Source organism: Malania oleifera, chromosome 4, assembly GCF_029873635.1.
Source record: "Malania oleifera isolate guangnan ecotype guangnan chromosome 4, ASM2987363v1, whole genome shotgun sequence".
NCBI classification, from domain to species: Eukaryota; Viridiplantae; Streptophyta; class Magnoliopsida; order Santalales; family Ximeniaceae; genus Malania; species Malania oleifera.
The window spans coordinates 46,948,847-47,088,048 of NC_080420.1; the positions used below are offsets into that span (position 1 = coordinate 46,948,847).

At 37.0% G+C, this 139,202-nt stretch overlaps 2 protein-coding genes across 2 annotated transcripts; both read right to left on the reverse strand.

Annotated features, from left to right (window-relative positions):
* Positions 1-16,206: 16,206 nt before the first annotated feature.
* LOC131153788 (uncharacterized) lies at positions 16,207-16,644 on the reverse strand. Its single transcript, XM_058106248.1, has one exon. The coding sequence runs from the start codon at positions 16,642-16,644 to the stop codon at positions 16,207-16,209; it is 438 nt and encodes a 145-aa protein (XP_057962231.1).
* Positions 16,645-33,801: 17,157 nt separating this feature from the next.
* LOC131153494 (ABC transporter G family member 7) lies at positions 33,802-97,140 on the reverse strand. Its single transcript, XM_058105837.1, has 12 exons — positions 96,752-97,140; positions 96,089-96,279; positions 95,839-95,989; positions 95,235-95,367; positions 75,419-75,620; positions 74,393-74,669; positions 72,515-72,646; positions 37,991-38,211; positions 36,556-36,768; positions 36,369-36,453; positions 34,086-34,389; positions 33,802-34,014 (listed from the first exon to the last, which is right to left on the reverse strand). The coding sequence occupies exons 1-12, from the start codon at positions 97,025-97,027 to the stop codon at positions 34,004-34,006; spliced, it is 2,196 nt and encodes a 731-aa protein (XP_057961820.1). The 5' UTR covers positions 97,028-97,140; the 3' UTR covers positions 33,802-34,003.
* Between the last annotated feature and the right edge of the window lie 42,062 nt (positions 97,141-139,202).

Consider the following 139,202-nt stretch of genomic DNA (forward strand, 5'->3'; position numbering starts at 1 on the left):
CCCCTACCTGTTATAATTGTAAGAAAGTTGGGCATATTAAACCTAATTGTCCACAGCTCAAGAAAAAAAAAATAAGAAGAAGAAGAAGAAGAAGAAAGCAATGAAGGCTACATGGGATGACACGAACTCAAGTGAATCAGAGGATGAATCAAGTGAACAAGAAGTGGCTAACATCTGCTTCATAGCTAAAGATATTGATATAAACTCCTACACTAGTTCATCTGAAGGATCTAATGATGAATCTTATAGTGATTTGTGTGATAGCATGTCTTCATATAAATAAATTTAGGATGAACTATTTTCCTTACATAATAGGTTCATAAAAGTAACTAAAAGAAACATTGCCTTGAAAGAACAAAATGAAAAGCTAAAGAACCAACTAGACACCTCAATTTCTGTTGAAAAAGAAAAGGACTCACATATTGATGATCTTATGAAGAAAATAAATGAGATGTTTCAAGATTTAGTAAAGTTACAAGTGAATGGTGAAAGCAAAAAGGACTTAGAAATGAGTAATCTTAAAAGAAAAATTGAGGATAAAGAAAAAATCTTCTACAATTTTACTGGAGGAAAAGAAAATTTTGAAAAGATGATTAGACATCAAAAGATGACTTTTGATAAAGAAGGAATTGGATTCAATGGAATTAAAAGAAAAAAGAAAAAGAACTTATACAGGGGATATTTCGTAAAGGAATCAAAATACTATGCAAGTACATCTTCTACAAATGCTTAAGAACACACTACTTGCTTCTTGTGCAAGAAAAAGGGACATATAAAATTTGAATGTCCACTTAAAAAGAAATATGTCAAAATCAAGAATGAATGGAAAGTCAACACTAAAAAATAAACATGACTTAAAAAGGATTAAGAAAGTTTGGGTACCAAAAATAACACCTTGAATTATTCTTGTAGGTGTGCTTTAGGACCACTCCATCAAAGGACAAGTGGTACTTGGATAGCGGGTGTTCAAGACAAATGATTGGGGAAAAAAAAAATTCACCACCCTAATGCAAAAAGATGGAGGGTATGTCACCTTCAGCGACAACGCTAAAGGTAAAATTATTGGAATTGGAAAAATAGGTAAAGAACCTTCCTTAACCATTGATAATGTGTTGTTAGTAGAAGGATTAAAACACAATCTATTAAGTATAAGTCAATTAAGTGATAAGGGGTTTAACATAATCTTTAAATAAGAAAATGCATAGTTGAAAATCAAGAAAAACATGATATTATATTCACTGCTTATAGAATTAATAATGTATACTATATAAATTTTGAAAATCTAGTTTCTCAAGAGGTCACATGCTTAGCAGCCATAAATGAAGCCAGTTGGCTTTGGAATAGAAGATTAGGACATGCAAGTATGGATTTGTTATCAAATTTATCTAAAAAGAAGTTAGTCAAAGGTCTACTTAGCACAAAATTCATAAAAGACAAAATCTCTTATGCTTGCCAACTTAGGAAGCAAACCAAGACAAGCTTTAAAAAGAAGAAACATATTTCAACTAGTAGACCTTTAGAACTTATCCAGTTAGACTTATTTGGTCTTACTAGAATACAAAGTATAGAAGGAAAGCAATATGTTTTCGTCATGGTTGATGACTACTCTAGTTTTACCTGGGTACTCTTGTAATAACCCGAACTCAAAAAAATAAAAGAAAATAAATAAAAGGAAAAAACAAAGGGGAAAAGAAATTTTAAAGGGTTTCAAGCAGGGACTCGTCGACGAACGATCTTCTGGGTTTCAATGACGAGTATATGTGCCTTGTCAACAAAGATTTTCCGAGAGAGGTTTTGGGTATTTCTAAAATTGGTCGACGAACTTACGATTTCGTCAAGGAACGTTCTTCTTTGGCTCGTCGACAAATCCACGTGTCTCATCAACGAAGCCTTGCCTATAAATTGGGAAGCTTTCATTTTAAGCGAGAATTTCTCTCTCCTCACGCCACTCTCTCTCTCTCTACCTACGGCTCCCTCACCTTCTCTCTTCGATTTCGGACTCAATTCAGCCTGGATTGATGATCAAGAACCACCATGAGGTCCTTGAGAAGATTCTTTACAACATAGGTGAAGCAGATTTTCAATTTGGAGTACTTGGGCACCACTCCAAAACCAGGGTAAGTAGGGTATTTTTTAATATTAAATTAAGTATTAGGAGTATATGGGTCTAGGAGATGATAAATGATAACTATCATATGGTTAAACTAATTGAGTTAGGATTTTTGGAATACAGGGTCTCATTTTCTGTTCGATTTAGGCAAAATCTCGAGGAGTAGGTAAGGGGAAAACGTTATATCAGCTTTTTATTAATTTTAAACCAGTTAAATTCGAGTATACAAATTTATATATTTATGTATAATTTTCTGAACGGTTTAGGCATTTAGATCAAAAATGTTTTTGATTATATTTCATATTTAGGAAAAACCGTGTGGTATGAAAATAACTTTCGTAATTAAATGGTTGCGAGTACTGCGTGATTATGATTACTGTTCACTTATGGTTACTATTTGGGTTGTAAATTATGCTTGGTTGAGAATACTATACGATTGTGAATACTGTCTGTTTAGGTATACTGGGGTGAATGCATTGATGTGCTTGGATGATTGGTTATGTTATGAATGTGTATTGTTCTATGGTTCATGTAAATTGTGATATAGCATTGGCAGTGGTATGAGGAGGTCATTATATTGTACCTGATATAAATCACCATATAACGTTGGCAGTGGTATGAGGAGATCGTTATATGGGCATTTATATTAAGGGGGTAGAACACGGGCAGTGGAATGAGGAGTTTGTTTTAATGATTTACTATAAACGATGTTGTGTGTGTGTGGATTTGTAACCTATGTGATTGGGAAGCTTGTGTAGTAACCTATGTTGTTGTGAGTCCTGTGTGGACGTTATTCCTATGTGGATGTGAGCCCTGTGTGGGCTGTATTACTTGTGGGGATATGGACCCTATGTGGGTGTGAATGAAGTATGGGTGTATCCTATATGGAGTGGTTGTGGTATGTATATATACGTGGATCTTTGTGAAATGATAAGCGTTGGATGCATGTAACTTTAATTATATAAGTATTTATGGTAATGTAGAATTTTCCACCCAAGGGCTAGCTGAGAAAGGCGAGTGCCCTGATAATTTTCTGTGGGTACCAGAGTAGAGGGAAGCTACTTGCCTGGGCGAATAATCTTCCCTATTCTCGAAGACTTTGCCAGGATACATAACCCGAAAGCTTACTGAATAAGGTGAGTGCCCTAACATTAGTGTTAGAGCAAAGGGAAGCTACTTATATGGGCCGGTAAACTTCCCTATTCTTGAAAATTATCACTAAAAATATTTATGTTGTGTGTATGTTATCAGATGTCAGTGATGTAATTGATGATGCAGATTCTTCGGTGCTAATGATATTGAATAATAGATGAATATTTTTGTATGTACTAAACTCTCTGTCACACATTGTTCTAACTTTTTCTTCCTTACTGAGAGGTGTCTCACCTCAGCGATTTATTATTCTTTTCAGGTCCTTCGGGTTATCAAGCTTAGATAGCTCCGTGGCGGGGTTTAGTTTTTTGAGTGGTTTGAAGAACAGATATATGTACAGTTCTAAGTTTAATTTCTTTTCTGGATATGTAATATGAGAATTTGGTTAAGTTTCTTTATAGGTTTTTGTATATGTATATAGTACTCCGGTATTTTATTTGAGGTTTTAATTAGTTCTGTTGCATGAATGGTATCAGAGACGTGTGATTGGTCTCATAATACCTTGAGCCCCACTTGACGGGTTCGAGGCGTTACGACTCTTTTTAGCCTCCAAAGATGAAGCTTGCAAGATGCTAATTAACTTATGCAAAAGACTTCAAAATGAAAAAGGATATGGTGTTTTAAATATGAAAAGTGATCAAGGAAGAGAATTTAACAATAAAGAAGTTGAAAAAATTTTGTAATGAAGATGGAAGATGGAATAAATCACAAATTTTCAGCACCTCAAACTCCTCAACAAAATGGAGTGTTAGAAAGAAAGAATAGATCTCTTCAAGAAATGGCTAGGACCATGCTCAATGAACATATGCTACCTAAATATTTTTGGGTTGAAGCGGTAAATACCGTATGCTATGTAATGAATATAGTTTCCATAAGATCGAGCTTAAATAAAACTCCCTATGAACTATGGAAAGGAAGAAGGCCTAACATATCTTATTTTCATGTATTTGGGTGCAAGTGTTTTGCATTGAATGATAAAGATGACTTAGGAAAATTCGATGCAAAATCAGATGAAGGAATATTCTTAGGATATGCATTAAAAAGCAAGGCATTCAGAATCTACAATAAAAGAACTCTCTCAATTGTAGAAACAATTCATGTAACTTTTGATGAGGAAAATTCATTCACTAAAACAATAAATGTTGAGGAAGTTGAAACAACACAAAAGTTAGAAGACTTAGAAATAAAAGAAGACAAGGATAAGACAAATGAACCAACTTCAAACAATAAATCTTTAGACAATTCTAAACTACCTAGAGAATGGAAATTTGTAAGGAATCATCCAAAAGATCAAATTATAAGAGAACCTTCACGTGGTGTATCCACTAGATCTTCATTGAAAAATATATGCAATCATTATGCATTCCTATCTCAAGAAGAACCTAAAAAACATTGAAGAAGCCTTAAATGATAATTCTTGGATAGTTGTTGTAGTGATTCAAAAAAAATATTTAATTAATTAATTATATAATTATTATTAATTATATAATATAATATAATAATATATTAATATAATATTTTATATATATATATATATATATATATATGTATGTATGTATGTATTCAGGAAGCATCAAGATGCTTTCTGAATTGAAATTTGATTTCATTCCCCACCCCCTCTTAGTTCACTCTCACTTCCTCCCTCAATTTCTCTCTCTCTCTCTCTCCTCAAACACACTCTCTCTCTCTCTCTCTCTCTCCTTAAACACTCTCTCTCTCTCTTCAATTTCTCGGCTGGATTGAAAAACAAACACCATATCCGGGTCCCAGGTTCGCTCCTGAACATTTTAACCGAAGCAGATTTGTCTTTGGGACGTCGTAGGCACCACTCCAAGGTTAAGGTAAGAGGAATAGATTATGTAAGATATTTTCAGGAACTTAACCGATTAAATTATAAAATGTGGTTACAGAAATTATTATATGTTTTTTCTAGATATTCTGGTATATGGAAATGGGGTTTCTAGATTATAATTTGAATAAGTATATTTTTGGGAAAATGAGTATATTAAGTTGATTAAACCCTAAAGGATGATGATCCATTTTATTTTTAGTAAAATGTATGTACTTTCGAGGCAGTTATTAAATTATGATTTATTACTCAAATTTTATGGCCTAAGTATATATATACACACACTAATTGTAGAAAATGTTTTTAAAAAATTTGGAATTATTATATGAGTATAAATGGTTGTGTGCTAAGTACAGATGGTTGTGTGTCGATTTTATATGGTTGTATGCAAATTTTATATGGATGTGTGCCGAGATATGATATGATATGATTTTACACAGAATAAATTGTGAATATAACAGATTTCATATAGTATTATGAAAATGAAATTACGAAATAATTATATGAAATATATTATATGGTAGAAGAACCCTGATGGACTGATTCAGATTGAGAGCACAGTATCGTAGCTATGATGATAATAGTCAATGCAATCACACTACTCGGGGAGAGTGTTGGTAATGGAAGTCAATTGGGCCTTCGAAGAGATGTTGACCACCCCTAGGTCCGGACCAGGTTGCGGTGGGTCAATCGTACTATAAATGTGTTAGATTTGACTTAGTCTGGTGGTGGGCTAGCCATGGCTAAGTCCCTTCTTCGGGCCGCACAACCCGATCATATGGGGTTATTACATGATGATGTATGAACGTCCATATAGAGGAAAAACTTCTTGTGTATATATATAAGTGTGAGTTTAATTTATTGCAGAGAATTATGTATCATGATATGGCATGCTTTGAAAAGGAAATATGTGTTTTCAAATATATATATACATAAGTGTGAGTTTAGATTTACATGTTTTGTCAATTAAAGTTAATTATTTAATGAGCGTGTTTCTAAAATACTAAAGCTCATGATGCCACATGCTGATAATAATCTACTCCTTACTAAGAGGTGTCTCACTCCTATAAACTTCAACATTTCAGGAGATCCAGGCAGCCGAGTGGAGTGAGCTCCAAGGTAAAGGAGGCATAGGTATTGTAGTTCAGGGTAAGTGTTTTAAGATAGGGATATATTTTGTATAATCCTTAGGACATTTTATGGATTTTTTTTTTCAGAAATATATATTTATATATTTTTGGAGACATTAGAACTCTAGTATTAAATATGAGGATCAAGTACATTATGCCTTCCATTTCTTTACTAGGATGTATTCACGGACATGTGTATCCTCGATACCCCACTTTGGGTTAGGGTCAATATTGTTGATATTATTATTGGTATCAGAGCATATTTATATCGTATAATTTACAAGGTCGTTATAGTTGCTATGCAAGAAGAGCTAAATCAATTTGAAAGAAATAAAATATGGAATTTAGTTCCTAGACCCACTGATCATTCGGTTATTGGAAGCAAATGGGTATTTAGGAATCAAATGGATGAAAATGGAATTATAATAAGAAATAAATCTAGACTAGTGGCTCAAGGATATAACCAAGAAGAGGGAAAAGACTACGATGAGACCTTTGCTCCCGTAACTAGAATGGAAGCTATAAGAATGTTATTAGCCTATGCATCCCACAAGGAATTAAAACTCTATCAAATGGATGTAAAAAGTGCATTCTTAAATGGATTAATAAATGAAGAAGTTTATGTGACACAACCTCCAGGTTTTGAGGATATCCATAACCCTGATCATGTATTTAGGTTAACAAAAGCTTTATATGAGTTGAAAGAAGCCCCTAGGGCTTGGTATGAGAGGTTGAGTGGATTTTTACTAGAAAATGGATTTTCTAAAGGAAAGGTAGACAACACATTATTTATTAAATCTAAAAATAAAGATATGCTCATCAAGATGAATTTGAAATGAGTATGATGGGAGAATTGAATCACTTCCTAGGACTTCAAATTAAGCAAGCCAAGAATGGAACTTTCATAAATCAATCTAAGTATATAAGGAACATGCTTAAGAATATTGACATGGAAAGTAACAAGCATATAGGAGCTCCAATGAGTACATCCATAAGTCTTGACAAAGATGAAAAGGGAAAACCAGCTAATATGAAATATTATCGAGGGATGATAGGAAGTTTACTATACTTGACAGCAAGTAGACCGGATATAATGTTTAGTGTATGTATGTGTGCCCGGTTTCAATCAGCTCCTAAAGAGTCACACCAAATAGTCATGAAAAGGATCTTAAGACACTTGATAGGTACTATTGACTTAGGTCTATGGTATCCTAAGGACACCGGCTTTGAGATAATAAGTTACTCGAATGCTGATTATGCTAGATGTAAGATTGATAGAAAAAGCACTAGTGGAACTTGTCACTTTCTAGGACGGTCTCTTGTCTCTTGGTTCTCTAAGAAACAAAAATCCGTAACTTTGTCTACTGCTGAAACTGAGTATGTGGCAGTAGGTAGTTGTTGTGCACAATACCTCTATATGAAACAACAATTAAAAGATTTTAATTTAGAGTATTCAGCTATTCCAATAAAGTGTGACAATACAAGTACAATAAACATCTCCAAATATCCTATATCACACTCAAGAACCAAGCATATAGACATAAGGCATCATTTTTTAAGAGATCATGTGCAAAAAGAAGATATTATACTTGAATTTTTTAATACAAGTGATCCTCTCAATCTTCTCCACCTACTCCCTCTGCTATCGTTGGATTAGGTCCTCCAGAGAACGTCGAAGGATGCATGCACGTGAACCTCTTAATGGTGCACCCCGCAGCAGTAGGAGAGCGTTCGCATCTCCTTACACTCCACCCGATCTCCTGCAAAACCTGCCTCGTCAAACATCGAGGCATAGAAGGAGACTCATCACTCGCAGTCTCCTCGGAGCCACTTCCCAAATCATTATCCTTGGGCTCCATTCTGCAGCACAATAGGAATTTATCAGTCTCCCTACAACACGTACAGTTAATACAATGATCTATAACTAATCGTGTTAACTACTCCCTGCCAGGTCCAGGTATGTTCTATCACACCAACACGAAAGTCATCAATGGTCTGCCCTGCTTTTACTGAAATCGTCATTCCAAGAAAAACACGGAATACCGCCGACAAGTCCCGGATTAACAACGGAACAACCCTTAACCAACTCTACCCATATCCAACACCATATACTCTGGTATGTACTCACAGCTAAGCCTAACCAAGTCTACAAGACCTAACAACCTGGTTAGCTCTGATACCAAGCTGTCACACCCCGAACTCGGAAATGGGACCCAGGGGTGAGAATGTAACCAAACATGTCCCTGTATCCAATAAAACATCCAAAGATACAGTACAAATGATGAGGGTCCGACCATGTGGGGTTCCCAGGCACCTTATACACATCCAAACATAACAGAACATACGCAGCGGAAAAAAGTTTTTCTATACAAGCATGGTACCATACCGAAGTCTATACAATAGCAGAAACAGGGCTTTATCATACAACGTACAACCAGGTGCCCAACATGTCTCAAAACGGCAACCCACAAAAACACAAGTCCTAGCACTTACCCAAGCGCTACCCGTAGTACACCGGCCACTACGCTCCCGACACAAGAACTCTAGTTCCGATTACTCGAAGGACCTGAAAATATGTACGTACAACAGGGGTGAGATACCTCTCAATAAGGAAGAATAAAGGTTATATCGGTGTGTGGCATTTGAGTGTTATCATGATGCAACATACACGCAGTTAAATGCAGTTTCAGTACTAATTTCACAACAGTGCATACACGCACACACACATGATCAACAAACCCCGGTGTCGTCACACCCATCGGCCTGAAGCCGGCCCGCGACATATGGAGTTGGCCCGTAGCCAACCCACGAAACATGGCACCACCGGCACATGGCTAGTCCCCGACTCCCATGGCATCATACTGACACTAAACTAGTGGATCCACACCCTTCGGTGATCAGCCTGGATAGGGTCACGCCCTCGGATATAGAGCCGAACACTCTGCCAACCTATGGCCAGCGATTTCATACGCCCTCGGATATAAAGCCAGACACTCTCAATACCTGGAACAAATTCGGAACCACGTTCCTACTAGCATTTCAACCAAACACAACATAAACATGCATGCTCATATAACCAAACAAACCACACCCATTTGGTAACCTAAAATCATGGTTTTCCAAACACGTACAACTTAAACAAGTCAAGGCACGGCCATCCCTATAACACAGTATAAATCAACATATACGTTCAGTTTTCAACAAAACCAAAGATGCAGCCCGTCGCCCCCCCTTTTTTCCTAAAACTGTAATCATGAAAAACTCATAGTTTTCCCCATTAGATTCCCCCAAATGAGTAGTTAAAACACACACAGGACCGTGGACCACAGTTTCACCAAGTCTGATTTCAAAAAGAACCGATATAAACATAATTTCCCTTCCCTTTTCCCCGAATGAAAATTCCTGAACTCTAAGGCCCCTAAACAGCGAACCGAATTCCAAAATCTCAATTTTTCCACCAAAACCCGAAAATGGCCAAACCGAAAAATCCGATCCATAGAACTTGTAGAGAATCCTTCCACGATCCTCGTGGTAACTTCGGATTAATGATTCCAACAACGAATGGTGAAGAAATTTAGAGAGATGGAGAGTAAGGAGAGTCTCTAGAGAGATAGAGAGGATTTTTAGTTTTCTTTGTTGAGAAGAAATGAGAAAAATATATTTATAGCTCCTTTAACCCGGCCACCCTCGTCGACGAATGGCGTCCTCGTCAACGAGGCCATATAGTCAGCTCGTCAATGAGACGATGGATTCATCGACGAATCCTGATATTACCGATTTCCCAAAATCTCTCAGCTTCTCCTCGTCGACGAGCTTCTGAATTTCATCGCTGAGACTTAAATGGACTTCTTCGACGAACTCTAACTTCGTCGACAAAACCTGCTAAATTTTCAATTTTACCCCTCTCTTATTTTAATTAAACCCACCTATCACGGTTCGGGTTCTTACAAAAGCACAAGGAGATATTCAGATCGGAGCTTATAAAAATATTTTTACACACAAAAATACAAGCCCTAATGAGTCTTGCAATAATAATGCAAAGACCCACAAAGCTATAAGATTTTTCCCAACCAAAGATTTATTAAATAAAATCAAGGGGGAAAATCAAGCTAAACCCTCAATCCAAAAATCAAGTGAACGCTACACAAATGAGGGTTTCTCACAATATAGAATAATGAATGAAACACTCATAATGCTAGATATCTCAAAGGAATGGGAGTATATGAGTATATGGACTTCGTATAAGAAAATAAGATTTGGAAATTTTCAAAGAGTTTTTTGCTAATCAAAGGGTTAATCACTTTCTAATCCAAGCAAATGAACCCCTATATATAGAATAGGTTAAAATTATAGCCGTTGGGGATATGTAGGGCATTAATAAATTTTTTTTTTAATCATTTAAGAAAATTAACCCTATTTAACTTAAAATAACCATGGTAAAAATTAATACAACCAGAGAGTTTCGAGCACCTGACCCATGGTTCGGTTGCCCGAACAGACACAATAGAAAAGTTGATTTTTAAAGTTCGGGTGCCTGAGTATGGGTTCGGTTTGCTAACCGAAGGCGATTTATATTCTGTCTGAGGTTTGGTCACCTGGTATAGAGTTTGGTTTACCGAACTCATGTGTTTGGTAGCCCGAGGCATTTTTGAACGTGAAGTTCGGGCTGCCGAGTTAATGGGAAAAGTTAGAATTGTGGTTCGGATGACTGGGGACGCTACATTACTTTTGGTACGGTAGACCGAAACCAAGTCAACACTTTGACTGGTTAATGGTTCGGTCACCGGAAGTGTTTTGAACACAACTATTCGGTCGCCCAAAGCCTCACTGATTTTACCCTATAAGTCCAATTTCACTTCAATTAATTCCCCTGATAATATATGTGCTTTTAAGGACATCTTATGTGTGTGTGCAAGGACCTAAGGTTTTTCTAAGGTCTTTTGAGCTTATTGCATCTACATGCATAATATGCAATGATTATTACAGATCTTTTCCTATATTATTATTACAGACCCAAATGAACATAAAATAAATTACAACAAGAATAAATCTTCTGAGTCTTTAGACTTTAAGTCTTCTTATGCTATCAAGTGATCTTGCAATATGAACTAGCACAAACTTGATAGACATTAAATACCTGAGTATTTGTCATAATCAAAATCGAGTATGACCAATAAGGTCAACAACTATACTTCTCTAGACCAGAGACTTGGTCGGATTGAACAACATATGATTGACACTTCCTCTTCACGTGGAAAGGCTCCAATAGAAGATGAGTCCGATGGAAGTAAAGAAGGAGATGAAGACGAAAGAGAAGATGATGAGTCTAATAATGATGCTGACGACGCTTAGATCTATTTGCTCATTGAACATTCTAAATTTGTACAAAAAACAAATTTGTGCACTATTGCACACGCTTATTGCTCTTATTGCTTATCTCTTTGAAGCATGTTATTAATATGTTATGTTTGGACTTAACATGCTAAATGGTATTCTCTACTTTTATGCTCAATTATAATCTTTGTCTTAGTATGTATGAGTTTATTGCTTTATCTCTTTTTGATTGATGTCAAAAGGGGGAGAACTGTTGAGCAAAACTGAGACAAACCTGAGACATATAAAATTGAGACGTTGTCTCTGGAAATTTGACTTGACAAATGTGGCACAACTGAGATATATATTGTTGATAGTCATAGATCTTGAAAAATGAACTTACATAGAATCTGAAACTAAATCTGATACTATCTGATATACCATCATATGAATGATTGTTTTACTTTCCAAATATTTTTCAGAGTATGTTTATTGTAAGGAGGAGCCTTATTAAGGTTCACTCACTTTTTGCTCCTTATTTTTCATCATCAAAAAGGGGAAGATTTTTTGCCTAACAAGGCTTACGAATCTTATTTTGATGATAACAAATCAAGGGAACTTAATGTGTTTTGGTTAAGTGATGATGTTTCAGGAATCAAATATATGAATTCAAGATCAAGTGCTCACAAGCTTTGTTGAAAGTTTGTACTCCAAAGACAGATGGTAAAATGAAAGCTTAAAGTAAATTTAAAGCTTGGACTCATAGATAGAAAAATCTGATGAAACTAAAACAATATTGAACCTTGAAGAAAAGATGGACTTAAAGAAAGACAAATGTTGACCTTATAATTTATATCCCGTTTTGATTAAAACAAATACTCCGGTATTTAATGGTTGATGGGTTTTTGTGCATGACCAATCGAAAGTATTATATGGTGCATGCATATGGGCTTAAAGAAGACAAAGACCCAGAATGTTTATTCATTGTAATTTAATTAAGTTGTTACTCGAGTCTGTAATCATTAAAGCTCAATGGTCTGTAATAATTAATGCATTAAATGCATGATAAGGTAGATAAACTCAAATGACCATAGGGAAACCAAATAACCGTAGGGCACCCTTCAGTCGACTGACGCCAAATTTTTTCGGTCGGCTCTCAAAGACCTTAGACTGGCCATAAAACACTATTATGCATGAAAATGTTCCCCATTGCCTTAAAACTAATCATCATATGTATATGAACAACATTATAAGTGAAATAGGACAGAAATGCCCAAGGATGGCATGTTCGGTCGACCGAACTCAGTTATAGTGAGATCCTCAGTTGACTGAACCCCCACCAGGTCAACAAGTTGACCGACCAGATATATATAGGCAAGACCTGGAAGTTAGGTATGTGTAGGGCATTTTTTTAGAATGAGAGCAGATGAAATGATGACAGACACTATAAGTGAAACTGGTATCGTGGTGCCATTGGGTAGGTTAACCGAGAAATTTTTCAGAAGCTTTTTCTGTGTGAGTAGATTAAGAGATCCTGTGATGTGATTAGTTGTCCCACTGTCAAGGAACCGTGCACTTCGATTGGTGATGTTATTTGTGCAACGCAAAGAGTGTTTCAAGGAAATAGATGAAGTGGCAAGAAGCTCATCGTTATGTTTTGGTGAATTTATACCTTGATTTTTTGAGTTGCTGCTAGATGGAATGAAATTTTGGCATTGCAAAAGGGCTATGAGCTTATGTATCATACCTGGCGAGATGTTTAAATTTGTCACTCCTGAGCCTTCATCTAAGGATGCATTGTTGACCACCTTCTGCTAGTTTTCGCCTCTAGTTCTTGGCTTATACAATTTGTGGTTTGGAGGGTATCCATAGATTTCCCAACAAGTTTCCACGATATGATTTGTTCTCGCACATTTCGTGCATGATGCTCTCTGTTTAGGACCCAATCCCTTGTAATTTCTTTTTGTATGATTGGCGTTTCTCTTCTGGTTCTGAGGTCTACCACTATTGATTGTCATTGTTGTAGATTCTAAAATACTTTGGACTGGGTTAGTAAGCTCATGATTCGCTTCTCCTTGTAGAACAAGGTTGAACACATCATCTAGTGAGGGCATCGGGTCCAACATAATTTGGTTCCTTAGATCTGCATGAGTGTCATCCAATCCCATAAGGAATTGCATAATACGTCTTCTCTCAAGCCTTTTATTCAGCACCAAAATAGAGCCACAATCCACTACCAAGCATTTGAAAGGTTCTTCGTACCTCATTATCTCTTCCTAGATACACTTGCTAGATTTTTTTCTTGTTTAGTTGTTGACAGCTGCTATTCAAGCATGAAAATTATGTTATTGCTTGACCTTAATTACGAACCTTTTCTTGAGCTCATCCCATACTACTGATGCAGAATCTGACCACACATGATGTATCCACCAATCTCAAGTAAAAGACTATTAGTGATTCAAGATAGGATCATATGATTGCATCCCTGACTATGGGTATTTGGCATCTTTATAAGCAGGCTTTGTGATGGTGCCATTGATGAAGCCTAATTTGTTTTTCGCTGAGAGAGCTACATACAAAGCTCTACTCCAAGCATGATAATTTTGGGGGGTTAACGGTTGTGAGACTAAAACAAGTCCAAGGCTCTCCCCGTGATGTAGGAAATAGGGATTGAAAAATTCATCTTCAGATTGGTGAGGTTTGGCCATAACGAGGATTGAGAAGAAAAAAGATTTTGAGGTGAAGGTGGGATCTTAGGATCGGTAGAACAGACAAATTCAAAGCTCTTGCTCTAATACCATGTAGAAAAAGAAGAATATTTGGTGTTGGCAACCAATTTTGTAACCAATGAATTCTTATTGATTGAATTATATTACAAGATGTCTTCTCCTAATATATAAACAAAAGTTAAGACATAAAATTAGCAATCAGCTCCAAAAAAAATAGCAAGCTGCTCCTCCAGTTTTCCTGAAAATCAACTCCAGAAAATTAGCAAACTGCTCCTCCAGATTTAATGCATCCTGATTTTCCTCTAGTTTCCTCAATAAAACATGGTAGAACACCTTGCGAAAAAAAAAAAAGGAACATTGTCCAACCTTATCCTTTCAATAGTGTCATATGTTTCTATCAAAGTAATGAAAAGTGCATAATTTGGGGGCATCTCATGCTCCTCTAGTATTTAATACTTACTCTTTGATTTATTTTTTAATATTTTTTATAACTCCTTTTTTTAAAAAAAATTTATAACTCTTTTTTTTTAAATACAGAGTCTTATTTTTTAGCCATAATAATTTGGTCACCTGGGCCTCCAAAGGGATGAAATGGATAGCTCCTAGAATGGCCAACTATCCACTATACCAAGTGTGTCCCAAGCATGGTTCTTGGCTGGCCCATGCCCCTGTACATAACCTTTCAAGAAATACTCTCCTAACAAAATACTTAATCTTCATATTTAAATTCATGCATTAGTTACAATTCTAAGTTATTTCAACTAAGATGCACTAAAGGTTAATCTATGCATATAATTCAACAACTTGAGTTCCTGATGCGACAAGATTGACAATTTGAGTGTCTTATTTATGTGACATTATCACTCTCTCCAATGCCCTAAGAAGCTCTTTCTTGTAGAATTTGTTCAAGAATGACTTCACATAGAAGGCATCAATGTGTCCTATAAAAGAAAACTAAACCAAGCAAAGAATGCTCCAGCTCCAACACCTCGATGCCTTAATGAGTATTCTCATCAAGCTTTCTTGAAGTAATTGCTTAGAATATGAATACCCTTTTTTTCCTATGGATCTTCCATTTGTTAAGTCCCTACTCCATTAATTGAAGAAAAATGATTTTGCTTAAAATTTCGTTGCTGGATAAGGTTAGGATAAATTTCACCCATTTTAATGTACTCATCATGGTGGTTGTTATAAGGAAAAAAAAAATCATACAAACTACTTTAATTAGTGTTTCTTTGACAGAGCATGGATCTAATTTGTAGGGTTTAAATCAACTCTAAAAAAAAACAATGAAGATCAATAAAATCTTGACTCATCCTACTTATTTCATAGTGCCTTGATTACTCAAAATAGGAAAATTACATCATCACATATAATTCATAGTTATATATCAACTCAAAGCTTAATTCTCCAATACTTCCATAAGCATGGCCAATCACGTGGCATGCTGAGGACAATGACTAATTGCAATTCGACCTCCTTTTTTTTTTTTTTTTTTTTAAATTTGTTCAACCTATCAAGGAACTAGTTCATTATTGCTCATTCTACAATTACTTCTACATTCTCTATGTTAATCATTTCAGACTACAAGATAACCACGTCAATGAGGAACCTTTCTATATTATATACAACGTGATAATTGAGAAAAAAAGTTTGGAATGGGAGATGAGCAACCTCCACTTATGTAGCCTAGACAAAATATGGGCCTAGAGGAGAGTTTTGATTAATAAATTACTAGAAGTTAAAATACTCAGAATTAAAGAATAGGAAACATATGAACCAATAAGCTTTGTACATCATTTTTTGTAGGAACCATTTTTCTAAGGTTACATAAAAAGGGGTAATCTACTTACAAGAAAACACATGTTATGTAGACTACCATTACGAGTCATGGATACTAATAGACAGACATAGAACAATGTGTTAGCTTATAAGAAACCCAGATAAGGTGATAGCTCTCTCCATCAAACAAAACACAATCACAGCTGCCGATGTGGGTAAGCTCAGAGCAATAAGAACGAACATTCCCAGAGCCAAGCTCGGCCTCGTATTCATCAACATCGATTGCAAAATCCCCATTGCTTCGCAAACGTCGGAATTGTAATTCTTGTAATACTGCTTCTCCCAGTCCATCCAATCAGATGGCGGCGCGTAGCTTCTGTCCGCCATGCTCATCTCCCGAATTCGCTTCCGTAGAACGATCATGTTGTCGTCGACAAGGTTGCCGCCGTAACTGAATTCTCCATCTTCTTTCGACGCACGAACGCCGGCGTGCCGTTCCGCTCGCCGGCCGATACCCATTTTCCGGCGAGAATCGGGAGACGAGAGGAGCAAAGAGGAATTAAACGAAACTGCTTCCATCGATGATCGATCTGAAAATTAATGCTAGCTGTGCTCTGCGGAAGGGACGTAGCCAGGAATTTATAAGGGTTTCGCGAAGGCTCCGGAGATTGCCACGTGGCACACAAGGGGCCACGTGTAGTTGGGAAATCCCGATATGTGTTTCTTCGTCTCGAAGGCAGCGTGATATGAAAAGGGTTTTTCTGAGCGATTGTTGAGCTTCCTGGGAAACTGCATTCTCACCGCCATGAAGAAGAAGGGGCATCTTCACATTTTTATATTAAGACCTTTTCTCGAAAGCATATTTAAAAATAGGCTGTGGGGTAGTGCGTGCCATACATCAAAGATTCCACGCTCATTCATCTTTAATTGCTTTCCTTTTGAGATGGTTCAAATATTATTTGTGTTCATGATTAGCAGCTACTCCTACATTCTTATGCCTTGGTTGGGCTAGCTAAAATACAAAACTAATGCGTGATCAGAATACAGCCCAACCCCAGGCAGAGCATCTGCAACAGGGAGCCAGCGAAGTCGACAGAATTAATTAATCAATTATATATATTTAGTTGCTTTTATTACCGGCATCACTAAAATGAACACGGAATTTGATGGGTCAAAATATAACAGGTGTCACATGGAATCAATGATAATGTGGGCCATTTAAGTTGGAGATTATCTATATATTAAAAAGGGACAAGAGGATACGAGGGACAGGGTGAGGACTCATTCTAAGAACTATAGTCCTATGCATTTCGTGCTAACAAACTTTTTGCTTTTTACTTTTTTGCAGATGATCATTTTGGGATTAAACTTTTCACTAACATCAAACCTAATCTAGTCCTTTTTAACAAAATTCATGTGTGTACATACCATGTATGAATGACTTATTTATGTAAAATCTACCTTATATGAATTAACTCATATGATTCATATGTAATCCGACTAGTATAAATAGAACTCTTTGGGAGAAGACCCATCAATCATTCATTCATTCATTTATTTTTTCTTAGCTATGTTTAGCTAACATGATATTAGAGCCATGATTGTCAGGAGGTCCTCGATTTTGATCTCCTTGCCCGTATTTATTGTTTGTTGGTTAGGAATTATCTTATTTCTTATAATGAGTGTTGTTTATTGTGAGTTGTCTCTACAAGTACAATTAGGCTACACGTTTGAGAAAGTGTTAAGGCTTGATATAGATTGACTTTAAGATTTTAGGTAAAGTGATAATCTAATTATTACATGATATCTAAAACAAAGTTTCTCCTTCACTACATGCTTACACTATGCGCACCGTCAACTGACTATAACATCGCTGCAAGTTACCATTGTCAATGCTATGCCATGGTGAGGGCTAATCCATGTCACCGCTTGTCATCATCAAACCTCTGTCACTGTCAGTGCTCCATTATGAGCAAATATTTCCCCCCATGCATAAGATCTCTCTTTTGTCCATCGCTCATGTACACCAGCACCACCTCTAGTGCACCCCATCAATCGCATTCACACATGTCATCATAGACTATCTAGCTTCTTAACCTCTTTAGGCTCATATCTAGTCCTATCTCCTTGCTCCCCTCTCTAGGCTCAGATCTGCTCTTAGGCTACCTAGCTCCATGTGCAACTCTCCAAGCTTAAATTTTTGGGCTACAATGACTATGAATAGTGATGCTCCACCTTGCACCATTGCTCCCTAAGTTGTCTTCCCTCCTCTAAACAACCAACTAACATCTTCACCAAAGTGCCTTATCTTAATTAGTCATTTTCAACACTCAACTTCTAAACTTAAGTTCTCCAACCTTAAATTTGTGGACTACAATGACCATGAATAGTGATGCTCCACCTTGCACCATTGATCCCTAAGTCGTCTTCCCTACTCTAAACAACTGACTAACATCTTCACCTAAGCGTCTTAGTCTTTTCAGCACTTAACTTCTAAACTCAAGTTGGTTTCCATACCTCCTTGAGTCAACTTGAGTTTGAAGGGGGATGTTAACAAAATGTATTTGCACACATACGAGTCACATGGTTCGTTTATATAATATGTGTGTGTGTGTGTGTGTGTGTGTGTGTGTGTGTGTGTGTATACGTATGCAAATACAACTATATGTACATATCTTGTATGGATTAGCTCATATGACACGTGTTTAAAACCTACTTTGTATGAATTAGCCTATGTGACACATATGTGTGTAAAACCTATCTTATATGAATTAATCCATGTGATCCATATGTGATCCAACTTGTATAAACAGAGTCCTAAAACCTATCTTATGTGAATTAATCCATGTGATCCATATGTGATCCAACTTGTATAAACAGAGTCCTTTGGGGCCAAGAAAAGACACTTCAATAATCATTTATCCATTTTTTTTTTCTTAGCTACATTTAGCTAACTATGAGATAAATCACCAACTCGAAATGTGAGCAAAGTTATTCTTAACATGAAATTTGAGTTAGAAAACAACATCTAATATACTCATTTTATTGTGTCGGGCACCCCACTTGTGCCAAACACCAATACTACAACTATTGCTATTGAATATATAAGAAATTAAAGTAATGCAAAAACTAATAATAAAATAGTAAAAAAAAAAAAAAACAAGACAAGAAATTTATGAGGTTCGGTATAGAATTACCTACCGGGCGCCGATGATCAATCTGCTACTTCTTGACAAAGTACAACTTTGAGGTATATTTTACAAATGAAGAGTTGAGCTCTTTATATAGCTTCAACCTCAAGTCCAAAAAACACTTCTCTCCAATGTGGAACAAATAATATAAAAAATTCAAAACAAATTTTTATACTAATGTGGAACTATTCTACCAATGTGGGACAAAACAATAAATCTCCACATTGACGATAAATTCAACAAATTTTTCAGTCACCAACATTTTCTGGAGTTCCACATCATCGGCGCCTTCCAAAAATATTCAGACTTGCAGGATATTGATCAAGTTCAAACAATGTTTGAACTTGATTGTTGTCATAACTTGGGTCAACATATCTGCGAGATTTTCAATTGTAGCAATCTTTTGAACAAGTATCTTACCTCCATCAATAATATCCTACATCAAATGAAACTGAACGTCGATATGTTTCGTTCGTGCATGGTAGACTTGATTCTTTACCAAATGAATAGCACTCTGGCTATCACAGAACACAACAATGTGCTTCTAAACAACTCCCAAATTTTCAAGTAAACTCTGCAACCAAATAACTTCCTTAACAGCCTCTGAAGCTATCATGTACTCTGCTTCTATTGTAGACAAGGCAACGGTAGACTGTAAGGTAGACCTCCATCTCACTGGACCATTAGCAAATGTAAAAACATATCCAGTAGTTAATCGACATTTATCCAAATCACCTGTAAAATCAAAATCCACATATCCAACAACACGTTGATCAATAGTATTATTTTTCTCAAATACTATACCAACATCAATCGTATTCATAATATATCTCAAAATCCAGTTCACAGCTTGTCAATGTCCTTTACCCAGATCATGCATATACCTGCTCACCATACTAACAGCTTGTGAAATATCAGGTCTAGTACAAACCATTGCATACATCAAACTAGCAACAGCACTTGCATAAGGAACCTATGACATATACTTACGTTCCTCATCTGATTTAGGAGATAAAGCCGCACTAAATTTGAAATGAGGAGCAAGAGGAGTGCTTACTGGTTTTGACTCCTCAGACATGCCAAAACTTTGTACTACCTTCTTCAAATACTGTTTCTGAGACAAACTAACTCTTCCTCTCATTATGTCCCTACGAATCTCCATGCCAAGTATTTTCTTTACTTCACCAGGATCTTTCATCTCAAACTCTTGATTTAACTGACTTTTCAACTTGTTGATTTCTTCCCTATTCTTTGAAGCTATCAACATATCATCAACATACAAGAGTAAATATATAAAATATCCATTTTGTAGTCTGCAAAAATAAACACAATGATCATGTTTATTTCTGATGTACTTCTGACCCATTATAAACTGATGAAATTGTTTGTACCCTTGGAGACTGTTTTAAACCATACAATGATTTACCCAGTTTACATACCCAATTTTCTTTTCTAGCAAACTGAAATCCATCTGGCTGAGTCATATAGATTTCCTCTTCCAAATCACCATGTAAAAATGCAGTTTTTACATCGAGCTGAACTAGTTCAAGATCAAATTGTGCTACCAAAGCAAACAAAATTCGAATGGAAGAATGTTTAACAACTGGAGAAAATACCTCATTATAATCAATGCCTTCCTTCTGTGCGTAACCTTTAGCTACCAATCTAACTTTGAAGTGAACATTATTTGCATCTGGAAATCTTTCTTTCTTTACATAAACTCATTTGCAACCAATTTCTTTCTTCCCCTTGGGCAGTTGGGCTAGCTCTTAAGTTTGATTCTGATGAAGAGACTGCATATCTTCATCCATTGCTCTTTTCCAATTATCTGATTCAGAGTTCCTCATTACTTCTTTGAAAGTGTAAGAAACATTATCATCCACAACTGGAAGTGCGTAGGCCACCATATCAGTATACCGAGCAGGTTTTCGAATTTCTCGTCTTGGCCTTTGAGAAACAATTGATTCTTGTTGCTATGAAGATTCTCGAATTGAAATCTCCTCTTCTTGTACACTATTCCCCACTGTAACTAGAGAGTTACCTTGTGTAGTCTCATTTCTCACTGGGTTTCCCAAAATTGTCTCAACCTCCACCTGTTGTTGAGTACCACTGGTCTTCTCTTCAACTCGTGACTCCTTGCGTATTGTTTTCTGCATCATCGCAAGTTCATCAAAAGTCACATCCCTGCTTAAAATCATTTTTTTCATCTCTAGACACCAAAGACAATATCCTTTGACTCCTGCACTTATCCCCAAGAATATTGCTTTCTTGACTCTTAGATCCAACTTAGATTTTTTAACATGATAATAAGTCAGAGTAACAAATACATATAAAGAATCATAATCACTAGCAGGCTTTCCAGACCATACCTCATAGGGTTTTTTTCCCCTATTGCAGATGATGGTAGACGATTGATGAGATGACACGCATATCTAACAGCCTCAGCCCAAAACCTTTTGTCTAACCTAGCATTAAACAACATACATCGAACTTTCTCCAACAAAGTCCGATTCATACGCTTTGCCACCCCATTCTGTTGTGGTGTATTTCGAACTGTGAAGTGTCGAACAATACCTTCATCCTGACATATCTTCATAAACGAGTCACTCGTGTATTCACCGCCATTATCTGATCTGAGCCGTTTAATCTTTTTTCCAATTTGAGTTTCAACTAATTTTTTCCACTTAAGGAAAATATCACACTTCATTTTTATGCTTCATAGAATACACCCAAACTCTTCTGGAAAATCATCAACAAAAGTGACAAAATCATGCATACCACCCAACTAAGCCGTTTTTGTGGGCCTCACATACATCTGTATGGATGTAGTCTAAAATACCTTTAGTCTAATGGATTGTTGTGCCAAATTTCACTCTAGTTTGTTTTTCCAGAATGCCATGCTCACAAAGTTCAAGTTTGCATACCTTTGCACCCTTTAACAAACTTCGCTTAGCTAATTGTTGCAAAGATTTTTGTAACGATCTGAAAAATAATGGTATTTGAATAATAAAGAGAGAGGGAAATGCAATCACTAACAGAAGGAGGCAGCCGACTTCGTCGATGAACCCGACATTGCATTTTGGAAGTGATAATTCCAAGAACTTTCCGGAGACCTCATCGACGAACACAGGGGTTTCGTCGACGAGGTCCCGTCTTCGTCAATGAGAAGATACCGAGAAGGGTTTTTGGTACAGACTGAAATTTGTCGACAAAGGAGGAAGTTCGTTGACTAAATTATTGAAGGACTCATCGACGAGGTGACGTGGCTCGTCGACGAATCCTGTAGTATAAATAGTACTTAAACTCAATTTTACGCAGAATTTCAGCTCCGCTCTCTTCTCTCTCTCTCTCTTTCTCCCACGGCCTCTTCCTCTTCTCTCTTCAATTTCGGCCCCATCAGTCGTCGGATCGACAATCTGAGGCCACTACAACGCTCTTGGCGGAGTTCTCTCCAAGTCTACCGAAGCAATCGTCGGTGGAACGAAGTTGGGATTCATCCCAAATCCAGGGTAAGGTTTTTTATTCAAAATTTGAGTTTCCAACAGTTGTAAGAAATGTAATAGACATAGAAATAGTAATGTTTTGTTCTGAGATTTATGGTTTTCAGGGTATTGGGTGAAGAACCCTGCGGGTGTTGGACCCGTTATAGTAGGGGATTTTTAGTAGAAAACAAGTAAGAGAAATATGCTATGCTAGGTTATTTGAGTATGTTTTCAGTATAAAATTATAAATATTCCACCAGAGTATTGTTTACAGCATAGATTTATACAATTTATCAAATATGATTAATATTTTTTAAAAATTACTGTGTGGCTTGAGAATATAAATATAGTACAGAAACATGTTTTACAGTAATTTTCAGATATGTGTTTTATAGAATACAGACAGTAAATATATTTTACAGCAATTACGGAAATACCAAGATTATACAGTTTTACAGTACCATGACATACAAATTTACAATTAATTACAGAAACACAGTTGATATAGATATAGTTTGCTACAGCGTCATGGTTTATACAGTTATTACAGAATCATGGTAAAACAGATAACGCTATATAGAGATGTATTATATAGTATCAGACCCTGTTGGACCATACAGTTTACAGAGTATGGTACCGTAGCTACATACAATATATAGAGTGCAACCACCTATTCAGATAATACGTGGTATAAAGGTCGATCACATAGAGTCCACGAGTGGACAGGCTCCCCATCAGATATGGGTTGAGGAGGACTGATCTGACTATGGAGTATAGTGATTTATTCCTGGTTGGCCAGCCAATGTAAATCTCGCCTACGGGCTGCACAGCCCTGTCATGAAGGGTTAAATCATGACACACAGTTATCCACAGGGAAGTTTACAGTTATTACTATGTTTATACAGGCTTACAGAAACAGAAACTATATACATATATATATATATATATATATATTAGCAGTATTTTAAATAGAAACCTAAAACACAAAAATGTTAAGCAACAAGTAAAAGATGAATATTATATTATTGGTATTGTATTTTATAGATTCAGTGATACATAACTGTATAGTAATAGATTTTCACAATATTGTAACACATTTGTCACACACTAACAATAGCATATTCCGTCTTAATGAGCATTGGTTCATCCCAATTACTTTAACATTTTTCAGGTGATCCAGGTAGGCGAGCAGATAAGGCTCGCAAATAGAGGGGCCTCGGTATTGCCCTGACAGTAGTGTGAGTATTTTTGGGAGTATTTTTGTATAGCCCCAGTCAGTTGAGGGTATTATGGAAAACAGACATATATGTATATTTTGAAAAACATTTTAACACTCTGGTATTGTATATAATTACGTATGGTTATGTTTATTTGATTTTTGCATCTTACTGCTTAGGTTGTGATTGGGTTCAATCCAATGTGGTATCAGAGCATTTTAAATGTTATAGTATAAAAAAAAATCCAAATTAAATAGCAGGTCGTTACATTTTTCTCCTGCATGTGCTAATCGCATATGCCATAACCTGGTTGTATCTAAACCTACATCTTTCTCAGAAACAACAGTTGCTGAGCCAATAACTGTACTACCTTATAAATAATACAAGTTATTTTTCCTTATTCATTTCATCACCACTAGCACACCTAATTTAATCTTTAAGGTTCCATCTTTCAAAGTCATAGTGAACCCTTTAGATTCTAAGGCACCCAATGAAATCAGATTCTTAATTAGGTTTGGAACATACCTAACATCAGTCAAGGTCTTAATAGTTCCATCTTGACATTTCAACTGTATTGATCATATTCCACTTGTTTTACAAGTATTATCATTTCCCATAAAAACAACCCCACCATCTAATTCTTCAAAATTAGAAAACCATTTCCTATTGGGACACATGTGATAGGAACAACCAGAATCTAAAATCCACTCAGCAAAATAATGTGATGAGGATGTTCCAACAAGAGAAAAATCTAACTCATTTTCATCATCATTGGCTATATTGGCATTAGAATATGCTTTGCCCTTATTCTTCTATTGTAATTTAGGGCAATCTTTCTTCCAATGCCCTCTCTCATGACAAAAGGCACATTCATCTTTAGCAGGTCTCCCACAAGATTTACTCCTGCCATGAGATTTACTCTTCCTTCCAGGCATACAACTCTAAGAACGTCCCCTTATTGTTAATGCTTCTGTTGTTTCCTTATGGACCCTTTGATCCTTCTTTCTGCATTCAGTACTAATCAATGCCGTACAGACAGTATCATAAGTAACTTTATCTTTCTCATACAATAAAGTGATGGTCAAATGTTCATACTCATCAGGGAGAGTATTCAATAACAATATGGTTTTATCCTCATCTTTCACCTTTTCATCCAAATTTAACAAATCGACCAAAATTTTATTGGAAGCATCTATGTGGTCATTAATCAAAATACTTGGTTGATACTGGAAGCTAAACAATTTCTTTTTCAAATAGAGTCAATTTTCTAGACTCTTAGTCATAAATGTATCTTCCAAAGTCTTCTACAATTTCTTTGTAGATGTCTCCCTCATAACACAATATTTCTGATTTTTGGCGAGACACGGACGAATCGTACCACATGCCTAACGATTGATCTTTACCCAATCTCTGTCACCCATATCTACTGATTTATCATCCAAAGCAATATCTAGTTCTTACAGATACAAGATGTTCATCACCTCACATTGCCACATACCAAAATTATTTGTACCATCAAATTTCTCCACTTCAAACTGAGCATTAGCTATCTTCTTCGATGATGATGTTGAAGTTGAAGGGGTTGGAGTTCGAGTGGACAGAATTTCTTCTACCACTACACTAGTTTATGTCATCTTCTATATATTCAATAGAAACCAACAAAACAAAAGGCCTAGGAGAAATAGTACGTACCAACTGTGTCTACTCTGTTTTATCCTATGAAATTCCACTTTGACCAGACCGACCTCCAGGGAGGGACTGAGCCACAATGGTCTCTAAGCACTTGCTTAGACAAGGTCTTTCTTAAGCATCAAACATGGAATCAAGAATCCTAACAGAGGAACACCTCCGTATCAACACTATTCAACCTAACTCTGATACCAATTGTTGTGTCGGGTACCCCACTTGTGTCAAACACCAATACTACAACTATTGCTATTAAATATTAAAAAAAAAAAATTAAAGCAATGCAGAAACTAATAATAAAATAGTGAAAAAAAAAAAAACAAGACAAGAAATTTATGAGATTCGGTATAGAATTGCCTACGTCCTCGGGCGCCGATGATCAATCCACTACTTCTTGACAAAGTACAACTTTGAGGTGTGTTTTACAAATAAAGAGTTGAGCTTTTTATATAACTTCAACCTCAAGTCCAAAAAACACTTCTCCCCAATGTGGGACAAATAATATAAAAAATTCAAAACAACATTTTATACTAATATGGAACTATTCTACCAATGTGGGGCAAAAACAACACATTTCCCATAATTAAGGCAGTCAACCCACATAAATAAGGCCACCAATCTTGTCATCGTATTGTCCCTCACATTTTAATTTTAGAGGACAATTCCATCATCCCCAAATATTATTTTTCTTATAGTGGAACACTCTCTTTTATGTACTTGAATTGATCATTATCTTTTCAAATTAGTTTATACCATCTATTTTTTGGGTTTCCACTAATTTAACACCCCCCCCCCCCCCAACTTGAATTGTAGTCTCACCAAACTACAAAGGTAACAACCAAAAGTTTACATTACCCATTGGTATCATGAACGTGAACAAAAGCTACAATAAGCACTTTTTGTGGCTAAGTAAGAAGACAGGAATTCTCCTCCCCAACCACCTTGCTAGGTGAAAATGTCCTTACGGAGAAAATCAAGATTAGGCTTAGTTACATGTTCCAACCCCACAAGATCACATCTTGGTATGTGCCAACTAATTGAAGCATGGCCCTTCAAGCCTCGGTTAACTTTTTGACTAAAATGCTATGAGATATACAAGCTAAATGAGACAATAAATTTAACAAAAACTAAAAGTTGCCAAAATTTGCCCAACAAAAGGCACATTCATTTGAATATTGGCATGAGTAGGACCCCAACTCTACACCAAATATCACAATGCAACCAAGCTCATGATCAAATTAAAAGAGGAAGTTGTGACAATGGACATCATAGGAATTATATATCTCAAAGGGATTATTAAATCCACATTACTAGGATATTGAAATGTGGTGTCACTCTCATTTTTTCATATATGATAAAAAGGACTACCATAAACAACGACGGCCCTAGGTTGAAGATGGTATCAATGAATCTATCTACCACAAGAAAAACTTCAAATCTATTAGGCTCTTCATAAAGCATCGAATGTTTTATTATGTGGTCTTTGCATTAACTCTAAATCCAAGAAGCAACTTCTTTTGATACCTTCACTTGGACCCAAAATTAGTATATGATTATTCAACCAATTGCACAAGTTGTTTGAAGCTCACTAGATTGGCAACAAAAAGCAATGCAAGAGATTAGTTGATCTCATGTTGATCAAGAAAAAAAATGATTAGATACTTATAGATATTACGTGTGGAAATTGAATACTAGTCCTTATAAATCTTAAATCTCACTTAGAAAGTGCAAATATTGGCATGCATGATTGGGTTGAAGGATTACATCTACTCCCTATCCAATAAGCCTTTAAAGCATTTCAATAACCTACTTGCCCAAGTAGACAAGTACTTAATGGTTGAAGAGATCCCAAAGGCACATTGGACCTCACAGATAAAAAAAAAAAAGGAGAAGGCGCCTGCAGGTGGGGGGGTGAGATAACAACACAACAGCAAGCCCTTGGCCACATGATTGAAGGGTCAAGTGAAGCATAGGAGGATCAATAAAAACCTTAATTCCAATGGCAACATTCAATCAAATGCCCTTTGATATAAGATATTAAAGAAAATTCAAAAAATGTTGATCAAATCTACTAATGCTTTCAAATGAAAACAAGGGCTAAGAGTTAGAGATTTTATCATTTCCATTTCCACTAAGATGATGATATAATATCAATGACTAGATGATCTAAAGAAAGATATCAGGTTGTCAATTAGGGCATGAGTGTTTAGGTCAATGCATGTCTATGCACAAGGGAGTAAAGAATTGATTGGGGGATAGATGAGGCTCGTTTGACTATCAATAAATAGTAGGCACTATTAATGCCATCTTAAGGGGGGAAACTAAATGAGATAGTACCTCTTCCTTAAGAGCACAACATTCATGCTAAAATGTAACCATGGAAGAGGCTTTGAAGATAACCTAGTGATGATCATATGTTCTTTACAAAGTCTAACCCAAGAGAGGTTCATCACCCTTATAACGATACCATAGTGTTCACTATTGTTACTATGGAGAATGTTTTGGAGAGGATATATATTAATTGCTAACAAAATCTTGTAGACATACTCTTGAAACATTTGTAGAAAAGGGTGAAGACCATTTGAAATTCGATTGTAGAGGAAAGTAAGCCAAACACTTTGGTCTACTCACTATTTATCACCACTAGAACTAGAGCAAAGTTCACAAGGATAAAAATAAACTTTTGGGGGGTCAAAAGCAACTTGATCAGTGATGTTAAATATAGTGAAAGTGATTATATAGCATATCACGATATAAGAAACATGTTGACTAGCAATGAGGGAAGTATTAGAATATTAGTATGTTGACCAATAATGTTGCACTACCATGTGAAAGGGAAAAGAGGGGAGAAAGGTCTTGTCTATAGAAACTCAAATTCTTAAGAAAAGAATGTTAGTTCCAATTAACAAACTAAATTTTATTGATATAGATCTAGCCAAAACAAAATGCACCACATATAAGTTTCAAGGATGACAATCCAAAGAGAAATGATCTAGTTTAATTCCTTTTAAGCAACTAATGTATTTTCCATGTCAACTCAACTAAATGTGGCTACAATCCTAAACCAGATTGGCCAAAAAAAGGTAGAATCAAGACGATCGAAAGCAATAATTTAGAACTAGATAAAGTGCTTCAAGTTGCGCTCATTTGAAAGAAGATATACCCTATTTGGCTTCTAAATATTATGATGATCAATAAGGTAACTAGGAAGCAAAAGATCTATATACATTTCACCAAACAAAACAATGTTCACTCTGCGCTTTTCATCCCCAGCTCTATCCATAAAGGCTACACGCTTCACGTCCTAGTAAGGTTAGCAATTGTAAGACCTCCATATTGAATATATGAATCTCAAGTACACATTTGATCCTTGTCTTACTACCATAAGATCAACAATGGTTTTCTTGATCTTCCTACTACTAAAAAAATGAGTCGCAAATAGTTCGACTTATTGAAATGGTGGAATAAGCTAAATGCTAACTCAAACACCAATTTTGTGAAACTCCCTTCAACGTAGTAATAAAATATCTACACATGACTGGATATTACATAATATGCATGTTGACACTAGGTGTAGGTGTTTTGGTTGCCAACATATTTTGTGATTATTTGAAAAATAAGTAAAATATCCAAACTGTTGGTTCTTCAACTTGCCAATTTTTATTAAAAAATGGAGTCAAGACTTTATTTTAGTTTTTAAAAGTTAAACAAAGGGAAACTTTTTAAAAAGAGATTTAGATCTAGGAGCATCATTATGCATAAGGAAGGTAGACCTTTAAGCTTTCTTTAAATGATGTTTAAAGATTTAGTGTCCTAAAACACTCATTCTAAGAATGGTAAACATACTTACCCTTTACGCGTGTGTGTCTCTCATTTTGAAGTTCAGTTTTTAAACAAAAGATCAAAAAATTGTGAAAAAACCAAGTTGCAACAGTAGCAGTCGACTGGCTGATTGTCAACACTAAGTTTGGGTCGCCCATTTTGGTTGTCAACATATTTGGTGATTATTTGAAAAAACACGTAAAACAATCAAACGATTGATTTTTCAACTTACCATTTTTTTAAAATAAAAGAAAAAAACAAAGTCCCTACTTTATTTTAGTTTTCAAAAGGTAAAACAAAGGAAAACCTTTTGAAAAGGGATTTAGATCTAAGAGCACCATTGTGCATAAGGAAGGTACTCTTTTAAGCTTTCTTTAAATGAAGTTTAATGGTCTAACACCCTAAAACACTCATTCCAAAAATGGTAACCGTACTTACCCTGTGTGTGCATCTCTCCCATTTTGAAGTTTAATTTTTAAATCAAAAATCAAAAAATAGTGAAAAAACCAAGTTGCAGAAATAGCAGTCAACCAACTAGCTATCAACATCAGGCTCAAGTGGCACATTTTAGTTGTCAAACATATATGGTGACTATTTGAAAAAAATAAGTAAAACAACCAAACCATTGACTCTTCAACTTACCAATTTGTTTTAGAAAACGGACTTGCCACTTTATTTTAGTTTTGAAAAGGTAAAATAAAGGAAAACCTTTTGAAAAAATATTTAGGTTAGGGAGCACCATTATGCATAAGAAAGGTAGACCTTAAAACTATATTTAAATGAAGTTTAAAGGTCTAGCATCCTAAAACACCCATCCCAAGAGCGTATGTGTGTGTATGTCCCATTTTGAAGTTTAGTTTCTAAAGAAAAGATCAAAAAATTGTGAAGAAACCAAGTTGCAACAATGACTAGTCAACTACCTGTAAAGGCCAATTGACCACCCGCAGCAACAATTCTTTCCTCATTGAAAAGACTTTAATAGAGATTACGAATAGAACTTAACCTCATGCAAACTCTACTTGTTTATGCCCTTTCAAAATGAAGACATAATCATGCTTGAAAGAAAAACAAAATGAAAAGAAGAAAGAAGTAAAAAAGAGAATTTTCAAATTATTATTATTATTTTTTTTTTTTTTTTTTTTACAATTATGGCTTAATCTACATGTGTAGGTTGCCTACATATCCTTTAATTAGCAAGGAATCAAATCATATATAGTTCATCAAAATATTTTTAAAATTGATTGTTTAGAACACATTTTTTATGCAATCCTAGAAATCACTTGAGATCACTTGAAATCCAATTGAAAAATATTCATTATTTTTTAAAAAACAAAATTTTGATTTATCAATGAATACTCTGTAAACATTGATTTAAAACCAAGTGTATGTTTTTTAAAATAAAAATAAAACACATATTTTTTCAGTCCTCTAAGTCACTTTATAGGTGATTACTTTAAAAATATATATTTAATTTCTTAAACTTTAAAATAAAAAATTGGGTTTTTGGTGGGGGAACCTTGAAATCTTGTTTTTGGAACTCTTGAGAGTTCTAGAGAATACCTAAAAGTCACATCATGAGTATACTCCAAATTTGGATATTAAAATCTTGAAAACAATTGTCATCATTTGAAAAAAAATTTCAAAAAAAAATCTTGATTTTCATACAAAAGAAAATGAAAACCTTTAATATATCAGCATTCAGACTCGATCATACACTCCATAGAGTATTTAGACTTAAGAACAACATGAAAAACCAGAAAAAGTTCAGAGAAAATGGCCAAAAATATGGCCTCTAGATTGGCCATTTGGCCACCTACAGGGGTTGGTCAATCGTATTCTATACCCCAATGGTTAATTTTATGAAAACACAGGGGCCAATCAACCATGCCTACAAGCCAATTGACCATTTGCATGTCCATCTTTGGAAAAATATAGTTATATGTCATTTTGATCAAATTTTTTCATGAATTCCAAACATTACCAAACCCTAACACCCCTATACAACATGATCGAAGCAAGGAAATGTAAATTATGGGCACAAAACAAACACTAACATCATATGTACACATACATGTCTCACATGCAAAAAAAAACACACACACACACACATATACACACAAATTAAACTTGAAAACAATGAATAAAAGGTTAGATGACTGACCTTGTATTATTGCAATCAATGTAGATCAAGGGGGGATACACTCACAATGCACACACCCCAAGTAACCCTTAAGTAAGAACAAAAGATATACAATTCTATTCACAAATTTTAAGTTATCATCCTTTTTCTCTAACCCCAAATAATGCATGAATATTTTGAATTTTCCTTTTCTTACCCTCACTTGGACGTGCTCCAAACTCTCTCCCAAAAGGTCTATTCATAGACTTCTCAAGAAATTGAGGGAAACAACATTTAAATTTGAGTCTCAAAATTTCAAATTCAAACTAACAACTGTCAACTATTAACTGTCAATTGCCCTAACACTAATTGACATATGGCAACTTCTAAGACACTTATTATACCCAATCTATTGGCTAATCAAATGAAAACAACTCAAATTTTGAATTTTCACTAGGTTGGTCAACCATTATCAAGTGGCAGCTAGTTGATCACTCTATGTTGCAACATTTTTCCTTTAATTTTCAACTTAACTTTTCATATATTAAATTAGGTTTTATTATTTTGTTAGGTAAAAAAATGACTATCAATAATGGAAAGTCATGATCGTTTAAAAGTGTTCTACATGCACTATTGGAACTTGGGTCTCATCATAAGTCTTATGGCAAGCTAACGAAAACTCTTTAGCAATGATTTGTCCAATATGCTTTGGATGAATGGCAATTGTTTACAAGGAATAATTGTTCGAACAAAAGTTTTTTGTTCCACTTTCTCCAAATTCTACATTTCTCCTTTCTTCTCTCTTATATGTTCACCTCACAAAACAAATCTATGTGACTTGTTACTTTCATCATCTTGGGGTTGCATTTCAAAGTTTCCTCCAATTATCATTCGTGAATAGCAATGGGGTCATATGGCCGTCCGTTGAGAGCAGGGTGGATCTCTTTTGGAAATTAGAACTAGAGGTTGACAACAGGCTTTGTCATCCCTACCATCCTGTCTCTCACTAGACACAATTGGCAACTGGAATGTTAGGCTTCTCATATTACTTCTGGCCGTCAAGATGTTTACCTCATAGAATACCTGATTCATTTGGGTTTGTAAATTGGCAATTAAGGGTTAGATCAGATTTTGAATCCTTCCCCTTTAAATTTGAAAATACCCCCTTTGGATATTTTAATCACCAAGGTTCTAATTTGGGGGTTCAAATTTAAATAAATTACACTATGAATCCTCAAATTTGTCCGATTTCTCTCATATTCAAGCTTGCTTTCATGAAAAACTGAAAATTATAAGGATTGAAATGAAATGTTTAAAGCTATGCAGTTAGATACATATACTCTTGGCCAATTTTGATGTCACTAGTTTATATACATACGCTAGTAAGGAATTTTCATGTTAGTCCGACACTTGAGAGCCATGTTAATCTAAGAGATGTCCCGTGTGTGCTCATTTTTGTTACCAATTCTTCAAACACGCTAGAAAGAAATTTTTATAGGCAGAGTAATCTAAAAGCATGTCATTCCATTTCATATAATGACGTCAAGGCACCGTTAACTCAATTGTTCACCTCCAATTCCCTGTGAGCGTGTCCGTAAGATGAGACAAAGCAGAGAGCGCCTCAGCTTTATTTTAAAACCTATGCAACGGTTGAAACCGAAACCCGGACATATAGAATCTAAATTAACAGTAAGACATCGAGTATGCTGGAACTCGCGGGATTTTTTACCTATTTTTTCATTTACTTATTTATAAATGTTTAGGAATCAAAACCTAATTTTCCAAACGTTTTTAGTAACTGAAAGTGCATGTGTAAATTAACCGGCTATAATCAGCCGCGGCACAAGGTAAAGCAGTCCACAATAAATAAAAGAAAATAAATTTTCTTAAAAAAATAAGAAAATTTAAAGGAAGAAAATCTGCATGAACAGATGATATTAAGACAAGAAACTAGTAGAAAAGTGTGCTGCAGCAACAAAAACAAAAACAACAAAATACAAAATACAATATACAAAGGCTAAAGCAGATAAAAAAAAACAAAACAAAAGAAGGAGAACATTTTCAACCAATTCGTTTTTTGTCCAATACCAAAACCTTTTTACCCGGAAAAATGTGTTTGCACGGGTTGTTAAACCACACACACACACACACACACAAAAAGAAAAAAACAAAAAAAAAAAAAAACAGATACTGAACTGATTAACAGAACACTAAGAAAATGAGCAGATGCAAAATATATATGCATATGATAGCCTTTTCTGGACAACACAGTTAAACTGGCAATCCGGCTAAGGGATTCTTAGCTAATAAATTTTACAGGCACTATAATTTGCACTGTAAATGCACCCACATTTAACTAAAATACCTCAGCAAGCTCAGAAAAAGGCACGAGGCCCTCCTTTATTGCAAAAGACATCTCCTTTACATGGCACCTGTACGAGATAAATCAATAAATAGCTGCAAATCTTATGTCAACATTGCTAATGCCCAAATAATTACAAACCTTCAAGGATAAGAGGCCTGATTTCGTCAGGTGGCAGCGATTCAACTTGTTGATTTGAATCAACTTGATCAACCAGAGGGGCCTCGAATACTTGCTGGTGTGGTTCTACCAGCTCAGCATCAGGCCTCTCAAGCTGTATTTGCGGTTGATTTTGCTTGAGACGGGGCTGCTCCAGCTGCTGGTACTTGGGCTTGTTTTTCTCAAGTAGAAAGTAGGTGGTGCAATACCAAAACAATAGAATTCTGCTCTGAGCGATCACTGTATCTCTAATGCGGCTGCCTCCAAATGAGAGCCGCTCAAGTGCCTGCATTACAAAAAAAAAAAAAAGCAAATGATATAGAACAAATTAGATCAGATATCCAGATTCCTGAACACAAAATGACACTGACAAATCCTTTGTAGAAGTTATGTAACTAAACCTTTCAGATAAAATGCCATATTATTACAATGACAGGAACTAACAAGACTTTTCAAAAAAAAAAAAATGAAATCCAATCCAGGTTTAACTTCAGTTACAGAAGTAAAATTTTGACATTTCCTTAGACAAGCAATCAAATGGAAATGTCTTAAACACATTAACCCTATGTTTGGAAGGACCTTAGATTTGGATTAGATGTAATATAAATTGTATTGAAATTTGTCCAAATCCACCTAAATCCAAATTTAAAGTCCAAAATTCATGCTCCTAAATGCAGCATAAAAGTTTTCCATGTTGGAGGTCTATGGTTAAAATCATGGAAGGGATAAAAAGGACTGCAGAATAGGAGATGAGCTACCTCACAAGGCTAAGTATGGCCTACTATTGACTTTAAAAAAAAACAAAACAAAACAAAAACAAAATAAAAAACAAAAACACATTAAAGTCCAATTCAATGATTTATTCTAACCCATAAGCTAAATCAATGTTGTTGAATAAACTGAAAACAAGAAATTTAGACTCCCTAAAAAATTCATGCTATATTCAGGAACATGGAATCATAGCGTTCCATTTGGACTTCTCCAGAATTGGGAAAAAAACTCACATATTCCAAATCAAATGCCTCATTCCATGTTCACGAATGTAGTGTCACGTATTTATTTCTTAGGCCACAAGGACCATCCACACCGCAATTGGCAAAAGCACAAGATATATTACCCAAAGATAAAAGAAAATTAACCACAACAAAGAAATTTGTGCAATTCAGCACTAGACATATACCCACAAGCAATCCAACAAGAGATTAGTTACTATCAAGGTGTAAAAAATTCAACAAGAAAGTTCAACTCTGCTTTTCCAGAATTTCTCAAAAACCAAGACTCTTTTTTGACCCTAGAAACAGAAGAATATAGGATGAAGAACCCAAGGTGAACCACTCAAAACTCTCCTTTGCTTGAACTTACACTGCACAAAAACACATGTTTTTCTTTTGCTCGTTCTTTTCACATGGCCATGAGACACAACTTCCTTTTATAGACCCATCATGCATGACTTAATACACATTAAATAATCATGCAACATTATTTATATATTTTGGACCAAACCCAAGACATTGCCTTCAAAATAAGTTCTTACACGCTTGGAAACGATAAACATACAATTGTCATTAGTAAAGAGTATTCAAGGAAAAGCCACAATGTCATGCAGTCAACAGTGCATGACAAGGAAAAGGAGCCTCCACTAACGCATATACAAATAAAAGGTAACTTGGTCTTGACAAGAAGCTTGGCTACGCAAACCAATGTCCATGCTAACCAAAATTAAGTCTCATATGTGTACCCCATGCTAGGTTCAACTTCCAAGTCAACATATCTCTCTCTCCTTTTCTATTTTTTTGTGAATAAGTTAGATCCCACCATAACATTAAACTGGGTGAGATGTACATGAATAATTTGAAGCCCTATGCCTATAGAAAAGGATGGGCACCAGTTCTGTATTATAAATAACACTGGCTATATTACACTATATTGCATCAGTAATAAACTTATATATATTGTTAAATTATTTTTACTAAAATAAAATACCAATAAGTTATGTTTTACCATCCTTTCATTTCACAATTCAGCAAGCTTGATGCTTCTTCATACGCATCCTTGGATGTGTATCAATATTCTATGAATGAACCTATGGGAACTTCTATTACCAGACCCACAGCAGAATTTCTGTCAGATTTTTAATATATTGCTATCTGAGTATACTTTGTTCCATAAGAATTGGAAACTTTTCTTGCATCCGTTTTCTTCTTTTTCACCAAATACGCACATCATTCCAGTTTAAATAACAGAAAGAATTGTGTCTTCTTTTACCTGTTCTCCAGTTTGTACATGAAATGAATGCTGATGATCAAAGTGGAGACCACTAAACTCATTGATGCAAAGCCCTTGGAAAGCCCTGTAATTCCAAAAAAAAGACAACCATCATCAAAAGGAAGAGAGAGAGCAGAAAAGTTCTTTTCATCACTAGCTGAGATCTATGGAAGCAAAACAGGGGTACCATTTTATCAAAGAAACACGAGGAATCCAGCGGAAGACAATTGGCGTGTTATCTGCATTGACATAAGAGCCTCCAAAAACAATAAAAACTGTCATGAGAGATGGCCCCAAAGCCATAGCAGCTTCGGTGGTTGGAACCATCGATCCCACAGTTAAACCCATTGCAGATGCAGCAAAAGATTCTGCCGTCACAATTCCACAGAATTTCCCAAACCTAGAAGGTCAAACTTCTTCATCAGTACCTTCAGATTTTGAGAATTATGATGAAAATTTCATTCTTCTAATCTTCTTTCATGCCATGCCAAATATATTTAAAGATAAAATTATATATACCCGTCCCTATGAAATATTCACCAGCCAACCCTCAGAATTGAGTGTAAATTAAGCACCCAATATGATTGGACACCTGTTTTCAGCTATTGCAAGTTTAAAAAATTTCTTTTGTCATCACTTGAGTTACAAGCACAAAATAAAAGTTTTTGAGACTCCTTTTTGCCGGGTCAGAGATAGAAGAATCTTTAAGTGGACCACAAGCAGGACAACTATTCATCTTCTTTTTTCTTCTCCTTTTCTTTTGAAAATATGAAAATTTTAAGAGCTCCAAAACCTTATAGCAGTCCTGGAAGATTGGGCTCAGGTACTTCTATTGAAAATTTTAATTAAAAATAAAGTTGAAGTTTTATTTATTGATTCATTTATTTTTTACTTATTCCTCTGGTAGCATAGACTGTTTCCATATATATTAAATTGAAATGAATAGCTTCTTTTTTTTTTTGTCTGTTTTGATTTTCATATCATTTTTTTATTGAAAAAGTTCCATATTTATGTCATTGATTAAATCCTACAACAAGGTAAGACTGCGTGCTATAGACCCATTGTGGTCCGCCCCTTTCTCAGACCCCGCATATGTGGGAGCTTTGTGCACTGGCTTGCCCTTTTTTTTTTTTTTTTTTAATTAAATCCTACAACAAGAATGTTTTTTTTCAAACACCCATTAAAAGAGAAACTAATTTAACATTTTCCTAGCAAATATTAGTTTTTTCTCTGAATGTTCATATTTTTTCCTGATATTTGTCTTAGCAGTTTGCAAGGCTAATATTCATCCCATTTGAATCATTTATTCAGCTAGGATTATGAAATGACTAATCATCCTAATGTTTTATTATCATCTTTCCCAGCAGGATCTCTTCAGGATCAAGTCTTCTACTCAAAACGGCTTTTGTGCTTATATTTGTGGCTGGTTTTTCCGCTTCATATTCAACAGTCCACTCGCCCAATTTTGAATGCCATCCCAACGGTTATAACTCTATACTTATACAAACTAATCAGGCTAAAATGTAACCATATTTTCCAATTAAAGATATGAATGACTAATAGTCATGGACTATTTTGACTGCAGAAAACAAGCTGATAAAAGTAGAAAGAAAGTGACTCACCTGGAGAAAGTAGGGTGAAGGCGAGCCATGGGGTACAAAATGGTGCCAAAAATCAAGGGAAATGTCACTCCAACAGGAACTTCAGCTATCAACTTAGAAAGCAGATAAGGTCCTAAAGCATAAGATGACTTTGCACGCTCTCTATCTACAATTGCACATTCCTTGGGGAACACACCCACTGTTTTTGTCAGTGCAGCCATTGCTGTATTTATTGCAACAACCTGAGATAAAGAGAAAGAGGAAATCCCAAACAAAGGATTAAGGATATATTTCTGCAAAACTATACTAATTTACAACCTCTGAAAAAATAAAAAAATAAAAAACAGCACTGATTCATATGATACAAAAGGTAAAAGTGGCCAAAATATGACTGTTAAGGTGGATGAGTGGTATAACATTAAAAGATAAACTAAGGAAGATGCATAAATGCAATAATTTAGGCATAGCACCAGTCGAAGACAAGACAAGAAAAGGGCAACTCAGATGGCTTGGGCATTTGAAACACGGGCAGAGTAGAGCACCTATGCGGAGTGAGTTATTGTTTTTGACATGAAATGGAGTAGCGGAGGTCTAAAATAACTTGGAATAAGGTAGTGAGAAAGGATTTAATATCTCTTAATCTAATAGAAGCAAATGCTCTTGATTGGCTGAATTGGAGGAAAAGAATTCATATAGCCGACCCCACCTAGCGGGGCCTAAGGCTTGTTTTGTTGTTGTTCACTAATTCATATGACATTGTACCTTAAAGCTACAGGTTTGTGGAAACTAGATTATGATATTCTTGGTTTAAATTTTTAGTAATAGTAGTTCACTGCAGTTTTGACAGCAGCAAACTGACCAAAAGAACAATAAATAAGGACGTCAAAACACATTCAGAACTGTTGCCCAAAATCCCAACACCCTCCCCCCTCAGCCCAAAAAAGGAGTAAATCTCGTGGGAGACTTGCTAAAGATGAATGCGTCTTTTGTCGTGAGAGAGAGCATTGGAAGAAAGATTTCCCTAAATTACAACAGAAGAATAAGGTCAAAGCACATTCTAATGCCAATATAGCCAATGATGATGGAAGTGAGTCAGATTTTTCTCTTATTGGAACATCTTCGTCAAATTATTTTGATAAGTGGATTTTGGATTCTGGTTATTTTTATTACATGTGTCACAATAGGGAATGGTTTTCTAATTTTGAAGAATTAGATGGTAGGGTTGTTTTTATGGGAAATGATAATACTTGTAAAACAACTAGAATATGATCAATACAGTTGAAATGTCAAGATGGAACTATTAAGACCTTGACTGATGTTAGGTATGTTCCAAGCCTAAAGAAGAATCTGATTTCATTGGGTGCCTTAGAATCTAAAGGGTTCACTATCACTTTGAAAGATGGAACCTTAAAGATTAAATCAGGTGTGCTGGTGGTAATGAAAGGAATAAGGAAATATAACTTGTACTATTTACAAGGTAGTACAGTTATTGGCTCAGCAGCTGTTGTTTCTGAGAAAGATGCAGGTTCAGATACATCCAGGTTATGGCATATGCGATTGGCACATGCAGGAGAAAAATCTTTGCAACAATTAGCTAAGCGAGGTTTGTTAAAAGGTGCAAAGGTGTGCAAACTTGAATTTTGTGAGCATTGCATTCTGGGAAAACAGACTAGAGTGAAATTTGGCACTGCAATCCACCAGACTGAAGGTATTTTAGACTACATCCATACAGATGTATAAGGGCCCACAAAAACGGCTTCGTTGGGTGGTATATATTATTTTGTCACTTTTGTTGATGATTTTTCCAGAAGAGTTTGGGTGTATTCTATAAAGCATAAAAATGGAGTGTGTGATATTTTCCTTAAGTGGAAAAAATTAGTTGAAACTCAAACTGACAAAAAGATTAAACGGCTCAGATCAGATAATGGTAGTGAATACACGAGTGGCTCATTTATGAAGGTATGTCAGGATGAAAGTATTACTCGACACTTCATAGTTTGAGATACACCACAGCAAAATGGGGTGGCAGAGCGCATGAATCGGACTTTGCTGGAGAAAGTTCGATGTATGTTGTCTAATACTGGGTTAGACAACAGGTTTTGGGCTGAGGCCGTTAGATATGCGTGTCATCTCATCAATCGTCTACCATCATCTGTAATAGGGGGAAAAACACGCTATGAGGTATGGTCTGGAAAGTCTGCTAGTGATTATGATTCTTTACATGTATTTGGTACTATGGCTTATTATCATGTTAAAAAATCTAAGTTGGATCCAAGAGCCAAGAAAACAATATTCTCGAGGATAAGTGCAGGAGTCAAAGGATACCGTCTTTGGTGTCTAAAGACGAAAAAAATGATTTTAAGTAAGGGTGTGACTTTTGATGAACTTGTGATGATGAAGAAAACAATACGCAAGGAGTCACGAGTTGAAGAGAAGACCAGTGGTACTCAACAACAGATGGAGGTTGAGACAATTTTGGGAAACCCAGTGAGAAATGAGACTACATAAGGTAACTCTCCAGTTATGGTGGGGAATAGCGTACAAGAAGAGGAGATTTCAAATCGAAGATCTTCACAGCAACAAGAATCAATTGTTTCCCAGAGGCCAAGACGAGAAATTCGAAAACCTGCTCGGTATATTGATATGGTGGCCTATGCACTTCCATTTGTGGATGATAATGTTCCTTACACTTTCAAAGAAGAGGAACTCTAAATCAGACAAGTGGATTGCACAGGTTCCTTATGCAAGTGATGTTGGTAGTCTGATGTATGCAATGGTTTGTACTAGACCTGATATTTCACAAGCTGTTAGTATGGTGAGCAGGTATATGCATGATCCGGGTAAAGGACATTGACAAGCTTTGAAATGGATTTTGAGATATATTATGAATACGATTGATGTTGGTATAGTATTTGAGAAAAATAATAATATTGATCAAAGTGTTGTTGGATATGTGGATTCTGATTTTGCCGGTGATCTGGATAAACGTCGATCAACTACTGGATATGTTTTTACATTTGCTAATGATCCAATGAGTTGGAGGTCTACCTTACAGTCTACCATTGCCTTGTCTACAACAGAATCAGAGTACATGGCTGAGGCTATTAAGGAAATTATTTGGTTGCAGGGTTTAGTTGAAAATTTGGGAGTTGTTCAGAAGCACATTGTTGTGTTCTGTGATAGCCAGAGTGCTATTCATTTGACAAAGAACCAAGTCTACCATGCACAAACGAAGCACATCGACATTCAGTTTCATTTTATACGGGATATTATTGATAGAGGTAAGATACTTCTTCAGAAGATTGCTAAACTGAAAATCTCGCAGATATGTTGATCAAGATTGTGACAACAATCAAGTTCAAACATTGTTTGGACTTGATCAATATCCTGCAAGTCAAAATATTTTTGGAAGGTGCCGATGATGTGGAACTCCAGAAAATGTTGGTGACTGAAAAATTTGTTGAATTTATCGTCAAGGTGGAGATTTGTTGTTTTTTGTCCCACATTGGTAGAATAGTTCCACATTGGTATAAGAAGTTGTTTTGAATTTTTTGTATTATTTGTCCCACATTGAAGAGAAGTGTTTTTTGGACTTGAGGTTGAAGCTATATAAAGAGTTCAACTCTCCATTTGTAAAACACACCTCAAAATTGTACTTTGTCAAGAAATAGTGTATTGATCGTCAACACCCAAGGACGTAGGTAATTCTATACCGAACCTCGTTAATTTCTTGTCTTATTCTTTTTACTATTTTATTATTAGTTTCTGCATTACTTTAGTTTCTTATATATTCAATAGCAATAGTTATAGTATTGGTGTTTGGCACAAGTGGGGTGCCCAGCACAACAGTATTTAGGAGAAAATATAGGACAAATAGATCCATTCAAACATGTAAGCCCAAATATTTGACATATATGCACTTGTTTCTAGAATAACATCCATTAGAGTACTATTTGCTTTAGCATCTATTTATAATTTACACATGCATCATATGGATGCTAAGTCAGGATTCTTAAGTAGTGATCTAGACAAGAAGTGCATATGGAAAAACCATATGGGATTTGTTATGGCAAGATAAGAAGAGAAATTTTGCTTAGTAGCTAAATCTTTGTATGGCATAAAGCAATTCCGTGATTTCATCGCATGGATTTAGATATAATAATGCTGATGAGCGCTTTTACAAGCAAATATGGTGTTATTATATGTCTCTATGTGGATGACATGCTTATTATAGGAACTAAAATGAAAGGTATGAATGATACTAAGAAGTATTTAACTTCACAATTTAACATGAAAGATCTAAATGAAGTGATACTATCTTGGGTGTCAAGGTAAAGAAGCATTGAGGAAGTGCCTTACATCAATCGCATTACATTGAGAAAGTGCTTCTTACGCATAAAAATTTAGGAATTAAAGAGGGAAGTATAAAATTTCAATTAAAAGAAAATTCTGGTGGGTTGGTTGCTCAAACTGAACATGCTAGTCCAATTGACAGCCTTATGTACACCACATTGCACCAATTCAGACATTGCATTTGCAGTTTACACACTTTCTATATACACAAGTAATCCTAGTACTAGTTGGCAAGAAATTCAAAGGATCCTTAGTTATCTTAAAAGAATGACTAATTAGGACTGTTTTATATCCAATTTACTCAAGTACTAGAGAGTTTCACTCATGCTATAACTGATAATAAATCCATGTTTACACAATAAGGAGGAGCAATTTTATAGGCTTCTAAGAGGCTGAATAGCTAAGTAACATCAGTTACACATTCAATAATGGAATCTGAATTTGTAGCATTAGCTTCTGCAGGCAAAGAGTCTGAACAGCTAAGAAACTAACAACTGAAACTGAATATTAAGTTGTAACCATATTTGATACTTTCCATTTGTCTACACTGATAAAAAAGCATCCATGTCTAGAGCATTTAGTAAATTACATAAAGGCAAATCTAAACAAGTCAGCTTGAGACAAAACTACGTCAGACAAGAATAATTACTGTTATATATGTTACATCAAACAAATATAGCTTGGCAGATCCATTCACTAAAGGTGACCCAAGAAATTTTTGAAACCCTTCTAAAATGACAAATAATAGAAACCCAACTTTGGCAAGATTGATGTCATAGCCTATTTTTATTGGCCGGGCTGATGTTATGGGTATCTTTTATTTTCTATAAGTAGCCAACTCTTGGTTGTATTGAAAAGGGAATATTTTGGCTGAATATAATTCCAAGTGAGGTTTATTTCTCTTCCAAGTTCTTTATTGAACTTTCACCGAACTTATCAAAGGTGCTACCTTTGTGGCGTTCATCCATTAATTTGATATTCTTGGTTTGTGCATCACGTCAAGCAATAGGTCAAGGATCCACTATCATGCCGAATCTTATTTTCGGTTTGGGGTTTTGATAAATCTGATTTGGGGTCTCCGGACGTTCATTCTTGGGGTTACGCATCATTTGGTATCAGAGCCTTGGTTCAAATCAGGTTCTATCTATCTTATTTTTCTTGTTCACTTTCGAAAACTCTTTTATCTTATAATCATTTATCCATATTTCATATTCTTCTATCATCCGATCTTAGTATCTTGTTTTCTTGTTTCCGAAATTTTCCATCTCTTCTTTAATATTATCCATCATCAAGATTGAATCTTTTGTGACTGGAAATTGCAAGAAACACAGCAAGGCCGATTAGAGCACCCCCCCCCCCCCCCCCCCAAAAAAAAAAAAAAAAGCCATTTTGTGCATTCAAAAAAAAAAAAAACAAAAGAGAAAAGGCAGTATATTGCATTCAAAAAAAAAAGAGGCAGCAGCTTGAAGGTTTGTGCAATTTGTGGCTGCACTTAACTTGGATTCTTCTTTGGCTTTATCTTAGTCCATTCTAAAATCTATTCAATTTATTATTATGATTTGTGTTTGAATATATCCTTGGTCAAGTTGGTTATTTTGTTCCATTAAATTTCTTATTTCGTTTGTGTCATTATTGTTTTCTTGACTTCTTTTTGTCTTTCCTTCGTTGTTTTGTGTCCTGATTTAGTTGTTCTATATTTTTTTCATTGATATCTTGTTTCTAATTCATTGATTCAATTGCTGCGTTTGGTTGAACTATTGGTTTGTTTGGGATTAGTTCATTAAAGAACTAAAAGAGAAATCTTGAGTGATAAGAGGCACGAGTGCGTGAGCGTATCAGAGGGAAAAAGCCAAAAAACAAAAAAAATTTGTGTCAAAACATGAGCGTTGAGTGTCATTGTTTGAGGGTAAACACATAAGAAAATGAGTGAGAAATTTTTTTCTCTCTAATATCCTTTTTGCAGGTTTGAAATCATGAGTAGAAAGACGGTTGGTGCTGAAATTTCCAGCAAGGGTAGCGAGAATGAGAACCCTCCACAAGACTCATTCTTCACCTTGCAAGTCATTCAACAGTAGTTTGAAAGACTCAATACGATTTTTTGGGAGTTCAGAGATAGATTGGATAGACAAGATGCTTCAATTGATGGACTGAGAAGAGGGCAATCCAATGAAAGGCGGCGAAGGGCACATACTCCTCCGATTGCTGAATTTGAACATGATATAGGTAGCAATGAAGCAAGTGATAATGAACATGATGGTATGGGCAGATTTTCTTATCAAGGTGCTAGGCAAGAGCGGCAACCTCGATGGAGCCAAGGGGTCGAGATAACATCGATAGAAACATCGGAAGCATCAAAATGAAGATCCCTCCTTTTCAAGGGAAAAATAACCCGGATGTATACCTTGAATGGGAGAGGAAGGTTGACATCATTTTTGAGTGTCATAACTACTCCGAAGAAAAGAAGGTGAAATTGGCAGCTATGGAGTTCACTGACTATTGCACTCGTATGGTGGGATCAAATTCTTCTTAGTAGGCATAGAAACATGGAAAGGCCTATTGAGACGTGGGCTGAAATGAAGGCGACGATGAGGAAGCGATTTGTACCAAACCACTACTACCGAGACTTACACCAACGTCTTCAAAGCCTTACCTAAGGTACCAAAAGTGTGGAGGACTACCACAAGGAGATGGAGATGGCTATGATTCAGGCAAATATTGAGGAAGATAGAGAAACTACAATGGCACGATTCTTATGTGGGTTGAACCGGTAAATTACTAACATAGTGGAGCTACAGCACTATGTGGAGGACATAGTGCATATGGCAATGAAAGTGGAGAGACAACTCAAACACAAGGGTGGAAACAAGCATGCTACAACAACTTCGGCTTCCCATTCCACATGGAAACCGAATTGGGGGAAATCAAAAGAAGAAAGGGTTGTTTCCAAATCCAAGGAAGAGAAGGAGAAAGGCAAAAACAAAGTGGGCAGCCATGAAAAAGGTACAACGTCTTTTCAACCTAGTAGGTACAGAAATACCAAGTGTTTTTGCTGTTTGGGGACTGGCCATATTGCATCACAATACCCAAATAAAAGAGCAATGATTATGGAGATGACGGTACTATTGAGACCGATGATGAAGAGAGTGATCATGAGTTCATGCCTTCACTAGAAGAGTCTAGTGATGTTGAGTATGCTGTCCATGGCGAGGCATTAGTAACTAGGAGAGCTTTAAACATGCATGATGTGGTGAAAGATGAAAATGAGGAGCAGCGTGAGAATACATTTCATACTCGATGTTACATCCATGATAAGGTGTGTAGCATGATCATCGATGGAGGGAGCTGCACTAACGTAGCTAGTACCACATTAGTAGAGAAGTTGGGGTTGCAATGCATAAAACATCCTAGGTCTTACAAACTTCAATGGTTGAATGAGTGTGAGGAGGTTAGGGTGAATAAGCAAGTGCTGATTGTATATTCAATTGGAAAATATTCTTATGAGATTCTATGTGATGCGGTACCTATGCATGCTAGTCACATCTTATTGGGCAGGTCGTGGCAATATGATTGACGTGTCACTTATGATGGGTTCAAGAATAGGTATTCTTTTATAAAAGATGGGAGGAGTGTGACCCTTGTACCATTGACTCCTAAGCAAGTGTGTGAAGATCAAGTGAGATTGAAAAAAGCAAATGATGAGAAAAACAAAAGAGAGACTGAAAATAAAACAAAAGGAGAGGCAGAGAGCATTGAAAAAGAAAGAGAGGAGAGAAAATGAGAGCAAGAGATGAGCTGAAATTAGAATGAAAAAAAAAAGTGGTAAAAATGAGGGAAAAATAGCGAGAGAGGAAAAAGTGAGTTTGTATGCAAAAGAAAAAGAGTGTAAGAAATTTTTTTATGCACAAAGACCTCCAGTTGTACTCATGTACAAGGAGGCATATTTGAGCATCAACGAACTCACATCTTCCTTGCCTAGTGATGTTGTTTCTTTGTTGCAGGAATACGAGGATGTCTTCCCTGTAGACGTGCCCAATGGTTTGCCACCGATTAGAGGAATTGAGCATCAGACTGACTTCATCCCCGGGGCTATGATTCCCAACCATCCAGCCTATAGGAGCAGCCCTGAGGAGAATAAGGAACTTCAAAGACAAGTTGAGGAGCTACTAGCCAAGGGACATGTTTGGGAGAGCATGAGTCCGTGTGCGGTACCCGTGCTACTGGTACCGAAGAAAGATGGACCATGGAGGATGTGCGTGGATGGTAGAGTCATCCATAAAATCACTGTAAAGTATCGTCATCCTATCCCTAGACTAGACGACATGTTAAATGAACCGCATGGCTCTTGCATCTTTTCTAAAATTGATTTAAAAAGTGACTACCATCAAATAAGAATGAAACCGGGTGACGAATGGAAAACTGCATTTAAGACAGTACGGTTTGTATGAATAGACGGTTATGTCATTTGGTCTCACCAATGCACCTAATACTTTCATGTGCTTGATGAATCATGTGTTGCGTGCATTTATAGGCAAATTTGTTGTTGTCTACTTTGACGACATCCTAGTGTACAGCAAGAATCTTGATGATCACTTGGATCATTTGAAAAGTGTACTAGATGTTCTTAAAAAAGAAAATTTGTTTTGCTAACCTAAAGCAATGTAATTTTTGCATGGAAAAGGTTATTTTCTTGGGTTATATGGTGAGTGCTAAGGGCGTAGAAGTGGATGAGGTGAAAGCAATAAAAGATTGGCCAACACCTAAATCTGTAACTGATGTATATAGTTTTCATGGGCTGCCTAGTTTTTATAGGCAGTTTGTGAGAGATTTTAGCACCATTGCTGCACCTTTAACTGAAGTGATAAAAAAGAACGTGGGGTTTAAATGGGGTAATGCACAAGAACATGCATTTAAAATGCTTAAAGATAGATTATGTTATGCTCCATTGTTGTTTTTACCTGATTTTACTAAAACTTTTGAGATTGAAAATGATGCCTCCGGGATTGGTATTGGAGCTGTTTTGATGCAGGATAAGCGTCCCACTGCATATTTTAGTGAAAAGCTCAATGGGGCAGCATTGAACTACTCCATGTATGATAAAGAACTGTATGCCTTGGTGAGGGCATTGGAGAGGTGGCAACACTACTTGTGGCCTAAAGAATTCGTGATCCACTCTTGATCATGAATCATTAAAGCATTTGAAGGGGCAAGGTAAACTAAATTGTCGCCATGCCAAATGGGTGGAGTTCATCGAAACCTTCCCATATGTCATTCAGTACAAGTAGGGGAAAGAGAATGTTGTGGCTGATGCGCTTTCTCGCAAGTATGTCTTAATTACTACATTTAGCACTAAGCTATTGGGTTTTGAGTACATAAAAGATTTATATGCTAAAGATTCTGATTTTGCTAATGTGCATGAGGCATGTGATAAAGTTGCGTTTCATAAATTCTATAGACATGATGGATATTTATTTAGGGAGAATAGACTTTGTGTGCCTAACTGCTCCTTAAGAGATTTGCTTGTGCGAGAGTCACATAGTGAGGTTTGATGGGACATTTTGGGGTACAAAAGACTTTAGATATTCTACATGAACACTTCTTTTGGCCACATATGCGTAGAGATGTAGAGAGAGTGTGTTCATTTCATGTAAACAAGCTAAGTCTAATGTCTTACCTCGTGGCCTTTATACTCCTTTGCCTGTACCTAGTGAACCTTGGGTAGACATTTCAATAGATTTCATATTAGGTTTGCCTAGGTCCAAAGGGGGTATGGACTCTATATTTGTGGTGGTTGATAGATTTTCTAAAATGGCACATTTTATTCCTTGCCATAAAACTGATGATGCCACAAATATAGCCAATTTATTCTTTAGGGACATCGTGCGATTGCATGGCATTCCTAGGACAATTGTGAGTGATAGGGATGTTAAATTCCTTAGCTACTTTTGGAAGGTTTTGTGGGGAAAGTTAGGAACTAAACTATTGTTTTCTACTACTTGCCATCCTCAAACCGATGGTCAAACTGAAGTAGTTAATCAAACTTTGCTACCTTATTGCGTGCGGTCATTCAAAGGAATTTAAAATCATGAGAAGAATGCATACCACTTGTTGAGTTTGCTTATAATAGAACTATGCATGCTTCTACTAATTTTTCTCCATTTGAAATTGTTTATGGTTTTAATCCTTTGACTCCATTGGATTTGATACTGCTACCTATGAATGAGATAGCTAGCTTAGACGGACAACACAAGGCTGACTTGGTGAAGAGGATCCATGAACAAGCACGGCAGCACATCAAAAAGAAGAACCGACAATATTCATCTCAAGCCAATAAGGGGCACAAGTTCGTTACTTTTGAGCCGGGAGATTGAGTATGGGTGCATATGAGAAAAGAGAGGTTTCCTACTAAAAGGAAAACAAAGCTACACCCGAAGGGGGGATGGACCTTTTCAAGTGCTAGAAAAGATCAACGACAATGCATGCAAGTTGGATCTACCAGGTGAGTATAAGGTCAATGCAACTTTCAACGTTTCTAATTTATCCCCTTTTGATGTAGGTGATTATTCGAGGACGAATCCTTTTGAGAAGAGGGTGAATGATATGAACCAACAAGCTCCGATTGCACAGGATGATCTGCACATGTCAAGCAGACCCATCACAAAAGCTAAAGCCAAGAAGGTCAAGGAGGCTACGCAAGGACTAATTAAGAAGTTGCTTGAGCAAGAGTCAACGAGGGTCATGGACACTAAAGAAAAGGACTTTCTTGAAGAGCCTAAGATGGTAAATTGTCTAAAGACATGTGAAGTTGGAACCTTAAGCCGATAGGGGCTGTTTGGGGAATTTTTATTGTTTTAATTAAAGTATGAACTAAATAGTGGGCCAATTGTGTCAATTAAGCATGGCATGTCACTTGCACATGTTTCATTAGATGACATGGCATGCTTAAGGTTATGTGGGGCTATTTTATTGGTCAGATTGATGTCATAGCCTACTTTTATTGGCCGGGCTGATGTCATGGGTTTCTTTTATTTTCTATAAGTAGCCAACTCTCTGTTGTATTGAAAAGGGAATATTTTGGCTGAATACAATTCCAAGTAAGGTTTATTTCTCTTCAAGTTCTTCATTGAACTTTCACCGAACTTATCAAAGGTGCTACCTTTGTGGCGTCCATCCATTAATTTGACATTCTTGGTTTGTGCTTCACGTCAAGCAATAGGTCAAAAATTCACCACCATGTCAAATCTTATTTTGGGTTTGGGGTTTTGATAAATCTGATTTGGGGTCTCCGGACGTTCATTCTTAGGGTTCCGCATCAGTTTCTTAAAAGCACCAACAAATATTATAAAAGAAAGTTATTCCCTGGGACTCATCTCCAATCCCCTTATGAGAAAATAAAATAAAATAAAATATTAAACAAAAAGAAGATGAAGAAAGAAGAAGTCATAAAAATGGAAATGTTTTTGAAATTGGAGTAAATCATGATGAATGAAAGTTCAATGCAGCATTGCGAACATGATGATAGATTGTTAATGAAAAGAAAATGTCCCCCATAATGTAGTGATGTTGGAAAGATATTCAGATTCGACTGAAAACAAGATTCAATTCCTCTATTCCATGTTTCTCAATAGTGAAATCACTAAAAGGAATGGAGGTCATTATATAGTGTCAACTGACTCAAATTCTCTAATGTAAAATAGAGAGAGAGAGAGAGAGAGAGAGAATTAGAGAAATGGATTACAGTGGAAGGAGAGTCATGGACTTGGGAAAGTATCCGCTATAGCAAGGAGAGGAAGAGACCTTTGTCCCTCATTCCCATAGACATCTTTTGGTTTGTGTGGAAGAAAAGAAGTAAGAGAGCTTTTGAAGAATCAGCCACAAACTTTTAAATTATTGAAAAAAAAAAATGCTACTATTATAGATGTCATTTTGGGGTGTTTTGGTTGACTCTCAAGTAGTTCTTCTTCTTCTTCTTCTTCTTTTTTTTTTTTTTTTTTTGCAACACCCTTGTTGGCCTAACAAGGCTTAATCTCGGTTTGATGATAACAAACTAAGGATTCTAATTGTGCTTTCAAGTGAAATTTCAGTTATTATATTTCTTACAAGCACAATGGTTAAACTCAGTAAAGATTGACTGAAGCTCAAATTAAATTCACAAGTCATGAAGAAAACAAGCTCACATAAGTATTGACAAAGCTTGGACGAAGTTAAAGCGTCATTACATGAAGACTTAGGATTTACTTGTATTTAACTGTTTTAAGAGTCTCATGTAAGTGTTCTTAAACTTTAAATTTGTTTATGAAGCTTTTAGGATTAAATATTGGACTTAGGGACCAATTTAAGAACTTGGAAAATATTTTTACTAAGTCCAAAATTCTTTTCAAGATAATACAAATAAGTTTCGGAATTAAAAATATAGAAAACACTGAATTACAGAGTGTTCAGGCGTCTGAGGAATATGCTCAGTAGACTAAATTGCTACTGTCAATGTAAAGAAATCAGAACAATATTAGTTCAGGTGACTGAATGAAATTCCAATCACCCGAACTGGGTAAAGCGACTAAACTTATAAGTTCAGGCGACTAAATTGCCACTGCCAGTTCTGGAGCGCATATTTTAATTGGTTTGGGCAACTGAAGCTCGTGTTTTAAACTTGCGAACTACGCAATTTCTTTCCAATTTTTGCGAGATATGGTTTCCAAACTTGGGGAAAACGGTAAGAATTTTTCCCTAGCTATGTAAGGCTTATTATATGCGCATTAGGGCACCGAAATACATTGATTATACTTTGATTCATTCTTTGAAAAGCTGTTGTGCGCAATTCTTCGCCCTAAATTGATTTTTGATTTATACTTCTGATTTTCTCATTCTTCGAATCAGAAAACCCTTGATTAATTGTTGAGCTTCGTTGCAAATTTGCTGTTAAGAGTTCATAGTGATTTTATTGTTGCACAAATTTGCTATACTGTGAGAGTAATCTACTTGTTGGCGATTCGGGGATAGAATCGTTGCCTAGCGAGAGGGCTGTTCTTGCTAGAGAGAGGTCGCCACCTACCAATAGAGAGAGGGAACTCCACCTATTGAACGGAGAGAGTAAGGAAAATCCTCACAGCAAGTTGCTTAGGGCAAGGATGTAAGCTGGACGCCGAACCTCGTAAAAAATTTGCGTGTTCATCTTCTTTCCCTAAAACTCTTTAATTTTCTGCACTTATAACTTGCTTATTAACTGCTGTGTATGCTTTAAATTGATTGGGAAACTTGTTGAATGCTGAGATTGAGTTAAGAATACCTTGAATGATTAAGACGATTTGTGTACACTTTGGATGATATAAATTTCCGGTTGAAAATCAGATAATTGCTGAAATTCTGAATTAAATTTAATTGGTTGAGGTTAAGTTATTTTAGTTGATTGATTGTTCAAGCATAAGAAGGATACTTGCTTGATTAATTTTGTTCTTGTTCTATGTATATATTTGTTCATTGTTTAAATTCAGAGTTGATATTTGAATTTGCTGAAAGTAAAATACAGCTTGTGTTTCAAATTACATTTATACTTAGGATTGTTTATTGGTATAGTCGTTCGCTGATTAGTTGATTTGTGGTGATTGAGATTATCTAAAAGGTTTAAAATAAATCAAGCTTCCGCATAATAAAACTTAAAATACCCAATTCACCCCCCTCTTGGGACTACACCGTACTTTCAACCCTGCGGTGCGGGTGACTTCCCATGTTTTTTTATACTTGAGTGGCATCATACCCTTTGATAAAATTTTCTTTTCTTATCATAAAAAATTATTTAGAGTATTTTTTTCGTTGTTACTTTTCTTTTGTTTTCTTGTGAACTTGCAATTTTCCAAATGTTTTTGTCAATAAATAGCCGCAAGATGATCTCAGTAATTAGCCAGGGTTTTCGTCTAATCTGAGATCACATGGAACCAGAGCAGGGCAGAGCACTCCCTGTGCCTCCTTTTAAACACATGCATGCTGCAAGCTGCTTTGTCAATGCATAAACTGCAGAATCTGACAATGCATGCTTGCTGTCATAGCCTTTTCCTCCTCACAACCACAGAATTTGCACCAATCTGTAAATCTTGCCCAGAGTTGTTCGTTTCTGTTTTGACTTTTTGTCTAATATTTAGGTTCTTCTTGCCAGGGGCATATGTTTAATTTTTTTAACAAGCCGCTCTGTTAATTGTAATCGCTGTATCCAACTCTTTCTGATCAACCCTAGTCATCATGGTTAGTAGCTTCTGTCTTAATATGTTCCTCTTCGATCATTCTGAGAATCCCAGCACCCCACCCAGCTCACCTTATCCAAGTTGAATGGTGACAATTTTCTTTTATGGTAGCAACAGCCTTGATGTTTATTACTGGTATCAATTGGGGAACAATGACCACTCATGAAACCTGATGATAAGAATCAAGCTAAAGTGGTTCATCAGATTGCTAATCATTCTCTGATCAAGCCATGGCTCTCAAAATCTATGTAAGATCATATTAGGCTTATTAGCAAAGCCTTTCTTTCTCATTTATTCTGCTAAGCATATTCGGGATGCTGTGGCAAGCATGTATTCCTAACAGAATAGTCTTATTCGTATTTATCAGCTTCAACGATCTATTAATAATCTATGTCAAGGGGAGCCATCATTTCTGAGTATATCCCCAAGTTTCAGAAATTATAGCAAGAACCCTCAGTACTTGAGATACTGACTTTTAAGTGTCATGATGATCTTGTTAATATGAGAAAATCCTAGATCATCACAAACCTTGAGTTTTAGGCAGGACTGAAACCTGATTTTGAAACCTCTTTTTGTTCAATTGCCGAATTCTTCTAATTTTCCCAAACTTACAACCGTATATGGTCGTGTTCTTCAAGACAAAGTGTCAGAAGACAATGGATGTCACTTCTCCAATTTTATATGCATATGCATCTGCTCTTGCCTGCCCATGGGAATCATATCATGGGCATGGCTTTCCACTGATGGCCATGGTGATTCCTTGATCGGTCATGGTCAACGATGTGGTGATAGGTGTTGCTCTCGTTGCAATAAATGAGGTCACACCTATCAACTTTTTCTGGTATTTGCATGGTCATCTACTTCTCATAATAGCAATAGTCGCACCCACACTGCTATATTCCAATGCTGCAACTTCAATGATCCCCCTCCTTCAGCCTACCAAAGCCTCGGGTGATGTAGAAACATCCTCTGCAGCTCTTCAGGCTACCAGTTTTTACAGCCTTGGACTTGATTGTGGAAACACTAATCACAAGACAGGAACGTCCTCCTCCCTTACTAGTGCCATTTATGACTTATGTACGGAGCTTTTACCATCATCATTGCCTTTTTGGATACCTGAACACAAGAATAATGATTGGTTCGGTCTGGAAATGCATGGTCTCTACCTCCTTGATGATGATTCTCAATCAAAGTTCAGTAGCTTCTTTAGTGTCAGCAAAGAAGAGATTCACACATGGCACCGTAGTGCAGGACATCTATCTCTTCCTATGTCAAAACAGTTGTTGTCTTTCCTTTTGTTAACTTCCTTTGATAAATGTAATAGTTGCATTAAAACAAAAAACGATTGTCATGTTACACTCCCTCCTATTATTCATAAGAATGCTACAGGTATTTTGATTTATTTCATTCTTATTGAAGTCTTTGATGAATTGAAAGGCTTAATCACAAGGATAGGTCTCTTCCTCTATTTATAATATATATCAAGTACATAACAATAACCACAATACCCTTACTGACTCATGCCTGCTAGCATAGCAATTAAACATGCACATGACCAAAATAACTAGTAACAAACCAAAATAACTAGCAACACTCACCCTCAAGCTGAAGCATAGATATCATATGCTCCAAGATTTTTATAAGTGAATTTGCACATTGCAATTCAAACAGCACATGAGTGGTTGTAATGAGCTTCAGTGCAAATTTTTCCTTAATAAAGTGACAATTAATTTCAATATGCCTTGTGTGCTCATAGGAAACTAGGTTAGAGGCTATACGAATTGCAGCTTGGTTCTCACACATCAACTCTATTGATTGAAAATGTGGAAAGCTAAGTCCTTAAAAACATTTCTTTAACCAAACAAGTTCACATGTAGTGTGAGCTATAGTGTGATGATATTTTGACTCAGCACTTGACCTGGCCGCCATAGTCTGTCACTCTTCCAGGATACCAAGTTACCACCAACAAAAATACAATACCCAGTTGTGGATCGTTTGTCGGAAGGTGACCCAGCCCAATCTGCATCTATAGATCCCTAGATATAAGTGTGAATCGAAACCTGATATAAGAGACCTCTCAACAAGCACACCTTTGAGGTATCCCAAGAAGCAGCTTACAACATTCTAGTGATTCTTTGGCTCACAACACTTGTTGCAAAAGATATATCCAGTCGAACAATTGTGAGATAGTTCAACTTCCCATCAAGTCTCTAATACCATTTAGAGTCAGCCAACAAATGACTCGTGTGGAACTAACTCTTTGTTAAGGTCCATAAGTGTGTAGGCCAACCTCATCCAAGAGGTCAAGAACATACTTCCTTTATGACAAAACGCTTCCCATATGAAACCTGGATACTTCTATACCCAAGAAATATTTCAATGGTCCTAAATCTTCGGTATGAAATTAAGTCTATATAAAATACTTTAGGGGACTGCTTTAGACTATACAACAATTTCTTAAGACAGCACACTAAACTTGACCCCTTAAGCAATAAACCCATGTGGTTGCTCCACTAGACCTCCTCTTGAAGATCATCATGTAGGAACACATTCTTCACATCCAACTTATGCATAGGCCAATGACAGATGGTGGCTAGGGATATGAAAAACAAACTAATGCAACTTTATAGACCATGGAGAATATGTTTGACTAGTCAAAACTATACACCCGAATATGTCCCTTGGCAACAAGGTGAGCATTCAAACGGACCACAAAACCATCAAGATTGACCTTCCACCATACACATCTAGCAACAACCAACCATGTACCTATATTGAGGAAAAGGTACCAATGCCCAAGTACCATTATCTTGTAATGCATACATCTCTTCAACCATTACAGTCCTCCATCCAGAATGAGCTAAGGCTTTAGAAGCAAACTTAGGTTTAGCAACAAAAGAAAGTGCACAAATAAAATAATAATGTACGGGTGGCAAGAAATCATAGTAAATGAAATTAGAGATGAGATGTTGTGTACAAGTGCAGTTACCTTTCTAGATAGCAATAGGAGGATCAAAATCTTGGGAAATAGGATCATTAAACAAGAAAACCAAAGGCATAGCAGTGAAAGCTAGAAGAAGCTCTCCTCCATTAAGCCCTTGTTGTGTAAACACTTTCCAATTAGGACGATAAAGGTGATAAGGGACTTAAAGTAGATGAAGATGCAAGTAGATGACTTGACCAAGGACTCAAACTTTCATAGAAACATCAAATTTTAGTCAAAATTTCGAGTTACAAAGGCTATTGAATCGAAGCTCACTATCAAATTCATTGTTGCAAATTTTTAGTAGAAATTTTGATGTTTTGGTAAATTTTGATTAAAATTTTGATGTTTCGATAAATTTTAATAGGAATTTCAAATTTTTTTGTAAATTTCAATGGAAATTTATTATTATTAAATAAATTATTTATTATTATATCAATTATAAATATTATAATAATAAATTTTAATAATGATATAGTATACAAAAAAATACTATACTATAGTATAAAAAATATACACAGGCGCGCATATATTGTAATAAAATATTATATATAATATAATATATATTACACAAATTTAAAAAATAATATTAATAATAAATCTACAAAATAATATCGATATTATGATATCATTAATATTACAAATATATAATATTATGAAAACCAAAATAAAATATTGAACTTGGAAGTGACAAATAAGGAGAAGACTAAAAATAGGAGATTTATTTGCAAAATTAGAGTTCTTGAAATTAAGATGGCATTAAAAAAGATGAAAAGTTGGAAATCTATAGGACCAGATAAAATACCTATTGAAGTTTGGAAATGTTTAGGGGATAAAGGAAATAATTGATTAACTAATATATTCAACATTATTATAAAAACGAAGAAAAATCCAAAAGCATGGAGGAAAAGTAGGTTAGTACCTTTATGAAAAAACAAAGGGGATACTCAAAATTGTAATAACTATCGTGGACTTAAGATTATGGGTCATGCAATGAAATTATGGGAAAGGGTAATTGAACATAGAATAAAACTAGAAACAAGAAATTCTGAAAATCAATTTGGATTTTATATCTGGGGCGATCAACAACAAAAGTTATTTATCTTTTAAGAAGCTTAATGGAAAAGTTTAAGGAAAAGAAAAGGGGCTTGCATATGATTGTTATTGACCTAGAGAAAGCTTATGATAGAGTACCTTGAGAATTTATTTTGTGGGTCTTAGAAGGTTTGCAGTAGATATATTGAGGTCATTAAGCGTATGTATGATACAGTAGTAACTACTGTTAGGACTATAGGAGGGGAATCTAAATATTCTCCAATCATAATAGGTGTGCATCAAGGTTCTAATTTAAGTCTTTATCTTTTTTCTTTAGTGATTCATGAACTTACTAGGAATATTCAAAATGAGATCCCTTGGTGTATGTTGTTTGCAGATAATATCGTGTTGATTAATGATAGTAGGAGGAGAGTGAAATCTAAGCTAGAACTTTGGAGAGCCACACTAGAGTCTAAAAGGTTTAGAATAAGTAGGAATAAGACAGAGTATATGATATGTAATTTCAGTAATGTAGGAGTAGTAGTGTAGAGAAGATTAAACTTGATAATCGAGAGATTAATAGCAATAATAGATTTAGATATTTAGAATCTATTATGCAAGCGGAAAGGGAAATTGATGAAGGCATAGTACATATAATTAAAACAGGTCGGGTTAAATGGAGGACTGCGTCAGGTGTATTGTGAGATCGTACAATATCCTTAAAAATAAAAGGAAAGTTTTATAAAACGGCTATAAGGCCGGCTATGCTTTATGGTTCAAAATGTTGGGCAATTAACAAACAACACATACAAAAAGTGAAAGTTGCTGAAATGTAAGAACCCGACCCGTGGGATATGGAATAAATAAATAAGAAAAAGGTAAAACACTGAATTGAGCAGGCTTCGTCGACGAAGCCGGAGTTTCGTTGACGAAGGCCCTTCTATTGTTCGGCGACGAAATGCAGAGGCTCGTCGACGAGGAGAAGTCGAGTGGTTTTGGGAAATCCAGAAATCTCAGGCTCGTCGACGAGGCCACCACTACGTCGACGAATTTTCTTCACTGGCTCGTCGACGAAGACGCCGCCTCGTCGACGAAGTTGGCCGAGTCAAAGGCTTTATAAATATCCATTTCTTTGCTTAGAAGCTAAGATATCCAAATTCCTCTCTCTCTCTCTCTCTCTAGAACTCGAAGTCTCACTCTCTCTCTCTAGATTTCTTCGTCGTTCATTGTTAGAATCGACAAACCAACGTTACTACGAGGATCAGGGAAGGAATCTCTACGTGTTCTGCAGAACAGATCTTCATTTTGAGGTCTTCGAGTTTTGACCCAAAAATCGAGGTAGGGTTCGATTTTCATTTCCATTTCAATAGAACTGTAGGGAGTAAGATTGTAAGTAATTATTGTACTGTGGTTTATAGGTTTTGGAAACTTAGTTTGCTGTTTAGGAGCCGTAGAGTTCTAGTTGAATTTTCGGGGAAAGGTAAGGGGATTCTGTTTATATCGGTTATTTTCGAAATCGGATTTGATAGAACTGTGGTTCACGATCCTATGTGTGTTTTGGCTACTTAATTGGGGAAATCTAACGAGTAAAAATTACGGGATTTTCATGTTACAGTTTTGGGAAAAAGGGGGCGTCGAGTTGCATCTCTGGTTTCGTTGGAAAGTCGTGGATATGTTGTATTATATATTGTGTTATAAAGATGGTCGAGCCTTGACATGTTTTAAACTGTATTATGAAAATCATGATTTTGTGATCACCAATTAAGTGTGGAATGAACTGTTACATGAATATGCATGAGTTGTGATTTGCTGAAATGAGATATAGGAACGTGCATTCCGAATTGTTCCAGGTTGTGAAAGAGTGTCCGACTCTATATCCGAGGGTGTGAAATATCACTTGCCAGTGACAAGAGTGTCCGGCTCTATATCCGAGGGTGTGAAATATCGTCTCTTACCGACTAATCACCGAAAGGTGTGGATCCACCAGATGTACCGGTACGATGCCATCGGAGCCTGGGGCTACGCCATGTGCCGGGGACGTCGTGTAATGCGGGCCGGCTTCATGCCAAAGGGTGTGACAACACTGGGTTACTTGATCATGTGCGTGTTGGGAACTGTTTTGTGGAAATATTGGAACTGAACGGTGTATATTTTTATATGTCATGATAACACTCATATGTCACACACCGATATAACCTGGATTTGCCTTACTGAGAAGTGTCTCACCCCTATCGTACATACATGTTTTCAGGTCCTTCGAGTAATCGGAACTAGCGTCCTTGTGTTGGGAGTGTGGTGGTCGATTTATTGCATAGAGTACTAGTGGAAGTACTTGGACTATTAGAGGGTTGTCCTTTTGGGTATTGCTAGCACCCTGGGCTATGTTTTGTATTATGGAGCTTAGATTCTATTTGTATAGACTCTGGTATGGTACTATGTATGTATGGAATGAACTTTTCCGTTGTGTATATGTCATGTATGTGAATGTGTATAGGGTGTACGGGAACCCCACGGGGACGAACCCTCATTCATTATAGTATCATGTGTGTTTTGTATGATACAGGGACAGGTTAGGTTACTATATCACACCCTCGGTCCCATTGCCGGGTTTGGGCATAACAACTTGGTATCAGAGCTAACTAGGTTGATAGGTCTTATAGACTTGGTTAAGCGTAGCTGCGTGTACATACCAGAGTATAAAATGTAGGAAATGGATAGAATAGGTCGAGGGTTGTTTTGTTGCTAGACAGGGACTCGTTGGCAGTGTTCTGTGTTGTTCCTAGAATGACGATTTCAAAAAAATCACGGCAAACCATTGATGGTTTCGTGTCAATGTGATAGGACAGACCTGGACCCATAAGATTGGTAGCTAACATGATTAGATGTCACTGATTATGTAAAATGTATATGACGTAGGAATTCTAACCGATTCCTATTCTATTTTCAGAATGGAGCCCAAGGATAACAACTTGGATAGTGGCTCCGAGGGGACTGCGAGCGATGAGTCTCCTTCTGTGCCTCAAGGATTGACGAGGCAGGTTATGAGGGAGATCGGGCGGAGTGTTAGGAAACGTGAGCGCTCTCCTACTGCTGCGGAGTGTACCATCGAGAGGTTCACACGTATGCACCCTCTGACGTTTTAAGGAGCACCCGATCCGATGATAGCGGAGGACTGGGTCGAGAAGACCAAAAGGATCCTGGAGGTCCTACACTGCACAAATAAGCAAAGGGTCCTCTACGCTACCTTCCAGTTGTCTGGGGAGGCTAGGCGATGGTGGACTGCGGTGAGTCTGCTGAAGAACCAGAGAGTCGGTCCTACAGAGATGACGTAGAGCCACTTCAAGGAAGTGTTCTTTGAGAGATACTTCTTGTCCTCCACACGTGATGCTAAGGCGGATGAGTTCTCTGTTCTGACACAGGGAGATATGACAGTGCAGGGGTATGCTGCTCGGTATATAGAGCTATCCCATTTCACGCCGTGCTTGGTCTCGAACGAGTATAAGAAGACTCGGAGGTTCGAGAAGAGCTTGATGAAAGACATCCGCGGATGAGTGGGTATGTTGCAGATCCGTGAGTTTTCGATTTTGGTGGATAAGGCCACTGTGATCGAGACCGGCATCCGAGAGGATGAGGTAGATCAGGAACTGAAGAAGATGTCAGTGCCATCAGGTTCTAGCCAAGGATCATGGAAGAAGAGAAACAAGGGCTCAGGTTACCGTTAGAATACCGAGCGTCAGGGTGCTTAGGGGGATCAGTCGCGCGATCATTGTATTAGGTGTCACAGATGGCATGAAGGTGAGTGCCAGTCATTTTGGGGCAACTGTTACAATTGTGGCAAATCAGGCCACATGGCTCGTGACTACCGCGCACCGAAGAGAGACACGCCTACATCCAGTGTGAACCGGGGTAGCAATCAGATACCTCAGGGAACCAGCCAAGCGATCACAGCTCCGGCGAGGGTATACTCTCTTACTCCAGCGGATGCTAACCGTGCGAGGAATGTAGTGACAGGTACCTTATTATTGCTTTCAAATAGAGCTGTTGTTTTATTTGATTCGGGTGCAACCCATTCTTTTGTATCTGTGAGCTTTGTGAAGCTGTGTGGGGTTGTGACCCAAGTTATGAATAAGGGGCTATCTGTAGCTACACCGTCTGGGAGTGTAACGTCTTGTAGGAGGATGTTAGAAAACTGTCCAATGGAAATTCAGGGAAGGCTGCTACCGACGAATCTTGTGGTGTACGATATGTCTGGTTTTGACGTCATACTGGGGATGGATTGGTTATCCTCCAGTTATGCTGTGATCGACTGTCGTGGAAAGGTAATAGTGTTCAGACCTCGTGGGGAGCCAGAGTATGAGTTTATAGGATCGTGTGTGCGTTCGACGCCATAGATTCTATCGACATTACAGGCGAGAAGGTTACTACTGGACTGACGTCAGGGGTACATAGCTTGCGTGAAAGAACCACTGCGGGATGAGTTGAAACTTGAGGATATTCGAGTGGTTAATGAGTTCCCGGATGTGTTTCCAGAAGACTTACCCGATTTGCCTCTGGATCGTAAGGTGGAGTTTGCGATAAAGTTGCTGCTTGACAAGGCACCGATTTCTAAAGCTCCATATCGGATGGCTCCAGCAGAACTTCAGGAGTTGAAGGAGCAGTTGTAGGAATTACTGGACAAGGACTTTATCTAACCTAGTGTTTCACCCTAGGGAGCTCCAGTTTTGTTCGTGAAGAAGAAGGACGGGTCGATGCACATGTGCATTGATTACCGTGAAATCAACGAGGTGACTGTGAAGAATCGTTACCCGTTGCCTCGTATCGATGATCTCTTTGACCAGCTATAGGGGATGCCGGTCTTTTCGAAGATCGACCTACGGTCGGGGTATCATCAGGTGAGGGTTAGATCTGAGGATGTTGCGAAGACTGCTTTCTGAACTAGATACGGCCACTACGAGTTCTTAGTCATGCCTTTTGGGTTGACGAATGCTCCGACAATATTCATGGATCTGATGAACAGGGTTTTCCATAAGTACCTGGACCAGTTTGTAGTGGTGTTTATTGACGACATTCTGGTATACTCGAGGAGTTCGGAAGAGCATGAAAATCATCTGAGGTTGGTGCTACAGATCCTGCAAGAGAGGAAGTTGTATGTCAAACTGAAGAAATGTGGATTTTGGTTGAATCAGGTTGCGTTTTTAGGTCATGTGGTGTGTAAGGGCGGTATCTCAGTTGATCCTAACAAGATTGAATCTGTGGTCGACTGGATGAGACCGAGGGGTGTGCAGGAGGTTCGGAGTTTTCTGGGATTAGTGGGTTATTATCATCGGTTCGTGGAGGTATTCTTTAAGTTGTCTGGGCCTCTGACACGACTGACCAAGAAGGGGGTGAAGTTTGATTGGACCGAAGATTGCGAGCAGTGTTTTCAGGAGTTGAAGCACCGACTGGTTACTGCTCCGGTCTTGACCATTCCTTCTGGGGATGGCCGTTTTTTGATCTGTAGCGACGCATCTCTGAAGGGTTTAGGATGTGTGCTTATGCAATAGGTAAGGTAATAGCTTATGTTTCTCGGCAACTCAAGGAATACGAGAAAAATTACCCTACGCATAATCTGGAATTGGCTGCTGTAGTTTATGCACTGAAGATCTAGCGACACTACTTGTATGGTGTTCAATGCAAGATTTTCACTGACCACAAAAGTCTCAGGTACTTTTTCACGCAGAAGGAGTTGAACATGAGGCAGAGACGGTGACTTGAGCTGATCAAAGACTACGATTGCACCATCAGTTATCACCCAAGCAAAACTAACGTGGTAGCTGATGTGTTGATTCGGAAGTCGAACCATGCGGCAGTATCTGCAGTTGTAGCTCAGCATCATATCAGACGGGATCTAGAAAGCCTTGGTATAGAGTTGGTGGCCAGAGATCATTAGGCTTTCATTGCTAGCTTGGTGATTCAGCCGACTTTGTTTAAGCGTATTAAAGCCGCACAAGCTAGTGATGCGGAGTTAGTTGAGATTGTGGAGAAAGTGCAGCAGGGGTTGGCTGCGGATTTTAACATCTCTGAGGGAGGTGTGTTGAGGTTTGGAACCAGGCTTTGCGTTCCAAACGACGACGAGATCAGAAGGATGATTCTGGAGGAAGCGCATCGTTCTTTGTATATGGTACATCCTGGTAGCACAAAAATGTATCAAGATTTGCGCAAGACCTTCTGGTGGAGTGGTATGAAAAGGGAGATTACTCAATTCGTGGAACAATGTCTGACGTGTCAGTAGGTGAAAGCTGAACATCAAAGACCGGCAGGGCCGTTACAGCCCTTAGCTATTTCGGAGTGGAAATGGGAGCATATTTCCATGGACTTTGTTACCAGACTGCAGCCAGCACTTCACGGGCAGAACGCCATTTGGGTAAGACAGGTTGACGAAATCTACTCACTTTATACCGATGAAGGTTAGCTACCCTTTGAGTAGGCTAGCAGACTTGTACATGCATGAGATAGTTAGAATGCACGAGGTACCAGTGTCCATTGTGTCAGATCAAGACCCGAGGTTTACCTCTCGATTCTGAAAGAGCTTGCAGGAAGCACTGGGGACAAAGCTTACTTTCAGTACAGCGTTCGCCGCCGTGAGTTGGAATTCGAGGTGGGGGGTAAGATATTCCTGAAAATCACTCCGATGAAAGGGGTGATGAGATTCGGGAAGAAGAGCAAGCTGAGCCCAAGGTATATCGGACCATTCAAGATTCTTGAGCGAGTGGGTCTGGTAGCCTACAGGATTGCATTACCCTCAACGCTCTCGAGGATCCACGATGTGTTTCACGTATCCATGTTGAGGAGGAAGTACCCATTCAAGTTCTGGACCGTAAAGTTCAAAAGCTACGTACCAAGGACATACCGTTAGTGAAGGTATTGTGGCAGAATCTCACAAGGTTGAGGAAACTTCTTGGGAATTAGAAGCGGAGATATGCCGGAAGTATCCACAGTTGTTCTAAGAGGTAGGTTGGTTAGTAGAGTTAGTTGAGTACGTGTGAATAATGTTGCTATTGTATTGTAAAGGTGGTTAGTCTCTAGGAGTGGGTGTTATTGTGAACTCCCGAGACAGTATATGTATGTAACCACGGTATTCTTTCGCCATAAGCGAGGGTATGTATGTACTGTGACGGGGCTACGTTGTAAGTGGCCGCCAGCTCTTCCTAGAGTCAGGTATGTGTATTTGGTTGTATGGATGAGTTCATCAATAAGAGATTACAAATTTCGAGGACGAAATTTTTGTAAGGAGGGGAGGTTGTAAGAACCCGACCCCTTAGATATGGAATAAATAAATAAGAAAAGGGTAAAACTGTAAATTGAGCAGGCTTTGTCGACGAAGCCAGAGTTTCGTTGACAAAGGTCCTTCTAATGTTCGGTGAAGAAATGCAAAGGGTCGTCGACAAGGAGAAACCAAAAGGTTTTGGGAAATCCAGAAATCTCAAGCTCGTCGACGAGGCCACCACTACGTCGACAAATTTTCTTCACTAGCTCATCGACGAAGACGCCGCCTCGTCGACGAAGTTGGTCGAGTCAAAGGCTCTATAAATATTCATTTCTTTGCTTAGAAGCTAAGATATCCAAATTCCTCTCTCTCTCTCTCTCTATCTAGAACTCGAAGTCACACTCTCTCTCTAGATTTCTTCGTCGTTCGTTGTTAGAATCGACAAACCAACGTTACTACGAGGATTAGGGAAGGAATCTCTACGTGTTCTGTGGAACAGATCTTCATTTTGAGGTCTTCGAGTTTTGACCCAAAAATCGAGGTAGGGTTCGATTTTCATTTCCGTTTTAGTAGAACTATAGGGAGTAAGATTGTAAGTAATTATTGCATTGTGGTTTATAGGTTTTGGGAACTTGGTTCGCTATTTAGGAGTCATAGAGTTCGGGTTGGATTTTCGAGGAATGGTAAGGGGATTCTATTTATATCGGTTATTTTCGAAATTATATTCGGTAGAACTGTGGTTCACGATCCTGTGTGTGTTTTGGCTACTTATTTGCGAAAATCTAACGGGTAAAAATTACGGGATTTTCATATTACAATTTTGGGAAAAAGGAGGCGTCGGGTTGCATCTCTGGTTTCGTTGGAAAACCATAGATATATTGTGTTATATATTGTGTTATAGAGATGGCCGGGTCTTGACTTGTTTTAAACTGTATTTTGAAAATCATGATTTTGTGATCACCAAATAAGTGCGGAATGAACTATTATATGAATATGCAAGAGTTGTGATTTGCTAAAATGAGATATAGGAACGTGTGTTCCAAATTGTTCCAGATTGTGAAAGAGTGTCCAGCTCTATATCTGAGGGTGTGAAATACCACCTACCAATGGCAAGAGTACCCGGCTCTATATCCGAGGGCGTGAAATATCGTCTCTTACCGGCTGATCGTTGAAAGGTGTGGATCCACCAGATGTACCGGTACGATGCCATCGGAGCCTGGGGCTACGCCATGTGTCGGGGACGCCGTGTAATGCGGGCCGACTTCGTGCCGAAGGGTGTGACGACACCGGGTTACTTGATCATGTGTGTGTTGGGAACTGTTTTGTGGAAATACTAGAACTAAACAGTGTATATTTTTATATGTCATGATAACACTCATATGCCACACACCGATATAACCTGGATCTGCCTTACTGAGAGGTGTCTCACCCCTATCATACGTACATGTTTTCAAGTCCTTCGAGTAACCGGAACTAGCGTCCTTGTGTTGGGAGCGTGGTGGTCGGTTTACTGCGTAGAGTACTAGTGTAAGTACTTGGACTGTAACAGGATTGTCGTTTTGGGTATTGTTGGCACTCTGGGTTATGTTTTGTATTATGGAGCTTAGACTCTATTTGTATAGACTCTGGTATGGTACTATGTATGTATGCAATGAACTTTTCCGTTATGTATATGTCATGTATGTGAATGTGTATAGGGTGTACGGGAACCCCACGGGCACGGACCCTCATTCATTATAGTATCATGTGTGTTTTGTATGATACAGGGACACGTTAGGTTACTATATCACACCCTGGGTTGCATTGCCGGGTTCGGGACGTAACATGAAATGCAAACGTTAAGGTGGAAGAGTGATATAACATAAAAAGATAAAGTAAAAAATAAGCATATACGCAATAATTTAGGTATTGCTGATCCCACCTAGTGGGACTAAAAGCTTGTTGTTGTTGTTGTTGTATATTTATAAATATTATTATGAATACTTAAATTATTATATATAATCTTAAAATAAGATAAAATATTAATTATTAATATTATTAATAAAAATATATTTTTATTATTAAATGCCCTCACACCCTTGTTTTACTATTTCATCCCTCCCATTTCCCAATTGCAATACTTGCCCCACTATTTATTATTACAAATATTCTTTATTCTTACTTGCCTCGCAATATGCAATTTATACAACCTACACGTTAAAACCTTGTCATGTATGCATTTTCTAAATTATTTTGATTCCAAAATTATGCATAATCATCTATTTTAATGTTTCCCAAAGTTTCATTGTAAATTTCCATCATTTACTATAAATTTTTGTCATTTCTTTACATTGAAATCGAAATTGTAACCTCAATAGATATTTTTGTTGAAATTTCTATAAATTGAGACTGTCAAAATTGAATTCTAAGTTCATAGACTAGATAATATGTCAGAATCAAAAAAATTAGGCAAAGGAAGAGACTCATCGAGATCAAAAGCACTCAAGGACTCAAACTAGGTGTAGACTCAAACTAGGTGTAGACTCAAAGAAGGTAACATTGGTAGAGACAAAGAAAAGATGCAAAGTAGGACTATAACAGCAATATCCATTTTGAGTGCATGTCATGAGTAGCCCAAAAAGACATATTTTATAGCACCAGGGTCCAACTTATCCACCCCAAGGGTTAACTGATGAACAAAGGAGCACCTAAATATATAAGGAGGTAAAGAGAATTAAGGAGCACTTGGGAAGAGAATGGAGTAGGGAACTTTCCCACCATGAAATAAGGATGACATTCTATTGATAAGAGAGCAGGCAGTAAGTACAACATCATTCCAAAACACCTCAAGAACATTCATTTGGTAAAGTAGGGCATGAGTGATCTTGAGGATGTGTGTGTGTGTTTTTTTTTTTTTGGCTCTATAACTCCATTTTGTTGTGGAGTGTAGACATAAGATGACTGCTCAATTGAGTGACCTACTCATCGACAATGAGTGCACTTGCAAAGAGGACCTCTACCACGTCCATCCATTCCACCAAAACCACCTCAAGAACATCTACTATCACATGGTGAGAAACCATAACCAACTTGTGTGATGAAAGCACTCATCTTAGAGCAAGAAGTTGAAACTCCAAAAATAGTGACCGAAAAATGTGTAGTGGATGAAGCACAAAGAAGACAAGAATAAACATCACAAAGGATCTGGGGCTGAACTACCTTAAACTCAAGTTTCAAACCCACCAAGATTCGAAGAATTATCACATGTTCCCTCTACTTTTGCATCTCACGAACATCAGCAATTACGGTGTCAAGTTCCTCATGGATGCACATCATCTCTACAAAGTACCCTGTAGCACTCCTGTCTTGTTTTAACTGGAAATACTCCAAGGATAGATGATACATATGTATAATGTTACTAGAGTATAAAAGGTTGACAAAATCCCAAATCACATTGCATACATCTAGAGCACATCCGTGCAATATGGGGTTCCATCGAGTTCCATAATAAGGAGACAATCAATGCATCTTCTTAAATTCACACTTCATCCCTTTTGGCATCACTAGGTCTAGCTTGAAACAAGTGTTCAGATTTACCTAGGCCTATCAAATGGATCTTGATAGCCTTAGACCACTGTACATAATTCTTTTTATCCAACTTCTTGGTTGTTACCTATGGTGACGACAAAGGAAACATACCCTTGGGATTCAATGTTACCTATGGTGATGACAAAAAAACATACTCTTGGGATTCATGGACTCCGTTCCACACTCACAAATTTAGACAAATGATAACAAGCTTAATAGTTGGAACAACTAGAACAACCACGAACAAGGTAACCACCACGAACAAGTCACAAATAGACTAGCATAAGTTTGCCATAGCACCAAGATGTTAACAAAGCCCCAAGAAACCAACACACAGACCTAACGGTACCAAATAGCCATTAACAAAGTGCTACAGGCAAACAATCGCAAACGTTGAATCTTTGAACAAACTACATGACCAACATCTTGATATCATGATGTATGGAAGTATTTAGGACATTCTAGAAGAAATCAGAGCAAAAAATATTGCTCAAAGAACTCTCATGTGCCAACATGTGGAGTTAAGAGTTTCCAGCTTCAGGCAGGTACATGACAGCACACGAGACACCATCTAGTCGGGAAATTTTTTAAGGCAGTATATCAGCAGGTTTTGATGGTAGTTATGGGCTTGTTTTTGCAAAATATGAAGGGTTTCTTTGAGTTTTTGAAAGTGCAGAAGCATCTAGGATTTTTTTTATGACTACAATGTTTTCTGACAACTACACTTGATTCTAGTCTTTGGTGGTGCAGATGATCCTCCTACTGCAGCAAGTTTAAGGTTTAGGGTTTGCTTTTGGTGGCGGCTATGCACTTGGGGTTTAGGTCAAATCTTGCACTAATACCGAGACTCAAGATTCACTAGCAACTCAGAATCCTCAATTCATAGCTTCACATCTCTTCGAGTTACCACCTGCAGACAAATGAATAGAAAAAGAGATTCAATGGGCTACAAGTAAAGTACTTGCGCCATTTCGTCAATGCCAATTAGAAGAATTGGGTGCAACTACTTGCTATGGATCCATTCTGTTTCAATGCTCAAAATAGCTCAACAACCAACAAGAGTCCTTTTGAGCTTGTTATAGGCTAGTATCGTCGTTACCTCAAACAATGAAGGAAAAAGTCCCAGGGCATACATCTTCACCAAAGAATGGAGATTGAATGTAGAGATTGCCCGAGCCTACCTGAAGAAAGCTTCCAAACAGATGAAGACATGGACAAATCAAGGGAGAAGGTCGTTGCACTTCAATGTGGGTGACTTGGTGCTTGTTAAGCTCAATTCTAAACAGATCGAGTCACTACAAGTTCAAGATAGGAGACTACTTCACAAATGTGAAGGATCAATCATCATCTTGGCTAAAGTTAGGAAGGCCTCTTACAATATTGATCCTCCAGCTTAACTGAAAGTGCATCTTGTGTCTCACAATAGCTGCCTCTATCCATTCAAGACCGACACTGAAGATCTAACAAAAACCAGTCAACCAAAGAACCAATGAAGACAACAACCTAACAAAAGAAAATTTGAAGTCATCCTTGTAGACAAAGAGTTCACATCATCAAGAAAGAAGCAGCACAAGTTCTTAGTGAAGTGAAAAGGCCTTGGAGATGAAGAAATCAGCTAGATTTTAGCAAAAGGCATGCAACTGTTTGTGAACAAAGTTAAAGAGTACCGAACATCAAAGTCTACGAGGACATCGACCGGATAAGTGGGGAAGTGCCACGACCCAAACTTGTTTAGGGCATTATACTTGCCTGTAACCACTTATATCGTTCGCAGGGGATGGATTGCCATCATGTAAATAGTAGTACAGGTTTTATTGCTTCAAGGGTATTTCTATCTCAGTATAAAAATGGGAGTATGACTCCTCGGGATGCTTCTTAGTGCCAAAGCTAAAATAGCATATAAAGCTCTTTAAAGGAGGGTGAGTGTCCATCAGTCATGTAAAACTCACTAGTCATTGTTCATTGTAAAGATGTCTAGCCTACTTGCTTCCCTTGCTAGACACACATTGCTTGTAGAGGTGTTGCTTAATGAATTTTATGTTGCTTCAATGTTTATCGCTTGCTTGCCAATTACTTCCATGAATTGCTTACTGCTTCCGCTTACAATTCATTCAACTACTATGAATGTGTTTTATTGGTCAATCGCGATAATCTTTGGTCAAGTAGTTAAGCAAGAGTGCATTAGCTAGTACAGTCCGGCCCTTCACAAGGTTTGAAATACTTGGCCCGTGGCACTAGGCTCAAATTGAAACAAGCGTTCAGATTTACCTAGGCCTATCAAATGGATCTTGACAGCCTTAGATAAGTGTACATAATTCTTTCTATCCAACTTCTTGGTTGTTACCTATGGTGATGACAAAGGAAACATACTCTTGTTATTCATGGACTACATTCCACACTCACAAACTTAGACAAATGATAACAAGTTTAAGAGTTGGAACAACTGAAACAACCACGAACAAGGTGACCACCGCAAACAAATCACAAATAAAGCAGCACAAGGCTGCCACAGCACCAATAAGTTAACAAAGACCCAAAAAACCAATACACAGCCCTAACGGTACCAAGCAACCATTAACAAAGTGCTATGAATGAACCATGGTCTTAAATTTCCACGAAATGGTCGAAATTTTAGTCGAAATTTCCGGTTTCCATCACCCTCGAAATCGAAATGGCAGTCGATTTCCGTCTTGCATAATTTCCGTCGAAATCTCAACAAATCATCTGAAATTTATCGAAATCTCGATATTTTAGCAAAACTTGCCAAAATTTTAACTATACAATGAAATTTGCTCAAAATTCAAATGCGAGATTTAGGAATTTCACTTAATTTATTTTATTTATTTTTTTCGAAACAAAAGATTATTACAAGTGCTTTTGAAATTATATGAAAAAATAAACTAACAACATTTTATTTAACCATTCAGGTCTAAATTATCATTATTTGTATAATAAATAATATTTAAATGATTTATGAATTGCATTTGTTTTAACTAGATATGTTTAATATATATTATTTTACAAATATGTTTGTAAAACATACTATATTACAACTAATACACAACATAGATGTATTTAACTTGCAATATATTAGTCGTAAAACTTACATTATTATGTCTATTGACCATTTCTAAAATTTCACAAAGAATTCTATGCTTTACTATTAATTTCCGTTATTTTTTCAAATCAAAATCAAAATTGACATTGAAATCGAAATTTTTGTCGAAATTTCTGTACTTTTTGAGCTTTGAAATTTGAGCCGAAATCAAAATTTGAGACCTTGGAATGAACAATCACAAAAGTTGAATCTTTGAATAAAATACACGACCAACACCTTAATATCATGATGTATGGAAGTATTTAGGACATTATGGAAAACATTAGAGCAAAAATATTGCTCAAAGAACTCTCATATGCCGACATGTGGAGTCAGAGTTTCTGGCTTCAAGATGGCACATGCAGTAGCAGCACACTGGACACCCTCCAGCGGTAAAATTGTACAGGGCAGTATAACGGCAGGTTCAGTGGGTAGATGTGGGGTTGTTTTTGTAAAATATGAAGGGTTTCTTTGAGATTCTGAAAGGGCAGCAGCGTCCAGGATTTTTCTGCCAACTACTGGACTTGTTTCTGGACTTTGGTGGTGCAGATGATCCTTCTACAGCTGCAGGTTTGAGGTTTAGGCTTTGGTTTTGGTGGCAGCTATGCACTTAGGGTTTAGGTCGGAATTTGAAACGGACAATCATGGAAACTTGAAGTATTTCTTTGGTATTGAGGTTTCTTTATTGAAGCAACATCTATGTCTTTCTCAACAAAAACAAACTCTTGATATTTTTTATTGTGCTCGCTTTCTTAGTGCTGAGCCAGTTAACAGCCACTTGATCCTAAGCTAAAACTTTCTAGAGATGGTGATCTTTAGACCCACAGATGTATCACTGATTGGTTGGCAAGCTCATTTATCTCACTATCGTGCACCTCGATCTATCCTTTGCAGTATGTATAGTCAGCCAATTCATGCATGACCTTTGCATTTATCTCACTATCATGCACCTTGATCTGTCCTTTGCATTACACTAAGCTCTCCTGGTCAACAGTTTCTTTTCAGTGCCATGGGCAGCTTAATATTTCAATATATTTGGACACTAATTGGGTTATATCAGTTGATCATTATTCAATATCTGATTATTGTAGTTCGATGAGTGGCACTTCATTTCTTGGCAAAAAGAAGCAATCTATGATGGCTCTTGCATCTGCTGGAGCCAAGTATCAGGCTATGGCCCATACAACCAGCGAGGTTTGTGCTTCCACCAGTTGTCTGGTAAGGCTTGCCAGTTTGTCGAGGTAAATCCTTGAATTATAACAATCAAGCTGCTATTCATGTTGCTTTTATCCTATTTACCATGAATGTGTGAAACAAACTCAAATTTACAGTCACTTTGTGTGTGAGAAGTTGGCTGCGGGCACCATCACCACTCTATTCACCTCATCTGTGCTTCATCTTGTTAATATATTTACCAATCTCTCTCCTGTGCTTAACTAACTTGTTTCTGGCAAGCTGGGCAGGATTCACATCTATGCCTCAACTTGAGGGGGATTGGGGAGATATATTACATATTCATATTTAGAGTCCTCTCTTTTTTTTTTTTCTTTTTTTTTTTTTTCCTTACAGATTTTCTTTTATTTATTAAATCCTCTACATTAACAAATAGCCTCAAGGTTAGCTTACTAATTGCCTAGGGTATTTTGTCCTAATCTGAAACCAAAGATGCAAATTTACCATTCGGAGTAAATCATCAGTCAATTTAACAGGACAATGGACTAATGGACAATGCTCTCCTACCAAAATCTTAGGGCACATCTCCTGCTGAAGATCATTAAAAATGCAACGATCTCTAATGCATCAACAGTATGTAAGCTAAAACCAGTACAACTGTTCACACGTTAAACATAATGTATTTTTTTGACTTCCTCTGCTAAAAACAAAGGAAAAAAAAAACATTAAAAAAATTTATTTCAGAACACCCATACGGCATCCTGCAGTGCATTATTGCAACACATTAGATTGTACCAAAATAAATAATAAAGTAATAAAACAGACAGGATATTTCAAAGAAACTAATTATATTTCATACCTGAAGCAATCCCATTCTGTCCTGTATGGATGTCTGAGATCTTCCCATTCTCCAGAAAACTGACCCAAATATCATTGCTGATGCAATTGACATCCTTGCCCGAACTTTGTTGGTTGGTCCATCGCGAGAAGCCTAGTCATCCATTGACAAGTAAAATCATAAAGGATGAGGAATTGAAATTAGGATCATTCAACAACTTTTACACACAAACTACAGGATGAGACAATTATCAGGGTGATAGAAATTAAGTGAACAATGAAACTGTAATTAAGTTACAGTGGCACATGCAAAATAGTCATTTTGGTCATTTAGCAATAGGACAAAACAATGACTAAACAGAAGTGATATTTTTGCAATTAAGTTAATTGCATAACTATAAAAAAAATTAAAATGGCATCTACAGTTTAAGTGAGTGAGACAACTTTCATCATCTGAAAATGGCATTGCTGAAATTAGAATAAAAAAAGGATAGGGGAAAAGAGTAATCAAAGTCTCTCTTTATATAGGGTAATAGAATTGTTTTTATAGGTAGACATAGGATAAAAGATATTGATTCTCAAATTCCAGTCCTATGAAACAGGAATGGGACAGAAAATAATGATGGTAAAGTTTTGTCAGGCAGTGGAAAATAAGCAACCAGCAAACAAAGGTCTAGATATGTGAATAAATATAATTTCATATTCTCGCTATTGTCTTGTCACTTGTCAATGTTACCATTATTCCTTATTGTCCAAGCAAATTACCCCTTGGAACATTCATTCAGAAATGCAGATTGCTAGCAAGTTAGGATGCAATATTCAACACTATCTACAATTTAAGACCTTATATTCAGATATGACTGGTAAGCTGTTACAAAATAACTACTAGAATTAACTGTCAATTTAAAATTCAGCTTAAAATTTGAATACAACCATCATTATCATTTGAAGAGGTATAATTAGCAACTCTTTAAGTAGTGGTGTCTGTTTGAAAGGGTATTATTGGAAACTTCTCTTGTTCCTAAATAAGAGATCTCAATGGCAGAAATCATCAAATCAAACTTCATTTTTCTTTCCCTCTCTTATTTCTTTCATAGTGAAATACACTATTTCTAGAGAAGTTCAGTACAGAAATCTTCATCTTTGCTGCCTCCTTGTGGTTTTGTTGCATCTCAAAGGTGATTTGCATCATTTCTCTGCAGCATTCAAGAGGGGCAAATATCACCTTAACAACTGTGAATTATTCACGCCTCAAAGACACGGAATATTCTGAACTTGTTCTCCTAACAGCCAGCATAAAACCACCAGTGTCAAAACATGTTGTGGTGCAGCCTCCTTGCTGGTGACCTCTGGCCCATATCCAAGCCTTTGTTAATGACAATTCTCAGGTTTCTGATTGGTTATGATCTGAGTCCCTTCTTGTTCCAACAAATTCTTCGCAATTCCTCTACTTTTCTCTGTGAACTTGCTCTTAGGCTTGAAATTGGAATCACATCATGAAAAGCATCAAATCAAAGTTAAAAGTTGAATTTATTTAATATGCAAGAGGCTCTGGAATGTAGTGTTGCAGCAGAGTTGAATTTATGATTGGGTGTTTGAGTTGCCCTAGGGTCATTATCCTTCCCTAGCATCCCCTACTCCCTTCTCCCTCTTCCCTCTTTTCTGCATGTTTTCTGTCTTGCATCTCTCTTTCCTGCCATAGTTCCTCTGTATATGGTTTTGCTCAACTGTTGCATAGAAGCCACTAAAATCGTGTTTGTCAATTATTCTACTCATAGACAAAGAAAATTATCCATGATTCTCCTGCTTTTTTTCCATTTATCTCTTCCACAATGTATTTGCCCTTTCAAATCACAGATTTACAGAAAAAACAATAAATAATGATAGTTGAAAGAACAACCTGCATCCATGCACGTTTAAGGAGCAGGCAGAACTGCCTCCACCAGCCTCCATTCATCTTGTTAATAGATTTTTTACCCAACTTTTTGCCATTCTTAGAGCTTTCCCTTCCCATAAGTGGAGTTGCATAAATAACTGCTGGTGCTTGTTGCGAGAATGAGTCAACAAAACCATCTATCCTTTTCTGGGAAGAATAGACACTTTCAGCTGAACTATAATCAATGGATATGAGGTCAGCCAAAAACTCAGCAGGATTCACATGATGTGGACAACGGTACCTAATGAAGTATGTTCATTGACCATCCATCAGAGATGCTGCCATTAATTAGACATTACAGAACTATAGATGCAGGATCATTCACATTACTAATTATTTTTCTCCAATAACACAGAATAATTTGACAGTGTACAATCATACACATGAAAAAAGGCAAGCTATCAACAACGTTAAGCAGCACCACATCAAATAATTAGTTTCTGACTGCTTTTACACTTAATTTAGACTAAATGAGGAAAATCTGTAGGGTAAAAACAACAAGTGAACAGGGAGAAATAGTTCAGCATCAATAGCTGTAGCTAATTGATGGAAGGAAAAAAAAAAAGAATTACCAAACATATCATAGACTAAAAGAGATTCAATCAAGGTACCGATAGATCATGACTGTCCGATGGAAATCTCATTTTACAAATACTTGCTTCTCGTGGGTAGTTGACTTTATTTTGGGAATTTTACACTTCTTATGGACTGAAAATCATCATGCAGCACTGTGGAGAAAACTTTGGATGTGACACTGCATAGTAGGCATGAACTCCTTCTAAAACATGTGTCTAATAGTTTGCTGCCGATATAGAAACACAATTTTTCATTAAACATCAAGAGATCAACATCTCTTTGTGGCCCACTATTATATTTTTTTGTGAAAACCAACAGATCTGAATTTAATTAAGGAATATCATGCACTAAAACCATAGAAAGCAGAAGATAGCACTAAACAACGAATATGGATAAATAAGGGTAGCTAACAACCCAAACTTTGAGAAGTATTCCAGTGGTTCATCACGTGCAGAACCAGCATAAATCAGTGCACCTTCTGTTAGCAACACAATATCATCAAATCTTCTATACACAGAACTTCTGGGCTGGTGTATGGAGCAAATTACAGTATGCCCATCCTGCGCAAGTTGTTGAAGTGTTTCCATTACCTTCTCTGCTTGGAATGCATCGAGTCCTGAAATGAACCAAAAGTGACTCATAACAACAACATAAAAGGCTAAAGTAACTTCAGTCCACTGGTTGAACACTATCATAAACAAATTAGCTGGATAAAATAGACATTCACGTTCATTAAAATTAAATGTTTACTGCCCAGCAAAGCATTGAAGATGAAACCCTTAATTTGGAATAACTTCAACATCAGAATCCTTTTATAGGATGAATGATTTTACTCATATTTATGCTGAATATCAATATTTGTTCTGAAGCATTTTTCTTGGTGTAAGATTCTCATCAGTTATTGATACAAGATAAATGTCCTACACAAATTTAATTCCAATTAAACTCTAAATAAAATTCATACACGTGGGCCTTTTATGGGCTTATAATGCTTGAAGAGCAAGAAAAATAATTTCAAAAACCTAAAATAAACTCAAATACTAGTTTCCTAAATAATAAATTTTACTTTTTAGTGGCAGCAGGCTTGGATTTAATATTTCTTAATGGTACTTTGGCCATCATTCATTTGTGTGTGTGTGAGTGTGTGCATGTCTGCTGGTCTTCTATAGTAAACTCTCTAGCAGAACCCCTTTTCTCACATTCGTCTCTATTATCTTCTATTTTCTAACCCTAATCCTATTTCTCATAATCAAATTAGATATTCCAGGCCCGCAGCATGATATCAGATGAAGTTTTGATCCTCCTTCCATATCACTAATTCCTGTTTCGTGTCTGTAATTACTGTCCAATACTGATGTTCTGATTACTGCTCAGATTTTCTGTTCATCACCAGTGTTTATTGATGCCACTCACAGTCCTTCCCTTTTTCTCTTTCATTCTCTCCATGATTGATTGTCAAATTAGAAGTTTTATCCCTGCTTTGGAAGCTGTTCAGGTTTTGTTGTCCCTCAATCAATTGTGTGCATCCCATGTGTGTCTTCATGAGTCCTCTGTTATGCAAAGATAACTATTGTCATTAAAAAACTGCACCTGTGTCATGACATGCTTGATTTGTAGCTGCTACGGCTGACCCATGAAGATCTAGCATGCCTGTGACATCTCTTTGTTGCTGGCAGATTGCTCGGGCTGTATGATCCAGTTTTTTTCCTTCTGTGTTCTGGTGTATGCATTCTGCACAGTGCCATTGCTGCTGTTTTGTGGTTGCGACTGATTTTGAAGCCCCACAGTAATCTGTTTCCTGTCTGCAATTTATGGCAGGCTGCTGGTGTGTGCTGCTGCTGGTTTTCGTGCTGCTATTGCTTTGTTTTGCTGCTGGTTTCCACTGGTTGGGTCCTCTCTGTATTCTGCCAGCCTACTGTATTGCGTGGTGTTCTTTTTTTATACTAGGCAGCATATTACTGGTGTCATGCGCTATTTAGAGGGATTCATGGCTTATAATGGTCAAGCTGATAGTGTTAAAAAGCAGATTGCAAAATTAAAATTGTCTGGGGCAGGTTGTGAAAGAGGCAGTAGTTCTAGTAGAGGTGCTGGTTATTTCGTTGCTTGTGTTTGCACTTACTGCAAGAAAAATCACAGTTTTGATCATTGCAGAGATCTCCAAGGGAAAACCAGCCAACACTTTTCTTTCTAGGGGTAATAGTAAAGGAGATTCTAGTACACCACACACCTCGTCTTCCTACTGCACAGATGAGCAACATCATCCACTGTATCTTAAGAGGAGGCTAATGATCCAGTCCATATGGCCCACCATAATTCTTCTTGACTATGGCTACTGCTACTATCGTTCAGGTACAACAGGTTCCTTGCCTCTTCGTCAACTAATCCTTGGATTATTGACTCTGGTTGTCTCAACCCACTTGACAAGTATTCAGTCATTGAAAACCAATGCTCTACACTTGCTCTTGCTTCTGGTTGTCCAGTTAAGTTTCTCTCAAGGATGGTTCAATTACCCCTGTTTCTAGTTATAGAGATGTTAGTTATTTTCCTTCTATTCCCCATGCACCTGTTTTATACATGCCCAAGTTGCCATTGAATTTGTTAACTGTGAATCAAATGACAAAGCCTCTGTCTAGTTACCCTTTATCCTTCTCATTGTGCCATCCAAGATGGCCAAACAAAGAAGAAGATTGGTGGAGAGCTTGGGAAGGATGGACTATATTTCTTTGATGGAGATGGTGGAAGCTCAAGTTCCTGTCATACTGTTAGGGATCTAGGAACAATAATCACACACACAAGCAAAATAAGCACACAAAATAAGAACACCAGATTCACGTGATTCGGTCTAATCTGACCTACGTCCACAAAGCACACTGAATATACTATAACCTGGGAGAAAAACAAGAGAAGGAGACACACACTCAACTCAACTCTTCTCACACTTTTCTCTCTCGCCCTCAACACTCTCACACTCCTTGCTCACTCACTTCATTTGCACACTTCATACAACACAAACGTTCTTATTTGTTTACTATGACCATGTTTGTAGGTGAAAGTTTTAGCAGGCATTTGAATGGTTTCAACGAGTTGTCAGATCAACTCGTTTCAGTCGGGATTACATTTGATAGTGAGATTTGTGCCCTACTGATTCTCAGTTAGTTGCCCAAAAGTTAGAATGGTATTGTTACTGCAATCAGTAGCTCCGCAGGGAAATCAAAGCTAGTATATGATGAGGTCGTCAGCATGATTTTGACAAAAGAAATCAGAATGCAGTCAAACCATGGTTCCACTTCGAGTTCAGCCTTGAACATAGAAAGTCGAGGCAAAGGAAGCAGGCATGGACGATCAAACAATCACGGCAGATCTAGGTCCAAGCGGTCCAGATCCAAAAAACCCAGAGGTTCTCAGGACACAAGTTCCCAAGACAAAGAATATTGAGTGCTGGAACTATGGAAAAACTGGTCATTACAAAAACCAATGCAAAGGTCCGAAGAAAGAATATGAGACGAAGGCGAAAACAGAAGCAAATGTTGCTTCAGAAAATGATGATATGTTGATCTGCTCTTTAGAAAGCAAAAAGGAGTCTTGGGTGTTAGACTCCGGAGCTTCATTTCATGCCACTTGCTGTAGAGATTGCCTAAAGGGGTATACATCAGGTGACTTCGGTAAAGTATACCTTGGCAATGATCAACCTTGCAACATTGCCGGCAAGGGGACAGTGAAGATCAAGATGAACGCGTCAATATGGAAGTTGAGAGATGTCAGATATATTCCAAACCTAAGGAAGAACTTGATCTCAGTTGGTCAACTGGCAAATGAAGGATATAACACAACTTTCATTGGTGATGAATGGAAGATTTCGAAGGGTGCACTGACGATTGCACGAGGTAAGAAAAGTGGAACTCTTTATGTAACCCCTTATGCATGCTTGTCTATTACAATTGCTATAGGAAATGATGATAGCAACATTTGGCATCAACAACTCAAACACCTGAGTAAGAAGGGACTCAGGGTGATGCACTCAAAAGGAAAGTTGAGTGATTTACAGTCAATGAAGATTGACACATGTGAGGATTGCATACTTGGGAAACAGAAGAGGATCAGTTTCCAGACGAACACCAGTACCCCAAAGAAGGAAAGACTTGAACTAGTCCATTCAGATGTATGGGGACCAACGACCATTTCATCCACAACTGGGAAGCATTACTTCGTAACAATTATTGACGATCATTCTCGGAAGGTATGAGTTTACTTCTTGAAGAACAAATATGATGTCTTTGATGCTTTCAAGACTTGGAAAGCAATGGTTGAAAATGAAACTAGTTTGAAAATCAAGAAGCTGAGAACCGATAACGGTGGTGAGTATGATGACACCGGGTTCAAGAAATTCTGCTATGAGCATGGTATCAAAATGGAAAGAATTGTCAACTGTACCAGGTACGCCTCAGCACAATGGTGTAACCAAACGGATGAACAGATCGTTGACAGAAAAAGCCAAAAGCATGCATATGCAATCAGACTTACCAAAGATGTTTTGAGCAGAAGCAGTCAACACAGCAGCTTACTTGATTAACAGGAGTCCATCAGTACCATTGGACTATAGACCACCAGAAGAAGTATGGAGCGGTAAAGAGGTAAGACTTTCACATTTAAGAGTTTTTGGTTGTGTTGCATATGTACATATCAATGATCATGTCAGGAATAAGCTTGATCCAAAATCCTGGAAATGCACCTCCGTCGGTTATGGTTGAGATGAATATGGGAATCGCATTTGAGATGATGAAAACAAAAAGGTGATCAGAAGCAGAGATGTGATTTTTGATGAAAAGGTAATGTACAAAGATAGACACACAACAGAACCTACAGAGTTTGGAACAACCTATGTAGATGTGGATGATGTCCTAGAAGGTGTAAGGACAAGTCAGCCGAACACCGAGAATCCTCAGCAGAACACCGAGAATCCTCAAGCAAAGGAACCTGTGGAGCTGATTGTTGCACCGCCACCTCCTACTCCAAATCCAGAGCTTAGGAGATCTTCTCAGCAGCATATACCAAATAGGGTGTATGTGAATCAATTACTTCTTACAGATGGAGGAGAACCTGAATGCTATGTTGAAGCATGTCAGGCTAGAGATTCGAGCAAGTGGGAACTTGCAATGAAAGATGAGATGAAGTCTCTTACCTCCAACAAAACATGGGAACTAGCTAAATTGCCCAAAGGTAAGAAGACTCTTCACAACAAATGGCTGTACAGGATCAAAGAAGAGCATAATGGATCCAAGAGGTATAAAGTCCAGTTAGTAGTCAAAGGTTTCGAGCAGAAGGAAGGAATTGACTACACTGATATTTTGCACCAGTTGTGAAGCTGACAACCATCAAATCTGTCTTGAGTATTGTTGCCTCAGAGGGCTTACATCTTGAGCAGTTGGACGTGAAGACGGCATTTCTTCACAGTGACCTTGATGAGGAAATTTATATGCAATAACCAAAAGGTTACTCAATTAAAGGTAAAGAGAATCTTGTGTGCAGATTGAAGAAGAGCTTGTATAGTCTCAAACAAGCTCCTAGGCAATGGTACAAGAAGTTTGACAGTTGTATGCAGAGGAAAAATTTTCAGAAGTGCAATGCCGAGCACTGTTGCTACTTCAAGAGGTATTGTACTAGCTATATTATCCTATTGTTATATGTTGATGATATGTTAGTTGCAGGATCAGATATAGAAGAGATCAAAAAATTGAAGCAGCAATTGTCAAAGGAGTTTGACATGAAAGACTTGGGTCCTGCAAAATAGATTTTTCGGATGCGAATCTCTAGAAATAAGCAACAAGGTACGTTGCGATTATCTCAGTCAAAGTACATTAGCCGTGTTTTACAAAGGTTTAACATTTGCAGCGCCAAGACAGTAAATACACCATTGGCAGGTCACTTCCGTCTCTCTAAGGATCAGTCTCCCCAGACAGATGAAGAAAAAGATTTCATGGCTAAGGTACCATACGCCTCAGCCGTTGGAAGTCTCATGTATGCTATGGTTGGTACCAGACCAGATATTGGCCAAGCAGTGGGAGCTGTCAATAGGTATATGTCAAATACAAGGAAGACTCACTGGGAAGCAGTGAAGTGGATTTTGAGATATGTACATGGCACCATTGATAAGTGCCTATGTTTCGGCAAAAGTGACTTGAAAATTCAAGGGTATGTAGATGCTGATTTTGTAGGTGAAATTGATCATCGCAAAAGCACCACCGGATATATATTCATTGCTGGCACAACAACTGTTAGTTGGATGTCACAGATACAGAAGATTGTTATTCTATCCACTACAGAAGTTGAGTACGTAGCAGTGATAGAAGCAAGTAAAGAGATGATTTGGCTTCAAGGTTTGTTAACAGAGCTTGAAATAAAGCAGGAAAGAAATGTTTTGTACAGCGACAGTCAGAGTGCGATACATCTGGCAAAGAACTCTGCATTTCATTCCAAAACCAAACAAATTGGATTACGTTATCATTTCGTCAAATCTCTATTAGAGGATGGAGTGTTGACACTGGAAAAAATCCAAGGTAACAAGAATCCGACAGATATGTTGACAAAGGTGGTAACTACAGAGAAGCTGAAGTTGTATTCAACTTCAGTTGGTCTTCATGCCTGAAGACATATTTAAGCACATCATTTATCACTGGTTGAGGAGGTGTCTCCGTCTCCAAGTGGGAGATTGTTGAGTAGTTGGAGCTAGAGATGCGGTGTGTGAGTTGGTGTCGTGCAAGCCGCATTGAGCTGTGTCCGCGGCTATTGATTGCCGATTTATTGTAATTCCTCCACCATTTAATATAATTCCTCCAGCCATCTATAAATAAAGAGAACAGAGAAGAGAGGTAGATGTGTGTAGAGAAGAGAGTGAGGAAGAGTGCAGAGAGAGAGCTGCCTGAGAGTTTGTATTTTTCTCCCGATTTCATAGTGGATTGTGGGGTGCTCCGTGGACGTAGGTCAATCTAGACCGAACCACGTAATTTCTGGTGTCTCCTATTTTTCTGGCTTGTGTTTATTGCTCTCAGATTCCTAACAGATAGAACAACAATCTTCTATATCTGTGACATTCAACTAACAGCTGTTGTGCCAACAGTGAACACATATCCGGTGGTGCTTTTACGATGATCAATTTCAATTGCAAAATTGGCATCAACATACCCTCGAATCTATAAATCTCCTTTGTCAAAACATAAGCACTTATCAATAGTGCTACGTAGATATTTCAAAATCCACTTCATTGCTTCCCAATGAGTCTTCCCTAGATTTGACATAAACCTGCTGACAGCTCCCACTGTTTGACTAATGTCTGGTCGGGTACCAACCATGACGTACATGAAACTTCCAATGGCTAAGGCATAAAGTACCTTAGCCATGAAATCCTTCTCTTCATCTGTCTGGGGAGCCTAATCCTTGGAGAGACGGGAGTGATCGGCCAATGGCGTTTTTACTGTCTTGGCGCTGCTCATGTTGAATCTCTATAAACACGGCTAATATACTCCGACTGAGATAACCGCAACGTTCCCTGTTGCTTATCTCTGGAGATCCGCATCCCAAATATCTACTTAGCTGAACCCAAGTCCTTCATGTCAAACTCTGACATTTGCTGTTTCAATTTCCTGATCTCTCCTATATCTGGTCCTGTAACAAACATGTCATCAACATATAGCAATAGTATGATATAGCTAGAATGATACCTCCTGATGTAGCAACAGTGGTTGGCATTGCACTTCTGAAAATATTTTCTGCGCATAAAGCTGTCAAATTTTCTATACCATTGCCTGGGAGCTTGTTTGAGACCTTACAAGCTCTTCTTCAATCTGCACACAAGATCCTCTTTACCTTTTACTGAGAATCCTTCTAGTTGGTGCATGTAAATCTCCTCATCAAGATCACCGTGAAGAAATGTTGTCTTCATATCCAATTACTTGAGATGTAGGCCCTCTGAGGCAACAATACTCAAGACTGATCTGATGGTTGTTAACTTCACAACCAGTGCAAAAATGTCAATGTAGTCAATTCCTTCCTTCTGCTCGAAGCCTTTGACTACCTATCGGGCTTTGTACCTCCTGGACCCGTCATACTCTTCTTTGATCCTATACACCCACTTGTTGTGAAAAGTCTTCTTACCTTTGGGAAACTTAACTAGTTCCCACGTTTTGTTGGAGTTGAGGGACTTCATCTCGTCCTTCATTGCAAGCTCTCACTTGCTCCAATCTCCCGCCTGACATGTTTCATCATAGCATTCGGGTTCTCCTCCATCTGTAAGAAGTAAACAATTCATATACCTCTTGTTTGGTACATACTCTCGAGAAGATATCCTAAGATCCGGAGCTGGAGTAGGAGGCGGTGGTGTGACAATCTACTCCACAGGTTACTCTGCTTGAGGAATCTCGGCATTTTGTTGTTGTGTCTCCTCTGCCTGAGGATTCTCGGTGTTTCGCCGTTGTGTCCCGACACCTTCTAGGACATCATCCAAGTCTACATAGGTTGTTTCATTCTGAACTGGTTCTGCGGGTTCTGTTGTGTGTCTGTCTTTGTACATCACCTTTTCATTAAAGATCACAACTCTACTTCTGATCACCTTCTTGTTTTCATCATCCCAAATGTGATACCCATACTCATCTTCACCGTAACCAACGAAGGTGCATTTTTGAGACTTTGGATTAAGCTTGTCTCTGACATGATCATTAACATGCACATATGCTACACAACAAAAAACTTTCAAATGTGAAAGTCTCACCTCTTTTCCGCTCCATACCTCTTCTGGTAGATTGTTGTCCAAGGGTACTGATGGACTCCTATTAATCAAGTGTGCTGCTGTATTGACTGCTTCTGCCCAGAACTGCTTTGGTAAGTCTGACTGCATACGCATGCTTCTAGCTCTTTCAGTCAACGATCGGTTCATCCGCTCGGCTATGCCATTGTGCTAAGGCGTACCTGACACAGTTCTTTCCATCCTGATACCATGCTCATAGCAAAATTTCTTGAACCCGATGTCATCATACTCACCACCGTTATCGGTTCTCAGTTTCTTCATTTCAAACCAGTTTTATTTTCAACCATTGCTTTCCAAGTCTTGAAAGCATCAAAGACATCATATTTGTATTTCAGAAAGTAAATTCATACCTTCCAAGAATGATCGTCAATAAACGTCACGAAGTAATTCCTTCCACCTGTGGATGAGACGGTAGTCGGTCCCCATACATTTGAGTGGACTAGTTCAAGCCTCTCCTTCTTTGAGGTACTGTTGAATGTTTGGAAACTAACTCTCTTCTGTTTCCCGAGTATACAATCCTCGCACATATCAATCTCTACTGACTGTAGATCACTCAACTTTCCCTTTGAGTGCATCACCCTGAGTCCCTTCTCACTCATGTGACCAAGTCATTGATGCCAAATGTTGCTATCGACATTTCCTGTAACAAATGAAATAGACATACATGCATTAGAAGTCGCATAATGCGTTCCACTTTTCTTATCGTGCAATCGACAGTGCACGCTTTGAAATCTTCCATTCATCGCCAATGAATGTTGTTATGTATCCCTCATCTGCCAATTAATCAACTGAGATCAAGTTCTTTCTCAGGTCTAGAATATATCTGACATCATTCAGCTTCCATACTGACCCGTTCATCTTGATCTTCACAATTCCCTTGCCGGTTATGTTGCAAGGTTGATCATTGCCAAGGTATACCTTACCGAAGTCACCTGGTATATACTCCTCTAGGCAATCTTTATTTCAAGTGGCATGAAATGAGACTCCAGAGACAAAGACCCAAGACCCCTTCTTGCTCTCCAAAGACATATCAATATATCACCTTCTTCTGAAGCAACATTTGCTTCTGTCTTTGCCTCATTTTCCTTTCTTGGACCTTTGCACTGGTTTCTGAAATGACTGAACTTTCCACAGTTCCAGCACTCAATGTTCTTTGTGCCCTAGAAATCTCTGGGATTTCTGGATTTGGACCTCCTGGTCCTAGATCTGCCGTGATTGTTTGATCGGCCATGCCCGCTTCCTTTCCATGATACTCTCCCTTGGCTTTCCACATTGAAGGTTGAACTTGAAGTGGAAGCAGTGTTTGACATCCTGATATCTTCCGTCAAAATCATGCTGACGACTTCATCAAAATTGAGCTTTGATTTTCATGCGGAACTACTGATCGCAGTAACAATACCTTTTCAACTCTCAGGCAACTCACTAAGAATCAGTAAGGCACATATCTCACTATCAAACTTGATTTCAACTGAGGCGAGTTGATCCGACAGCTCATTGAAATTATTTATATGTCTACTAAAACTTTCACGCGCGGACATGTTCATGGTAAATAACTTCTTCATTAAGTGTACCTTATTGACGATTGATGGCTGCTCATACATGTTGGAGAGCGCATCCATAAGAAACTTGGTGGTTGTCATATGCTTGATATTGAAGGCAATAGACTTTGCCAGCGTCATCCTGATAGCTCCGAGAGCTTTTCGATCAAGCAACTCCCACTCGTCCTCCTTAATGGAATCTGGCTTTCCCTTCAATGGTAAGTGCAACTCCTTCCCAAACAAGTAGTCCTCAATCTGCATCTTCCAGAAACCGAAATTGGTGTCGTTAAACATCTCAATCTTTGAGTTCTTTTCGTTCGACATCTCGATTCATCAATCTAGAGATGGAATCAACTCAAACGGATAGCACAGTTAGATCCGGAATGACCGAAAACCTTAGAAATGGTTCAAGTCATTCGAAAAACGGACCTGAAATGACTCCAAAAATCTAGTCAAAATCGGTCAACTTTTCGTTAAACTTAACGGAATATTATGATGCCGTTACTGACGCCATTAACTAGCTGCTGACGTGGCACTAACGTGGTAGTGGCATTGACTCGGCACAATGACGTTACGCTGGAGTGGGTTGGCTGATAACGTGGCAGTGGGGCCCAATGATGATTGTGCTAAATTACACCAGGTAAATTCCCAAAGAAGTGGGACAACGGTCTCTTTTGAAAATACAACAATTTAATCTGTTCTTAAATATACTCATCTTAAATATCAAGCATTCAATTAGGGATGCAAACTTTCTTTTCAATGCCCTAGGATCGAGCGTCACAGTAAGACCTTATTTTCACTTACTTATTTCATAAGTATAGGATCCATGTAAAGTCAAGAACTCATCTAGTCATCAGTACTTTGTATCATTTGTGGAAAATGTTTTCTCATATGATGCAGTTGTATCTACTAAAAGAAAAGCAAGTGTTTCTAAATACTTCAATTCTATAATGAGATAAAGAATCAACTCGGCATTGGTATTAAAATTCTTTGTCCTAATAATGCTAATGAATTTTTTTCAAATCAAATTTAATCTTTTTGTTTGTGGTAATGGTCATTTAGCATCACTAGTATGTGTTTGTGTTAGGTTAGTAAATGTGAGTAAGCATATTTTGGTCATCAAAATGCAGTTGACATATATTATAAAGAGAGGGAAAGACCTATGATTGAAATTAGGTCTTCCATTTTCCTCAATAATTCAACATGGTATCAGAGCAAGATGCAACCTAAATCCTAATTGCATAACCGCTGCTAAACCAATCCCTAAACATCAAAATCCCAAGCAAACCTGCTGAGAAGGATCATCAGCATCATCAAAGCCCAGGAGCAGGTTCAGGAATTTTGGGGAAAAAGCTGCAGTCACCGGAAAAACCTAGACACTGCTGTCCTCTTCAAAAACTCAAGAATACTTCATCCACTGCAAAATTAACCACATAGCAAGCCACAGAACCTTCCGATCTGCCAGCCTGCATAATTACACAGCCAAAGGAGCCTCCACGCGCTGCCACACACCGGCCAAAAGCCAGAATTGTCAGCCCCACACACCAGGCGTAGGGAAGAATTCAAGACATTTGGGAGGAAATCGGAGCAAAATGGCTGTGCAAAAAACTCTCACATGCCTAATGCCCAAGGCTGTTGGTCAATGTTTATTAAGTTTATTGAGGCCTGAAACAGTGGTATTGCTGTGTTTGAGATTTGTTTTTATCTTATTCATCGTGTGCTTGTGGTTTGCTCCAGTTGTCAAATGTTATGTGTTGGGATGGAGTCCATGTGTTCTAGGAGCATGTTGTTCGATGTGTATTTCTGATTTGCTACTGTATGAGGCTATGTGTATTCTAGGATGGAGTTCCCAAATCCTAAGAGTATGATTCCCCCATCAAGCACTTGTTTGAGTGAACAGCGTACAATTACAATATTAGAGGAGTATTCAAACTTTTTGCAGCATCAGGCAACCCAGCAAGCACCTCATCGCATTGCATTGTTATCCTACAGTTGTATGTCATCTGGTATCTCTCCTACTAGTCCTCAGGTCATCGTGTTTCTGTAGTATCAGGCATCTAACAAGCATCTCATCACATTGCATCGTTTGCTCAAAAAAGTCATCCTACAATTTGTATGTCAATTGGTATCTCTCCCACTAGTCCTTGGTTCATTCACTCTGCTGCCACTGACCATATGGCAGGTGTATTCAAATTCCTTTTTGCCCTCGAATATTCTAAAAATCTACCTCAAGTTACCCTAATTGATGGGTCCACTACTCCAGTTAAAGGGATAGGATCAGTAAATCCTACTCCCACCATCTCTCTTCCTTCTGTTTGATATATTTATAAATTCCTTTCAATCTCATGTATGTTAGTAAGCTTACAAACTAAATTGTTCTATAACCTTCTTTCTATTCTATGGTTATTTAGGATTTGATGACAAGGAAGACAATTGGCACAAGACGTGAGGCTCATGAACTTTACCACTTTAAGTCGTTCTCTCCTCCTATTGCCTGCACAATAGCTGCTACACAACCTCAAATCCATTGTCACCTTGGTCATCTATCCTTGGACAAGTTGAAAAAACTAGTTCCTACTTTGAGTTCTGTGTCTAATCTTGAGTGTGAGTTTTCATCAGTTGGAAAAACATCTCGTGTTCCTTTTGTTTCCCAAGTCAATAAATGAGTGGTTCATCCTTTCATGTTATCCATTTCGATGCCCAGGGTCCTACTCATATCACATCAAAGTTGGGGTTTCAATACTTTGTTATATTTGTTGATGACTACTTCAAGATGACTTGGTACTATTTAGTAAAAGATCATTATGAGTTGTTCAATATCTTTTCTGCTTTCTGTTCTCAAATCAAGACTCAGTTTCATATGACAATTAGGATGCTTCAAAGTGATAATGCTAAGGACTACTTTAATACCCAACTCACAATCTATATGACTAAGTCTGGTATGATTCATCAGTCATCATGCGCACACTCTACAACAAAATGGAGTTGCAGAATGGAAAAATAGACATATTCTCAAAGTCACTAATACCCTTTGTATCAAATGAATGTCTCCAATGTTTTTTGGAGTGATGTCGCACTCACTGCTTGCTCTCTCATTAATAAAATGTCATCCTTTATTCTTGGCGGTAAAACCCTTTATTTAGTTATCTTCACTAATGCTCCTTTGTTTCCTTCCTCTTCTGCCCGTCCTTTGTCCATTAGTTAACTCTAAGGAATGGACAAGTTGGATCCGCAGGCTATCAAATGTATTTTTTTGGGTAATTCATATTCACAGAAGGGAAATCAATGCTAGAACCCTACCTTACATAGATTCTTTGTTTCTATTAAAGTCACCTTCTTTGAGTCGACACCTTGTTATTCAATTCTTTTTTTTCAATGTTGCAACTAATTGGTTGATAGATGTTTAGTCCTCCAAAGTGCTATAATACTCCCTAATGGACCTACCTATTGTTGAGAACTCCACTTGTGAGTTTGTCCCACATTAGAAAAAGTGAGTAAATGATGGGTGCTTATATACATAGTGTAGCCCAAGACCCAATAGGCTTAAGCTTTTAGGTCAAGTTGGTGCTCACCCATGTGTATCAAGCACACCTATGGACTCCTCCGGTTTTAGCAAGTGGTATCAGAGTTGATGGTTCATAACTCTGGGTGTGGGAGTGTGTGACCAAGGATAAAGAAGGATCATCTAAGCTGTCAAGATGGATCCAAATTGGGTCAAGACGTGGGAGGTAGGATTGGTTTGGAGGCGCCATTAGGAATACAATCCGAGACACGTAAGACGACCCACTTGAGCAAACTATTGGAGAATTTGTACCGTAAAGGAGAAGATGGCTTCCGTTCAAGGGGAAACAGTTGGAACTCACATGTGGTGGAGCTTCCGTTCAAGGGGGGGCAGTTGGAATTCACAAGTGAGGGAAAGATTGTTGAGAATTCCACTTGTGCGTTTGTCCCACATTAGAAAAAGTGAGTAAATGATGGGTGCTTATATACATGGTATAGCTCAAGACCCAATAGGCTTAAGTTTTTGGGTCAAGTTGGTGCTCACCCATGTGTATCAAGCACACCTATGGACTCCTCCGGTGCTAACAACTTTTTGGTTATATTTGAAAAACTGCTCACATAGGTCAAAAATCGGAGTGTGATTTTCATCTTTAGGGAAGCTTTTATGAAGATCATCCCATACAACCTTGGATGTTCTATGAAACATCATGTTCACAGCAATTCATGGCTTTATGCTATTCCACAGTCACACAAGCAATATATCATTCTCTTTCATCCAATCTTCCAAATCCTTGAAGTTTTGTGACAGAGGAGAACGCAACAAATACTTGGACTTCCATTTGCATTAAAATACACGCACACTGCCTAAGACCACACCAGGTAGTTGGAGGATTCAACCAATTTGACGCTGTGATCTGTATGTTAGCTGTATCAACCAAAGCTCTACTTTGTAGAGGGCATCAAACCATCCCTATACACTACAATTCGCACATACCAATATTGAGAATCAATAATGCAGCAACTATGAAGAATCAGGCAGCGCACACAATAGGCACTTAATAAATAGTAGCACCGCAGCTCCAGGAATTGTTGCTGGCAGCAGCTAGAAGCCTAGAAGAAAGTTCAAAGTCATTGAACACCAATTGAAACCACCAGCAACTAAAACAAGATTGCGAGCAAGAAAGCAATTGTGAACACGTAAAATTAAAAGAGCTTCGTCATGCCAAGGCCAGCCAGAACAGCAGAAAAGCACAGGCAGTATCTCCAAAACCGAGCATAACTGCTTTGCATCAGCAAACCACCACAAACAGACAGCATCCTATCAAGGATGCTGCACAACCAAACCATGACGAAAAAGGGGTCCCTAAGTGACTCTCAAACCAAGCAGAAAATCAGATTTGAGAATTCAGTCAGGGAATATGAGAGAAAAAGAAAAAACAGAGCATCTAAATAACAACTAAAATAAATCAGATTTAGAGATGATTAATGTTCTGATATCATGTTGTAAAGTTCAAGATGAAAGAGAGAAGAAGAAAGCAAGAGAGAATGGGGCGGCAGTTTCCTAGAGACTTTTACACAGTTCCAGGGCTGCCCACTTATATATTAATGATAATAAAAGTCTTACGGACAAAAATACCCCCACTCACACAACCTAATTGTTGAAATAACCTATTTTCTAACAACATATTTCCTGCGAGTGTGGGGATCATAACATATACATCATTCTCAGTTCCCAAGTACCCAACAAGACATAGTTAACAATATAAGGAGAGAACTTCTCCTGACCAACATATGGAAGATGAACAAAACATGTACATCCAAGGACATGAGGCACAACAAACAACATCGATGGTGAGAGGGGAATTTGCCAAACTGGAGGGCATCAACAGCCAACAGGTTTGTAAGAAGAGCACAGTTCAAAAGGTTTTAGGAACTTGCATATGAAGGAGTAGAGATTGTGCAATGTCAAGTAAATGTCTATTTTTTCATTTAGCGACTACATTCTGAGGGGTATGTATAGAAGATGTGTGATGAATAATCCCTTTGCCAAGCAAAAGACTGAAGCTCATTTTCAACAAATTCAATTGCATTCAGGTTGTGGAGGCAGGTCATGCTGGAAGGTAATATAGATGGAGGCATGAGTCGCAATCATCAAGTCCTCTTTGAAGATTGAGTCATGGCAGCCATTAAGGAAGATAGGTGCTGTAGGTGTGGCAGTGCAATTCAGATGAAGAAGGCTAAGTTTCCGAAGTCAGCAGCAGTCGCTGTTAATCAGCTGGATCCAACGAGTCGTCAACCAGTCAGCAACCTCAGAAGGCTGCAATCTTCATCAACCAGTCAGATTTGCCTGAGAAGGTAGCTAGGGTACCATCGGAAGATTCATTCGTTTCAGAGGCTGCTAGGGCTGCATTCAGTGGGGAGGAAGTGAAGAGATATGGGCCGGAGGTACGATTCTTGTTTTGGACCTCGCACAACTAATTGATAAGAAGGGTATTTCTTTTTTTATATAAACTGGGTCATTTACTCAAGCAAACCCAAGACTTAGGTTTATCTAAGTTGGGCTCTAATGAGGTGCGTCTAGACGTGGTTCTCATCCCTTAGGTTCTACTTAGAAGGTAAACAGTGAAGTTCAGAATGCTGGACAGGGAAACAGGGAATCAGACAAGTCAGAACCGAGTTTGAAGAACAGGAAGGACCAGTTTTCCGTCCTTAGAGCTCAGGAAACAAGCAGTGGAAAGGAGAAGATTAGACTTCAAGTTCAGAGTCCAGCACTCCCAACTTCATGCCGGGCTGATCAAACTCTGGTACATACCCAGAATATTAATAGCTCGGAACTATAATTAGACTTGTATTCAAAATGTTACAAGTCTAGAAGAGTGTTCAAAAAATGGGTAGGTAAGATGTAAAAATCCAGGAGCAATTATGGGGGATATTGATGATATCTTGTGTTCGAATTTTGATCGATTTGAGGGTAGTGAGGCGTATGCTCACTGGAAGTTAGCTCAAATGGGCGCCAAGATGAGGAAGGTGTTTGATGAGAAGAGAGAAAATTCTGGTGTGACAGAAACAGCTTTTAAGGAGAGACTCTAGAGGATAACTTAGCATAGTAGAAGACTCTCTTACAAAGAAGGAGGTCAGGTGCAGCAATATGGGTATGCTTCTAATTCTTGCAACAAAGAGGGATTTATCTTATGTTCATCCTGCCACATGGGAAGGTTTGGAGGGAGTGCCTATTTTTGAAAATGATGGTTCAGTCAACAATTCACAGCGTAGGGATGGAATATTTGCCCACTTCTGAGGACATTCCTCAGGAGGATTTGGAAGCTCGAGATCGTTGGATTTCAAGTTGACTGATATTGGAGGATATGAGGTTCTCGTGGATGGTGACAAAAGTTGAAAATTGAATGGTCAAATAGAATTAGCAAATTTGAAGAGTTTGGTAAATTATGATAGAAAGGGTCAAAACGGGGTTTTCTTGGTTTTTTCTAGTTTCATGGCGATCTTCAGTTTCGTGCCTTGGTGCGATGGCAAGTGCCTCCGCCTTGGTACGGGGGTGGTCTCGGGTTCGAGACTTGGGAGCGGCCTCTCCAAAAATGGGGGTAAGGCTTGCCAACATCCACCTCTCCCAGACCCCACTCAAAGTGGGAGCCTTGTGCACTGGGTATGGCTTTTTTTTTTTTTTTTTTTTTTTCTGTTTTTTCGGTGGACTCCTTGTCCCCACACGTTGTACCTTCTTTTTTCTCTATCTAATATACTTTCTTTTATTATCAAAAGAAATACCAATGCCAAGCTGCAAATTGACTAAATACATTTAAAAGTTCAGACCTATCTTTTTAACAAATAGATCCAGGTCATGTGTGAAAAATCATCCAAAAAAGACAAAATATTGATGACCAGTCAAATTTTGAACTCTACATGGGCCTCAAATATTTGAATGAATAAGAAAAAACAATGATTTATTACAAGACCTGGCTCTAACAGGAAAAGATGCCTAATGTGCTTTCCCAGCTAACATGCAGATCGCTCAAACAAGAAGCAGACTTGAACGTGGGAAAAACTAGTCTTAGTTGTAGTCTTAGTTGTTGAAGGGATGGATGGCCCAAACAAGCATGCCACTAATCCAGAGAAACAGTATAGTAGAAATTGAGGAAGTTGTATGATAAAAACTGGATCCATCATGACCACCATCAAAATGGTGCAGGTCATCCTTCTCAAGCCCTCCACCAATCCTGTTCTTCCTCTGGAGATCCTAATTAACACCATGAGAAGGAACCATATGTCACAGAACAGCTATGAGAGTTACGAGATTCGGTTAATTGACTAACTGACAACAAGTTCAAGGGAAATTTAGGCACATATTAACACAAAGGAGATAGAACTTGAAGTAATCAAGAGAATATTGCCACATCCAAAAACCAGTGCAACCAAACTGTAAGAGTAACCTTAAGAGTATAAAGTAGCGGGATTGAAGGACCAAAACAAATTCAGACGTCCTATCATATGCCCATGGTGAGCAGAATGAAGAGGCTAGAAGCCCAGGTGTACATAAATGTGCTACAGTAGCACTAGAAGTAGAATATTGAGTTTGAAGTTGTTGAACCATGAAAATAATATTGTTAAACTCCTCTTGGTTTATGGTGGATGATGTACTCAACTCCCCAGACTGGCCAAGTGCATTTGAAATGAGAACAATAGAATCACCCTTGGCAAGAGACTTATTTGCCCGTCAATTTCACAAGGAGATCCCAACATCAATCAATAATATGATTGTTCTTGCCACAATGTGTGCAAATGCAAGAATTGTCACGAAGAACTCCGTATCCTAATACACTATCACTGCCAATACACTATCACTAACATCGCCACAATGCAAACCTCATCGTCCTCCAAAACTTCCCCTATCACTGTTTAGATGCAGTAACCATGGCTGAATTATCACAAGAAAAAACTTGAGAAGAAGTTAGGCAGCGCATACTAGGAGGAATTACTTGACGATAAAAACAAGGCAGACCACAACAAAGCACTGTAGGCACTTCATAGACATCCTCACAGCAGCTACAAGCATTATGGCTGGAAGCAAGAGCGGGCAAGAAGAGTCATCTAACAGCAATCAAAAGCAACCAGCAACTAATACAAAATTCAAGCAACAAATCACAAACACATGCAGCATCAAAACAGCATCTTCATACGACAACCATCCAGCAAACAACAAACAGCAAACAGCAGCCGCATACCAAAAACAGATTAAAAAACTTCACATTAGCATATTACCATGGATGCACACAGTGTTGAGAATTCCACTTGTGATGTTCGTCCCACATTGGAAAAAGTGAGTATTTGATAGGTGCTTATATACATGGTGTAGCCCAAGACCCAATAGGCTTAAGCTTTTGGGTCAAGTTGGTACTCACACATGTGTATCAAGCATACCTTTAGACTCATCCAGTGATAACAAGTGGTATCAGAGCTAACGGTTCATAACTCTGGGTGTAAGAGTGTGTGACCAAGGCTAAAAAGGATCATCTAAGCTGCCAAGATGGACCCAAATCGGGTCAAAACGTGGAAGGTAGGATTGGTTTGGAGGCGCCATTTGTAATACAATCCGAGACACGTAAGACGGCCCACTTGAGCAAACTGTTGGAGAATTTGTCCCGTAAAGGAGATGACTTCCGTTCAAGGGGGAGCAGTTGAAACTCACATGTGGTGGAGCTTCCGTTCAAGGGGGGGCAGTAGGAACTCACAAGTGAGGGGGAGATTGTTTAGAATTCCACTTGTGAAGTTCGTCCCACATTGGAAAAAGTGAGTATTTGATGGGTGTTTATATACATGGTATAGCCCAAGACCCAATAGGCTTAAGCTTTTGGGTCAAGTTGGTGCTCACCCATGTGTATCAAGCATACCTTTGGAATCCTCCAGTGATAACACACAGCATCCTACCAAGGATGCTGCACAGCCTAACTGAGAGGAATAGCATCCCTAAACGACTCTCAAACCAACTAGAATATCATATTTGAGAACAGATTAAGGGAAGACTTGAGAAAAAATGAGAAACAAAGTCTTAAGGACAAAAATATCCCCACTCACACAACCTATTTACTGAAATAACATATTCTCTTTTGATAGTACTCAAATGTCTAGGGGAGAGAGATAAAGATAATACCCAACTTGAATGCTAAAACCTACTCCACAATAATAGAAATGATGCTACAACAACCCCACCAACTCCTCTACATATAATGCATCCACCTGGAAGCATCTATCTCTAGCTTGCTCTTTGCACAAGTTTTTAGAGTTGTTTGATATGTGTTGGAACCAGATCACATGCCGCGTAATATATTAGCTAAACAGAAATGCTATTGGGTCATATAAGAGGTAATTGAAAGAGCATGCATACCTGTGGTAGGCTCGTCAACGAATATAACAGATGGACTTGCAATTAGTTCACAGGCCAAGGATAAACGTTTTTTTTCACCACCACTAATTCCACGAACTTTTGCATCACCAACATTGGAATCAGCACAACTGACCTTTTTAAGAAAGAAAATAAACAAATAAACACAGAAAATGGAAAGAGAATCAAAAAAGGCTTATGGCTCCATTCAGATCAAAGATTGTTTTTCAGTAAAGGAATGGGATAAAAAGTAATAAGGAAATTCATTTCCATTGTATTCTCTCTCATTTTTTGTAGTCTATTTTTTGTTTCCAACTATTCTAATAATGCAAGCAGTATTAGCATGATTCTCTTATCAAAAAACACACATTATGTCTTCCTAAACTACAACAGAGACCCACCATATTTGCACTAATAAATTACTGTGTGAATAGAAATAAAACAAAAAAAAATTTGAAATTTAGAACAAGAACTAAGAATTCACAAAAAAGGACAACAAACATAAGGCAAAGACAAACACCACACATGATTTTGCTTCCCCAAGTGGGAGATTCCAGATAAGACTTTGCACTAAAAATCCAATAACCTAAAGGGAAGCCAACCTTACCAAGCCTAACTTGAACAAAAGATTGTTCACATATTCGTCTCTCTCTTCCATGGAAAGTATCACCGGAAGCTGAAGTTCAGCAGCAACATTCAGTGTTTCCCTCACAGTTAGCTGTGAGAAGAAAAGGTCCTCCTGCCTAACATAAGCAAACCTGCAATAATAACAACAGCCGATGAAAAGAGTGGTGATATGTTTTCAGCAATCCTTTGACAAAATGAGAGTAAAGAGAATTTGCCTAAGCCAAACATACTTGCAAGCTTGCTTTGAAGCAGGCTGTCCATTGACCTCCAAAAGGCCCGATAAATGCAATCGGGACGATGCCACTAACTGACCCGCCAGAACATTAAGCAGTGTTGTTTTTCCTGATCCAGATGGCCCCATAATTGCTAGCAATCTTCCGGGTTTTGCCTCTCCGCTCACATTTTTAAGCAGAAACCGCACCTAGGGACCACAACAACATCAAATATTCTGCTTGATATCTATAAAATAAAGCAACTAATAGTACAAGAAGCTTTAAACGTTGTCTAAAATTTCTTTTGGTACTCATTGATTTTGACATGATCATACTTGATTTTAGACACGGAATAACATAGAATTAAATAACAGAAAAAACATAATTTACAAATAATACAACAGCGCGCCCATTAACCCCGCAATTAAGGCCATTAAAAGTTCAAACCAAATATTCAGACACAAAGAAGGGGAAAATTTTAGCTTAAGCTCAATTTCATTGCTGATAAAACAGATAAAAACAAATAATATAAAATTTTCAATAATATGTTCAATGACATTTATTGTCTATCGAGAAAGCAAAAATTCCATCACAGCTAAACAACCTGTACGAGTGTCGTTTCTCGAATTTCGAACAATGAAAAAATATAATGTTCACTATCTTAGTTTCTGGAAAACTCACTGATTTCGAGGATCTCTCGGAGAGGGAGCAGTTGATGTTGCGCCACTTGATAGTCACCGGGGCCACCTTTCCGGCAGCTTGAGTACCATTGCCGTCGCCATCTCCGGCTGCGCCGTCATTATCGTCATCCGCCTCGTTGTCCGGCAACAGAGCCGGCCCTGGGCCAGAGAAGAGGCGGAGCAGAACAGCTGCCGCCACAGCGGCCAGAAGCTGACCCAAGCCATTCCCGCCAAAATTCACAATCTGACCCACGACTTTCCCGCCGTGTACCACCATTATCTTCTACCTCCCTTTCTTGGTTCCTACGCAGCTCACTGTACAGACGAGAGATTTTATCAGCTCTTTACTTATTTGTTTTTTATTTTTATTTATCATTTATTGATTTTTGTGGAAATGAGCTGATAGCGTCAACGGAGTGTAAAGTGAGTCCAGCCACCCGGGAATGGCTCGATCGTCAATTAAACGGCGCTGTTTTAACGGTGTTCGTCATTGTTGTGGGAAAGATGTTTCCTGTATGGCGTGTGGTCGGTCGACCCAACCAAAGATTGAATTAAAATCAAAGCAGAAAAAAAGAAGTTAAGGTTGAGGTTGAATAAAATCTAAGGCTGTGGATTTAAGTATTTAATTTGAATTTGCATCAACTTAAACATAATTATATATAATTTTGTAATATATTTATTTAAATTTATTTAATTTAAGTTTAATATTAAAAAAATTGATGTGATCTATATGTTTTAGATACAAAATTTTACTGGAAATTACAATTATCATATTTTACAATAGTAATAGCAAAATTTGTGTCTTGAAAATTAAGATGAGAAAATTTTACGTGAAAATATAATTTGGTATTAAACAAGTGAGTAGGTACGGTTTTTGTGTATTCTTTATAATGAAAAATAAAAATTCCTCTTATTAGATATTATTGTGATATATGGCTCACATATTGAGTGAAAAGCATGCACAATGAGAAAACATGAAGGAAATCAAGGTACTAAGCAGCAAGTGAAATCATCAACAGATTTACTGTAACTATGAACGGTTTGACCCAAAATAGTCGATGAATTCTGCTACAGTTTGGCTTAAATTCAGAGATTTTACATTTTGTCTAAAATTGTCAACAGTATTGTTGACTTTTTAAGTTTGATCTCTGTTTTGATGCTGACAAAACACAAGTATCTTATGTGTATACTTATTTGTGAAAAGGTGTATAATTCAGAACACACATAAAGGAAAGAAAAAATGAAAGCATAAAGAACTTAAAAAACAAATATTGTCCGACGTATTCTATGGAAGATTGAAGAACAAAGAAGAAAAAAAAAGGAATATATTTCTAATTCTAATTGCATTTAGTTTTTATATTTAATATGTAATAATGCAGGTCTATATGATTGCAAAGCTCAGAATGACCATAAATTAACCTTAGAGCATCCAACACTTTCATGAAAAATCATTTTCACGAAAACTAAAAATTCATACAAAAGGGTTTAAATCACTTTGGGTCATAAATAGGGCTAATATCATGTTTTAACTGAGCCCAGCCGACCGGCCACTTCAAAGCTTAAACGCCCCAGGCGACTGACCATGTTTTCAGGGTTAAAATGTAATTTTGTTCAAACTCAGCCAATCGACCCTAAAAAGAACTAGAGATACCCAGCCAACCGACCTTCATTTTTTTTGCTAGATTTGGACGCCTCGGCCAACTGGCCATTTAGTTCAAAAGGCTCTTAGCCAATCGACCTTCAAGGGTTAGCTGACCAAACCTTGGCTCGAGTTGGTGTTTCTTGCGGTTTGGAAAATCGCCTGAGGTCAGCCGACCGACAATTTCCTCAACCGACCAAGCCTCTTAGAAAATTCAAATTTTAGTTGTGCAGCCGATCGCCAAATTCCATAGTCAACCGACCTTGCCCAAAAATTTGAATTTTAGTTTGAGGTCAGCCGACCGGTGAAGCCCATGGTCGACTGAACCTCTCGCATTTGGGCAATTTCCAGTGTTAAACACAATTAATTTTGTAATTAAACAAATCTAGAAATACCCTCCGTGTCCCTTAACGGTCAAAATTTTCAGAAATCTATATATACCCCCTTCATAAGCTTAATTAGTAGCTTTGATTAGCTAAAAATTCTCTCAAATATTTTGGGCTATTTTTTTATCAAAGTTCCCTCATACTTATTCTTTTGCAAAATCTTTTTGGGGTAAATCTTTATACTCTCTCTTACTTTCTTTCCTTTCATTCATTTGAAAAATCTTTTTGAAATAGAGCATTTTATTTGAGCATTTATTTTATTCAAGAACATTTACTCTCACACAAGCTTTGATTTTTGAAACCCAACTTTGAGAGTAAGTTTAAGGTTCCTCCCATATATTTTCTTGATAATTATTCTTGGGGAAACTTGTTATTACCTTTGAATCTTTGCACATCTATTACAAGATTCAAAAGCTCATTTTGTATTTATTGCAAAAACACTTTTGAGCATAAATCTTAGTTTCTCCAAACATGTTTATTGCAAATCTTTGTTGGATAAAATATTTATTACATATTAGATCTTTAAAACTCTTGTTGCATATTTCACTTCACATCAAAGATCATACATATTGGTTTTTGCAAAAATCATCTTAAGGGCAAAACCCTAGGTTCTCCTATTATTCCTTGAAAAAAAATTTTTGGGAAAAATTTTTTTATTGGGGTCAAATCTTTGAGTATTCATCATATACATTATTTTCAAAGATTGAAAATATTATTGAGAAAATCACCAAACTCTATTGAGCTTTATTTCACATCATACGAGAGTGCATTGTGCTTCAATTTGTACATCTTTGCTTATTTTAGAAGCAATTTGTTTGTACAAAAAATATTATTATCATTGTATTTCAGGTGAGGCCTGAAAAGGGAGACTCACCCTGTAAGGAGTCTCGGTTTGGCTCAAACCCGGTTAGGTGAGCTAGGAGGTGCACCATCCTGTAAAGTGTGTATGACTTGATTCTGCCTGAAAAGTGAACCGAGGTGTCTCTACCTCGTAAGAAGAACTGGTTGTGGCTTAGTCTTGTAATTGAGTTGAGGTGACTTCGCCTCATAAGGAGTACTGGTATTGGCTCAACCCTGTAATTGAGAGGCAGGGATGTAGGCTAGTTTGGCCGAATCTCGATAAAAATATTGTGTCTCTCTCTTTTGGTTATTTATCTTTCCTACACATGTATGTTTATATTTGACTTACTGTGAATGATGTGCATGATTTATATATTTCCATATATTGTCATTTGAATTGGTAAATACTTAGAGAGACCCTAAGTTGAGTTATTATGATTGTAGATCTTAAAATAGAGATAAATTGACCTAAACAGTTTAAAATTTCCAATTCACCCCCTCTTATTGGGAATACACCATTCCTCTCAATTGGTATCAGAGCCCGATTGTAATAAGCTTAACCGTTCTTTGCATAAAAATTGCAAGGGCTTATGTTTGGTGTATCCCTGTTTTGAGGGTTAATCCTTTGCATATCCTCCACTATTTTTATTGTGTAAATTTTACTGTTTGGAAATTGAAAATTATTTTTGTAAAATCAATTGTTTGGAGGATTTGGAAAGTGATTGTTAAATAATTTTTTTATCCCAATGAAAATGATTTAAAAAATGCATAGTTTTTCCCAAACCTGAAAATGAATTGAAAGTGCATGACATGAATTTAATACATTTCAATTGAGTGCCATGCATATGTTTCTTTGGTGCCTTAGCTACTAATGTTTTTAAAGAGTTTATGGCTTATAGTAGTACTAAGGAAATTTGGGAACATAAGAGGTATGGAAAGACCAAGAGAGAGGAGAACGTCACTCTGAGTTTAAACGATTAAGGAGTAAAATGTAAAGATATAACTATCTTCCTTCTATTTTATTGGTTCATTCATGTCATGATTCATAATGCATATATTGTGTTAAATTTTGTATAGATCATGTGATATTAGTATGTCATCTTATTAGAAGCCAAATAGGAACATTTTTTTAATACTCATAAGATTTTTTTTAGGATATATTATATAAGGGGTAATGATGATCAAATGCTTAAATAGTTTCTTGTGCTTAAAATTCCAAATCCTAGTGTATACTATTGTTATATAAAGAACTATAGAAAAGCTAGCCATGTTAAAAAGTTTCATTGATATGCCCAATCAAGGTTATATATATATATCTCTTTTAATTGGGTATTATACGATTATAATGGCTATAGCATAAGTAATTCATAAATCCCATTTTAATGGACAAAGGAGCTTTATCAATACAAATAATTTTTAATGTTATATATATTCTTAAATTTAAAAATCTTAAATATAGCATAATATGTCCATCACATAACATTGAGTTTTGTATAATCCTAAACTCATCATTGAGCTTAAATGATTAATCATTTTCAAATGCTAAATTAAATCTAAGAAATTCTTAAGCTCATCCCCTTATCAGAAAATCTTAGTTATGCCAAATACTGCTAATTGAATATATAATTCCTTAGCTGCATAACTGAGGGGGAGTAGGAAATTTAAAATGTCATCTAATAATCTCTTTATTGTGATGTGCTTAATTTTAGAAATATATTATTATTTCATAATGAATGATTTGTCTTTGAACTACTAATCACTATCCATAAATCGTGTAATGTTTAAATTCTTTGATGGATAGTTAATTATACTTATTGCTCTGAATGTTTATTGTCTATTTTTTGCTTAAAGATTAATTTTACTTTATGGACAAATATTCTATTATATTGAATTGCATGCTTTGACTGAATGTCACCTATATGGCTGATGCAGGGATGTGAATTGCATGTTGATAGATATTCTAGGTTGTCGCATGCTTAAATTGTATTACTTGTTGAAAACAACTAGGTTTTAGGTGCATGAATTTTTTGGAAATATTCTATTTACAGATGGTATGTTGTCGAAATTTCATTAAATCTTTCCCAAATAGTCAAAAGTCCATGAATCATGCACTAAGATGATTATGTTATAGTGCATGCTGAAATAATTTTTGAAAAGGATGAGTGAATGATAAAGGAATATTAATTTTCATCATTAGTTGAAAACGCATGCAAAATAATTTAACAAGTTAGTATATGTTGAATCCTTAATGCTATATGCCAAATTGAAAAACATGTTCAATTTTAATCATCCTTGATTTTTCCTATAATGTTTTAAATTATGCAAATTCTTTAAGTCTAGAAAATCTAATTCATGGACACCATTCGGTCCAAATTTCTAGGTTATGAACTTCATGTTGGACCCAAATATTTAATAATCACATCATAAATTTCAAGTCCATGTAACTAGGGAAAATGCATAACATATGGGGAGTTTTTATGTCACACACACTCATTGAGTATTTTGAGTTGTGTTCTTTTTTAACCCCCAATTGCGAATTATTGTATAATTTTTTAGTATAGCCTTGATTGGCTATCAAGTGCTGAATTAAAATGCAATATGCAGTGAATGTGTGTTGAATGATTAGGTTCTCTTGCATGCTAAATTTTGTTATAAAGGATGAACATATATTGAATGTGCTTAAATGAAATTCATCCTTGATCGTAAATGCACATATGTGTGCTTGAGAATATACAGGGGAGCTTAAGTCTCATCCTTAAGAAAAATGATTAAATTCACCTGCCCCATGGACTCATTTGCTTCATAATGGCTATTGTTTTTGTTTTTGAGTCCGAAGGCTTTTCTGAATACCTTGAACATCATATCCCGTCTCTACTAAATCAATCTTTGATATGGATTGTTCATGGTATGGTTGAACACCTTGCATGACTTAGTGTTAATTTTCTAAAGCATGTGTGTTTTATAGAAAATACCCTACTGGTTGGTTAAAATGCTTGATCCATAACTAATAGAATTATTTTAATGATCTAAAATGTTTGCTTATATTGCTATAATGAATTTTTCACAATTAGTATCAGGATAAGTAGCTAATTGCATCTAAGTTAGGTTTTGAATCGACAAGGAGAGCTTTTAAACTCAAAATCCTATCTTGTGTGCTCACCCACATTTTTTGCTTAGATCTATTTTGAAATTTTTCTATCTGGCTTATGTATTTGAAAGCATGATGATTTTAGTGAAAATCTTAAGTGATAACTTGTTACTTGCGACAATCTTTTGAAATTTGCCATATGATCCTACCTTGAACTTTCTTATTTTTAGGATCGATATGGTTGGTTTTCCTAGGTTTTTGTTGAAATGCTCTATGCTTAAATGTTAAACCAGAAAAACAATGCTTGCCTAAACTTTGTGTTAAAGTTTCTTTTTCAACAAGCATAATCCCTAATAGTTATTATGAATCATAAGGGAATATATATCTACTTATTTATAGATATATATTTATTTATATATATGTATATATTTATCTTTTTTGGCAAGAAATGATTTTACATGAGGCATATCTTATTTTTTGCTAGAAAACTTAAATGCTTCATGACGCATGCTATCATTTAATATTCATTTAATTGTCGTGAAAATCAAAAGGCACTGCATGACTTGTTCATCGATTTTATATAAAATGCATGCGAACTAGTTAGAACGAATTTATTCTCAACCATATATTTGTTATCATATGTCGTGTGTTTTGAACTTAAATCTTTCATGAATCTTGTGTGTTGTTAAAAATTGCAATGGTTTGAGGATGTTTCTGGCCTAACCATGCTTATCACGTAAATTCTTTATCATTAAATGACTAGTAATATTGTTTTATGTGCATAAATGTCAAAAAGGGAGAAAGTTTTTTTAGTAAAAAAAAATTATTTTAAAAAGGGGGAGTTTCTCTTTTAAGCTAAGAAATATTTTTAATACTAACATGGTTTTATGCTTAGCTTGGCCCTTTTAATGATGCTAAAAGGGGGAGAGATTTACGAGCAAAATGCTAAAGTTTTTTTATGTGAGGGACAAATATAGGGGCAAATATCTGAGCCTAAATGTGCCTTAATGCAAAAACTAAGTGCATAATTCAAATTAATGTTTTCTTTTGTGAATATGCTTGAACTATATTATCTATATTTTACATTATGCATATTGTAAAGGGGAGCCTTTTTCAGGCTGAGCCCATTTTGCTCTATGTGTTTGTCATCATAAAAAATTGGGAGATTGTTGAATTTTTGAGTTTGATCCCTGTTTTGATGCTGATAAAGCACAAATATCTTATGTGTGTACTTAACATGCGAACAGGTATATAATTCAAAACACACATAAGGGAAAGGAAATATGGAAGCTTGAAGGACTTAAAGAACAAATATTGTCTGGCATATTCCATGGAAGATTGAAAAGTAAAGAAGAAAAGGAAGACATATATTTCTAATTCTAATTGGATTTAGTTTTTATATTTAGTCTGTAATAATGCAGGTCTTACACAATATGACTGCAAAGCTTAGAATGACTGGCCTTAGGGCACCCAACACTTTCATGAAATTTTTTTTCACAAAAACAAAAAATTCATACAAAAGGGTTTAAATCAGTTTGGGTCATAAACATGGCTAATATCATGTTTAAACTGAGCTTGGCCGATCGGCCACTTCAAAGCTTAAATTGTAGGGACCCGAACCCGGAAAAGAACATAAAATAAATAAAAGAAGGGAGAAATAGGGGAAGAGAAAATGTTGGAATTGGTGTATTCCCAAAAGGGGGTGAAATGGGTATTTTAAAATTTATTCCTAGGTTCAATTTAAATTCACATTCAGTATAGCTCAACCTAGGGTCAGTTTAAACAAATACTAATTACCCAATAAGAATTTAACTGAGCAGATAATCAAAGGAAGTATCGCAAGCTCAGTTTTTTCCAATCATTCAAAATAATAAAACATAAACATTCAAGTGCAGAAATTTAAATTGTGGAAATTAAAATCAGACACAAAAATTGTTATCGAGGTTCGGCCAACAATGTCTACGTCCCCACCTCAAGCTCACAAATAATAGGATTCCACTAAGTTGCTCACTTGCAGGTGGAGTGATATCGATTACAACACCTTACCAGGATGGTGCACCTAGTTCTTTTAACTGAGTTTGAACTAGTCCGGTGCTCTCCTAACCGAGTTAGAGCAGTTTGAGACTTTTCACAGGGCAAGTCTCCCTCTTCCTACCACACATAAGGAATATAACAAATAATAAAATTTGTGTACAAGGAAATGCTTCTACTACAAGCAGATGTGTACCAAAATAAGCACAATACTAACAATGCACTCAAGCATGATAAGGATTTATGCTCAGTAAAGTTTATGTGAATATGTGTATATTCCTCAAAAGATATATGAGATATGTGAGAGATAATGATCTTTGATTTAAAAATATTTTATATATATTAACAACTCTTCAAAGATCTAGTGCACATATAATATCTCTAAAAATATCTTGAAGTAAAGTGCAGGAAATATTAGATATTTCCTTTGAAAAAAATATATTTAGCAATAAGCACAAAATAGGCTTTTGAGTCTTGCAATGAAGATGAAAAAAGATTCCCAAGCAAGAAATGATTTCCTAACAAAAATTTACCAATTAAGTGAAATGGGAAATGCTCAAAGCACACTCAGATATATTTTTAAAATCAAATGAGTAAAAGTGTGTATACTTTAGAGAAGTATAATAAATAAGCACACAAGAATAAATATCAATCACTCTTCACTTTGCAATGTGTTTGCAAATGAAGAGGATGAAATTAATGCTCTCCTCTATGAATGATTTTCGCAAGTAAGAATGAAGGAGAGAATGTATATTATGCTTGAAAATTAAGAGAATATAACAATAAGAGTAAAATAATTTTTAGAGAGAATTTTCCTAATCAAATTGCTAATCTCATACTAATCAAGGCAAATGAAGGAGTATTTATAAGTTTCCCAAAAAATATAATCGTTGGGGATATAATGGAAATTTTGCAAAAGTTTAATTAAGAATTAACCCTAATTAACCGTGGTAAAACTTGCTGAACCCAAGAGGTTCGGTTGCCCGGTTCATAGGGTTGGTCGCCCGAACAGACACAAAGCTTATAATGGGTTTGGTTGGTTGAGAACAGGACCGGTCGGCCAAGCCAAGGCGAAAAACCAAACCTTCGTGAGTTTGGGTGCCAGGTCTAGGATTCGGTCTGCTGGTTCTTCAGATTTGGTCGACCAAGGCATTTTGAACTACAAGTTCAATCACCCGGGGACAATAGAAAAAATCAATTTTGAGGTTCAGTCGACCGTGGACACTATGTTCAAATTAGGATCAGTTGCCCGAGCTAAGTCAAAGTGTTGACTCTTTACACATACGGTTGATAAAGCCATTTTTAACTTCCTATGGTCGGTCGCCCAAATCCCTTTTAAAGTATGATTTAGGTCCAGATTTTGGTTGAAAGTTTCCATTGTTCATATAGGTATAACTTTTAAGATATAGGAGATTTGTCATGAGGTGCTTGGGAACCTAAAGTCAGTCTATGGCCTAGGCTTCTTACTTAAGCCCAAAAATCCGATGTCGGTCGACCGAAGTCTGTCTATGATCTTTTGATTTCCCTATGGTCGGACTATGGCCTTTGAGCATACAATTCTTATCATGCATGAGATGCAATTATTACAGACCAGAAAAACCAAATGCAATTACAATAAAATTAATTTTCTTCTTCTTTCTTCTTTTGCTCAACTGTCATTTCTTGGAAAACACCACATAATATAATCTTTAAGATCCATCTTGGCTTCCATTTTCCTATCTTTTATGTGTGATCTGAAATATGAACCTGTTCACATGCTAAATACACACATAAGTAACCTACGGTTTGTCATTATCAAAACTAGGGATCATACTCAAAAAGTTAACAAAAAGAAAAAGAGGAAATTGGTTTGGCAGGACCCCAAATAGTTGACAGTTTCACTGAGCTCAGGAAAAATCGTTGACGGTTACAAACAACCAAGAGCATTGAACTACCAAACCGTTGATGGTTTCAGAAACCCCAAGAAAACTGTTGACGGTTTTCCTCTGGGTAGGCTTACTTAAGTAGTAAGCAAGGTACTTTTATTTCATAATTTAAAATTCTCTATCTCTCTCTAACTTAGGTTTTTGGGACTCTCTCTCTCTACTCTCATTCTCTCACGTGGCTCTCTCTCTCTCTAAATTCACTCAGAGTCCGTCATCAGTCCCTGGTCATTTCTTCCTCTTCTCTCAGCTTGCTGGCTCACTTTCGGTGGCGAGTTCGGAAAGTTAGGGTTTTCGTTTGTAGAGCGTAATCGGCTTATTTTTTTAGGAACAAGTACGGGGATTAAGTTACGTCAGGTTTTTATTAAACTATGTTATATGTATGTATATTCATGATTTCAGTGGTGTTTCAAAATCCTAGCGTATAAAACTGAGTTTCTAAATATTGGATTTCCATACGATAAATTGTGAAGGATTTTGAACGGTTGAATTTGTGCATTTGTTATCATACACGTGAGTTGGGAAATAAAATGGGTGAGGGGTGATCATCTACATTTTTATAAAACCTATAACTATATATATATATATATATATATATATATGTGTGTGTGTGTGTGTGTGTGTGTGTGTGTTAAGTAATTGAACCATGGAGATGATTAGGCCCTGGTTTTCATCATACAAACTAAATATACTATGAGATATTTTCTTGGTTGTTTATCTGATTATGTTTTAATACTAAAATTGTGTGGCATGAGAATAATCTATATGACTTATTTCATAACTGAACCTGAGTATGGTTGTGAGAATATATCGTGAAATTGAGATCTATACTGGAATTGTTTATGGAAAATATGGGGTTTGATGTGACGAATTTATGCCGAGTTTTGATATGACGGTTGTATGCCGCGGTGTTGATATGACGACTGAAATTCGGGTTTTACATAACGACTGAATGTCAGGTTGTGTTATGACAGGTTTTCTACTGAGAGATGAAAATAAGATTTATATTATATTTTTTATTACTTAAATTGCATGATATGATTTAAGAACCCTGAGGATCAGTTGCATTGTGAGCACGATGTCGTTGCTAGTGAATTGTTTGGCTAGGTACAACCACACTGTAGTGGAAGTGTAGGTGGTTTCAGCCAGTTGGCCTACGAAGAGTTGTTGTACCTTCCCTAGGGTCTGGACCAGGAAGTGGTAAGACAATCAGACCTGCAGCTAAGCTTGCAGATGTCTGCAGACGTACTTGCAGATAGTTACTTTGACTTTGTTTGGGTTGATCACCGAGGCTAAGTCCAGCCTTTGGGTCGCACAACCCGTCATAGGGGTTAATCATGTCGTTTGTCCCAAGGGGTGTCTTCTATGCATATATGTGAATTTATGTAAACAACATTATCTATTAATCAAATTGGTTTATATTGTGGGAATGAATGTGTATTTTCAACTGTAGAGGTGTGAGTGCAATTCTGCAAATGCTATTTTTGGTTAAATAGAGAAATGAATATTTTTTTTATTCTACTAAAACTCATGTTGGCCACACCCTTGTCTTAACTTAATCCATCTTACTGAGAGGTGTCTCACCCCGATGATCATTGTACTTTTCAAGAAATACTAGAGATCGTGCTTAGCAAGCTAAAGGGGTTGAGTTTAGTTAGTCTAGTTTATGTACGTGGTTTGTATGGACGAAGTTGGCTTTTGTCTTTTATTTTTGGGTTGTAATATTAAGTGCTTGGAAACCCTTGTGGATTGTGGTAGTCTAGAACTCTGGTAATGTTTTGGAGAATGTTTAAATTATTTTTGCTACTTTTATATGATGATTATGGTATCAGGAATACACATATTACTAAAGTAGCACCCCGAGCCCCACGTGGTGGGTCGGGGCATTACAGGTGGTATTAGAGCCTAGGTTTTGCAGACTTTGATAGTTGATGATTACTAGAGTTATAGATGGAGATAAAATAGGAATAAGAGTTGGTAGATTAGGTTGGGTTTTGGTTTGGGAGCTTAAAGGCAGAGATCCTTTAATGGTCTTCTGTGTTTTTTCTTGAATGACGATTTCACAAAAACCATGGTAAATCCATCGATGGTTTCGTTTATGGGTTGAGAGAATGGAACTTGAAAATTTAATCTGGAATGTTAGGTCGATTGAGTATGTGTGTAGTGCCGGTGTTGTGATTAGAGGCCGATATTTTGAAATGACTAAGTGTATACGAGCAATAGAGAGTAGTGTGGTTTGAAAGCACAAACTGTCAACGGTTTTCTCTAGAATAGGCTCTCTATATTTCAAGTTTTTTGTTGACGATTTTGGGACCCTCTATAAGAATAGTTGACGGTTTTGTGGCAGGAATGTGTGAATGAATCTTAAACTGAGAACTTATATGATACCTTAGTTTCTTTGTTTAATACTGTATCAAACATGATAAATTTGGAAATTCTAAGTTGGTTTCTATCCTATCTTCAGGATGGATTATAGGGGAAAGGACATTGATGCCAGAGGGGATAATCATGTGGAGACTTCTAGCGAGGAGGATGTTGATGCCTCAACAGTGCTGCGGGGTATAGTGCGGCAAGTTAGGAAAGAGATCCAGAGGGACTCCAAAGGACCTATCAACCACCGGTTGATCGGGGCTGCACATTCGAGTAGTTACCCGAACGAGTCCGTCAGCATTTGTAGGAGGAGCAAACCCGATCGCAGCTGAGGATTGGGTTCAGGAGATAGAAGAGCTTTTGGTTGTTCTACATTACACTGAGGAGCAGAAGGTGCAGTATGCCTCTTTTAAATTGGTAAGGGAGGCTAAGCGGTGGTGGAGAGCTGTAAAGCTGGTGGAAGAGTAGAGGCTAGGGCCAACAATTATTACTTGGAGCCATTTTAGGAAGATCTTCTTCAATAGGTATTTCCCTGCTGCCATTTGGGAAGCTAAGGTGGAGGAATTCCTAAATCTGAATTAAATGCCCTTGACTGTACAACAGTATGTGGCCAAGTTTGTGGAGCTATCTTGCTTCACCCCATACATGATCCCGGATGATCCAAAAAAGGCCCAGAGGTTTGAGGCAGGAAATACGCACGTAGGTGGTGGCGTTGTTGGCCTAGAGTTTCTCTGAGCTTGTGGACAAGGCCATGGCAGTGGAGGCCAGTATTCAGGAGTGTGAGGGGGTAGCAAACCATAAGAAATGGCCCTTGCCTTAGGGGTTTCAGACCAACACCAATCAGGGGACATGGAGGAGGCCTGGGAATTTCACGGGCCAGCGACAGGAGATGGGACATCGAGCCCATCAGGGGGATTCATCACGTTCTACCTATCCTAGATGCCATCATAGGCATTAAGGCGAGTATAGGGGTGGATCAATTAGTTGCTTCCATTGTAGTAGGGCTGGACATATGGCGCGGGACTACCATGTGACGTTGAATAATGCACCTCCACAACATCAGTATTGGGGAAGTAATTAGGCACCGCGCGAGAACTACTAGAGGGGCGCCGCCTAGGCGCGGGTGTATTCCTTGAGTCCAAATGATGCCGAGAATGCAAGAGATATGGTAATAGGTAACATTTATTTGCTTTCAAATTAAGTTATTGTGTTATTTAACTCAGGAGCGACGCAATCTTTTGTATCGCGGGGGTTCATTAAATTATGCGGGGTAGAAACACAGTTGTTAGAAGTCGAGTTAGCGGTGGTCACACCGATAGGGTCAGTTGTAGTGTGCGATAAGGTGATCAAAGACTACCCAGTGGAGATTCAGGGGAGAATGTTTCTTGCTAGCTTGGTTGTTTTTGACATGCATGGTTTTGATGTCATTTGGAGGATGGACTGGCTAGCATCTAGTTACGCGAGTATTGATTACCACAAGAAGGAGGTAGTGTTCAGACCTCCTGGGGAGCATGAATTTAAATTTGTAGGGTCATGTGTGCGCTCTACACCACAGATTCTTTCAGTTATTCAAGCAAAGAGGCTACTTCTCGAGGGATGCCAAGGGTATATAGCATTTACGAAAGTAAGTGCCAAGGGAGGAACTTAAGCTAGAGGATATTCCCGTGGTAAGGCAATTCTCTGACATTTTTCCAAAAGACTTACCAAGATTGCCTCCTAATCACGAGGTGCAGTTTGTCATTGATTTAACTCTAGGAATGGCACCAATGCCCAAGGCCCCATACAGAATAGCTCCGGCTAAATTAAAGGAGTTAAAGGAACAACTATAGGAACTACTTGACAAAGGGTTTACCAGATCGAGCATATCACCCTAGAGAGCACCGATGTTATTTGTAAAGAAGAAAGATGGGTCGATGAGGATATGCATCGACTATATGGAAATCAATAAAGTGATAGTAAAGAACAAGTACCCATTACCTCGTATTGATGATTTGTTCGACCAGTTACAGGGCACACAAATTTTCTCCATGATCGATTTGCGATCCAGGTATCATCAGGCGAAGGTTAAATCAGAGGATGTACCAAAGACGGCTTTTCGCACTAGGTATGGCCATTACAAATTTTTGGTTATTTCTTTCGGTTTGACTGATGCTCCTGTGGAATTTATCAACCTGATGAATAGGGTGTTCCACGAGTACTTGGATCAATTTGTGGTTGTGTTCATCGACGATATCCTGGTTTATTCAAGGAGCCATGTGGAGCATGAAGCTTATTTGAGACTAGTACTTTAGGTACTTAGAGAAAAGAAGTTGTTTTCTAAATTTGAGAAATGCAAATTTTGGTTGGAACAAGTTGCATTTCTGGGACATATAGTGTTTAGGGAAGGTGTTTTAGTGGACCCAAGCAAAATAGAGGCGGTAGTTAATTGGGCAAGGCCGAAGAACATGCATAAGGTCAGAAGTTTCTTAGGTCTAGCAGGATACTATCGCCGGTTCGTAGAGGGGTTTGCTAGACTAGTAGGTCCTCTGACATGGCTTACGAGGAAGAACATGACGTTTGAGTGCATTGGTGAGTGCGAGCAGAGCTTTCAGGAATTGAAGCAATGATAGTCACTGCTCCAGTGTTAACCATTCCATCAGGAGATGGTGGATTTGTGATCTACAGTGACGCATCTTAGAAAGGACTCGGGTGTGTCTTGATGCAGCAGGGAAGAGTCATCGTGTATGCTTCTTGCCAACTCAAGGAGCACGAGAAGAACTATTCAACGCATGATATAGAATTGGCAGCAGTAGTTTATGCATTAAAGATCTGGAGGCACTACCTATATGGTGAAAGGTGCAAGATCTTTACTGATCACAAGACTCTTAAGTACTTTTTCACCTAGAAGGAGTTGAACATGAGGCAGCGAAGATGGCTTGAGTTGATAAAGGACTACGACTATACCATTAGTTACCACCCAGGAAAGCTAATACGGTAGCTGATGTGTTGAGTCAGAAATTAGTGGGTGCATCAGTCTCAGTAGTTATAGTTCAATTATCATTCAACACATCCTTTCATCCTCAAACTGATGGGCAGACGGAGAGGAAGATCGAGATAATAGAGGATATGCTACGAGCATGTGTGTTAGACTTTAGGGGTAATTGGATGACTCTGGTTGAATTCACATATAATAACAACTATTAAGCCAGCATTGGGATGACACATTACAAGGCATTATATGGTAGAAAGTGTCGTTCTCTGCTATACTGAGATGAAATGAGTGAAATACGAGTTCTGGGTCCAGAATTGGTGCAGCAAGCATATAATAAAGTCCGATTTATTAAAGACAGAATTAGTGCAGCCCAGAGTTAGCAGAAAAGTTACGCAGATACTTGCCGTCGGAAGTTGGAATTTAATGTGAGAGACCATGTGTTTTTGAGAGTAGCACCACTGAGAGGAGCTATGAGGTTTGGCAGGAAGGGTAAGCTGAGCTCTAGGTACATTGACCCATTCGAAATACTTGAGAGAGTGGGTCTAGTTGCTTATAGATTAGCTTTACCACCAGCACTATCCAGGATACATAACGTATTTCATGTTTCTATGTTGAGGAAATACATATCAGATCCCTCCCACATGATCAACTATGAAGAGTTGGAGATTAGAGATACTTTAACATATAAAGAAATACCAGTGCAGATTTTAGATAGAAAAAAACAAGAGTTGCGCACCAAGAAAATCCCACTAGTAAAAGTACTGTGGAGGAATCAAGCAGTGGGGGAAGTTTTGCGGGAGCTAGAGGAGGAGATACAACAGAAGTACCCACATCTGTTCAGTAGGGATCAACACTAGTCAAAAAAAAAAAAAAGTAATAGTTCAGATAAGGAAAGTTTTGTTTCGATTTGGTTTTATACAATGCAGGGTAATTGATGTATTAAGTTGTGTTTTGGGTTTATAGAATATGATTGGTTTGGGGGAAATTTTGGTAAGTTATTGTAATCTCCCAGAACCATAAATGTACCTGTGGTATTCCTCCATCATAAGTGAAGGTAATTAATAAAATAAGTAGCGAATTTTTCCTCAGGGGATGTTGTATAACATAGATAGCAAATTTCAAGGACAAATTTTGTATAAGAAGGGGAGAATGTAGAGACCCGAATAAATAATAGCAATTAAATAATAATAAGGAAAATGGAGTTAAATGGGAGAAAATAAATTTAAAAGAAGGGCAAAATCAAGGTTTGTCGACGATCCCCTAGGTTTCGTCGACGAACTTACTTGTATGGTTCGTGGATGAGTACCTGAGTTTCGTCGATGAAGAGATACCGAGAGGGGAATTTCAGACCTTAATGGTTCGTCGACCATAAGAAATCCCTTCTTGGGTTTGTCGACGAGGCCACGTGTCTCATTGACGAAGCCACGTGGCCAACCATCTATATATACGTCAAAATTAGTTTTTGGCGAGAGAAAAATAGTCCCTCTCTTATTCTCTCCCTAAAATTTGGCTTGGACACCTTCTCTTTATGATCCTCACTTCATTAAAATCCGGTTTGACAATCGGGAACTGCCACGAGGTTCGTGGGGAGATTCTCTACAAGATTGGCAAGAGCAGATTGTTGGTTTGGAGTTCTTGGGTACCATCCCAAAATCAAGGTAAGTGAGTTATTTTAAAGTTTTCATGATTATTAGGTATTTTTGGACCCAGGATTTGTGTTAGACAAAAATATATTGAAGTTTGAATTGATTAAACTAGGGTTGATGTTAAATACAGGGTTTGGTGCAAACACCGCAGACACGAGATAAGGATCCTAGTGGATACTTCCTTAGGAACTCAGGTAAAGTTGATAATAGCTTATAGTCTAGGAAATTATGAATATGCGATTCGGAAAAAAGGTGTGAATTGGATAATTATTCTGGGAAATTTTGTTGATTGACTGGGAAAAATATATATGTCACTACAAAAAATAAGGTTATTAGTGACGGTTTTCAATTAGTCGCTATATCTGCCTTTACTAATACTTATTAGTGACGAATTTTTCAAACCATCACTAATAATAGAGTATTAGTGATAGATTAAAACCGTTACTAAAAACCTAAGCCCACCACTATAGAATCTACATCGGCTCAACCAAAAATCGTCACTAAAGCCATAATATTAGTGATGGTTTTAAATTCGTCACTAATGCTCTATTTTTAGTAACGATTTTAAATCGTTACTATTGCTCTCCAGAACCGTCATTAATACTATGACTTTAGTGACGATTTTAAAACCGTCACTAAAGCCATAAAACCGTCACTAAAACTTTTTAAAAAGGTAATTATTAGTGATGATTTTGAAATCGTCACTAATATTAAGACTTTAGTAACGAATAAAAGCGTCACTACCATACTATTAGTCACGGTTTTGAAACCTTCACTAATACTTAAATTGGACAATTAATAGTGATGGTTTTAAAATTGTCACTAATAATGTTAAATTAATTTTTTTCCCAATTATTAATTCCTATAAAATTTTGTAATTACATTTTCTTATACATAATATTAAACCATAATTGCTAAAAAATTCATAAATTATTCAAAATTCTAATTCAAATTTAAATACAAATACAAATATATTATACAAATTCAAATTCAAATATAAATATATTATACAAATTCAAATTCAAATATAAATATATTATACAAATTCAAATTTAAATACAAATATATTATACAAATTCAAATTTAAATACAAATACATTTCATTTGTTCAGATAACAAAAAAAGTCAAAAGCTGCATCTGTAGTACATGACGTCATGCTGACGTTGTCATAGTTGCAAAGCCTAACAATTAAGAACGTTAAAAAAATTAGTATATGCTTTTTGAAAAATTTTGACAACATTTCTCTTGTAAATATGACATTTTCCATAGAAATATGCTCTAAACCTAGGTGTTTACAATAAACAGTTAACAATAATGTAACAACTCGAAAAATAATGGTATTTAAATATTAAAGAGAGAGGGAAATGGAAACAAAAACGGAAGGAGGCAACAGACTTCGTCGATGAACGCTTCGCGTTCGTCAGTGACATTGCATTTTGGATGGAATAACCCAAAACTCTTACACAAGGCCTCGTCGACGAAGCCGCGCCTCGTCGACGAGAAAATACCGAGAGAGGTTTTGGGGTAGTCTGAAATTCATTGACAAGGGGGGAAGTTCGTTGACGAGATGACGTGTCTCGTCAACGAACCCAGGGTTATAAATTGCCAAAAACCATATTTTTGATGAGAATTGGCGCAAGAAACCTCTCTCTCTCTCTCTCTCTCTCTCTCTCTCTAAAAACGTCCTCCACCCCTTCTCTCTTCGATTCCAGACCCGTTTTACGTCGGATCGATGATCTGAAGCCACCACGACGCTCCTGGTAAAGTTCTCTGCAAGTCTGCTGGAGCTGATCTTTGGTGGAGTTGGTTCGGATTTCGCCCCAATCTCAGGGTAAGGCATTTTATTTGGTATTTGTCTTTCCCTCAGTTATAAGAAAAAGAATACACGAAGAAATACTGATGTTTTGCTTTGGGGGATTTGATTTTCAGGGTGTTGAGTGGAGAACCCTACGGGTATCAGGCTAAAGTACAGTAGGGGCTTTTCAAAGATAAGGTAAGGGAAATATGCTATGTTAGGATTTTTATATATGTATACACTAGCTTATTACCCAGATTTACAGAGTATGAGTTTTAAATGCTTGTGTAGCCTGAGTGGATATTTATGTGATGAAGAACTTATATAGCTTTTACAGTGTATCATACTATATTGAATACACAGATATAAACAGTATATACATTTTATATAGTTTTTCCAATATATGGAGTTATACAGAATATATAGATATAGTTATATATATTCACAGAGATTATACAGAAAGATATGCATGCATATACAACTTTTATATGAATAGTTTCATAAAACAGATATATATATATATATATATATATACATATACATGTGTACAGTTTTACTAAGATCGGTATATATATTACAACTTTATACAGAACAGAATATATAGTGTTTATAAAATGTCATGTTTCCTATTACCATAACATACAGAGTATACAGACAAAGTATATAGACAGAGAATATAGACATATATACAAAGATAACATCAAGATGCTACAGATACAGTATGCAGAGATTACAAGTATTTACAGTACAGAAAGATAGCGTTATGATAAATTTGGAAATGTGATGAAAACAGTAAAAGAGTATATATATATATAGTATCAGATCCTTGAGGAAAGATTACAGAAAAATACAGATAAAGAATACAGAGCACGGTACCGTTGCTATATACAGATAGAGTGCAACCACATATCTCAGATAATATGTGGGTACCGTCAACTGTGCTCGGAGAGTATGCAGCTCCCTAGTTCACTGGGTGGAAGGGGTCGGTTTGACGAGGTAGTAGCCAGTCCCGAGCCTAGGAGTGCATGCAGTTTGGCTGGGCTGAGGTAGTGTAGAGTATATTGACTTATCTAGAGGGCCGACCAGATTAAGTCTCGTCTACAGGCCGCACAACCCTATCATGAGGGGTCAAATCATGACATACAGAGTTCCAGGGATAAAGCATAGTTATGTATATGTATACAACTTTACAGTATATGGTGAGTATAGTATGATATTAGCAGTATGAAAAGTAGAAAACACAGATGATACAGTTATATTTTAAATTATGAAAAGAAAGATATGCTTTACAGATTTATTATTGTATTATAGTTAAGTTGTTATTCAAACATATTCTTAACTTAGTTGTCACACACTAGTAATAGCATATTTCCACTTACTGAGCGTCGACTCACCCCATGACTTTAACATTTTTCAGGTGAGCCAACTAGGCGAGCAGATCAGGCTCGCAGGTAGAGAGTATTTTGATTACCCTGGGTATAGGGTGAGTTTTTGACAGAGTTTTGTATTTTTTTTTTGGGGTAGATGATGCTGGAGGGATTGTTTTGTATGGTTGTGGTCGATATACTGGATTTTGGTATTGTATAATATTTACATATAGATATGGTTATGTGAATTGTGTTCCGCTGCTTAGGTATGGATATATATGAAAAAAAAATAGGGAAGTTTTGAGGATGTTACATTTTGGTATCAGAGCCTAGGTTGCTAGGTTCTGTAGACTCTAGAGTGCAGCAGAAAACAATACCAGAATATAGGAAAAAGATTTGAGGTTTTATTCTGTGACCTGGATACAGGATTTCGTGGTAATTTCTATGTTTTTCCTGGGATAACGATTTCAGGAAAACCATAGTAAACTGTCAACAAGTCATGTGTTTGGGTTGCAGGAGTGGATTTTGGGATTAGGATCAGGAGGGATGGTTAATAGAGATTTTGGAGTTTTAGTTGAATAAGCTAGGTCTGTAGGGAAATATAATTCTGAAACGGTGTTCTATGTGTTTGTCGGATGGACCCAGGAGGCAATAGCACTCACGCTAGTGGGGATGATGGTGCTGGTCCTTCTGGCGTAGCAGGTGGGGATTCAAATGTTATGCTACGTAGTGTGGCTCAGCAAGTTATGACTGAGATAGCGCGGAGTTCTAGAGAGCAGAGAGGTCCATCTCCAGTTCAGGGATGCACCATAGAGAAATTTATGAAGATGTATCCGCTAGCTTTTTCTAGAGCGACTAATCCTGCAGTTGCTGAGAACTGGGTGCAGGAGGTAGAGAAGATTCTGACAGTACTTCATTGCACCGACGAGTAGAGAGTTTTATATGCTATGTATAGGCTGCCGGGGGAGGCTGAGAAATGGTGGGTAGCCACCAGGTTGTTGGAGGAGCAGAGGGCTATACCAGTGCCGATGACCTGGGCTCGTTTTAGGGACGTTTTCTTCGATAAATATTACCTTGCCTCAGTCAGAGAGGCTCGAGTACAGGAGTTTCTGAGCCTATCCCAGGGATCATTGACTGTCCAGCAGTATGCGGCGAGATTTATCGAGCTCTCACGTTTCTGCCCATACATTGTTCCCGGTGAAGTGAAGAAGGCCAGAATGTTCGAGAGGAACCTGAGGCGAGACATTTACAGACAGGTGGCGGTACTGAGGATCCAGGATTTTTTCAGAATTGGTTGAATGGGCCACTATAGCGGAGGAGAGTCTATCTAGAGAGACGGAGACACAGAGTCAGAGGAAGAGGACTTCGCCCTTGAGTTTTCAGGCAGGTCCCAGCTAAGGCCCTTGGAGAGGAGGAAAATCTGGTGGAGGCCGGAGGCAGATGGTAGAGCATAAGGGAGTTCAGGGCAGATAGCTTCCTGCCATTTGTCTTAAATGTGGATGGAGACATCCTGGTGAGTGCCGACTGGGGGTGAATGTTTGTTATCGCTGTGGGAGGTCGGGTCATATGGTTCGATCGTGTCAGATGTTGTCGAATTATACACAAGCTCCCAGACCGTTTCGAGGTGGATATCAGGTGCCCCACGGTGGTCAGCAAAGGAACACTGCACCGGCGAGGGTCTACACGTTAACACCAGGAGACGCTGAGACGACTGGAGACGTGGTCACAGGTACTCTTACTGCTTTACCATATAAAATGATTGTTTTGTTTGATACAGGTGCCACCCACTTTTTTATATCGGCGGGATATGTGAAGATAGCTGGAATAAAGACACAACCATTAAATATAGAATTGTCTGTGGGTACGCCGATGGGATCTGTGGTTAGATGCAGGAGGGTACTTCATAATTTTCCAGTAAGTATTTAAGAGAGAGTGCTTTTAGCCGATCTTGTGGTCCTGGATATGCAGGGATTTGATGTGATACTGGGTATGAATTGGTTAGCTATTTATCACGCTAGTATTGATTGCCATAAAAAAGAAGTAATTTTCAAACCCCTGAGTGAGCCAGAATTTAGATTTACGGGTTCATGCGTGCGTGCCTCGCCACAACTTGTGTCGGCTGTTCAGGTGAGGAGATTGTTACAGGGTGGTTGCTAGGGGTATGTCGCATACCTAAAAGAATTGCCAAAATAAGAATTGGGACAAGCTGACATACTAGTAGTGAGGGAATTCCAGATGTATTTTTAGAAGAATTGCCTGGTTTGCCACCAGATCATGAGATTGAGTTCACTATAGACTTGTTGTCGGGATCTGCACCAGTATCTAAAGCACCATACCATATGGCACCAATCGAGTTGAAAGAACTGAAAGATTAGCTACAGGAATTACTGGACAAGGGTTTTATCAGGCCAGTGTGTTGCCTTGGGGAGCGCCAGTTCTGTTCGTGAAAAAGAAAGATGGAACCATGAGATTATGCATCAATTATAGAGAGATAAACAAACTGAAAGTCAAGAATAAATATCCTCTCCTTAGGATCGATGATTTATTTGATCTCCAGGGGACCCAGGTTTACTCTAAAATTGATCTGCGGTCAAGCTATCATCAGGTGAAAGTTAAAGCAGAAGATATTTTGAAGACCGCATTTCGTACCAGGTATGGGCATTACAAGTTTTTAGTGATGCCATTTGGGTTGACTAATGCACCATCGGTGTTCATGGATTTAATGAATCAGGTGTTTCATCAGTATTTGGACCAGTTTGTGGTTGTATTCATTGATGATATACTGGTCTACTCGAGGAATTTTGAGGAGCACAAGCATCATTTGAGGCTGGTGTTGCAGATATTAAGCGAAAGGAAATTATATGCAAAATTCAAGAAATGTGAATTTTGGTTAAGGCAGATTACTTTTCTCGGCCATGTGATCTCAAAAGCAGGAGTATTAGTTGATCCGAGTAAAATAGAGGCAGTGGTGAATTGGGAAAGGCCGAAAAATGTTTAGGAAGTTAGGAGTTTTCTGGGATTAGCAGGTTATTACTGGCATTTTGTGGATGGTTTCTCCAGGCTATTAGGTCCATTAACACGACTTACGAGGAAAAATGTAAAATTTGAATTGACCGATGATTGTGAGCAGAGTTTTCAAGAGTTAAAGCAGCGGTTAGTTTCAGCTCCAATACTGGCTATTCCTTCAGGGGAGGATAGATTCGTACTATACAGTGATACCTCTTTGAAGGGTCTTGGATGTGTGTTGATGCAATACGATAGGGTCATTGCATATGCGTCCAGATAACTTAAAGAATATGAGAAGAATTATCATGTCCACAATTTAGAGCTTGCTGCAGTGGTGTATGCTCTTAAGATTTGGAGACATTACCTATATGGTGGAAAGTGCGAGATTTTCATAGATCATAAGAGTTTGAAATATTTCTTTACCCAGAAAGAGTTGAATATGAGGCAAAGAAGGTGGCTAGAGCTTATTAAAGACTATGATTGCACGATTAGTTACCACCCAGGAAAAGCAAATGTAGTGGCAGATGCTTTGAGCAGGAAATCTGTGATGACCCAAAAATATATATATATATATATATATATGATTAAAGTACAATAATAATAAAATAATAAAAATAGTCATTAAGTTAATATCAATACGGAAGTGTTTTTCTGTAGGATCCTTGATTCCATGTTTGATGCCTAAGAAAGACCTTGTCTTAGCGAGTGCTCAGAGACCATTGCGGCTCAGTCGCTCCCTGGAGGTCGGCCTGGTCAAAATGGAATTTCATAGGATAAACAGGATAGACACTGTTTGTACACGTAAATAAGTATATATACATAAAATAGTGTTTTGACAGACATAATTTGTAGAAATACATAATAAGATGATAATAATATAGGTATCATATGTGGGGCCCACAAGACTATGTGGGGTCCACATGAGTCCCGGAGCCACAAGACACTGTTTATATACGTAAATAAGTACATAAAATAATGTTTTAACTGATATAATTTGTAGAAATATATGATAAAATAATAATAATATAGGTATCCTATGCGGGGCCCACAAGACTGTGTGGGGCCCACATGAGTCCCGAAGCCGTATGGAGGTTTACACGAGTCTCAAAGTTATGTAGGATGCATAAAATCGTATAAGAGTTATTCAAGTTACGTAGGATTCATTCGGGTCTCGAAGTTGTGTGGGGCCCACAAGACCATGTGGGGCCCACATGAGTTTTCAAAATTTAAATTTAATTCTTGTTCAAAAATAAATAATAAAATAAATAAATACTTAAAATAGTTTATAAGTAATAACAATGATAATAATAATGACAATAATGATTAAGAAAAATAATAAAATAATAAAATAATTAATTAACTAATTGATTAATTAATTAGGTAAGTAGTTAATTAAAAATTTATTTAATGGGAATGGTGGCAAGCACTCCCACATGGCCTACATCCCCATCCCATACTCAACCCATACCTTGCCCATTCTTTAATTTTAAAAAATTATAATTTCACCCATCTCCCCACACTTTTATAAATTCTATTTCTTCCCCAAAATTTTCCTATAAATAGGGAGCTCTCAACCTTCATTTTTCACAACAATTTTCTAAGGAAGAGAAGGATTAGTGAGTGAAAGAATTTGTGGTGGAGTGAGAATTTTGAGTAAGTTCTCACTCACCCACTCTTTCCGATCTCATATCTTAAAGATAGTTATTGTATTCGTAGCACACGGTAAAAGAAGAAGGTAAGTAAATTTTGATTATGTTAGTTTCTTTTTATTTTAAATTCATACCCGAGTTTATTTTGTACGTAAATTTTAATTATGTCAATTAGTTCCACAAAATTTTCATGAGTTTATTTTCACGCATATTTAATTATACCAGTTCTATCTTTAATATACTTGCATCTATTTTTGGGTTAAGAAATGTTCCAATCCCCTCGGGTAAATTTTCAGCATTTCTTTCTATTCAAAAATAAAATTATATATATATTTTTAACACAAAAATTGTGTGGCATGAGTTTATTTCTATGTTACATTTTTTTATGTAAATATGAGTAAAGATGAGATTTTCACGATATTATTTTAAATTGCATAAATGATAATAAGATGATTTTCAAACCCCTTATGGCAACGAAAGTTCAAAGTTACAGATGTTCGGTACCGCAGCTTAAAGTTTATACGGATCAGAGTGCACCCACACTGTTTACAGAGTGGTTATTTATGTTAGTGGATTTCTCCTGAGTGCACACCTGGTTCCGGACCAGGACTTAATAAGGAAAATCTCACTTAAAGTTTACGTACGTTGATTTAGTTTGGTCGGCCAGCCAGCTAAGTCCAGTCTTCGGACCGCACAACCCAGTCATGGGGGTAAACATGACTTACGGCAAACAGGCCTAAGGGTGGTTTTTACAATATATGTTTATACATATTTAATTACGTGTACAAAGTTACTGATGATTTGAAGGGAAAGTGTAAGTTTACGTGAAAAGGATCATTTTGGTGCTTAAATGACGATCTAAGGAAAACGTATAAGGAAAAGTATATGTATGTTTATCATTAAATATTTTTACAGTTTTAAAGTTAAAAGTTTAATTTAACAGTTATAGTATATGATTGTAAAAATTTACTGTTAAAATTGATGACAAAAGTTTTATGCAGGAATTTTTAAATTTATGTTTATTCTAAAAGCAGTCTTGAAGTTATAGTATTAAATATTATTTTACGAAATTCTTTAAAAGCTCATTTTGGCCACACACTAATAATAATCTTATTTACTTACTGAGCGTCATCTCACCCCAATCATATTTTATTTTAGATAACTCTGAATGACATGTCGGAAATCAGGCTTAGCAAGCATGCGGGTGGGGATTAGAAAAATAAAGATTTACTTAGAAACATTAGTATGATTTTAGATATTTACGTTTGTGTAATTTTCTTCTTTTGAAATAAGTGATTGTAACATGGATAATTAGCGCTCTGGTTTAATAAGAATCGAGTTTATTTGCTTCCGCTGTAAATCAGTAGTAAAAAGTTAATATCCCAGGCCCCTCGGGGTCGGGGTGTTACAAAATCAGAGGGACCTGTACTGGCAGTCATGGAGGTTCCACATTCAATTTTAGTGGATTTGGAGAAGCTCAGTTTAGAGTTAATAGAGGAGGGTCCGCAGGCGGTCATTGCCAGTCTAGTGGTTCAGCCTACGTTTTATGAGAAAATTAAAGCAGCTCAGGGTAATGATGCAGAGTTGGCAGCGGTGATGGCTAGAGTACGTGAGGGTCAGGGTGAGGAGTTCAACATATCAGATGACGGAGCTCTACGATTTCGTACTAGGCTATGTGTTCTTGCAGATACTAAGATCAGGAGAACTAAACTGGAGGAGGCCCACAGATCCCTATACACAGTCCATCCTAGTAGTACTAAAATGTACAGGGACCTGCAAGAGTATTTCTGGTGGAGTGAAATGAAGAGGGAGATAGCCGAATTTGTTCAGCAATGCTTGACGTGTTAGCAGGTTAAAGCTGAGCACCAGAGACCAGCAGGACAGTTGCAGCCTCTATTCATTCCAGAATGGAAATGGGACCACGTTTTGATGGACTTTGTTACGGGGTTACCACCAGTACGACAGGGATTGAATGCGATTTGGGTGGTTGTTGACCGTATGACGAAAACCGCTCATTTCATCCCTATTAAAATTGGTTGTTCCATGGAGCGACTGGTGGAGATATATGTTCAGGAGATAGTTCGTGTTCATGGAGTACTAGTATCCATAGTCTCGGATTGAGATCCTCGGTTTACTTCACGATTCTGGAAAAGTTTTTAGGAGGCTATGGGTACGCAGTTAGCTTTTAGCACTGCTTTTCATCCCTAAACAGATGGTCAAACTAAGAGGACGATTCAGACAGTAGAGGATATGCTTCGTGCTTATGTGCTTGATTTTGGAGGCAGTTGGGTTTAGTTTATGTCGTTAGTTGAATTTGCTTATAATAACAGCTACCAAACTAGTATCAGCATGGCTCCATACGAGGCATTGTATGGCAGGAGATGTTGTTCTCCTCTTTTCTGGGATAAAGTAGGTGAAAGGCGCGTTTTGGGTCCAAAGATAGTACAGCAAGCTTGTGACAAGATCCGACTAATTATAGAAAGAATTAGTACCGCACGGAGTCGGCAGAAAAGCTACGCAGACACTCGCCGCCGAGAGTTGGAATTTGATGTGGGAGATCGAGTATTTTTGAAGATAGCACCTCTGAAAGGAGTTATGAGGTTTGGAAAGAAGGGCAAGTTGAGCCCTAGGTATATTGGTCCTTTTGAGATACTTGAGAGAATAAAGTCAGTTGCCTATAGGCTAGCTTTGCCGCTAGTTTTGGCTCAAATTCATCACGTGTGTCATGTTGCCATGTTAAGGAAATACGTTCCAGACCCATCCCACATCATTAGCTATGCAGAGATAGAGCTTAAGTATTCATTGACATATGAAGAAGTACCAGTACATATTTTGGACAGGAAGGTTCAGACTTTACGCACTAAAGAAATACAGTTAGTTAAAGTTTTGTGGAGGAATCACGCCATAGAGGAAGCTTCTTGGGAGCTCGAGGAACAGATCAGATAGAAATACCCGCTATTGTTCCAAGAGGTATAGAGGTACTCAGGTAAAGTATAATAGTTAGATAAGTGTCTTTTGCAGGTGCACGTATTGATTTTAGTTAGTAGATATTTTTTAGCTTTATATGTGTAATTTCCCAGAACATAAACGTAACCACGGTATTCCTCTGCCACAAGTGAGGGCAGGTAATAAAATAAGTAGATCATTTGCCTTTATGGGGTGATAGATGGAGATACAGACAGTAAATTTCGAGGACGAAATTTTATAAAGAGAGGAGAATGTAACGACCCAAAAAATAATGGTATTAAAATATTAAAGAGAGAGGAAATGGAAACAGAAACGGAAGGAGGCAATAGGCTTCGTCAACGAATGCGAAGCGTTCATCGACGACATTGCATTTTGGATAGAATAACCCGAAACTCTTACACAGGGCCTCGTCGACGAACACAGGGAATTCGTCGACGAGCTCATAAGGGACCTGGTCGACAAAGTCGTGCCTCGTCGATGAGAAAATACCGAGAGAGGTTTTGGGGTAGTCTGAAATTCATCGACGAGGGGGGAAGTTCGTTGACGAAATTCCTTAAATACTCATCGACGAGATGACGTGTCTCGTTAATGAACCCAGGGCTATAAATTGCCAAAAACTGGATTTTTTATGAGAATTGGCGCAAGAAATCTCTCTCTCTCTCTCTCTCTCTCTCTCTCTCTTTAAAAACGTCCTCCACCCCTTCTCTTTTCTATTTCGGGCCCGTTTTACGTCGGATCGATGATCTGAAGCCACCACGACGCTCCTGGTAAAGTTCTCTACAAGTCTGCTGGAGTCGATCGTTGGTGGAGTTGGTTCGAATTTTGCCCCAATCTCAGGGTAAGGCATTTTATTCGGTATTTGCCTTTCCCTCAGTTATAAGAAAAACAATACACGAAGAAATACTAATGTTTTGTTTTAGGGGATTTGATTTTTAGGGTGTTGAGTGGAGAACCTTGCGGGTATCGGGCTAAAGTACAATAGGGGCTTTTCAAAAATAAGGTAAGGGCAATATGCTATGCTAGGATTTTTATAATGTTATCAGAGATTTTTATATATGTATATACCAGCTTATTATCCAGATTTACAGAGTATGAGTTTTAAATGCTTGTGTGGCCTGAGTGGATATTTATGCGATGAAGAACTTATATAGCTTTTACAGTGTATCATACTATACTGAATATACAGATATAGACAGTATGGACAGTATATACAGTTTATATAGTTTTTCCAGTATATGGAGTTATACAGAATATATAGATATAGTTATATATATTCACAGAGATTATACATAAAGATATGCATGCATATACAACTTTTATACGAATAGTTTCATAAACCAAACAAATTTTTACCTTTTCAAATTTAGGTCCCAACTCAACGCAAGGATTCACAAGATTTTTTCTAACTTTATTTCTAACTAGAACTCCCTCATCTATGGTGTACAGATCTGACTGCAGATACCAATATTGGAGATAAATAAAGCCTCAAATAACATATAAGCATGAGATGCTCAAAGGATAGTTAAAGACAAACTTTGGTGTAACCTGAACAAGAAGCAAATATGAAGTTGACTCAAATGGAAGAAATTGAGATTGGGGAATATTAATACCAACAACACGATCAAAAAACTGGATCAAACAATGATGAAAATAATAGATGAACCAAGATAATTTATAGAAAATAAAGACATGATGTGACATATCATATATATGATTAAAACCCGTACAGATGAACCATTTGTTGTTTCTTGCAAAAGAAATCTACTATTATTTTCCTGGCAACAACAATATCATTGTTAATCCTTGTTCCTCAAGCCATCATGCCTCTAAATGATGTAAGCAGGAGTACCTTTGAAATAAAAAAATTCTCCATCCATAATGGATCAGTTTCAACAAGCCTTTTAATGGCCTTCAAGTTCACCCACCTGTACAAAATAGTAATAACCTGAAATTAAAGTATATTAGCAAGTTTAGCGGAATTTAACAAGAGGTAAATTCATCACTTACAAGTGTTTTGTGTCAATAAATTTGAACTTCTCCACTGACTTGAATAATCAATCAATATGAAAACATAGGAGCATCAAATATCAGTTATACAAACCAAAATACATACTGAAATGCATTTACTAATTATAACCATTTTGTAAGCAGCATTGTCAAACCTGGACCTCATCAACCTGGTCATAAAGTTGGTCACTTGGTTAACACTTAACATTTCACCCAGCTAATCAAGCAGCTGGCTGCTTTATAATAGTGCAAATTATTGTAGGCATAAAAATAGTTATCTTATGACACTAAAATCAAGTGAATGTTGGATTCCACAGAGACATCGCGCAGAACATATGTAGCACGGTGATTAAGGGAAGAAAGGAGTTGTCAAAATGAATGTGTTTCAATCTCATTGCATGAAGACATTAGTTCATATATTGTTTTGTATAATGACACAATTTTTGTCCCCAAAAACATGTACAATAAGCCAGCTCATTCTAGCATATAAAAAAAATGTACCCATATGAGCATGTGCATCAGTTTTGGCAGACCTAAGTATTAACAGGTCAGATCAAAGAACCAACTTTAAATATCCAACTAGCCAGTCCAGTCTAGTCCTAATTGTACTACTTATAGGTACTCACAACACTGTTTTAGCAATCATAAAACATCTAAACAAAAGGAAAAGGAAAAAATGTTTAACATAAGAAACAAGTGAATAAAAACTTACATGTTTAGAGTGAGACTATGTGATGTCCGCAAGCTACAATGCATAATGATTTGAAAGTGGTCACTTAAGGCCAAAACCATACATGCACAGAAATCTAATTTGTCAGGCATCAATGACCACATATATATGCTCAAGTTTGTCTCCCTGGTTTTACTTTTTTTTATCAGCAAAGAAAATTTATTAGAAAAGAGCTAGGCATCAATAAGATGGCAATCAAGTACAAAGAAAACTACAAAAAAAAAAAACACTAATAACTAAAGTACATCAAGAAAATTGAGAATTATAGAGAAGTCTCTCTGAAATGTCCCTCAATGCCAACTAAAGATCATAGAAATCCAATTATCCTTGACAGCCTGCAGAGAAGAGGTCATTCCATCAAAAGCCCATCTGTTTATTTCTTTCCTAACAACCCAAAAAATAGCAAGGGGAATAAGGGAAAGAGCTCAACAGGCAACATACAACCCCAAATATTACATTCCATTGAGTCCTCAGAATCAAAAGAACAAAACAGAAGTTAAAAGACACTGCAAATGCATAGGGAAATAAATTTCTCAGACTCTTTCCTTTTACTCTTCTTGGTTCTTTTCTTCCCCTAAAATTCATATAGAGTGATCCATATCAAGATAAACTCAACTTGTACGGAGAAAACCCTCAAAGATGTTGTGGGCAACGACTTGAGGAGAGAGGAGGGAGGGGCAGGAGTGAGGAGGGAAAGGTAGGAAGGAGGAGGGAGATGGCAGGAGGGAGAAGGATATTTGGGGATTTCAGATTTTGAGGAGGGATGGGTAGAGATGCGAGTTAATTAGGAAGGGATTTTAGATTTTAAGCATCAGTGACGGTTTCAAAACCGTCACGAGTGACCAATTATTAGTGACGTGTCGCCCAATCCATCACTAATACCCTTAACTAATTTTTTTTTAAATAAAAATACTATTAGTAATGGTTTCAAAACTGTCACTAATACCCTATTATTAGTGACGGGTTACCCAATCTATCACTAATACCCTTAACTAATTTTTTTGTATATTTTTTAAATAAAAACACTATTAGTGACAGTTTCAAAACCGTCACTAATACCCTATTATTAGTGACAGGTCACCCCAATCTGTCACTAATACCCTTAACTAAATTTTTTTTAATATTTTTAAATAAAAACACTATTAGTGACAGTTTCAAAACCGTCACTAATAACCTTAACTATTTTTTTTATATTTTTTAAATAAAAACACTATTAGTGACGGTTTCTAAACCGTCACTAATACCCTATTATTAGTGACGGATGTCCCAATCTGTCACTAATACCCATAACTAATTTTTTTTTTTTATATTTTTTTAAATAAAAACACTATTAGTGAGGGTTTCAAAATCGTCACTAATACCCTATTATTAGTAACGGGTCTCACAATCCGTCACTAATACCCTTAAATAATTTTTTTTTATATTTTTAAAATAACAACACTATTAGTGACGATTTCAAAACCGTCACTAATACCCTTAATTAATTTTTTTTATATATTTTTTAAACAAAAACACTATTAGTGACGGTTTCAAAACTGTCACTAATATCCTATTATTTGTGTCGGGTCTCCCAATCAGTCACTAATACCCTTAACTAAATTTTTTTTTATTTTTTTAAATAAAAACACTATTAGTAACGGTTTCAAAACCGTCACTAATACCCTATTATTAGTGACGGGTTTCCCAATCCATCACTAATACCCTTAACTAATTTTTATTTTTATTTTTTTAAATAAAAGCACTATTAGTGACGGTTTCAAAACCGTCACTAATACTCTTAACTAATTTATATATATATATATATATTTTAAATAAAAACACTATTAGTGACGATTTTGAAACCGTCACTAATAATATCCTATTATTAGTGATGAGTCTCCCAATTCATCACTAATACCTTTAACTAAATTTTTTTTTAATATATTTTTTAAATAAAAATACTATTAGTGACGATTTTAAAACCATCACTCATACCCTATTATTAGTGACGGGTCTCTCAATCTGTTACTAATACCCTTAACTAATTTTTTTTTACATATTCATAAATGTTAGTAGTGACGATTAGTTAATCATCACTAATAAGTGACTTTTAGTGACGAATTTAATCCGTCACTAATACCCAAGAATCGTCGCTAATATTTTTCCGAAAAAAATTTTGTGCGAAAATTATTTACCGTGCAGTTTTTAGTGATGAAAGTATTAGTGACAGTTTTAAAATTGTTACTAATAGTGTTGTATTAGTGACGGCTACTAAAATCGTCACTAATCAATTTCGTCACTAATACTTTCGTCACTAAAAATCAGTTCTTTTGTAGTGTGCATAATTTCAGGGTTTTGGAATCACGAACGCTATAGGAATGAATTAGTAAATAACAAACGAGTCTTAGTTAGGCAGGTAAGGGAAATATGTTATACCAGTTTGTTGACTTTGGTGTGATCTCAAAGGGGGGGGGGTGAATTAGACATTTAAAATTTTTCAGCTAATTTAAAACATTTCGTCGATTCACCACAGTTCATATCCTATTCAATATTGAAAGCGTGTATGTAAAACAATTACGTTATTAGTGTAGACATACACGCGTATCTCATTTAAAATAAATGTGCATGTAAATGATTATAACTGTAAATGAAAAGACATACACATATGGAAATTAAAGTGCGAAAAATAAATGAGAGAGAGAGAGAGAGAGAGAGAGAGACAATATTTGTTATCAAGGTTCCGCCAAACCAGCCTATGTCCCCGCCTTGGGCATACCCTAAAAGGATTCCACTATTCTTGCTCACTTAAACGAGCGGAGCAGAAGCCGTTTACATTCTCTCCTTACAGGGAGAAGAAAAACCTAGCTCAATTATTAGGCTGAGTCGAACTAGTCTCACTTACGGGGTTGAAACTCCCCAGTTCAATTTTCGGGTTGAATCGAACTGGTCTCACTTACGGGGCTGAGATTCCCCAGTTCAATTAACGGGCTGAACCCAACTAGTACAATAAAAACCATTTTTGTACAAAGTAATGCTTCTTAAAATACAAGCTAAGATGTACACATTTAAGCTCAAATAAATGCACTCTCTAAAGATATGAAATAATGCTCAATAGAGTAAAGAGTGTTTTTCTAAAAATGATTTTGCTCAAAACAAAAATACAAACATTTGATATTCAATGTGCAAATCAAAGCAAGAATGTATTTCTCCAACCAACATATTTACCATGGAAATATGTGAAGAAATCTCAAGGCTTAACTCTAAAAAAGTTTTTCAAATATGTAAGCAAAAGAGAGTAAAACACTTGAAAATAAATGTCAAAATAAATGTTCTCTTCAAAGAGATTTTCAAAATAATTAATGGAAGAGAATGGAGAATATAAAATATAAACCTAAAGAAATTTTACAATAAAAATATGTTTTGGGGGAACTTTAATTAAGATAAAAATTAAAGAGAAAAATGGGCTAATCAAAGTTTCTAATTTGAGTTATGAAAGGGGTATATATAGACTCAGGGAATTTTTGACCGTTGGGGACATGTTGGGTATTATTAAAAAAGTTTAATTAATTTTTAACCCTAATTAACCTAGATAAAAATGAGTAACCCGAGAGTTTCGGTCGCTCGAACACTCACAAAGAGAAAAGGTATTTTTTGAAGTTTGGGTGCTTGTGGACAAGGTCGGTTGGCTAAACCGAAGGTGATTTCAAAAGACTGCGGTTCGGTCGCCCGGTCTAAAGTTCGGTTTACCGAACTCACGTGTTAAGTCACTTGAGGGTATTTTGAACATGGAGTTTGGACGCTCGAGTTGTTGGGAAAGTCAGTATATATGTTCGGTTGATCGAGGATGGTGAAGTCCTTTTCGGTTCGGTCGCCCGAAGTCAAGTCAACACTTTAACTTCCCAATGGTTCGGTCAACCGAGGCATTTTCAACACCGAGGTTTGGTCACCCGAAACCTTATAATTTTACCCCATAAGTCCAGTTGAACCCTTGTTATTTTCCTAAGTGAATTGCAGGGTCCTAGGGTCTTTCTAAGGTCTAGGCATTTTAATTTACCTTAAAAAACCTGGTGTTGGTTGACAGCCCTGAGGTCATTTGATTAACCTATGGTTTGTCTGCGACATTACTGAGCATCCAAACATATCATGTATGCATATGCAATATATTACAGACGCATATACAACTGAAATATGTCTTCTTCTTCCTTCTTTGCTCTTTGACTCCATGGAATACGCTAGATTTGAGCTTTAAGATCTCCCTTAGCTTCCATGTTCTTTTGATCTTATGTGTGACCTGAATTATACATGTTCACGCACTTAAAAGCACACATAAGAACCGACTGTGTTTGTCAGCATCAAAATGGAGATCGGACTCAAAAAGCCAACATAGTTAAATTAGAGATTTTTACCAGTAAAATATAGTATATGATTATGAGTTTCTAGAGTAAGATTTTGAATAATTCAGAGTAAGAAATTATATAGTTTTACATATTATATTTAATGAATTTTAATTATTATGTGGCATGAGAATATTGGTATGGTACAGAATTCTACACAACTTTTACAAAACTACGATTATATAGTTTTTACATAATCATGATATACAAATTATACAGTTTTATTTATAGAGCTATGACTATACAATATTTTACAGAATTATAGTTTACACGGTTATACAGAACTATGATATACAGTTTTCACAGTACCATGATATACAGATATTACAACTTACACATATTAGTTTATTATAGCGTTATGGTTAACACAATTTTACAGAAACATGATTATTACAGTTGAAACAGAATCAAGGTAAAATAGTAAGATATATTAAATAGTATTATATAATATTAGACCCCGATGGACTGGATCAGATTATAGAGTGCGATACTGTAACTATTACAGTTCATAGTGCAACCACACATTTCAGATAGAGTGCGGAATTTATGAGTAGTCGATTGTGCCTTGGGAAAGACGAAGACTCCCTGGTAGTCCAGGTTGAGGCGGTCAATCTAATGACATAGGTTTATAGTTGACTTATTCTGGTAGGCCAGTCAGTGTTAAGTCCAGCTCACGGGCCGCATAACCCTATCATGAGGGGTTAAATCATGACATACAATTATCCATTCAGGGAAGTTTTAACAATTATATATATGTATATAGATTTTCATAAAACAAAAAGTATATATATAGTAGCTAAAAGTATGATTAAGTAGAAAGTTAATAAACACTTGTACTTTAAGTGACATAAGAGTGAGTTATGATGTATCTTATCTTTATATGCTATCCCTGTTACAACTCGATTAATGAATATAATGCTCACGTAGACTTATTTGCCACACACTGGTAATAACATATTTCGTGTTACTGAGAGTTGTCTCATCCTAGTATTTATAAACATTTTAGGTGATCCAGTTAGACGAACAGATCAGACTCGGAGATAGAGGAGACGCTTTTACTGCCTTGTCTGTAGGGTAAGTGTTCAGACTCAACTATGCTAGGAACTGACTTGAATCGACTTAGAAAGTCACTAACCTGAAAAAATAAGATTGAAATAAACATCTATAAGTATATAAATACTAAAACCAACAATAGGGTAAACAAACCAAACAATTTTTTACCTTTTCAAATTCAGGTCCCAACTCAATGCAAGGATTCGCAAGATTTTTTCTAACTTTATTTCTAACTAAAACTCCCTCATCTATGGTGTACAGAACTGACTGCAGATACCAATATCGGAGAAAAATAAAGGCTCAAATAACATATAAGAATGAGATGCTCAAAGGATAGTTAAATACAAACTTTGGAGTAACATGAACAAGAAGCAAATATGAAGTTGACTCAAATGGAAGAAATTGAGATTGGGGAATATTAATACCAACAACACGATCAAAAAACTGGATCAAACAATGATGAAAATAATAGATGAGCCTAGATAATTTATAGAAAATAAAGACATGATGTGACATATCATATATATGATTAATACCCGTACAGATGAACCATCTGTTGTTTCTTACAAAAGAAATCTACTATTATTTTCCTGGCAACAACAGTATCATTGTTAGTCCTTGTTCCTCAAACCAGCATGCCTCTAAATGATGTAAGCATGAGTACCTTTGAAACAAAAAAATTCTCCATCCATAATGGATCAGTTTCAACAAGCCTTTTAATGGCCTTCAAGTTCACCCACCTGTACAAAATAGTAACAACCTGAAATTAAAATATATTAGCAAGTTCAGCGGAATTTAATAAGAGGTAAATACATCACTTACAAGTGTTTTGTGTCAATAAATTTGAACTTTTCCACTGACTTGAATAATCAATCAATATGAAAACATAGGAGCATCAAATATCAATTATACGAACCAAAATACATACTGAATTGCATTTACTAATTATAACCATTTTGTAAGCACCATTGTCAAACCTGGACCTCATCAACCTGGTTATGAAGTTGGTCACTAGGTTAACACTTAACATTTCACCCAGCTAATCAAGCAGCTGGCTGCTTTATAATAGTGCAAATTATTGTAGGCATAAAAATAGCTATCTTCTGACACTAAAATCAAGTGAATGTTGGATTCCACAGAGACATCGCGCAGAACATATGTAGCACGGTAATTAAGGGAAGAAAGGAGCTGTCTAAATGAATGTGTTTCAATCTCATTGCATGAAGACATTAGTTCATATATTGTTTGGTATAATGACACAATATTGGTCCCTAAAAACAGGTACAATAAGTCAGCTCATTCCAGCATATAAAAAAAATCTGTCCATATGAGCATGTGCATTAGTTTTGGCAAACCTAAGTATTAACGAGTCAGATCAAAGAACCAACTTTAAATATCCAACCAGCCAGTCCAGTCTAGTCCTGATTGTACTACTTGCAGGTACTCACAACACTAGTTTAGCAATCATAAAACATCTAAACATAAGGAAAAGGAAAAAAATGTTTAACATAAGAAACAAGTGAATAAAAACTTACATGTTTAGAGTGAGACTCTGTGATGTCCGCAAGCTGCAATGCATAATGATTTGAAAGTGGTCACTTAAGGCCAAAACCATACATGCACAAAAATCTAATTTGTCAGGCATCAATGACCACATATATATGCTCAAGTTTGTTTCCTTGGTTTTACTTTTTTTTATCAGCAAAGAAAATTTATTAGAAAAGAGTTGGGCATCGAGAAGATGGCAATCAAGTACAAAGAAAACTACAGAAAACAAAACACCAATAACTAAAGTACATCAAGAAAATTGAGAATTATAGAGAAGTCTCTCTGAAATGTCCCTCAATGCCAACTAAAGATCATAGAAATCCAATTATCCTTGACAGCCTGTAGAGAAGAGGTCATTCCATCAAAAGCCCATCTGTTTATTTCTTTCCTAACAACCCAAAAAATAGCAAGGGGAATAAGGGAAAGAGCTCAACAGGCAACATACAACCCCAAATATTACATTCCATTGAGTCCTCAGAATCAAAAGAACAAAACAGAAGTTAAAAGACACTACAAATGCATAGGGAAATAAATTTCTCGGACTCTTTCCTTTTACTCTTCTTGGTTATTTTCTTCCCCTAAAATTCATATAGAGCCTCTGAAGGTATTATCAGTAGAAAACGAAGTCAAAAATTCATCAGAAAACAAATAATAGAAGATAAACACAGCAACACCACCCATATTAATGCCAAAACATCATAAGTCTACTGGAATCACATTCTATTAGATTTTCCAACATACACACCATAATTATAACACCATTAACACCGCATCTCTCCAATGTCAAAATCTTCTAACCCCAGGGAATATGATTACTCCCGTTAATCTTCAACACTGCGAATCAAACTAATATTTACCCACATTTCCTTGCAATACAAGAAAACCATCAAAGAAACCAAACCGCGAAAAATCAGACCAAACCATCTACGTGCTTTCAATCAACCAACAATGGCTTAGAAAATAAACAAATAAAAAATTGTATAAATAAGACCGATCCAAATCCAGATAAACTCAACTTGTATGGAGAAAACCCTCAAAGACACTGTGGGCGATGGCTTGAGGAGCGAGGAGGGAGGGGCAGGAGTGAGGAGGGAGGGGTAGGAAGGAGGAGGGAGATGGTAGGAGGGAGAAGGAAATTTGGGAATTTCAGATTTTGAGGAGGGACGAGCAGAGATGCAGGTTAATTAGGAAGAGATTTTAGATTTTAAGCATCAGTGACAGTTTCAAAACTGTCACTAATACCCAATTATTAGTGACGGGTCGCTCAATCCGTCACTAATACCCTTAACTAATTTTTTTTAATATTTTTTAAATAAAAACACTATTAGTGACGGTTTCAAAACCATCACTAATCCCCTATTATTAGTGACGGGTTGCCTAATCCATCACTAACACACTCAACTAAATTTTTTTATATTTTTAAAATATAAACACTATTAGTGACTGTTTCAAAACCGTTACTAATACCCTATTATTAGTAACGAGTCACCCAATCCGTAACTAATACCCTTAACTAAATTTTTTTTATATATTCATAAATATTAGTAGTGACGATTAGTTAATCGTCACTAGTAAGTGACTTTTAGTAACAAATTTAATTCGTCACTAATACCTTAGAATCGTCGCTAATATTTTTTCGAAATAATTTTCGCGCGAAAATTGTTTACCGCGCAGTTTTTAGTAATGAAAGTATTAGTGACAGTTCTTAAAAACCGTCACTAATACAAACTTTTAGTGACGAAATTGAATTCATCACTAATACTTTTGTCACTAAAAACCAATTTTTTCGTAGTGTGTATAATTTCAGGGTTTTGGAATCACGAACGCCGTAGGAATGAATTAGTAAATAATAAACGAATCTTAGTTAGGTAGGTAAGGGAAATATGTTATGCCAGTTTGTTGACTTTGGTGTGATCCCAAGAGGGAGGGGTGAATTGGACATTTAAAATTTTTCGGCTAATTTAAAACATTTCGTCAATTCACCACAATTTATATCCTATTCAATATTGAAAGCGTGTATGTAAAACAATTAAGTTATCAGTGCAGACATACACGCATATCTCATTTAAAATAAATGTGCATGCAAATGATTATAACTGTAAATGAAAAGACATACACATATGGAAATTAAAGTGCAAAAATTAAATGAGAGAGAGAGAGAGAGACACACACACACACGCACACACACACACACACACACACGATATTTGTTATCAAGGTTTAGCCAAACCAGCCTATGTCCCCGCTTTGGGCATACCCTTTGTAACGACCCGGCCCTTTACACGGACTTATGTGTCACTCACATACATCAAATACCTATACATGTTCAAGATGTGGAAACAACCGACCCTAAACAGGGACATACGAGTGTAAATCATACATAATCATGATGTAAATGTTGCGGAAAAACATAAACATCTATTGGGATTACTACTAGCCTTACACCAGAGTTCACTAATACATCCATAATTTACATACATTCGGACTTAGAGTAATCATCATATTACAACCCTCCAAAAAGGACTTTCATCAAGTTTAGTACAAAATTTAGATGCTTGCGTAAGCTAACCAAAATAACCTCCCCAGTCCCTTTATCTACTAGGACCGACGCACGGACGGACCTGAAAACAAAGGTTGTAAGATAGGGTGAGACACCTCAGTAAGGAAGAAGGAGTTACAACAGTGTGTGACTGCACACATGCATATTTTCATTCAACATCTGGAATATAAATAAAATATTTTCAATACAGTAATGCATCAGGTATATCATTATTTATATTACAAAATTCCCACATCTTTCTTTCGACCATTTAATGATTTATCAGATGACCAACAACAAAATATCCTTATAACCAGTTTTACCCCGTGGCTCGGGTTGTGCACTGGTACTCGTCCAATGCCCTGTTCGTGCAGACACTGCCGAGTACCTACATACGATCCGACTGCCCCCATTGGCCCAATATCAGCCAATGGTTTCACCCTGCTAGCCGACCATCTTGGTACCCACATCGTTTAATACGTGTGGTTGCACGTGTACATCTAGCTACGATATCGTGCCGTATCATATAACAGTGGTTTCATTTCACCCTGCAAAGAAAGTATTTTTCAACCCTCCCGGGACTCTCAAGCTGTGGTTCCGTGTATCATAAATTCAATTTATACAAATATGATTTTATCTCCCATAATCTATATCAATAGTATAGAAATAATTCCATCGGGTTCAAACCGGCGTCTTTCCACTCAGTTTACCCCTCTTTGTTTACTGATGCGGCTCGGTGTATCACCAGCCTTTGTTTATCACATTGTCAGTATAACAAATTGGAATTTCATTCCCATATTCTATATCAGTAGTATAGAAAATACATTCATTTCCATTTCAACATATATCACACAAGTTTAATACAAAAACCCGCTAAATGATAGAAATTCAATATACATAGTTTAACTAAATAAATAAAGGAATCGAGCCTCTCCTACTATAGTATAAACACAAATAACGATGTTTGTAAAATTTGGAGATCATACGTCGAAATTTTCGTTTTTACCAAAAATCGTAAAATCGTCAAACCGACATTTCTACTCGGTGGAATTTCACAAATAAGCAGTTAAATCATACATAATAACGTAAACTAGCTTTTTAGCGGTTTAGTTTTCCAAAATAACTATTGTAATCAAATTCCCCTTACCTTATATTCGAAATGAAACTTCATACGAAAACGGTCCAAAACGACAACCCGAGATCTCGAAAACCTAAAACCACAGAACATAACCTTACTATGTTTTCTACTGCTATCCAAATATCCAATCAAAATTAGGATTAGATTCCTACCTCGATTCTTGGGAAAACCCGAAACTCTCTCAAACGACGATCCGATCCACTAAAAGTGTAGAGTTTCCTCTTCTGATCCACGTAGTATCCTTCGTTTTTGGAAACGGACGACGAACGGCGAAGGATCTTAGAGAAATAGAGAGAGAGAGAGAGAGAGAGAGAGAGAGAGAGAGAGAGAGAGAGAGAGAGAGAGGAGAGAGAGAGAGAGAGAGAATAAGAGAATTTATAGAATAAATCCTAACTTAGCTCTTAAGTAATCTAAATAAATATCTCCTCCAAGATATTTATATATAAATATCTCAAAATATCTCTTTTCAAAATATCTTCTCCAAAATATCTTTTTTTTTTTTTTTCGGGGTCGGGTTACTACACCCTCCAAGGATTCCACTATTCCTGCTCACCTCAACGGGCGGAGCAGAAGTCGTTTACATCCTCTCCTTACGGGGAGAGAAAAACCCCAGCTCAATTATTAGGCTGAACTGAACTAGTCTCACTTACGGGGCTGAGACTCCCCAGTTCAATTTTCGGGCTGAACCGAATTGATCTCACTTACGGGGCTGAAACTCCCCAGTTCAATTAACGGGCTGAACCCAACTAGTACAATAAAAACCATTTTTGTACAAAGTAATGCTTCTAAAAATACAAGCTAAGATGTACACGTTTAAGCTCAAATAAATGAACCCTATAAAGATATGAAATAATGCTCAATAGAGTAAAGGGTGCTTTTCTAAAAATAATTTTGCACAAAAAAAAAAATACAAACATTTGATATTCAATATGCAAATCAAAGCAAGAATGTATTTCTCCAACCAACATATTTACCATGGAAATATGTGAAGAAATCTCAAGGCTTAACTCTCAAAAATTTTTTCAAATATGCAAGCAAGAGAGAGTAAAACACTTGAAAATAAATGTCCAAATAAATGTTCTCTTCAAAGAAATTTTCAAAATAATTAATGGAAGAGAATGGAGAGTATAAAATATAACCGTAAAGAGATTTTGCAATAAAAATATGTTTTGGGGAAACTTTGATTAGGATAAAAATTAGAGAGAAAAATGAGCTAATCAAAGTTGCTATTTTGAGTTATGAAAAGGGTATATATAGACTTAGGGAATTTTTGACCGTTGGGGACATGTTGGGTATTATTAAAATAGTTTAATTAATTTTTAACCCTAATTAACCTAGTTAAAAATGAGCAACCCGAGAGTTTCAGTCGCCCGAACACTCACAAAG

Bases quoted from the DNA above. Each gene is read 5' to 3' on its own strand.
- LOC131153788 (XM_058106248.1), bottom strand. From the start codon at position 16,644: ATGGAAGCAGTTTCGTTTAATTCCTCTTTGCTCCTCTCGTCTCCCGAT.
- LOC131153494 (XM_058105837.1), bottom strand. From the start codon at position 97,027: ATGGTGGTACACGGCGGGAAAGTCGTGGGTCAGATTGTGAATTTTGGC. The intron at 95,990-96,088 runs GTATGTTTGGCT...TTATTATTGCAG, and splicing joins GCTTCAAAGCAAGCTTGCAA to GTTTGCTTATGTTAGGCAGG. The intron at 74,670-75,418 runs GTTGTTAGCTAC...ATACTTCATTAG, and splicing joins GAATACTTCTCAAAGTTTGG to GTACCGTTGTCCACATCATG.